Source organism: Hippocampus guttulatus, unplaced genomic scaffold, assembly GCF_054856545.1.
Source record: "Hippocampus guttulatus isolate MCC_2025c unplaced genomic scaffold, RoL_Hgut_1.0 HiC_scaffold_37, whole genome shotgun sequence".
Lineage (NCBI taxonomy): Eukaryota > Metazoa > Chordata > Actinopteri > Syngnathiformes > Syngnathidae > Hippocampus > Hippocampus guttulatus.
This window is the reverse complement of record NW_028233896.1, coordinates 52,661-196,839: the sequence shown is the minus strand read 5'-3', so window position 1 is coordinate 196,839 and position 144,179 is coordinate 52,661.

The following is a 144,179-nucleotide window of genomic DNA, read 5'->3' as shown; positions in this document are numbered from 1 at the left end:
TTAGGCGTCAGGTGGTCATCCTGAACAAAATACATGTTGAAGTGTGTGCATAAGTCCTTTGGTTTAGGCGTGACACTCAATTTGAGTTTTTATTGCTTTAAATGCATTTTCAGCCCGAGCTGAGCACGTTTTGTGAGTTTGAATGTATCTTCATAGGAATGAGTTGTGTAGTCAAATTAATGCTCATATGGGCTTCAGGAGGTCATCCTGAACAAAATACATGTTGAAGTGTGTGCATACGTCCTTTGGTTTAGGCGTGACACTCAATTTGAGTTTTTATTGCTTTAAATGCATTTTCAGCCCGAGCTGGGCACGTTTTGTGAGTTTGAATGTATCTTCATAGGAATGAGTTGTGTAGTCAAATTAATGCTCATATGGGCTTCAGGATGTCATCCTGAACTAAATACATGTTGAAGTGTGTGCATAAGTCCTTTGGTTTAGGTGTGACACTAAATTTGAGTTTTTATTGCTTTAAATGCATTTTCAGCCCGAGCTGAGCGCGTTTTGTGAGTTTGAATGTATCTTTATAGGAATGAGTTGTGTGGTCAAAGTAATGCTTATTTAGGCTTCAGGAGGTCATCCTGAACAAAATACATGTTGAAGTGTGTGCATAAGTCCTTTGGTTTAGGCGTGACACTCAATTTGAGTTTTTATTGCTTTAAATGCATTTTCAGCCCGAGCTGAGCACGTTTTGTGTGTTTGAATGTATCTTCATAGGAATGAGTTGTGTGGTCAAATTCATGCTCATTTAGGCTTCAGGTGGTCATCCTGAACTAAATACATGTTGAAGTGTGTGCATAAGTCCTTTGGTTTAGGCGTGACACTCAATTTGAGTTTTTATTGCTTTAAATGCATTTTCAGCCCGAGCTGAGCCCGTTTTCTGAGTTTGAATGTATCTTTATAGGAATGAGTTGTGTAGTCAAATTAATGCTCATATAGGCTTCAGGTGGTCATCCTGAACTAAATACATGTGGAAGTGTGTGCATAAGTCCTTTGGTTTAGGCGTGACACTCAATTTGAGTTTTTATTGCTTTAAATTAAATGCATTTTCAGCCCGAGCTGAGCGCGCTTTCTGACTTTGAATGTATCTTCATGGAATGAGTTGTGTGGTCAAATTAATGCTCATTTAGGCGTCAGGTGGTCATCCTGAACAAAATACATGTTGAAGTGTGTGCATAAGTCCTTTGGTTTAGGCGTGACACTCAATTTGAGTTTTTATTGCTTTAAATGCATTTTCAGCCCTAGCTGAGCACGTTTTCTGAGTTTGAATGTATCTTCATAGGAATGAGTTGTGTAGTCAAATTAATGCTCATATGGGCTTCAGGAGGTCATCCTGAACAAAATACATGTTGAAGTGTGTGCATAAGTCCTTTGGTTTAGGCGTGACACTCAATTTGAGTTTTTATTGCTTTAAATGCATTTTCAGCCCGAGTTGAGCACGTTTTGTGAGTTTGAATGTATCTTCATAGGAATGAGTTGTGTGGTCAAATTAATGCTCATATGGGCTTCAGGAGGTCATCCTGAACAAAATACATGTTGAAGTGTGTGCATAAGTCCTTTGGTTTAGGCGTGACACTCAATTTGAGCTTTTATTGCTTTAAATGCATTTTCAGCCCGAGTTGAGCACGTTTTGTGAGTTTGAATGTATCTTCATAGGAATGAGTTGTGTGGTCAAATTAATGCTCATTTAGGCTTCAGGTGGTCATCGTGAACAAAATGCATGTTAAAGTGTGTGCATAAGTCCTTTGGTTTAGGCGTGACACTCAATTTGAGTTTTTATTGCGAAATGCATTTTCAGGCAGAGCTGAGCAAGTTTTCTGAGTTTGAAGTATCTTCATAGGAATGACTTGTGTGGTCAAATTATTGCTAATTTAGGCTTCGGGAGGTCATCCTGAACAAAATACATGTTGAAGTGTGTGCATAAGTCCTTTGGTTTAGGCGTGACACTCAATTTGAGGTTTTATTGCTTTGAATGCATTTTCAGCCCGAGCTGAGCAGTTTTTGTGAGTTTGATTGTATCTTGACAGGAATGAGTTGTGTGGTCAAATTAATGCTCATATAGGCTTCAGGATGACCTCCTGAACTAAATACATGTTGAAGTGTGTGCATAAATCCTTTGGTTTAGGCGTGACACTCAATTTGAGTTTTTATTGCTAAATGCATTTTCAGCCCGAGCTGAGCACGTTTTGTGAGTTTGAATGTATCTTCATAGGAATGAGTTGTGTGGTCAAATTAATGCTCATATAGGCTTCGGGAGGTCATCCTGAACAAAATACATGTTGAAGTGTGTGCATAAGTCCTTTGGTTTAGGCGTGACACTCAATTTGAGGTTTTATTGCTTTGAATACATTTTCAGCCCGAGCTGAGCACGTTTTGTGAGTTTGAATGTATCTTGATACAAATGAGTTGTGTGGTCAAATTAATGCTCATATAGGCTTCAGGATGACCTCCTGAACTAAATACATGTTGAAGTGTGTGCATAAAACCTTTGGTTTAGGCGTGACACTCAATTTGAGTTTTTATTGCTTTAAATGCATTTTCAGCCCGAGCTGAGCGCGCTTTCTGAGTTTGAATGTATCTTCATAGGAATGAGTTGTGTGGTCAAATTAATGCTCATTTAGGCTTCAGGTGGTCATCCTGAACAAAATACATGTTGAAGTGTGTGCATAAGTCCTTTGGTTTAGGCGTGACACTCAATTTGAGTTTTTATTGCGAAATGCATTTTCAGCCCGAGCTGAGCGTGCTTTCTGACTTTGGATGTATCTTCATAGGAATGAGTTGTGTAGTCAAATTAATGCTCATATGGGCTTCAGGGGGTCACCCTGAACAAAATACATGTTGAAGTGTGTGCATAAGTCCTTTGGTTTAGGTGTGACACTCAATTTGAGTTTTTATTGCTTTAAATGCATTTTCAGCCCGAGCTGAGCACGTTTTGTGAGTTTGAATGTATCTTTATAGGAATGAGTTGTGTGGTCAAATTAATGCTTATTTAGGCTTCAGGACGTCATCCTGAACAAAATACATGTTGAAGTGTGTGCATAAGTCCTTTTGTTTAGGCGTGACACTCATTTTGAGTTTTTATTGCTTTAAATGCATTTTCAGCCCGAGCTGAGCACGTTTTGTGAGTTTGAATGTATCTTCATAGGAATGAGTTGTGTGGTCAAATTAATGCTCATTTAGGCTTCAGGTGGTCATCCTGAACTAAATACATGTTGAAGTGTGTGCATAAGTCCTTTGGTTTAGGCGTGACACTCAATTTGAGTTTTTATTGCTTTAAATGCATTTTCAGCCGGAGCTGAGCACGTTTTGTGAGTTTGAATGTATCTTCATAGGAATGAGTTGTGTAGTCAAATTAATGCTCATTTAGGCTTCAGAGGTCATCCTGAACAAAATACATGTTGACGTGTGTGCATAAGTCCTTTTGTTTAGGCGTGACACTCAATTTGAGTTTTTATTGCTTTAAATGCATTTTCAGCCCGAGCTGAGCACGTTTTGTGAGTTTGAATGTATCTTCATAGGAATGAGTTGTGTGGTCAAATTAATGCTCATTTAGGCTTCAGGTGGTCATCCTGAACAAAATACATGTTGAAGTGTGTGCATAGGTCCTTTGGTTTAGGTGTGACACTCAATTTGAGTTTTTATTGCTTTAAATGCATTTTCAGCCCGAGCTGAGCACGTTTTGTGAGTTTGAATGTATCTTCATAGGAATGAGTTGTGTGGTCAAATGAATGCTCATTTAGGCTTCAGGTGGTCATCCTGAACAAAATACATGTTGAAGTGTGTGCATAAGTTCTTTGGTTTAGGCGTGACACTCAATTTGAGTTTTTATTGCTTTAAATGCATTTTCAGCCCGAGCTGAGCACGTTTTGAGAGTTTGAATGTATCTTCATAGGAATGAGTTGTGTGGTCAAATTAATGCGCATATGGGCTTCAGGAGGTCATCCTGAACAAAATACATGTTGAAGTGTGTGCATAAGTCCTTTGGTTTAGGTGTGACACTCAATTTGAGTTTTTATTGCTTTAAATGCATTTTCAGCCCGAGCTGAGCACGTTTTCTGAGTTTGAATGTATCTTCATAGGAATGAGTTGTGTGGTCAAATTAATGCTCATTTAGGCTTCAAGTGGTCATCCTGAACAAAATACATGTTGAAGTGTGTGCATAAGTCCTTTGGTTTAGGCGTGACACTCAATTTGAGTTTTTATTGCTTTAAATGCATTTTCAGCCCGAGCTGAGCGCGCTTTCTGACTTTGAATGTATCTTCATAGGAATGAGTTGTGTGGTCAAATTATTGCTCATTTAGGCTTCAGGAGGTCATCCTGAACAAAATACATCTTGAAGTGTGTGCATAAGTCCTTTGGTTTAGGCGTGACACTCAATTTGAGTTTTTATTGCTTTAAATGCATTTTCAGCCCGAGCTGAGCACGTTTTGTGAGTTTGAATGTATCTTCATAGGAATGAGTTGTGTGGTCAAATTAATGCTCATTTAGGCTTCAGGTGGTCATCCTGAACAAAATACATGTTGAAGTGTGTGCATAAGTCCTTTGGTTTAGGCGTGACACTCAATTTGAGTTTTTATTGCTTTAAATGCATTTTCAGCCCGAGCTGAGCACGTTTTGTGAGTTTGAATGTATCTTTATAGGAATGAGTTGTGTAGTCAAATTAATGCTCATATGGGCTTCAGGAGGTCATCCGGAACAAAATACATGTTGAAGTGTGTGCATAAGTCCTTTGGTTTAGGTGTGACACTCAATTTGAGTTTTTATTGCTTTAAATGCATTTTCAGCCCGAGCTGAGCACGTTTTGTGAGTTTGAATGTATCTTCATAGGAATGAGTTGTGTAGTCAAATTAATGCTCATTTAGGCTTCAGGTGGTCATCCTGAACTAAATACATGTTGAAGTGTGTGCATAAGTCCTTTGGTTTAGGCGTGACACTTAATTTGAGTTTTTATTGCTTTAAATCAAATGCATTTTCAGCCCGAGCTGAGCGCGCTTTCTGACTTTGAATGTATCTTCATAGGAATGAGTTGTGTGGTCAAATTAATGCTCATTTAGGCGTCAGGTGGTCATCCTGAACAAAATACATGTTGAAGTGTGTGCATGAGTCCTTTGGTTTAGGCGTGACACTCAATTTGAGTTTTTATTGCTTTAAATGCATTTTCAGCCCGAGCTGAGCACGTTTTGTGAGTTTGAATGTATCTTCATAGGAATGAGTTGTGTAGTCAAATTAATGCTCATATGGGCTTCAGGAGGTCATCCTGAACAAAATACATGTTGAAGTGTGTGCATAAGTCCTTTGGTTTAGGCGTGACACTCAATTTGAGTTTTTATTGCTTTAAATGCATTTTCAGCCCGAGCTGGGCACGTTTTGTGAGTTTGAATGTATCTTCATAGGAATGAGTTGTGTAGTCAAATTAATGCTCATATGGGCTTCAGAATGTCATCCTGAACTAAATACATGTTGAAGTGTGTGCATAAGTCCTTTGGTTTAGGTGTGACACTAAATTTGAGTTTTTATTGCTTTAAATGCATTTTCAGCCCGAGCTGAGCGCGTTTTGTGAGTTTGAATGTATCTTCATAGGAATGAGTTGTGTGGTCAAATTAATGCTTATTTAGGCTTCAGGAGGTCATCCTGAACAAAATACATGTTGAAGTGTGTGCATAAGTCCTTTGGTTTAGGCGTGACACTCAATTTGAGTTTTTATTGCTTTAAATGCATTTTCAGCCCGAGCTGAGCACGTTTTGTGTGTTTGAATGTATCTTCATAGGAATGAGTTGTGTGGTCAAATTAATGCTCATATGGGCTTCAGGAGGTCATCCTGAACAAAATACATGTTGAAGTGTGTGCATAAGTCCTTTGGTTTAGGCGTGACACTCAATTTGAGTTTTTATTGCTTTAAATGCATTTTCAGCCCGAGCTGAGCACGTTTTGTGAGTTTGAATGTATCTTCATAGGAATGAGTTGTGTAGTCAAATTAATGCTCATTTAGGCTTCAGGTGGTCATCCTGAACTAAATACATGTGGAAGTGTGTGCATAAGTCCTTTGGTTTAGGCGTGACACTCAATTTGAGTTTTTATTGCTTTAAATTAAATGCATTTTCAGCCCGAGCTGAGCGCGCTTTCTGACTTTGAATGTATCTTCATAGGAATGAGTTGTGTGGTCAAATTAATGCTCATTTAGGCGTCAGGTGGTCATCCTGAACAAAATACATGTTGAAGTGTGTGCATAAGTCCTTTGGTTTAGGCGTGCCACTCAATTTGAGTTTTTATTGCTTTAAATGCATTTTCAGCCCGAGCTGAGCACGTTTTGTGAGTTTGAATGTATCTTCATAGGAATGAGTTGTGTAGTCAAATTAATGCTCATATGGGCTTCAGGAGGTCATCCTGAACAAAATACATGTTGAAGTGTGTGCATAAGTCCTTTGGTTTAGGCGTGACACTCAATTTGAGTTTTTATTGCTTTAAATGCATTTTCAGCCCGAGCTGGGCACGTTTTGTGAGTTTGAATGTATCTTCATAGGAATGAGTTGTGTAGTCAAATTAATGCTCATATGGGCTTCAGGATGTCATCCTGAACTAAATACATGTTGAAGTGTGTGCATAAGTCCTTTGGTTTAGGTGTGACACTAAATTTGAGTTTTTATTGCTTTAAATGCATTTTCAGCCCGAGCTGAGCACGTTTTGTGAGTTTGAATGTATCTTCATAGGAATGAGTTGTGTAGTCAAATTAATGCTCATATGGGCTTCAGGAGGTCATCCTGAACAAAATACATGTTGAAGTGTGTGCATAAGTCCTTTGGTTTAGGCGTGACACTCAATTTGAGTTTTTATTGCTTTAAATGCATTTTCAGGCCGAGCTGAGCACGTTTTGTGTGTTTGAATGTATCTTCATAGGAATGAGTTGTGTGGTCAAATTAATGCTCATATGGGCTTCAGGAGGTCATCCTGAACAAAATACATGTTGAAGTGTGTGCATAAGTCCTTTGGTTTAGGCGTGACACTCAATTTGAGTTTTTATTGCTTTAAATGCATTTTCAGCCCGAGTTGAGCACGTTTTGTGAGTTTGAATGTATCTTCATAGGAATGAGTTGTGTGGTCAAATTCATGCTCATTTAGGCTTCAGGTGGTCATCCTGAACTAAATACATGTTGAAGTGTGTGCATAAGTCCTTTGGTTTAGGCGTGACACTCAATTTGAGTTTTTATTGCTTTAAATGCATTTTCAGCCCGAGCTGAGCCCGTTTTCTGAGTTTGAATGTATCTTTATAGGAATGAGTTGTGTAGTCAAATTAATGCTCATATAGGCTTCAGGTGGTCATCCTGAACTAAATACATGTGGAAGTGTGTGCATAAGTCCTTTGGTTTAGGCGTGACACTCAATTTGAGTTTTTATTGCTTTAAATGCATTTTCAGCCCGAGTTGAGCACGTTTTGTGAGTTTGAATTTATCTTCATAGGAATGAGTTGTGTAGTCAAATTAATGCTCATATGGGCTTCAGGAGGTCATCCTGAACAAAATACATGTTGAAGTGTGTGCATAAGTCCTTTGGTTTAGGCGTGACACTCAATTTGAGTTTTTATTGCTTTAAATCATTTTCAGGCCGAGCTGAGCACGTTTTGTGTGTTTGAATGTATCTTCATAGGAATGAGTTGTGTGGTCAAATTAATGCTCATATGGGCTTCAGGAGGTCATCCTGAACAAAATACATGTTGAAGTGTGTGCATAAGTCCTTTGGTTTAGGCGTGACACTCAATTTGAGCTTTTATTGCTTTAAATGCATTTTCAGCCCGAGTTGAGCACGTTTTGTGAGTTTGAATGTATCTTCATAGGAATGAGTTGTGTGGTCAAATTAATGCTCATTTAGGCTTCAGGTGGTCATCGTGAACAAAATACATGTTGAAGTGTGTGCATAAGTCCTTTGGTTTAGGCGTGACACTCAATTTGAGTTTTTATTGCTTTAAATGCATTTTCAGCCCGAGCTGAGCGCGCTTTCTGAGTTTGAATGTATCTTCATAGGAATGAGTTGTGTGGTCAAATTAATGCTCATTTAGGCTTCAGGTGGTCATCCTGAACAAAATACATGTTGAAGTGTGTGCATAAGTCCTTTGGTTTAGGCGTGACACTCAATTTGAGTTTTTATTGCGAAATGCATTTTCAGCCCGAGCTGAGCGTGCTTTCTGACTTTGGATGTATCTTCATAGGAATGAGTTGTGTAGTCAAATTAATGCTCATATGGGCTTCAGGAGGTCACCCTGAACAAAATACATGTTGAAGTGTGTGCATAAGTCCTTTGGTTTAGGTGTGACACTCAATTTGAGTTTTTATTGCTTTAAATGCATTTTCAGCCCGAGCTGAGCACGTTTTGTGAGTTTGAATGTATCTTCATAGGAATGAGTTGTGTGGTCAAATTAATGCTTATTTAGGCTTCAGGACGTCATCCTGAACAAAATACATGTTGAAGTGTGTGCATAAGTCCTTTTGTTTAGGCGTGACACTCATTTTGAGTTTTTATTGCTTTAAATGCATTTTCAGCCCGAGCTGAGCACGTTTTGTGAGTTTGAATGTATCTTCATAGGAATGAGTTGTGTGGTCAAATTAATGCTCATTTAGGCTTCAGGTGGTCATCCTGAACTAAATACATGTTGAAGTGTGTGCATAAGTCCTTTGGTTTAGGCGTGACACTCAATTTGAGTTTTTATTGCTTTAAATGCATTTTCAGCCCGAGCTGAGCACGTTTTGTGAGTTTGAATGTATCTTCATAGGAATGAGTTGTGTAGTCAAATTAATGCTCATTTAGGCTTCAGAGGTCATCCTGAACAAAATACATGTTGAAGTGTGTGCATAAGTCCTTTTGTTTAGGCGTGACACTCAATTTGAGTTTTTATTGCTTTAAATGCATTTTCAGCCCGAGCTGAGCACGTTTTGAGAGTTTGAATGTATCTTCATAGGAATGAGTTGTCTGGTCAAATTAATTCTCATATGGGCTTCAGGAGGTCATCCTGAACAAAATACATGTTGAAGTGTGTGCATAAATCCTTTGGTTTAGGTGTGACACTCAATTTGAGTTTTTATTGCGAAATGCATTTTCAGCCCGAGCTGAGCGCGCTTTCTGACTTTGAATGTATATTCATAGGAATGAGTTGTGTGGTCAAATTATTGCTCATTTAGGCTTCAGAGGTCATCCTGAACAAAATACATGTTGAAGTGTGTGCATAAGTCCTTTTGTTTAGGCGTGACACTCAATTTGAGTTTTTATTGCTTTAAATGCATTTTCAGCCCGAGCTGAGCACGTTTTGTGAGTTTGAATGTATCTTCATAGGAATGAGTTGTGTGGTCAAATTAATGCTCATTTAGGCTTCAGGTGGTCATCCTGAACAAAATACATGTTGAAGTGTGTGCATAGGTCCTTTGGTTTAGGTGTGACACTCAATTTGAGTTTTTATTGCTTTAAATGCATTTTCAGCCCGAGCTGAGCGCGCTTTCTGACTTTGAATGTATCTTCATAGGAATGAGTTGTGTCGTCAAATTAATGCTCATTTAGGCTTCAGGAGGCCATCCTGAACAAAATACATGTTGAAGTGTGTGCATAAGTCCTTTGGTTTAGGCGTGACACTCAATTTGAGTTTTTATTGCTTTAAATGCATTTTCAGCCCGAGCTGAGCACGTTTTGTGAGTTTGAATGTATCTTTATAGGAATGAGTTGTGTAGTCAAATTAATGCTCATATGGGCTTCAGGAGGTCATCCATAACAAAATACATGTTGAAGTGTGTGCATAAGTCCTTTGGTTTAGGTGTGACACTCAATTTGAGTTTTTATTGCTTTAAATGCATTTTCAGCCCGAGCTGAGCACGTTTTGTGAGTTTGAATGTATCTTCATAGGAATGAGTTGTGTGGTCAAATTAATGCTCATTTAGGCTTCAGGTGGTCATCCTGAACTAAATACATGTTGAAGTGTGTGCATAAGTCCTTTGGATTAGGCGTGACACTCAATTTGAGTTTTTATTGCGAAATGCATTTTCAGCCCGAGCTGAGCGTGCTTTCTGACTTTGGATGTATCTTCATAGGAATGAGTTGTGTAGTCAAATTAATGCTCATATGGGCTTCAGGAGGTCACCCTGAACAAAATACATGTTGAAGTGTGTGCATAAGTCCTTTGGTTTAGGTGTGACACTCAATTTGAGTTTTTATTGCTTTAAATGCATTTTCAGCCCGAGCTGAGCACGTTTTGTGAATTTGAATGTATCTTCATAGGAATGAGTTGTGTGGTCAAATTAATGCTTATTTAGGCTTCAGGACGTCATCCTGAACAAAATACATGTTGAAGTGTGTGCATAAGTCCTTTTGTTTAGGCATGACACTCAATTTGAGTTTTTATTGCTTTAAATGCATTTTCAGCCCGAGCTGAGCACGTTTTGTGAGTTTGAATGTATCTTCATAGGAATGAGTTTTTTGGTCAAATTAATGCTCATTTAAGCTTCAGGTGGTCATCCTGAACTAAATACATGTTGAAGTGTGTGCATAAGTCCTTTGGTTTAGGCGTGACACTCAATTTGAGTTTTTATTGCTTTAAATGCATTTTCAGCCCGAGCTGAGCGCGCTTTCTGACTTTGAATGTATATTCATAGGAATGAGTTGTGTGGTCAAATTATTGCTCATTTAGGCTTCAGAGGTCATCCTGAACAAAATACATGTTGAAGTGTGTGCATAAGTCCTTTTGTTTAGGCGTGACACTCAATTTGAGTTTTTATTGCTTTAAATGCATTTTCAGCCCGAGCTGAGCACGTTTTGTGAGTTTGAATGTATCTTCATAGGAATGAGTTGTGTGGTCAAATTAATGCTCATTTAGGCTTCAGGTGGTCATCCTGAACAAAATACATGTTGAAGTGTGTGCATAGGTCCTTTGGTTTAGGTGTGACACTCAATTTGAGTTTTTATTGCTTTAAATGCATTTTCAGCCCGAGCTGAGCGCGCTTTCTGACTTTGAATGTATCTTCATAGGAATGAGTTGTGTAGTCAAATTAATGCTCATTTAGGCTTCAGGAGGCCATCCTGAACAAAATACATGTTGAAGTGTGTGCATAAGTCCTTTGGTTTAGGCGTGACACTCAATTTGAGTTTTTATTGCTTTAAATGCATTTTCAGCCCGAGCTGAGCACGTTTTGTGAGTTTGAATGTATCTTTATAGGAATGAGTTGTGTAGTCAAATTAATGCTCATATGGGCTTCAGGAGGTCATCCTGAACAAAATACATGTTGAAGTGTGTGCATAAGTCCTTTGGTTTAGGTGTGACACTCAATTTGAGTTTTTATTGCATTAAATGCATTTTCAGCCCGAGCTGAGCACGTTTTGTGAGTTTGAATGTATCTTCATAGGAATGAGTTGTGTAGTCAAATTAATGCTCATATGGGCTTCAGGAGGTCATCCTGAACAAAATACATGTTGAAGTGTGTGCATAAGTCCTTTGGTTTAGGCGTGACACTCAATTTGAGTTTTTATTGCTTTAAATCAAATGCATTTTCAGCCCGAGCTGAGCGCGCTTTCTGACTTTGAATGTATCTTCATAGGAATGAGTTGTGTGGTCAAATTAATGCTCATTTAGGCGTCAGGTGGTCATCCTGAACAAAATACATGTTGAAGTGTGTGCATAAGTCCTTTGGTTTAGGCGTGACACTCAATTTGAGTTTTTATTGCTTTAAATGCATTTTCAGCCCGAGCTGAGCACGTTTTGTGAGTTTGAATGTATCTTCATAGGAATGAGTTGTGTAGTCAAATTAATGCTCATATGGGCTTCAGGAGGTCATCCTGAACAAAATACATGTTGAAGTGTGTGCATACGTCCTTTGGTTTAGGCGTGACACTCAATTTGAGTTTTTATTGCTTTAAATGCATTTTCAGCCCGAGCTGGGCACGTTTTGTGAGTTTGAATGTATCTTCATAGGAATGAGTTGTGTAGTCAAATTAATGCTCATATGGGCTTCAGGATGTCATCCTGAACTAAATACATGTTGAAGTGTGTGCATAAGTCCTTTGGTTTAGGTGTGACACTAAATTTGAGTTTTTATTGCTTTAAATGCATTTTCAGCCCGAGCTGAGCGCGTTTTGTGAGTTTGAATGTATCTTTATAGGAATGAGTTGTGTGGTCAAAGTAATGCTTATTTAGGCTTCAGGAGGTCATCCTGAACAAAATACATGTTGAAGTGTGTGCATAAGTCCTTTGGTTTAGGCGTGACACTCAATTTGAGTTTTTATTGCTTTAAATGCATTTTCAGCCCGAGCTGAGCACGTTTTGTGTGTTTGAATGTATCTTCATAGGAATGAGTTGTGTGGTCAAATTAATGCTCATATGGGCTTCAGGATGTCATCCTGAACTAAATACATGTTGAAGTGTGTGCATAAATCCTTTGGTTTAGGTGTGACACTAAATTTGAGTTTTTATTGCTTTAAATGCATTTTCAGCCCGAGTTGAGCACGTTTTGTGAGTTTGAATGTATCTTCATAGGAATGAGTTGTGTAGTCAAATTAATGCTCATATGGGCTTCAGGATGTCATCCTGAACTAAATACATGTTGAAGTGTGTGCATAAATCCTTTGGTTTAGGTGTGACACTAAATTTGAGTTTTTATTGCTTTAAATGCATTTTCAGCCCGAGCTGAGCGCGTTTTGTGAGTTTGAATGTATCTTTATAGGAATGAGTTGTGTGGTCAAAGTAATGCTTATTTAGGCTTCAGGAGGTCATCCTGAACAAAATACATGTTGAAGTGTGTGCATAAGTCCTTTGGTTTAGGCGTGACACTCAATTTGAGTTTTTATTGCTTTAAATGCATTTTCAGCCCGAGCTGAGCACGTTTTGTGTGTTTGAATGTATCTTCATAGGAATGAGTTGTGTGGTCAAATTAATGCTCATATGGGCTTCAGGAGGTCATCCTGAACAAAATACATGTTGAAGTGTGTGCATAAGTCCTTTGGTTTAGGCGTGACACTCAATTTGAGTTTTTATTGCTTTAAATGCATTTTCAGCCCGAGTTGAGCACGTTTTGTGAGTTTGAATGTATCTTCATAGGAATGAGTTGTGTGGTCAAATTCATGCTCATTTAGGCTTCAGGTGGTCATCCTGAACTAAATACATGTTGAAGTGTGTGCATAAGTCCTTTGGTTTAGGCGTGACACTCAATTTGAGTTTTTATTGCTTTAAATGCATTTTCAGCCCGAGCTGAGCCCGTTTTCTGAGTTTGAATGTATCTTTATAGGAATGAGTTGTGTAGTCAAATTAATGCTCATATAGGCTTCAGGTGGTCATCCTGAACTAAATACATGTGGAAGTGTGTGCATAAGTCCTTTGGTTTAGGCGTGACACTCAATTTGAGTTTTTATTGCTTTAAATTAAATGCATTTTCAGCCCGAGCTGAGCGCGCTTTCTGACTTTGAATGTATCTTCATAGGAATGAGTTGTGTGGTCAAATTAATGCTCATTTAGGCGTCAGGTGGTCATCCTGAACAAAATACATGTTGAAGTGTGTGCATAAGTCCTTTGGTTTAGGCGTGACACTCAATTTGAGTTTTTATTGCTTTAAATGCATTTTCAGCCCAAGCTGAGCACGTTTTGTGAGTTTGAATGTATCTTCATAGGAATGAGTTGTGTAGTCAAATTAATGCTCATATGGGCTTCAGGAGGTCATCCTGAACAAAATACATGTTGAAGTGTGTGCATAAGTCCTTTGGTTTAGGCGTGACACTCAATTTGAGTTTTTATTGCTTTAAATGCATTTTCAGCCCGAGTTGAGCACGTTTTGTGAGTTTGAATGTATCTTCATAGGAATGAGTTGTGTAGTCAAATTAATGCTCATATGGGCTTCAGGAGGTCATCCTGAACAAAATACATGTTGAAGTGTGTGCATAAGTCCTTTGGTTTAGGCGTGACACTCAATTTGAGTTTTTATTGCTTTAAATCATTTTCAGGCCGAGCTGAGCACGTTTTGTGTGTTTGAATGTATCTTCATAGGAATGAGTTGTGTGGTCAAATTAATGCTCATATGGGCTTCAGGAGGTCATCCTGAACAAAATACATGTTGAAGTGTGTGCATAAGTCCTTTGGTTTAGGCGTGACACTCAATTTGAGCTTTTATTGCTTTAAATGCATTTTCAGCCCGAGTTGAGCACGTTTTGTGAGTTTGAATGTATCTTCATAGGAATGAGTTGTGTGGTCAAATTAATGCTCATTTAGGCTTCAGGTGGTCATTGTGAACAAAATGCATGTTAAAGTGTGTGCATAAGTCCTTTGGTTTAGGCGTGACACTCAATTTGAGTTTTTATTGCGAAATGCATTTTCAGGCAGAGCTGAGCAAGTTTTCTGAGTTTGAAGTATCTTCATAGGAATGACTTGTGTGGTCAAATTATTGCTAATTTAGGCTTCGGGAGGTCATCCTGAACAAAATACATGTTGAAGTGTGTGCATAAGTCCTTTGGTTTAGGCGTGACACTCAATTTGAGGTTTTATTGCTTTGAATGCATTTTCAGCCCGAGCTGAGCAGTTTTTGTGAGTTTGATTGTATCTTGACAGGAATGAGTTGTGTGGTCAAATTAATGCTCATATAGGCTTCAGGATGACCTCCTGAACTAAATACATGTTGAAGTGTGTGCATAAATCCTTTGGTTTAGGCGTGACACTCAATTTGAGTTTTTATTGCTAAATGCATTTTCAGCCCGAGCTGAGCACGTTTTGTGAGTTTGAATGTATCTTCATAGGAATGAGTTGTGTGGTCAAATTAATGCTCATATAGGCTTCGGGAGGTCATCCTGAACAAAATACATGTTGAAGTGTGTGCATAAGTCCTTTGGTTTAGGCGTGACACTCAATTTGAGGTTTTATTGCTTTGAATACATTTTCAGCCCGAGCTGAGCACGTTTTGTGAGTTTGAATGTATCTTGATACAAATGAGTTGTGTGGTCAAATTAATGCTCATATAGGCTTCAGGATGACCTCCTGAACTAAATACATGTTGAAGTGTGTGCATAAAACCTTTGGTTTAGGCGTGACACTCAATTTGAGTTTTTATTGCTTTAAATGCATTTTCAGCCCGAGCTGAGCGCGCTTTCTGAGTTTGAATGTATCTTCATAGGAATGAGTTGTGTGGTCAAATTAATGCTCATTTAGGCTTCAGGTGGTCATCCTGAACAAAATACATGTTGAAGTGTGTGCATAAGTCCTTTGGTTTAGGCGTGACACTCAATTTGAGTTTTTATTGCGAAATGCATTTTCAGCCCGAGCTGAGCGTGCTTTCTGACTTTGGATGTATCTTCATAGGAATGAGTTGTGTAGTCAAATTAATGCTCATATGGGCTTCAGGGGGTCACCCTGAACAAAATACATGTTGAAGTGTGTGCATAAGTCCTTTGGTTTAGGTGTGACACTCAATTTGAGTTTTTATTGCTTTAAATGCATTTTCAGCCCGAGCTGAGCACGTTTTGTGAGTTTGAATGTATCTTTATAGGAATGAGTTGTGTGGTCAAATTAATGCTTATTTAGGCTTCAGGACGTCATCCTGAACAAAATACATGTTGAAGTGTGTGCATAAGTCCTTTTGTTTAGGCGTGACACTCATTTTGAGTTTTTATTGCTTTAAATGCATTTTCAGCCCGAGCTGAGCACGTTTTGTGAGTTTGAATGTATCTTCATAGGAATGAGTTGTGTGGTCAAATTAATGCTCATTTAGGCTTCAGGTGGTCATCCTGAACAAAATACATGTTGAAGTGTGTGCATAAGTCCTTTGGTTTAGGTGTGACACTCAATTTGAGTTTTTATTGCTTTAAATGCATTTTCAGCCCGAGCTGAGCACGTTTTGTGAGTTTGAATGTATCTTTATAGGAATGAGTTGTGTGGTCAAATTAATGCTTATTTAGGCTTCAGGACGTCATCCTGAACAAAATACATGTTGAAGTGTGTGCATAAGTCCTTTTGTTTAGGCGTGACACTCATTTTGAGTTTTTATTGCTTTAAATGCATTTTCAGCCCGAGCTGAGCACGTTTTGTGAGTTTGAATGTATCTTCATAGGAATGAGTTGTGTGGTCAAATTAATGCTCATTTAGGCTTCAGGTGGTCATCCTGAACTAAATACATGTTGAAGTGTGTGCATAAGTCCTTTGGTTTAGGCGTGACACTCAATTTGAGTTTTTATTGCTTTAAATGCATTTTCAGCCCGAGCTGAGCACGTTTTGTGAGTTTGAATGTATCTTCATAGGAATGAGTTGTGTAGTCAAATTAATGCTCATTTAGGCTTCAGAGGTCATCCTGAACAAAATACATGTTGACGTGTGTGCATAAGTCCTTTTGTTTAGGCGTGACACTCAATTTGAGTTTTTATTGCTTTAAATGCATTTTCAGCCCGAGCTGAGCGCGCTTTCTGAGTTTGAATGTATCTTCATAGGAATGAGTTGTGTGGTCAAATTAATGCTCATTTAGGCTTCAGGTGGTCATCCTGAACAAAATACATGTTGAAGTGTGTGCATAAGTCCTTTGGTTTAGGCGTGACACTCAATTTGAGTTTTTATTGCGAAATGCATTTTCAGCCCGAGCTGAGCGTGCTTTCTGACTTTGGATGTATCTTCATAGGAATGAGTTGTGTAGTCAAATTAATGCTCATATGGGCTTCAGGGGGTCACCCTGAACAAAATACATGTTGAAGTGTGTGCATAAGTCCTTTGGTTTAGGTGTGACACTCAATTTGAGTTTTTATTGCTTTAAATGCATTTTCAGCCCGAGCTGAGCACGTTTTGTGAGTTTGAATGTATCTTTATAGGAATGAGTTGTGTGGTCAAATTAATGCTTATTTAGGCTTCAGGACGTCATCCTGAACAAAATACATGTTGAAGTGTGTGCATAAGTCCTTTTGTTTAGGCGTGACACTCATTTTGAGTTTTTATTGCTTTAAATGCATTTTCAGCCCGAGCTGAGCACGTTTTGTGAGTTTGAATGTATCTTCATAGGAATGAGTTGTGTGGTCAAATTAATGCTCATTTAGGCTTCAGGTGGTCATCCTGAACTAAATACATGTTGAAGTGTGTGCATAAGTCCTTTGGTTTAGGCGTGACACTCAATTTGAGTTTTTATTGCTTTAAATGCATTTTCAGCCCGAGCTGAGCACGTTTTGTGAGTTTGAATGTATCTTCATAGGAATGAGTTGTGTAGTCAAATTAATGCTCATTTAGGCTTCAGAGGTCATCCTGAACAAAATACATGTTGAAGTGTGTGCATAGGTCCTTTGGTTTAGGTGTGACACTCAATTTGAGTTTTTATTGCTTTAAATGCATTTTCAGCCCGAGCTGAGCACGTTTTGTGAGTTTGAATGTATCTTCATAGGAATGAGTTGTGTGGTCAAATGAATGCTCATTTAGGCTTCAGGTGGTCATCCTGAACAAAATACATGTTGAAGTGTGTGCATAAGTTCTTTGGTTTAGGCGTGACACTCAATTTGAGTTTTTATTGCTTTAAATGCATTTTCAGCCCGAGCTGAGCACGTTTTGAGAGTTTGAATGTATCTTCATAGGAATGAGTTGTGTGGTCAAATTAATGCGCATATGGGCTTCAGGAGGTCATCCTGAACAAAATACATGTTGAAGTGTGTGCATAAGTCCTTTGGTTTAGGTGTGACACTCAATTTGAGTTTTTATTGCTTTAAATGCATTTTCAGCCCGAGCTGAGCACGTTTTCTGAGTTTGAATGTATCTTCATAGGAATGAGTTGTGTGGTCAAATTAATGCTCATTTAGGCTTCAAGTGGTCATCCTGAAAAAATACATGTTGAAGTGTGTGCATAAGTCCTTTGGTTTAGGCGTGACACTCAATTTGAGTTTTTATTGCTTTAAATGCATTTTCAGCCCGAGCTGAGCGCGCTTTCTGACTTTGAATGTATCTTCATAGGAATGAGTTGTGTGGTCAAATTATTGCTCATTTAGGCTTCAGGAGGTCATCCTGAACAAAATACATCTTGAAGTGTGTGCATAAGTCCTTTGGTTTAGGCGTGACACTCAATTTGAGTTTTTATTGCTTTAAATGCATTTTCAGCCCGAGCTGAGCACGTTTTGTGAGTTTGAATGTATCTTCATAGGAATGAGTTGTGTGGTCAAATTAATGCTCATTTAGGCTTCAGGTGGTCATCCTGAACAAAATACATGTTGAAGTGTGTGCATAAGTCCTTTGGTTTAGGCGTGACACTCAATTTGAGTTTTTATTGCTTTAAATGCATTTTCAGCCCGAGCTGAGCACGTTTTGTGAGTTTGAATGTATCTTCATAGGAATGAGTTGTGTGGTCAAATTAATGCTCATATGGGCTTCAGGAGGTCATCCTGAACAAAATACATGTTGAAGTGTGTGCATAAGTCCTTTGGTTTAGGCGTGACACTCAATTTGAGTTTTTATTGCTTTAAATGCATTTTCAGCCCGAGCTGAGCGCGCTTTCTGACTTTGAATGTATCTTCATAGGAATGAGTTGTGTAGTCAAATTAATGCTCATTTAGGCTTCAGGAGGCCATCCTGAACAAAATACATGTTGAAGTGTGTGCATAAGTCCTTTGGTTTAGGCGTGACACTCAATTTGAGTTTTTATTGCTTTAAATGCATTTTCAGCCCGAGCTGAGCACGTTTTGTGAGTTTGAATGTATCTTTATAGGAATGAGTTGTGTAGTCAAATTAATGCTCATATGGGCTTCAGGAGGTCATCCTGAACAAAATACATGTTGAAGTGTGTGCATAAGTCCTTTGGTTTAGGTGTGACACTCAATTTGAGTTTTTATTGCTTTAAATGCATTTTCAGCCCGAGCTGAGCACGTTTTGTGAGTTTGAATGTATCTTCATAGGAATGAGTTGTGTAGTCAAATTAATGCTCATATGGGCTTCAGGAGGTCATCCTGAACAAAATACATGTTGAAGTGTGTGCATAAGTCCTTTGGTTTAGGCGTGACACTCAATTTGAGTTTTTATTGCTTTAAATCAAATGCATTTTCAGCCCGAGCTGAGCGCGCTTTCTGACTTTGAATGTATCTTCATAGGAATGAGTTGTGTGGTCAAATTAATGCTCATTTAGGCGTCAGGTGGTCATCCTGAACAAAAGTACATGTTGAAGTGTGTGCATAAGTCCTTTGGTTTAGGCGTGACACTCAATTTGAGTTTTTATTGCTTTAAATGCATTTTCAGCCCGAGTTGAGCACGTTTTGTGAGTTTGAATGTATCTTCATAGGAATGAGTTGTGTGGTCAAATTCATGCTCATTTAGGCTTCAGGTGGTCATCCTGAACTAAATACATGTTGAAGTGTGTGCATAAGTCCTTTGGTTTAGGCGTGACACTCAATTTGAGTTTTTATTGCTTTAAATGCATTTTCAGCCCGAGCTGAGCCCGTTTTCTGAGTTTGAATGTATCTTTATAGGAATGAGTTGTGTAGTCAAATTAATGCTCATATAGGCTTCAGGTGGTCATCCTGAACTAAATACATGTGGAAGTGTGTGCATAAGTCCTTTGGTTTAGGCGTGACACTCAATTTGAGTTTTTATTGCTTTAAATTAAATGCATTTTCAGCCCGAGCTGAGCGCGCTTTCTGACTTTGAATGTATCTTCATAGGAATGAGTTGTGTGGTCAAATTAATGCTCATTTAGGCGTCAGGTGGTCATCCTGAACAAAATACATGTTGAAGTGTGTGCATAAGTCCTTTGGTTTAGGTGTGACACTCAATTTGAGTTTTTATTGCTTTAAATGCATTTTCAGCCCGAGCTGAGCACGTTTTGTGAGTTTGAATGTATCTTCATAGGAATGAGTTGTGTGGTCAAATTAATGCTCATTTAGGCTTCAGGTGGTCATCCTGAACTAAATACATGTTGAAGTGTGTGCATAAGTCCTTTGGTTTAGAAGTGACACTCAATTTGAGTTTTTATTGCTTTAAATGCATTTTCAGCCCGAGCTGAGCGCGCTTTCTGACTTTGAATGTATCTTCATAGGAATGAGTTGTGTGGTCAAATTAATGCTCATTTAGGCTTCAGGAGGTCATCCTGAACAAAATACATGTTGAAGTGTGTGCATAAGTCCTTTGGTTTAGGCGTGACACTCCATTTGAGTTTTTATTGCTTTAAATGCATTTTCAGCCCGAGCTGAGCACGTTTTGTGAGTTTGAATGTATCTTCATAGGAATGAGTTGTGTAGTCAAATTAATGCTCATATGGGCTTCAGGAGGTCATCCTGAACAAAATACATGTTGAAGTGTGTGCATAAGTCCTTTGGTTTAGGTGTGACACTCAATTACAGTTTTTATTGCTTTAAATGCATTTTCAGCCTGAGCTGAGCACGTTTTGTGAGTTTGAATTTATCTTCATAGGAATGAGTTGTGTGGTCAAATTAATGCTCATATAGGCTTCAGGAGGTCATCCTGAACAAAATACATGTTGAAGTGTGTGCATAAGTCCTTTGGTTTAGGCGTGACACTCAATTTGAGTTTTTATTGCTTTAAATGCATTTTCAGCCCGAGTTGAGCACGTTTTGTGAGTTTGAATGTATCTTCATAGGAATGAGTTGTGTGGTCAAATTAATGCTCATATGGGCTTCAGGAGGTCATCCTGAACAAAATACATGTTGAAGTGTGTAAATAAGTCCTTTGGTTTAGGCATGACACTCAATTTGAGTTTTTATTGCTTTAAATGCATTTTCAGCCCAAGCTGAGCGCGCTTTCTGACTTTGAATGTATCTTCATAGGAATGAGTTGTGTGGTCAAATTAATGCTCATTTAGGCTTCAGGTGGTCATCCTGAACTAAATACATGTTGAAGTGTGTGCATAAGTCCATTGGTTTAGGCGTGACACTCAATTTGAGTTTTTATTGCTTTTTATGCATTTTCAGCCCGAGCTGAGCACGTTTTGTGAGTTTGAATGTATCTTCATAGGAATGAGTTGTGTAGTCAAATTAATGCTCATATGGGCTTCAGGAGGTCATCCTGAACAAAATACATGTTGAAGTGTGTGCATAAGTCCTTTGGTTTAGGTGTGACACTCAATTTGAGTTTTTATTGCTTTAAATGCATTTTCAGCCCGAGCTGAGCACGTTTTGTGAGTTTGAATGTATCTTCATAGGAATGAGTTGTGTAGTCAAATTAATGCTCATTTAGGCTTCAGGTGGTCATCCTGAACTAAATACATGTTAAAGTGTGTGCATAAGTCCTTTGGTTTAGGCGTGACACTCAATTTGAGTTTTTATTGCTTTAAATTAAATGCATTTTCAGCCCGAGCTGAGCGCGCTTTCTGACTTTGAATGTATCTTCATAGGAATGAACTGTGTGGTCAAATTAATGCTCATTTAGGCGTCAGGTGGTCATCCTGAACAAAATACATGTTGAAGTGTGTGCATAAGTCCTTTGGTTTAGGCGTGACACTCAATTTGAGTTTTTATTGCTTTAAATGCATTTTCAGCCTGAGCTGAGCACGTTTTGTGAGTTTGAATGTATCTTCATAGGAATGAGTTGTGTAGTCAAATTAATGCTCATATGGGCTTCAGGAGGTCATCCTGAACAAAATACATGTTGAAGTGTGTGCATAAGTCCTTTGGTTTAGGTGTGACACTAAATTTGAGTTTTTATTGCTTTAAATGCATTTTCAGCCCGAGCTGAGCACGTTTTGTGAGTTTGAATGTATCTTCATAGGAATGAGTTGTGTGGTCAAATTAATGCTTATTTAGGCTTCAGGAGGTCATCCTGAACAAAATACATGTTGAAGTGTGTGCATAAGTCCTTTGGTTTAGGCGTGACACTCAATTTGAGTTTTTATTGCTTTAAATGCATTTTCAGCCCGAGCTGAGCACGTTTTGTGAGTTTGAATGTATCTTCATAGGAATGAGTTGTGTGGTCAAATTAATGCTCATTTAGGCTTCAGGTGGTCATCCTGAACAAAATACATGTTGAAGTGTGTGCATAAGTCCTTTGGTTTAGGCGTGACACTCAATTTGAGTTTTTATTGCTTTAAATGCATTTTCAGCCCGAGCTGAGCACGTTTGGTGAGTTTGAATGTATCTTCATAGGAATGAGTTGTGTGGTCAAAATAATGCTCATATGGGCTTCAGGAGGTCATCCTGAACAAAATACATGTTGAAGTGTGTGCATAAGTCCTTTGGTTTAGGCGTGACACTCAATTTGAGTTTTTATTGCTTTAAATGCATTTTCAGCCCAAGCTGAGCGCGCTTTCTGACTTTGAATGTATCTTCATAGGAATGAGTTGAGTAGTCAAATTAATGCTCATTTAGGCTTCAGGAGGCCATCCTGAAGAAAATACATGTTGAAGTGTGTGCATAAGTCCTTTGGTTTAGGCGTGACACTCAATTTGAGTTTTTATTGCTTTAAATGCATTTTCAGCCCGAGCTGAGCACGTTTTGTGAGTTTGAATGTATCTTCATAGGAATGAGTTGTGTGGTCAAATTATTGCTCATTTAGGCTTCAGAGGTCATCCTGAACAAAATACATGTTGAAGTGTGTGCATAAGTCCTTTTGTTTAGGCGTGACACTCAATTTGAGTTTTTATTGCTTTAAATGCATTTTCAGCCCGAGCTGAGCACGTTTTGTGAGTTTGAATGTATCTTCATAGGAATGAGTTGTGTGGTCAAATTAATGCTCATTTAGGCTTCAGGTGGTCATCCTGAACAAAATACATGTTGAAGTGTGTGCATAAGTACTTTGGTTTAGGTGTGACACTCAATTTGAGTTTTTATTGCTTTAAATGCATTTTCAGCCCGAGCTGAGCACGTTTTGTGAGTTTGACTGTATCTTCATAGGAATGAGTTGTGTGGTCAAATTAATGCTCATTTAGGCTTCAGGTGGTCATCCTGAACAAAATACATGTTGAAGTGTGTGCATAAGTTCTTTGGTTTAGGCGTGACACTCAATTTGAGTTTTTATTGCTTTAAATGCATTTTCAGCCCGAGCTGAGCACGTTTTGAGAGTTTGAATGTATCTTCATAGGAATGAGTTGTGTGGTCAAATTAATGCTCATTTAGGCGTCAGGTGGTCATCCTGAACAAAATACATGTTGAAGTGTGTGCATAAGTCCTTTGGTTTAGGTGTGACACTCAATTTGAGTTTTTATTGCTTTAAATGCATTTTCAGCCCGAGCTGAGCACGTTTTGTGAGTTTGAATGTATCTTCATAGGAATGAGTTGTGTGGTCAAATTAATGCTCATTTAGGCTTCAGGTGGTCATCCTGAACAAAATACATGTTGAAGTGTGTGCATAAGTTCTTTGGTTTAGGCGTGACACTCAATTTGAGTTTTTATTGCTTTAAATGCATTTTCAGCCCGAGCTGAGCACGTTTTGTGAGTTTGAATGTATCTTTATAGGAATGAGTTGTGTAGTCAAATTAATGCTCATATGGGCTTCAGGAGGTCATCCTGAACAAAATACATGTTGAAGTGTGTGCATAAGTCCTTTGGTTTAGGTGTGACACTCAATTTGAGTTTTTATTGCTTTAAATGCATTTTCAGCCCGAGCTGAGCACGTTTTGTGAGTTTGAATGTATCTTCATAGGAATGAGTTGTGTGGTCAAATTATTGCTCATTTAGGCTTCAGGAGGTCATCCTGAACAAAATACATGTTGAAGTGTGTGCATAAGTCCTTTGGTTTAGGTGTTACACTCAATTTGAGTTTTTATTGCTTTAAATGCATTTTCAGCCCGAGCTGAGCACGTTTTGTGAGTTTGAATGTATCTTCATAGGAATGAGTTGTGTGGTCAAATTAATGCTCATTTAGGCTTCAGGTGGTCATCCTGAACTAAATACATGTTGAAGTGTGTGCATAGGTCCTTTGGTTTAGGCGTGACACTCAATTTGAGTTTTTATTGCTTTAAATGCATTTTCAGCCCGAGCTGAGCACGTTTTGTGAGTTTGAATGTATCTTCATAGGAATGAGTTGTGTGGTCAAATTAATGCTCATTTAGGCTTCAGGTGGTCATCCTGAACAAAATACATGTTGAAGTGTGTGCATAAGTCCTTTGGTTTAGGCGTGACACTCAATTTGAGTTTTTATTGCTTTAAATGCATTTTCAGCCCGAGCTGAGCACGTTTTGTGAGTTTGAATGTATCTTCATAGGAATGAGTTGTGTGGTCAAATTAATGCTCATATGGGCTTCAGGAGGTCATCCTGAACAAAATACATGTTGAAGTGTGTGCATAAGTCCTTTGGTTTAGGCGTGACACTCAATTTGAGTTTTTATTGCTTTAAATGCATTTTCAGCCCAAGCTGAGCGCGCTTTCTGACTTTGAATGTATCTTCATAGGAATGAGTTGTGTAGTCAAATTAATGCTCATTTAGGCTGTAGGAGGCCATCCTGAACAAAATACATGTTGAAGTGTGTGCATAAGTCCTTTGGTTTAGGTGTGACACTCAATTTGAGTTTTTATTGCTTTAAATGCATTTTCAGCCCGAGCTGAGCACGTTTTGTGAGTTTGAATGTATCTTCATAGGAATGAGTTGTGTGGTCAAATTAATGCTCATTTAGGGTTCAGGTGGTCATCCTGAACAAAATACATGTTGAAGTGTGTGCATAAGTCCTTTGGTTTAGGCGTGACACTCAATTTGAGTTTTTATTGCTTTAAATGCATTTTCAGCCCGAGCTGAGTGCGCTTTCTGCCTTTGATTGTATCTTCATAGGAATGAGTTGTGTGGTCAAATTATTGCTCATTTAGGCTTCAGGAGGTCATCCTGAACAAAATACATGTTGAAGTGTGTGCATAAGTCCTTTGGTTTAGGCGTGACACTCAATTTGAGTTTTTATTGCTTTAAATGCATTTTCAGCCCGAGTTGAGCACGTTTTGTGAGTTTGAATGTATCTTCATAGGAATGAGTTGTGTAGTCAAATTAATGCTCATATGGGCTTCAGGATGTCATCCTGAACTAAATATATGTTGAAGTGTGTGCATAAGTCCTTTGGTTTAGGTGTGACACTAAATTTGAGTTTTTATTGCTTTAAATGCATTTTCAGCCCGAGCTGAGCGCGTTTTGTGAGTTTGAATGTATCTTCATAGGAATGAGTTGTGTGGTCAAATTAATGCTTATTTAGGCTTCAGGAGATCATCCTGAACAAAATACATGTTGAAGTGTGTGCATAAGTCCTTTGGTTTAGGCGTGACACTCAATTTGAGTTTTTATTGCTTTAAATGCATTTTCAGCCCGAGCTGAGCACGTTTTGTGAGTTTGAATGTATCTTCATAGGAATGAGTTGTGTAGTCAAATTAATGCTCATATGGGCTTCAGGAGGTCATCCTGAACAAAATACATGTTGAAGTGTGTGCATAAGTCCTTTGGTTTAGGTGTGACACTCAATTTGAGTTTTTATTGCTTTAAATGCATTTTCAGCCCGGGCTGAGCACATTTTGTGAGTTTGAATGTATCTTCATAGGAATGAGTTGTGTGGTCAAATTAATGCTCATTTAGGCTTCAGGTGGTCATCCTGAACTAAATACATGTTGAAGTGTGTGCATAAGTCCTTTGGTTTAGGCGTGACACTCAATTTGAGTTTTTATTGCTTTAAAGGCATTTTCAGCCCGAGCTGAGCACGTTTTGTGAGTTTGAATGTATCTTCATAGGAATGAGTTGTGTGGTCAAATTAATGCTTATTTAGGCTTCAGGAGGTCATCCTGAACAAAATACATGTTGAAGTGTGTGCATAAGTCCTTTGGTTTAGGCGTGACACTCAATTTGAGTTTTTATTGCTTTAAATGCATTTTCAGCCCGAGCTGAGCACGTTTTGTGAGTTTGAATGTATCTTCATAGGAATGAGTTGTGTGGTCAAATTAATGCTCATTTAGGCGTCAGGTGGTCATCCTGAACAAAATACATGTTGAAGTGTGTGCATAAGTCCTTTGGTTTAGGCGTGACACTCAATTTGAGTTTTTATTGCTTTAAATGCATTTTCAGGCCGAGCTGAGCACGTTTTGTGTGTTTGAATGTATCTTCATAGGAATGAGTTGTGTGGTCAAATTAATGCTCATATGGGCTTCAGGAGGTCATCCTGAACAAAATACATGTTGAAGTGTGTGCATAAGTCCTTTGGTTTAGGCGTGACACTCAATTTGAGTTTTTATTGCTTTAAATGCATTTTCAGGCCGAGCTGAGCACGTTTTGTGTGTTTGAATGTATCTTCATAGGAATGAGTTGTGTAGTCAAATTAATGCTCATTTAGGCTTCAGGTGGTCATCCTGAATTAAATACATGTTGAAGTGTGTGCATAAGTCCTTTGGTTTAGGCGTGACACTCAATTTGAGTTTTTATTGCTTTAAATTAAATGCATTTTCAGCCCGAGCTGAGCGCGCTTTCTGACTTTGAATGTATCTTCATAGGAATGAGTTGTGTGGTCAAATTAATGCTCATATGGGCTTCAGGAGGTCATCCTGAACAAAATACATGTTGAAGTGTGTGCATAAGTCCTTTGGTTTAGGCGTGACACTCAATTTGAGTTTTTATTGCTTTAAATGCATTTTCAGCCCGAGCTGAGCACGTTTTGTGAGTTTGAATGTATCTTCATAGGAATGAGGTGTGTGGTCAAATTAATGCTCATTTAGGCGTCAGGTGGTCATCCTGAACAAAATACATGTTGAAGTGTGTGCATAAGTCCTTTGGTTTAGGCGTGACACTCAATTTGAGTTTTTATTGCTTTAAATGCATTTTCAGGCCGAGCTGAGCACGTTTTGTGTGTTCGAATGTATCTTCATAGGAATGAGTTGTGTGGTCAAATTAATCCTCATATGGGCTTCAGGAGGTCATCCTGAACAAAATACATGTTGAAGTGTGTGCATAAGTCCTTTGGTTTAGGCGTGACACTCAATTTGAGCTTTTATTGCTTTAAATGCATTTTCAGCCCGAGTTGAGCACGTTTTGTGAGTTTGAATGTATCTTCATAGGAATGAGTTGTATGGTCAAATTAATGCTCATTTAGGCTTCAGGTGGTCATCGTGAACAAAATACATGTTGAAGTGTGTGCATAAGTCCTTTGGTTTAGGCGTGACACTCAATTTGAGTTTTTATTGCTTTAAATGCATTTTCAGCCCGAGCTGAGCGCGCTTTCTGAGTTTGAATGTATCTTCATAGGAATGAGTTGTGTGGTCAAATTAATGCTCATTTAGGCTTCAGGTGGTCATCCTGAACTAAATACATGTTGATGTGTGTGCATAAGTCCTTTGGTTTAGGCGTGACACTCAATTTGAGTTTTTATTGCGAAATGCATTTTCAGCCCGAGCTGAGCGTGCTTTCTGACTTTGGATGTATCTTCATAGGAATGAGTTGTGTAGTCAAATTAATGCTCATATGGGCTTCAGGAGGTCACCCTGAACAAAATACATGTTGACGTGTGTGCATAAGTCCTTTGGTTTAGGTGTGACACTCAATTTGAGTTTTTATTGCTTTAAATGCATTTTCAGCCCGAGCTGAGCACGTTTTGTGAATTTGAATGTATCTTCATAGGAATGAGTTGTGTGGTCAAATTAATGCTTATTTAGGCTTCAGGACGTCATCCTGAACAAAATACATGTTGAAGCGTGTGCATAAGTCCTTTTGTTTAGGCGTGACACTCAATTTGAGTTTTTATTGCTTTAAATGCATTTTCAGCCCGAGCTGAGCACGTTTTGTGAGTTTGAATGTATCTTCATAGGAATGAGTTTTGTGGTCAAATTAATGCTCATTTAAGCTTCAGGTGGTCATCCTGAACTAAATACATGTTGAAGTGTGTGCATAAGTCCTTTGGTTTAGGCGTGACACTCAATTTGAGTTTTTATTGCTTTAAATGCATTTTCAGCCCGAGCTGAGCGCGCTTTCTGACTTTGAATGTATATTCATAGGAATGAGTTGTGTGGTCAAATTATTGCTCATTTAGGCTTCAGAGGTCATCCTGAACAAAATACATGTTGAAGTGTGTGCATAAGTCCTTTTGTTTAGGCGTCACACTCAATTTGAGTTTTTATTGCTTTAAATGCATTTTCAGCCCGAGCTGAGCACGTTTTGTGAGTTTGAATGTATCTTCATAGGAATGAGTTGTGTGGTCAAATTAATGCTCATTTAGGCTTCAGGTGGTCATCCTGAACAAAATACATGTTGAAGTGTGTGCATAGGTCCTTTGGTTTAGGTGTGACACTCAATTTGAGTTTTTATTGCTTTAAATGCATTTTCAGCCCGAGCTGAGCGCGCTTTCTGACTTTGAATGTATCTTCATAGGAATGAGTTGTGTAGTCAAATTAATGCTCATTTAGGCTTCAGGAGGCCATCCTGAACAAAATACATGTTGAAGTGTGTGCATAAGTCCTTTGGTTTAGGCGTGACACTCAATTTGAGTTTTTATTGCTTTAAATGCATTTTCAGCCCGAGCTGAGCACGTTTTGTGAGTTTGAATGTATCTTTATAGGAATGAGTTGTGTAGTCAAATTAATGCTCATATGGGCTTCAGGAGGTCATCCTGAACAAAATACATGTTGAAGTGTGTGCATAAGTCCTTTGGTTTAGGTGTGACACTCAATTTGAGTTTTTATTGCTTTAAATGCATTTTCAGCCCGAGCTGAGCACGTTTTGTGAGTTTGAATGTATCTTCATAGGAATGAGTTGTGTAGTCAAATTAATGCTCATTTAGGCTTCAGGTGGTCATCCTGAACTAAATACATGTTGAAGTGTGTGCATAAGTCCTTTGGTTTAGGCGTGACACTCAATTTGAGTTTTTATTGCTTTAAATCAAATGCATTTTCAGCCCGAGCTGAGCGCGCTTTCTGACTTTGAATGTATCTTCATAGGAATGAGTTGTGTGGTCAAATTAATGCTCATTTAGGCGTCAGGTGGTCATCCTGAACAAAATACATGTTGAAGTGTGTGCATAAGTCCTTTGGTTTAGGCGTGACACTCAATTTGAGTTTTTATTGCTTTAAATGCATTTTCAGCCCGAGCTGAGCACGTTTTGTGAGTTTGAATGTATCTTCATAGGAATGAGTTGTGTAGTCAAATTAATGCTCATATGGGCTTCAGGAGGTCATCCTGAACAAAATACATGTTGAAGTGTGTGCATAAGTCCTTTGGTTTAGGCGTGACACTCAATTTGAGTTTTTATTGCTTTAAATGCATTTTCAGCCCGAGCTGGGCACGTTTTGTGAGTTTGAATGTATCTTCATAGGAATGAGTTGTGTAGTCAAATTAATGCTCATATGGGCTTCAGGATGTCATCCTGAACTAAATACATGTTGAAGTGTGTGCATAAGTCCTTTGGTTTAGGTGTGACACTAAATTTGAGTTTTTATTGCTTTAAATTCATTTTCAGCCCGAGCTGAGCGCGTTTTGTGAGTTTGAATGTATCTTTATAGGAATGAGTTGTGTGGTCAAAGTAATGCTTATTTAGGCTTCAGGAGGTCATCCTGAACAAAATACATGTTGAAGTGTGTGCATAAGTCCTTTGGTTTAGGCGTGACACTCAATTTGAGTTTTTATTGCTTTAAATGCATTTTCAGCCCGAGCTGAGCACGTTTTGTGTGTTTGAATGTATCTTCATAGGAATGAGTTGTGTGGTCAAATTAATGCTCATATGGGCTTCAGGAGGTCATCCTGAACAAAATACATGTTGAAGTGTGTGCATAAGTCCTTTGGTTTAGGCGTGACACTCAATTTGAGTTTTTATTGCTTTAAATGCATTTTCAGCCCGAGTTGAGCACGTTTTGTGAGTTTGAATGTATCTTCATAGGAATGAGTTGTGTGGTCAAATTCATGCTCATTTAGGCTTCAGGTGGTCATCCTGAACTAAATACATGTTGAAGTGTGTGCATAAGTCCTTTGGTTTAGGCGTGACACTCAATTTGAGTTTTTATTGCTTTAAATGCATTTTCAGCCCGAGCTGAGCCCGTTTTCTGAGTTTGAATGTATCTTTATAGGAATGAGTTGTGTAGTCAAATTAATGCTCATATAGGCTTCAGGTGGTCATCCTGAACTAAATACATGTGGAAGTGTGTGCATAAGTCCTTTGGTTTAGGCGTGACACTCAATTTGAGTTTTTATTGCTTTAAATTAAATGCATTTTCAGCCCGAGCTGAGCGCGCTTTCTGACTTTGAATGTATCTTCATAGGAATGAGTTGTGTGGTCAAATTAATGCTCATTTAGGCGTCAGGTGGTCATCCTGAACAAAATACATGTTGAAGTGTGTGCATAAGTCCTTTGGTTTAGGCGTGACACTCAATTTGAGTTTTTATTGCTTTAAATGCATTTTCAGCCCTAGCTGAGAACGTTTTGTGAGTTTGAATGTATCTTCATAGGAATGAGTTGTGTAGTCAAATTAATGCTCATATGGGCTTCAGGAGGTCATCCTGAACAAAATACATGTTGAAGTGTGTGCATAAGTCCTTTGGTTTAGGCGTGACACTCAATTTGAGTTTTTATTGCTTTAAATCATTTTCAGGCCGAGCTGAGCACGTTTTGTGTGTTTGAATATATCTTCATAGGAATGAGTTGTGTGGTCAAATTAATGCTCATATGGGCTTCAGGAGGTCATCCTGAACAAAATACATGTTGAAGTGTGTGCATAAGTCCTTTGGTTTAGGCGTGACACTCAATTTGAGCTTTTATTGCTTTAAATGCATTTTCAGCCCGAGTTGAGCACGTTTTGTGGGTTTGAATGTATCTTCATAGGAATGAGTTGTGTGGTCAAATTAATGCTAATTTAGGCTTCAGGTGGTCATCGTGAACAAAATACATGTTGAAGTGTGTGCATAAGTCCTTTGGTTTAGGCGTGACACTCAATTTGAGTTTTTATTGCTTTAAATGCATTTTCAGCCCGAGCTGAGCGCGCTTTCTGAGTTTGAATGTATCTTCATAGGAATGAGTTGTGTGGTCAAATTAATGCTCATTTAGGCTTCAGGTGGTCATCCTGAACAAAATACATGTTGAAGTGTGTGCATAAGTCCTTTGGTTTAGGCGTGACTCTCAATTTGAGTTTTTATTGCGAAATGCATTTTCAGCCCGAGCTGAGCGTGCTTTCTGACTTTGGATGTATCTTCATAGGAATGAGTTGTGTAGTCAAATTAATGCTCATATGGGCTTCAGGAGGTCACCCTGAACAAAATACATGTTGAAGTGTGTGCATAAGTCCTTTGGTTTAGGTGTGACACTCAATTTGAGTTTTTATTGCTTTAAATGCATTTTCAGCCCGAGCTGAGCACGTTTTGTGAGTTTGAATGTATCTTCATAGGAATGAGTTGTGTGGTCAAATTAATGCTTATTTAGGCTTCAGGACGTCATCCTGAACAAAATACATGTTGAAGTGTGTGCATAAGTCCTTTTGTTTAGGCGTGACACTCATTTTGAGTTTTTATTGCTTTAAATGCATTTTCAGCCCGAGCTGAGCACGTTTTGTGAGTTTGAATGTATCTTCATAGGAATGAGTTGTGTGGTCAAATTAATGCTCATTTAGGCTTCAGGTGGTCATCCTGAACTAAATACATGTTGAAGTGTGTGCATAAGTCCTTTGGTTTAGGCGTGACACTCAATTTGAGTTTTTATTGCTTTAAATGCATTTTCAGCCCTAGCTGAGAACGTTTTGTGAGTTTGAATGTATCTTCATAGGAATGAGTTGTGTAGTCAAATTAATGCTCATATGGGCTTCAGGAGGTCATCCTGAACAAAATACATGTTGAAGTGTGTGCATAAGTCCTTTGGTTTAGGCGTGACACTCAATTTGAGTTTTTATTGCTTTAAATGCATTTTCAGCCCGAGCTGAGCACGTTTTGTGAGTTTGAATGTATCTTCATAGGAATGAGTTGTGTGGTCAAATTAATGCTCATTTAGGCTTCAGGTGGTCATCGTGAACAAAATACATGTTGAAGTGTGTGCATAAGTCCTTTGGTTTAGGCGTGACACTCAATTTGAGTTTTTATTGCGAAATGCATTTTCAGCCCGAGCTGAGCGCGCTTTCTGACTTTGGATGTATCTTCATAGGAATGAGTTGTGTAGTCAAATTAATGCTCATATGGGCTTCAGGAGGTCACCCTGAACAAAATACATGTTGAAGTGTGTGCATAAGTCCTTTGGTTTAGGTGTGACACTCAATTTGAGTTTTTATTGCTTGAAATGCATTTTCAGCCCGAGCTGAGCACGTTTTGTGAATTTGAATGTATCTTCATAGGAATGAGTTGTGTGGTCAAATTAATGCTTATTTAGGCTTCAGGACGTCATCCTGAACAAAATACATGTTGAAGTGTGTGCATAAGTCCTTTGGTTTAGGCGTGACACTCAATTTGAGTTTTTATTGCTTTAAATGCATTTTCAGCCCGAGTTGAGCACGTTTTGTGAGTTTGAATGTATCTTCATAGGAATGAGTTGTGTGGTCAAATTCATGCTCATTTAGGCTTCAGGTGGTCATCCTGAACTAAATACATGTTGAAGTGTGTGCATAAGTCCTTTGGTTTAGGCGTGACACTCAATTTGAGTTTTTATTGCTTTAAATGCATTTTCAGCCCGAGCTGATTCCGTTTTCTGAGTTTGAATGTATCTTTATAGGAATGAGTTGTGTAGTCAAATTAATGCTCATATAGGCTTCAGGTGGTCATCCTGAACTAAATACATGTGGAAGTGTGTGCATAAGTCCTTTGGTTTAGGCGTGACACTCAATTTGAGTTTTTATTGCTTTAAATTAAATGCATTTTCAGCCCGAGCTGAGCGCGCTTTCTGACTTTGAATGTATCTTCATAGGAATGAGTTGTGTGGTCAAATTAATGCTCATTTAGGCGTCAGGTGGTCATCCTGAACAAAATACATGTTGAAGTGTGTGCATAAGTCCTTTGGTTTAGGCGTGACACTCAATTTGAGTTTTTATTGCTTTAAATGCATTTTCAGCCCTAGCTGAGAACGTTTTGTGAGTTTGAATGTATCTTCATAGGAATGAGTTGTGTGGTCAAATTAATGCTTATTTAGGCTTCAGGAGGTCATCCTGAACAAAATACATGTTGAAGTGTGTGCATAAGTCCTTTGGTTTAGGTGTGACACTCAATTTGAGTTTTTATTGCTTTAAATGCATTTTCAGCCCGAGCTGAGCACGTTTTGTGAGTTTGAATGTATCTTCATAGGAATGAGTTGTGTAGTCAAATTAATGCTCATATGGGCTTCAGGAGGTCATCCTGAACAAAATACATGTTGAAGTGTGTGCATAAGTCCTTTGGTTTAGGCGTGACACTCAATTTGAGTTTTTATTGCTTTAAATCATTTTCAGGCCGAGCTGAGCACGTTTTGTGTGTTTGAATATATCTTCATAGGAATGAGTTGTGTGGTCAAATTAATGCTCATATGGGCTTCAGGAGGTCATCCTGAACAAAATACATGTTGAAGTGTGTGCATAAGTCCTTTGGTTTAGGCGTGACACTCAATTTGAGCTTTTATTGCTTTAAATGCATTTTCAGCCCGAGTTGAGCACGTTTTGTGAGTTTGAATGTATCTTCATAGGAATGAGTTGTGTGGTCAAATTAATGCTAATTTAGGCTTCAGGTGGTCATCGTGAACAAAATACATGTTGAAGTGTGTGCATAAGTCCTTTGGTTTAGGCGTGACACTCAATTTGAGTTTTTATTGCTTTAAATGCATTTTCAGCCCGAGCTGAGCGCGCTTTCTGAGTTTGAATGTATCTTCATAGGAATGAGTTGTGTGGTCAAATGAATGCTCATTTAGGCTTCAGGTGGTCATCCTGAACAAAATACATGTTGAAGTGTGTGCATAAGTCCTTTGGTTTAGGCGTGACACTCAATTTGAGTTTTTATTGCGAAATGCATTTTCAGCCCGAGCTGAGCGTGCTTTCTGACTTTGGATGTATCTTCATAGGAATGAGTTGTGTAGTCAAATTAATGCTCATATGGGCTTCAGGAGGTCACCCTGAACAAAATACATGTTGAAGTGTGTGCATAAGTCCTTTGGTTTAGGTGTGACACTCAATTTGAGTTTTTATTGCTTTAAATGCATTTTCAGCCCGAGCTGAGCACGTTTTGTGAGTTTGAATGTATCTTCATAGGAATGAGTTGTGTGGTCAAATTAATGCTTATTTAGGCTTCAGGACGTCATCCTGAACAAAATACATGTTGAAGTGTGTGCATAAGTCCTTTTGTTTAGGCGTGACACTCATTTTGAGTTTTTATTGCTTTAAATGCATTTTCAGCCCGAGCTGAGCACGTTTTGTGAGTTTGAATGTATCTTCATAGGAATGAGTTGTGTGGTCAAATTAATGCTCATTTAGGCTTCAGGTGGTCATCCTGAACTAAATACATGTTGAAGTGTGTGCATAAGTCCTTTGGTTTAGGCGTGACACTCAATTTGAGTTTTTATTGCTTTAAATGCATTTTCAGCCCTAGCTGAGAACGTTTTGTGAGTTTGAATGTATCTTCATAGGAATGAGTTGTGTAGTCAAATTAATGCTCATATGGGCTTCAGGAGGTCATCCTGAACAAAATACATGTTGAAGTGTGTGCATAAGTCCTTTGGTTTAGGCGTGACACTCAATTTGAGTTTTTATTGCTTTAAATGCATTTTCAGCCCGAGCTGAGCACGTTTTGTGAGTTTGAATGTATCTTCATAGGAATGAGTTGTGTGGTCAAATTAATGCTCATTTAGGCTGCAGGTGGTCATCGTGAACAAAATACATGTTGAAGTGTGTGCATAAGTCCTTTGGTTTAGGCGTGACACTCAATTTGAGTTTTTATTGCTTTAAATGCATTTTCAGCCCGAGCTGAGCGCGCTTTCTGAGTTTGAATGTATCTTCATAGGAATGAGTTGTGTGGTCAAATTAATGCTCATTTAGGCTTCAGGTGGTCATCCTGAACTAAATACATGTTGAAGTGTGTGCATAAGTCCTTTGGTTTAGGCGTGACACTCAATTTGAGTTTTTATTGCGAAATGCATTTTCAGCCCGAGCTGAGCGCGCTTTCTGACTTTGGATGTATCTTCATAGGAATGAGTTGTGTAGTCAAATTAATGCTCATATGGGCTTCAGGAGGTCACCCTGAACAAAATACATGTTGAAGTGTGTGCATAAGTCCTTTGGTTTAGGTGTGACACTCAATTTGAGTTTTTATTGCTTGAAATGCATTTTCAGCCCGAGCTGAGCACGTTTTGTGAATTTGAATGTATCTTCATAGGAATGAGTTGTGTGGTCAAATTAATGCTTATTTAGGCTTCAGGACGTCATCCTGAACAAAATACATGTTGAAGTGTGTGCATAAGTCCTTTTGTTTAGGCGTGACACTCAATTTGAGTTTTTATTGCTTTAAATGCATTTTCAGCCCGAGCTGAGCACGTTTTGTGAGTTTGAATGTATCTTCATAGGAATGAGTTTTGTGGTCAAATTAATGCTCATTTAAGCTTCAGGTGGTCATCCTGAACTAAATACATGTTGAAGTGTGTGCATAAGTCCTTTGGTTTAGGCGTGACACTCAATTTGAGTTTTTATTGCTTTAAATGCATTTTCAGCCCGAGCTGAGCGCGCTTTCTGACTTTGAATGTATATTCATAGGAATGAGTTGTGTGGTCAAATTATTGCTCATTTAGGCTTCAGAGGTCATCCTGAACAAAATACATGTTGAAGTGTGTGCATAAGTCCTTTTGTTTAGGCGTGACACTCAATTTGAGTTTTTATTGCTTTAAATGCATTTTCAGCCCGAGCTGAGCACGTTTTGTGAGTTTGAATGTATCTTCATAGGAATGAGTTGTGTCGTCAAATTAATGCTCATTTAGGCTTCAGGTGGTCATCCTGAACAAAATACATGTTGAAGTGTGTGCATAGGTCCTTTGGTTTAGGTGTGACACTCAATTTGAGTTTTTATTGCTTTAAATGCATTTTCAGCCCGAGCTGAGCGCGCTTTCTGACTTTGAATGTATCTTCATAGGAATGAGTTGTGTAGTCAAATTAATGCTCATTTAGGCTTCAGGAGGCCATCCTGAACAAAATACATGTTGAAGTGTGTGCATAAGTCCTTTGGTTTAGGCGTGACACTCAATTTGAGTTTTTATTGCTTTAAATGCATTTTCAGCCCGAGCTGAGCACGTTTTGTGAGTTTGAATGTATCTTTATAGGAATGAGTTGTGTAGTCAAATTAATGCTCATATGGGCTTCAGGAGGTCATCCTGAACAAAATACATGTTGAAGTGTGTGCATAAGTCCTTTGGTTTAGGTGTGACACTCAATTTGAGTTTTTATTGCTTTAAATGCATTTTCAGCCCGAGCTGAGCACGTTTTGTGAGTTTGAATGTATCTTCATAGGAATGAGTTGTGTAGTCAAATTAATGCTCATTTAGGCTTCAGGTGGTCATCCTGAACTAAATACATGTTGAAGTGTGTGCATAAGTCCTTTGGTTTAGGCGTGACACTCAATTTGAGTTTTTATTGCTTTAAATCAAATGCATTTTCAGCCCGAGCTGAGCGCGCTTTCTGACTTTGAATGTATCTTCATAGGAATGAGTTGTGTGGTCAAATTAATGCTCATTTAGGCGTCAGGTGGTCATCCTGAACAAAATACATGTTGAAGTGTGTGCATAAGTCCTTTGGTTTAGGCGTGACACTCAATTTGAGTTTTTATTGCTTTAAATGCATTTTCAGCCCGAGCTGAGCACGTTTTGTGAGTTTGAATGTATCTTCATAGGAATGAGTTGTGTAGTCAAATTAATGCTCATATGGGCTTCAGGAGGTCATCCTGAACAAAATACATGTTGAAGTGTGTGCATAAGTCCTTTGGTTTAGGCGTGACACTCAATTTGAGTTTTTATTGCTTTAAATGCATTTTCAGCCCGAGCTGGGCACGTTTTGTGAGTTTGAATGTATCTTCATAGGAATGAGTTGTGTAGTCAAATTAATGCTCATATGGGCTTCAGGATGTCATCCTGAACTAAATACATGTTGAAGTGTGTGCATAAGTCCTTTGGTTTAGGTGTGACACTAAATTTGAGTTTTTATTGCTTTAAATGCATTTTCAGCCCGAGCTGAGCGCGTTTTGTGAGTTTGAATGTATCTTTATAGGAATGAGTTGTGTGGTCAAAGTAATGCTTATTTAGGCTTCAGGAGGTCATCCTGAACAAAATACATGTTGAAGTGTGTGCATAAGTCCTTTGGTTTAGGCGTGACACTCAATTTGAGTTTTTATTGCTTTAAATGCATTTTCAGCCCGAGCTGAGCACGTTTTGTGTGTTTGAATGTATCTTCATAGGAATGAGTTGTGTGGTCAAATTAATGCTCATATGGGCTTCAGGAGGTCATCCTGAACAAAATACATGTTGAAGTGTGTGCATAAGTCCTTTGGTTTAGGCGTGACACTCAATTTGAGTTTTTATTGCTTTAAATGCATTTTCAGCCCGAGTTGAGCACGTTTTGTGAGTTTGAATGTATCTTCATAGGAATGAGTTGTGTGGTCAAATTCATGCTCATTTAGGCTTCAGGTGGTCATCCTGAACTAAATACATGTTGAAGTGTGTGCATAAGTCCTTTGGTTTAGGCGTGACACTCAATTTGAGTTTTTATTGCTTTAAATGCATTTTCAGCCCGAGCTGAGCCCGTTTTCTGAGTTTGAATGTATCTTTATAGGAATGAGTTGTGTAGTCAAATTAATGCTCATATAGGCTTCAGGTGGTCATCCTGAACTAAATACATGTGGAAGTGTGTGCATAAGTCCTTTGGTTTAGGCGTGACACTCAATTTGAGTTTTTATTGCTTTAAATTAAATGCATTTTCAGCCCGAGCTGAGCGCGCTTTCTGACTTTGAATGTATCTTCATAGGAATGAGTTGTGTGGTCAAATTAATGCTCATTTAGGCGTCAGGTGGTCATCCTGAACAAAATACATGTTGAAGTGTGTGCATAAGTCCTTTGGTTTAGGTGTGACACTAAATTTGAGTTTTTATTGCTTTAAATGCATTTTCAGCCCGAGCTGAGCGCGTTTTGTGAGTTTGAATGTATCTTCATAGGAATGAGTTGTGTGGTCAAATTAATGCTTATTTAGGCTTCAGGAGGTCATCCTGAACAAAATACATGTTGAAGTGTGTGCATAAGTCCTTTGGTTTAGGCGTGACACTCAATTTGAGTTTTTATTGCTTTAAATGCATTTTCAGCCCGAGCTGAGCACGTTTTGTGTGTTTGAATGTATCTTCATAGGAATGAGTTGTGTGGTCAAATTAATGCTCATATGGGCTTCAGGAGGTCATCCTGAACAAAATACATGTTGAAGTGTGTGCATAAGTCCTTTGGTTTAGGCGTGACACTCAATTTGAGTTTTTATTGCTTTAAATGCATTTTCAGCCCGAGCTGAGCACGTTTTGTGAGTTTGAATGTATCTTCATAGGAATGAGTTGTGTGGTCAAATGAATGCTCATTTAGGCTTCAGGTGGTCATCCTGAACAAAATACATGTTGAAGTGTGTGCATAAGTTCTTTGGTTTAGGCGTGACACTCAATTTGAGTTTTTATTGCTTTAAATGCATTTTCAGCCCGAGCTGAGCACGTTTTGAGAGTTTGAATGTATCTTCATAGGAATGAGTTGTGTGGTCAAATTAATGCGCATATGGGCTTCAGGAGGTCATCCTGAACAAAATACATGTTGAAGTGTGTGCATAAGTCCTTTGGTTTAGGTGTGACACTCAATTTGAGTTTTTATTGCTTTAAATGCATTTTCAGCCCGAGCTGAGCACGTTTTCTGAGTTTGAATGTATCTTCATAGGAATGAGTTGTGTGGTCAAATTAATGCTCATTTAGGCTTCAAGTGGTCATCCTGAAAAAATACATGTTGAAGTGTGTGCATAAGTCCTTTGGTTTAGGCGTGACACTCAATTTGAGTTTTTATTGCTTTAAATGCATTTTCAGCCCGAGCTGAGCGCGCTTTCTGACTTTGAATGTATCTTCATAGGAATGAGTTGTGTGGTCAAATTATTGCTCATTTAGGCTTCAGGAGGTCATCCTGAACAAAATACATCTTGAAGTGTGTGCATAAGTCCTTTGGTTTAGGCGTGACACTCAATTTGAGTTTTTATTGCTTTAAATGCATTTTCAGCCCGAGCTGAGCACGTTTTGTGAGTTTGAATGTATCTTCATAGGAATGAGTTGTGTGGTCAAATTAATGCTCATTTAGGCTTCAGGTGGTCATCCTGAACAAAATACATGTTGAAGTGTGTGCATAAGTCCTTTGGTTTAGGCGTGACACTCAATTTGAGTTTTTATTGCTTTAAATGCATTTTCAGCCCGAGCTGAGCACGTTTTGTGAGTTTGAATGTATCTTCATAGGAATGAGTTGTGTGGTCAAATTAATGCTCATATGGGCTTCAGGAGGTCATCCTGAACAAAATACATGTTGAAGTGTGTGCATAAGTCCTTTGGTTTAGGCGTGACACTCAATTTGAGTTTTTATTGCTTTAAATGCATTTTCAGCCCGAGCTGAGCGCGCTTTCTGACTTTGAATGTATCTTCATAGGAATGAGTTGTGTAGTCAAATTAATGCTCATTTAGGCTTCAGGAGGCCATCCTGAACAAAATACATGTTGAAGTGTGTGCATAAGTCCTTTGGTTTAGGCGTGACACTCAATTTGAGTTTTTATTGCTTTAAATGCATTTTCAGCCCGAGCTGAGCACGTTTTGTGAGTTTGAATGTATCTTTATAGGAATGAGTTGTGTAGTCAAATTAATGCTCATATGGGCTTCAGGAGGTCATCCTGAACAAAATACATGTTGAAGTGTGTGCATAAGTCCTTTGGTTTAGGTGTGACACTCAATTTGAGTTTTTATTGCTTTAAATGCATTTTCAGCCCGAGCTGAGCACGTTTTGTGAGTTTGAATGTATCTTCATAGGAATGAGTTGTGTAGTCAAATTAATGCTCATATGGGCTTCAGGAGGTCATCCTGAACAAAATACATGTTGAAGTGTGTGCATAAGTCCTTTGGTTTAGGCGTGACACTCAATTTGAGTTTTTATTGCTTTAAATCAAATGCATTTTCAGCCCGAGCTGAGCGCGCTTTCTGACTTTGAATGTATCTTCATAGGAATGAGTTGTGTGGTCAAATTAATGCTCATTTAGGCGTCAGGTGGTCATCCTGAACAAAAGTACATGTTGAAGTGTGTGCATAAGTCCTTTGGTTTAGGCGTGACACTCAATTTGAGTTTTTATTGCTTTAAATGCATTTTCAGCCCGAGTTGAGCACGTTTTGTGAGTTTGAATGTATCTTCATAGGAATGAGTTGTGTGGTCAAATTCATGCTCATTTAGGCTTCAGGTGGTCATCCTGAACTAAATACATGTTGAAGTGTGTGCATAAGTCCTTTGGTTTAGGCGTGACACTCAATTTGAGTTTTTATTGCTTTAAATGCATTTTCAGCCCGAGCTGAGCCCGTTTTCTGAGTTTGAATGTATCTTTATAGGAATGAGTTGTGTAGTCAAATTAATGCTCATATAGGCTTCAGGTGGTCATCCTGAACTAAATACATGTGGAAGTGTGTGCATAAGTCCTTTGGTTTAGGCGTGACACTCAATTTGAGTTTTTATTGCTTTAAATTAAATGCATTTTCAGCCCGAGCTGAGCGCGCTTTCTGACTTTGAATGTATCTTCATAGGAATGAGTTGTGTGGTCAAATTAATGCTCATTTAGGCGTCAGGTGGTCATCCTGAACAAAATACATGTTGAAGTGTGTGCATAAGTCCTTTGGTTTAGGCGTGACACTCAATTTGAGTTTTTATTGCTTTAAATGCATTTTCAGCCCTAGCTGAGCACGTTTTCTGAGTTTGAATGTATCTTCATAGGAATGAGTTGTGTAGTCAAATTAATGCTCATATGGGCTTCAGGAGGTCATCCTGAACAAAATACATGTTGAAGTGTGTGCATAAGTCCTTTGGTTTAGGCGTGACACTCAATTTGAGTTTTTATTGCTTTAAATGCATTTTCAGCCCGAGTTGAGCACGTTTTGTGAGTTTGAATTTATCTTCATAGGAATGAGTTGTGTAGTCAAATTAATGCTCATATGGGCTTCAGGAGGTCATCCTGAACAAAATACATGTTGAAGTGTGTGCATAAGTCCTTTGGTTTAGGCGTGACACTCAATTTGAGTTTTTATTGCTTTAAATCATTTTCAGGCCGAGCTGAGCACGTTTTGTGTGTTTGAATGTATCTTCATAGGAATGAGTTGTGTGGTCAAATTAATGCTCATATGGGCTTCAGGAGGTCATCCTGAACAAAATACATGTTGAAGTGTGTGCATAAGTCCTTTGGTTTAGGCGTGACACTCAATTTGAGCTTTTATTGCTTTAAATGCATTTTCAGCCCGAGTTGAGCACGTTTTGTGAGTTTGAATGTATCTTCATAGGAATGAGTTGTGTGGTCAAATTAATGCTCATTTAGGCTTCAGGTGGTCATCGTGAACAAAATACATGTTGAAGTGTGTGCATAAGTCCTTTGGTTTAGGCGTGACACTCAATTTGAGTTTTTATTGCTTTAAATGCATTTTCAGCCCGAGCTGAGCGCGCTTTCTGAGTTTGAATGTATCTTCATAGGAATGAGTTGTGTGGTCAAATTAATGCTCATTTAGGCTTCAGGTGGTCATCCTGAACAAAATACATGTTGAAGTGTGTGCATAAGTCCTTTGGTTTAGGCGTGACACTCAATTTGAGTTTTTATTGCGAAATGCATTTTCAGCCCGAGCTGAGCGTGCTTTCTGACTTTGGATGTATCTTCATAGGAATGAGTTGTGTAGTCAAATTAATGCTCATATGGGCTTCAGGAGGTCACCCTGAACAAAATACATGTTGAAGTGTGTGCATAAGTCCTTTGGTTTAGGTGTGACACTCAATTTGAGTTTTTATTGCTTTAAATGCATTTTCAGCCCGAGCTGAGCACGTTTTGTGAGTTTGAATGTATCTTCATAGGAATGAGTTGTGTGGTCAAATTAATGCTTATTTAGGCTTCAGGACGTCATCCTGAACAAAATACATGTTGAAGTGTGTGCATAAGTCCTTTTGTTTAGGCGTGACACTCATTTTGAGTTTTTATTGCTTTAAATGCATTTTCAGCCCGAGCTGAGCACGTTTTGTGAGTTTGAATGTATCTTCATAGGAATGAGTTGTGTGGTCAAATTAATGCTCATTTAGGCTTCAGGTGGTCATCCTGAACTAAATACATGTTGAAGTGTGTGCATAAGTCCTTTGGTTTAGGCGTGACACTCAATTTGAGTTTTTATTGCTTTAAATGCATTTTCAGCCCGAGCTGAGCACGTTTTGTGAGTTTGAATGTATCTTCATAGGAATGAGTTGTGTAGTCAAATTAATGCTCATTTAGGCTTCAGAGGTCATCCTGAACAAAATACATGTTGAAGTGTGTGCATAAGTCCTTTTGTTTAGGCGTGACACTCAATTTGAGTTTTTATTGCTTTAAATGCATTTTCAGCCCGAGCTGAGCACGTTTTGTGAGTTTGAATGTATCTACATAGGAATGAGTTGTGTGGTCAAATGAATGCTCATTTAGGCTTCAGGTGGTCATCCTGAACAAAATACATGTTGAAGTGTGTGCATAAGTTCTTTGGTTTAGGCGTGACACTCAATTTGAGTTTTTATTGCGAAATGCATTTTCAGCCCGAGCTGAGCGCGCTTTCTGACTTTGAATGTATATTCATAGGAATGAGTTGTGTGGTCAAATTATTGCTCATTTAGGCTTCAGAGGTCATCCTGAACAAAATACATGTTGAAGTGTGTGCATAAGTCCTTTTGTTTAGGCGTGACACTCAATTTGAGTTTTTATTGCTTTAAATGCATTTTCAGCCCGAGCTGAGCACGTTTTGTGAGTTTGAATGTATCTTCATAGGAATGAGTTGTGTGGTCAAATTAATGCTCATTTAGGCTTCAGGTGGTCATCCTGAACAAAATACATGTTGAAGTGTGTGCATAGGTCCTTTGGTTTAGGTGTGACACTCAATTTGAGTTTTTATTGCTTTAAATGCATTTTCAGCCCGAGCTGAGCGCGCTTTCTGACTTTGAATGTATCTTCATAGGAATGAGTTGTGTAGTCAAATTAATGCTCATTTAGGCTTCAGGAGGCCATCCTGAACAAAATACATGTTGAAGTGTGTGCATAAGTCCTTTGGTTTAGGCGTGACACTCAATTTGAATTTTTATTGCTTTAAATGCATTTTCAGCCCGAGCTGAGCACGTTTTGTGAGTTTGAATGTATCTTTATAGGAATGAGTTGTGTAGTCAAATTAATGCTCATATGGGCTTCAGGAGGTCATCCATAACAAAATACATGTTGAAGTGTGTGCATAAGTCCTTTGGTTTAGGTGTGACACTCAATTTGAGTTTTTATTGCTTTAAATGCATTTTCAGCCCGAGCTGAGCACGTTTTGTGAGTTTGAATGTATCTTCATAGGAATGAGTTGTGTGGTCAAATTAATGCTCATTTAGGCTTCAGGTGGTCATCCTGAACTAAATACATGTTGAAGTGTGTGCATAAGTCCTTTGGATTAGGCGTGACACTCAATTTGAGTTTTTATTGCGAAATGCATTTTCAGCCCGAGCTGAGCGTGCTTTCTGACTTTGGATGTATCTTCATAGGAATGAGTTGTGTAGTCAAATTAATGCTCATATGGGCTTCAGGAGGTCACCCTGAACAAAATACATGTTGAAGTGTGTGCATAAGTCCTTTGGTTTAGGTGTGACACTCAATTTGAGTTTTTATTGCTTTAAATGCATTTTCAGCCCGAGCTGAGCACGTTTTGTGAATTTGAATGTATCTTCATAGGAATGAGTTGTGTGGTCAAATTAATGCTTATTTAGGCTTCAGGACGTCATCCTGAACAAAATACATGTTGAAGTGTGTGCATAAGTCCTTTTGTTTAGGCATGACACTCAATTTGAGTTTTTATTGCTTTAAATGCATTTTCAGCCCGAGCTGAGCACGTTTTGTGAGTTTGAATGTATCTTCATAGGAATGAGTTTTGTGGTCAAATTAATGCTCATTTAAGCTTCAGGTGGTCATCCTGAACTAAATACATGTTGAAGTGTGTGCATAAGTCCTTTGGTTTAGGCGTGACACTCAATTTGAGTTTTTATTGCTTTAAATGCATTTTCAGCCCGAGCTGAGCGCGCTTTCTGACTTTGAATGTATATTCATAGGAATGAGTTGTGTGGTCAAATTATTGCTCATTTAGGCTTCAGAGGTCATCCTGAACAAAATACATGTTGAAGTGTGTGCATAAGTCCTTTTGTTTAGGCGTGACACTCAATTTGAGTTTTTATTGCTTTAAATGCATTTTCAGCCCGAGCTGAGCACGTTTTGTGAGTTTGAATGTATCTTCATAGGAATGAGTTGTGTGGTCAAATTAATGCTCATTTAGGCTTCAGGTGGTCATCCTGAACAAAATACATGTTGAAGTGTGTGCATAGGTCCTTTGGTTTAGGTGTGACACTCAATTTGAGTTTTTATTGCTTTAAATGCATTTTCAGCCCGAGCTGAGCGCGCTTTCTGACTTTGAATGTATCTTCATAGGAATGAGTTGTGTAGTCAAATTAATGCTCATTTAGGCTTCAGGAGGCCATCCTGAACAAAATACATGTTGAAGTGTGTGCATAAGTCCTTTGGTTTAGGCGTGACACTCAATTTGAGTTTTTATTGCTTTAAATGCATTTTCAGCCCGAGCTGAGCACGTTTTGTGAGTTTGAATGTATCTTTATAGGAATGAGTTGTGTAGTCAAATTAATGCTCATATGGGCTTCAGGAGGTCATCCTGAACAAAATACATGTTGAAGTGTGTGCATAAGTCCTTTGGTTTAGGTGTGACACTCAATTTGAGTTTTTATTGCTTTAAATGCATTTTCAGCCCGAGCTGAGCACGTTTTGTGAGTTTGAATGTATCTTTATAGGAATGAGTTGTGTGGTCAAATTAATGCTTATTTAGGCTTCAGGACGTCATCCTGAACAAAATACATGTTGAAGTGTGTGCATAAGTCCTTTTGTTTAGGCGTGACACTCATTTTGAGTTTTTATTGCTTTAAATGCATTTTCAGCCCGAGCTGAGCACGTTTTGTGAGTTTGAATGTATCTTCATAGGAATGAGTTGTGTGGTCAAATTAATGCTCATTTAGGCTTCAGGTGGTCATCCTGAACTAAATACATGTTGAAGTGTGTGCATAAGTCCTTTGGTTTAGGCGTGACACTCAATTTGAGTTTTTATTGCTTTAAATGCATTTTCAGCCCGAGCTGAGCACGTTTTGTGAGTTTGAATGTATCTTCATAGGAATGAGTTGTGTAGTCAAATTAATGCTCATTTAGGCTTCAGAGGTCATCCTGAACAAAATACATGTTGACGTGTGTGCATAAGTCCTTTTGTTTAGGCGTGACACTCAATTTGAGTTTTTATTGCTTTAAATGCATTTTCAGCCCGAGCTGAGCGCGCTTTCTGAGTTTGAATGTATCTTCATAGGAATGAGTTGTGTGGTCAAATTAATGCTCATTTAGGCTTCAGGTGGTCATCCTGAACAAAATACATGTTGAAGTGTGTGCATAAGTCCTTTGGTTTAGGCGTGACACTCAATTTGAGTTTTTATTGCGAAATGCATTTTCAGCCCGAGCTGAGCGTGCTTTCTGACTTTGGATGTATCTTCATAGGAATGAGTTGTGTAGTCAAATTAATGCTCATATGGGCTTCAGGGGGTCACCCTGAACAAAATACATGTTGAAGTGTGTGCATAAGTCCTTTGGTTTAGGTGTGACACTCAATTTGAGTTTTTATTGCTTTAAATGCATTTTCAGCCCGAGCTGAGCACGTTTTGTGAGTTTGAATGTATCTTTATAGGAATGAGTTGTGTGGTCAAATTAATGCTTATTTAGGCTTCAGGACGTCATCCTGAACAAAATACATGTTGAAGTGTGTGCATAAGTCCTTTTGTTTAGGCGTGACACTCATTTTGAGTTTTTATTGCTTTAAATGCATTTTCAGCCCGAGCTGAGCACGTTTTGTGAGTTTGAATGTATCTTCATAGGAATGAGTTGTGTGGTCAAATTAATGCTCATTTAGGCTTCAGGTGGTCATCCTGAACTAAATACATGTTGAAGTGTGTGCATAAGTCCTTTGGTTTAGGCGTGACACTCAATTTGAGTTTTTATTGCTTTAAATGCATTTTCAGCCCGAGCTGAGCACGTTTTGTGAGTTTGAATGTATCTTCATAGGAATGAGTTGTGTAGTCAAATTAATGCTCATTTAGGCTTCAGAGGTCATCCTGAACAAAATACATGTTGAAGTGTGTGCATAGGTCCTTTGGTTTAGGTGTGACACTCAATTTGAGTTTTTATTGCTTTATATGCATTTTCAGCCCGAGCTGAGCACGTTTTGTGAGTTTGAATGTATCTTCATAGGAATGAGTTGTGTGGTCAAATGAATGCTCATTTAGGCTTCAGGTGGTCATCCTGAACAAAATACATGTTGAAGTGTGTGCATAAGTTCTTTGGTTTAGGCGTGACACTCAATTTGAGTTTTTATTGCTTTAAATGCATTTTCAGCCCGAGCTGAGCACGTTTTGAGAGTTTGAATGTATCTTCATAGGAATGAGTTGTGTGGTCAAATTAATGCGCATATGGGCTTCAGGAGGTCATCCTGAACAAAATACATGTTGAAGTGTGTGCATAAGTCCTTTGGTTTAGGTGTGACACTCAATTTGAGTTTTTATTGCTTTAAATGCATTTTCAGCCCGAGCTGAGCACGTTTTCTGAGTTTGAATGTATCTTCATAGGAATGAGTTGTGTGGTCAAATTAATGCTCATTTAGGCTTCAAGTGGTCATCCTGAAAAAATACATGTTGAAGTGTGTGCATAAGTCCTTTGGTTTAGGCGTGACACTCAATTTGAGTTTTTATTGCTTTAAATGCATTTTCAGCCCGAGCTGAGCGCGCTTTCTGACTTTGAATGTATCTTCATAGGAATGAGTTGTGTGGTCAAATTATTGCTCATTTAGGCTTCAGGAGGTCATCCTGAACAAAATACATCTTGAAGTGTGTGCATAAGTCCTTTGGTTTAGGCGTGACACTCAATTTGAGTTTTTATTGCTTTAAATGCATTTTCAGCCCGAGCTGAGCACGTTTTGTGAGTTTGAATGTATCTTCATAGGAATGAGTTGTGTGGTCAAATTAATGCTCATTTAGGCTTCAGGTGGTCATCCTGAACAAAATACATGTTGAAGTGTGTGCATAAGTCCTTTGGTTTAGGCGTGACACTCAATTTGAGTTTTTATTGCTTTAAATGCATTTTCAGCCCGAGCTGAGCACGTTTTGTGAGTTTGAATGTATCTTCATAGGAATGAGTTGTGTGGTCAAATTAATGCTCATATGGGCTTCAGGAGGTCATCCTGAACAAAATACATGTTGAAGTGTGTGCATAAGTCCTTTGGTTTAGGCGTGACACTCAATTTGAGTTTTTATTGCTTTAAATGCATTTTCAGCCCGAGCTGAGCGCGCTTTCTGACTTTGAATGTATCTTCATAGGAATGAGTTGTGTAGTCAAATTAATGCTCATTTAGGCTTCAGGAGGCCATCCTGAACAAAATACATGTTGAAGTGTGTGCATAAGTCCTTTGGTTTAGGCGTGACACTCAATTTGAGTTTTTATTGCTTTAAATGCATTTTCAGCCCGAGCTGAGCACGTTTTGTGAGTTTGAATGTATCTTTATAGGAATGAGTTGTGTAGTCAAATTAATGCTCATATGGGCTTCAGGAGGTCATCCTGAACAAAATACATGTTGAAGTGTGTGCATAAGTCCTTTGGTTTAGGTGTGACACTCAATTTGAGTTTTTATTGCTTTAAATGCATTTTCAGCCCGAGCTGAGCACGTTTTGTGAGTTTGAATGTATCTTCATAGGAATGAGTTGTGTAGTCAAATTAATGCTCATATGGGCTTCAGGAGGTCATCCTGAACAAAATACATGTTGAAGTGTGTGCATAAGTCCTTTGGTTTAGGCGTGACACTCAATTTGAGTTTTTATTGCTTTAAATCAAATGCATTTTCAGCCCGAGCTGAGCGCGCTTTCTGACTTTGAATGTATCTTCATAGGAATGAGTTGTGTGGTCAAATTAATGCTCATTTAGGCGTCAGGTGGTCATCCTGAACAAAAGTACATGTTGAAGTGTGTGCATAAGTCCTTTGGTTTAGGCGTGACACTCAATTTGAGTTTTTATTGCTTTAAATGCATTTTCAGCCCGAGTTGAGCACGTTTTGTGAGTTTGAATGTATCTTCATAGGAATGAGTTGTGTGGTCAAATTCATGCTCATTTAGGCTTCAGGTGGTCATCCTGAACTAAATACATGTTGAAGTGTGTGCATAAGTCCTTTGGTTTAGGCGTGACACTCAATTTGAGTTTTTATTGCTTTAAATGCATTTTCAGCCCGAGCTGAGCCCGTTTTCTGAGTTTGAATGTATCTTTATAGGAATGAGTTGTGTAGTCAAATTAATGCTCATATAGGCTTCAGGTGGTCATCCTGAACTAAATACATGTGGAAGTGTGTGCATAAGTCCTTTGGTTTATGCGTGACACTCAATTTGAGTTTTTATTGCTTTAAATTAAATGCATTTTCAGCCCGAGCTGAGCGCGCTTTCTGACTTTGAATGTATCTTCATAGGAATGAGTTGTGTGGTCAAATTAATGCTCATTTAGGCGTCAGGTGGTCATCCTGAACAAAATACATGTTGAAGTGTGTGCATAAGTCCTTTGGTTTAGGCGTGACACTCAATTTGAGTTTTTATTGCTTTAAATGCATTTTCAGCCCTAGCTGAGCACGTTTTCTGAGTTTGAATGTATCTTCATAGGAATGAGTTGTGTAGTCAAATTAATGCTCATATGGGCTTCAGGAGGTCATCCTGAACAAAATACATGTTGAAGTGTGTGCATAAGTCCTTTGGTTTAGGCGTGACACTCAATTTGAGTTTTTATTGCTTTAAATGCATTTTCAGCCCGAGTTGAGCACGTTTTGTGAGTTTGAATTTATCTTCATAGGAATGAGTTGTGTAGTCAAATTAATGCTCATATGGGCTTCAGGAGGTCATCCTGAACAAAATACATGTTGAAGTGTGTGCATAAGTCCTTTGGTTTAGGCGTGACACTCAATTTGAGTTTTTATTGCTTTAAATCATTTTCAGGCCGAGCTGAGCACGTTTTGTGTGTTTGAATGTATCTTCATAGGAATGAGTTGTGTGGTCAAATTAATGCTCATATGGGCTTCAGGAGGTCATCCTGAACAAAATACATGTTGAAGTGTGTGCATAAGTCCTTTGGTTTAGGTGTGACACTAAATTTGAGTTTTTATTGCTTTAAATGCATTTTCAGCCCGAGCTGAGCGCGTTTTGTGAGTTTGAATGTATCTTCATAGGAATGAGTTGTGTGGTCAAATTAATGCTCATATGGGCTTCAGGAGGTCATCCTGAACAAAATACATGTTGAAGTGTGTGCATAAGTCCTTTGGTTTAGGCGTGACACTCAATTTGAGTTTTTATTGCTTTAAATGCATTTTCAGCCCGAGCTGAGCACGTTTTGTGAGTTTGAATGTATCTTCATAGGAATGAGTTGTGTAGTCAAATTAATGCTCATTTAGGCTTCAGGTGGTCATCCTGAACTAAATACATGTGGAAGTGTGTGCATAAGTCCTTTGGTTTAGGCGTGACACTCAATTTGAGTTTTTATTGCTTTAAATTAAATGCATTTTCAGCCCGAGCTGAGCGCGCTTTCTGACTTTGAATGTATCTTCATAGGAATGAGTTGTGTGGTCAAATTAATGCTCATTTAGGCGTCAGGTGGTCATCCTGAACAAAATACATGTTGAAGTGTGTGCATAAGTCCTTTGGTTTAGGCGTGCCACTCAATTTGAGTTTTTATTGCTTTAAATGCATTTTCAGCCCGAGCTGAGCACGTTTTGTGAGTTTGAATGTATCTTCATAGGAATGAGTTGTGTAGTCAAATTAATGCTCATATGGGCTTCAGGAGGTCATCCTGAACAAAATACATGTTGAAGTGTGTGCATAAGTCCTTTGGTTTAGGCGTGACACTCAATTTGAGTTTTTATTGCTTTAAATGCATTTTCAGCCCGAGTTGAGCACGTTTTGTGAGTTTGAATGTATCTTCATAGGAATGAGTTGTGTAGTCAAATTAATGCTCATATGGGCTTCAGGATGTCATCCTGAACTAAATACATGTTGAAGTGTGTGCATAAATCCTTTGGTTTAGGCGTGACACTCAATTTGAGTTTTTATTGCTTTAAATGCATTTTCAGCCCGAGCTGAGCACGTTTTGTGAGTTTGAATGTATCTTCATAGGAATGAGTTGTGTAGTCAAATTAATGCTCATATGGGCTTCAGGAGGTCATCCTGAACAAAATACATGTTGAAGTGTGTGCATAAGTCCTTTGGTTTAGGCGTGACACTCAATTTGAGTTTTTATTGCTTTAAATGCATTTTCAGGCCGAGCTGAGCACGTTTTGTGTGTTTGAATGTATCTTCATAGGAATGAGTTGTGTGGTCAAATTAATGCTCATATGGGCTTCAGGAGGTCATCCTGAACAAAATACATGTTGAAGTGTGTGCATAAGTCCTTTGGTTTAGGCGTGACACTCAATTTGAGTTTTTATTGCTTTAAATGCATTTTCAGCCCGAGTTGAGCACGTTTTGTGAGTTTGAATGTATCTTCATAGGAATGAGTTGTGTGGTCAAATTCATGCTCATTTAGGCTTCAGGTGGTCATCCTGAACTAAATACATGTTGAAGTGTGTGCATAAGTCCTTTGGTTTAGGCGTGACACTCAATTTGAGTTTTTATTGCTTTAAATGCATTTTCAGCCCGAGCTGAGCCCGTTTTCTGAGTTTGAATGTATCTTTATAGGAATGAGTTGTGTAGTCAAATTAATGCTCATATAGGCTTCAGGTGGTCATCCTGAACTAAATACATGTGGAAGTGTGTGCATAAGTCCTTTGGTTTAGGCGTGACACTCAATTTGAGTTTTTATTGCTTTAAATTAAATGCATTTTCAGCCCGAGCTGAGCGCGCTTTCTGACTTTGAATGTATCTTCATAGGAATGAGTTGTGTGGTCAAATTAATGCTCATTTAGGCGTCAGGTGGTCATCCTGAACAAAATACATGTTGAAGTGTGTGCATAGGTCCTTTGGTTTAGGCGTGACACTCAATTTGAGTTTTTATTGCTTTAAATGCATTTTCAGCCCTAGCTGAGCACGTTTTCTGAGTTTGAATGTATCTTCATAGGAATGAGTTGTGTAGTCAAATTAATGCTCATATGGGCTTCAGGAGGTCATCCTGAACAAAATACATGTTGAAGTGTGTGCATAAGTCCTTTGGTTTAGGCGTGACACTCAATTTGAGTTTTTATTGCTTTAAATGCATTTTCAGCCCGAGTTGAGCACGTTTTGTGAGTTTGAATTTATCTTCATAGGAATGAGTTGTGTAGTCAAATTAATGCTCATATGGGCTTCAGGAGGTCATCCTGAACAAAATACATGTTGAAGTGTGTGCATAAGTCCTTTGGTTTAGGCGTGACACTCAATTTGAGTTTTTATTGCTTTAAATCATTTTCAGGCCGAGCTGAGCACGTTTTGTGTGTTTGAATGTATCTTCATAGGAATGAGTTGTGTGGTCAAATTAATGCTCATATGGGCTTCAGGAGGTCATCCTGAACAAAATACATGTTGAAGTGTGTGCATAAGTCCTTTGGTTTAGGCGTGACACTCAATTTGAGCTTTTATTGCTTTAAATGCATTTTCAGCCCGAGTTGAGCACGTTTTGTGAGTTTGAATGTATCTTCATAGGAATGAGTTGTGTGGTCAAATTAATGCTCATTTAGGCTTCAGGTGGTCATCGTGAACAAAATACATGTTGAAGTGTGTGCATAAGTCCTTTGGTTTAGGCGTGACACTCAATTTGAGTTTTTATTGCTTTAAATGCATTTTCAGCCCGAGCTGAGCGCGCTTTCTGAGTTTGAATGTATCTTCATAGGAATGAGTTGTGTGGTCAAATTAATGCTCATTTAGGCTTCAGGTGGTCATCCTGAACAAAATACATGTTGAAGTGTGTGCATAAGTCCTTTGGTTTAGGCGTGACACTCAATTTGAGTTTTTATTGCGAAATGCATTTTCAGCCCGAGCTGAGCGTGCTTTCTGACTTTGGATGTATCTTCATAGGAATGAGTTGTGTAGTCAAATTAATGCTCATATGGGCTTCAGGAGGTCACCCTGAACAAAATACATGTTGAAGTGTGTGCATAAGTCCTTTGGTTTAGGTGTGACACTCAATTTGAGTTTTTATTGCTTTAAATGCATTTTCAGCCCGAGCTGAGCACGTTTTGTGAGTTTGAATGTATCTTCATAGGAATGAGTTGTGTGGTCAAATTAATGCTTATTTAGGCTTCAGGACGTCATCCTGAACAAAATACATGTTGAAGTGTGTGCATAAGTCCTTTTGTTTAGGCGTGACACTCATTTTGAGTTTTTATTGCTTTAAATGCATTTTCAGCCCGAGCTGAGCACGTTTTGTGAGTTTGAATGTATCTTCATAGGAATGAGTTGTGTGGTCAAATTAATGCTCATTTAGGCTTCAGGTGGTCATCCTGAACTAAATACATGTTGAAGTGTGTGCATAAGTCCTTTGGTTTAGGCGTGACACTCAATTTGAGTTTTTATTGCTTTAAATGCATTTTCAGCCCGAGCTGAGCACGTTTTGTGAGTTTGAATGTATCTTCATAGGAATGAGTTGTGTAGTCAAATTAATGCTCATTTAGGCTTCAGAGGTCATCCTGAACAAAATACATGTTGAAGTGTGTGCATAAGTCCTTTTGTTTAGGCGTGACACTCAATTTGAGTTTTTATTGCTTTAAATGCATTTTCAGCCCGAGCTGAGCACGTTTTGAGAGTTTGAATGTATCTTCATAGGAATGAGTTGTCTGGTCAAATTAATTCTCATATGGGCTTCAGGAGGTCATCCTGAACAAAATACATGTTGAAGTGTGTGCATAAATCCTTTGGTTTAGGTGTGACACTCAATTTGAGTTTTTATTGCGAAATGCATTTTCAGCCCGAGCTGAGCGCGCTTTCTGACTTTGAATGTATATTCATAGGAATGAGTTGTGTGGTCAAATTATTGCTCATTTAGGCTTCAGAGGTCATCCTGAACAAAATACATGTTGAAGTGTGTGCATAAGTCCTTTTGTTTAGGCGTGACACTCAATTTGAGTTTTTATTGCTTTAAATGCATTTTCAGCCCGAGCTGAGCACGTTTTGTGAGTTTGAATGTATCTTCATAGGAATGAGTTGTGTGGTCAAATTAATGCTCATTTAGGCTTCAGGTGGTCATCCTGAACAAAATACATGTTGAAGTGTGTGCATAGGTCCTTTGGTTTAGGTGTGACACTCAATTTGAGTTTTTATTGCTTTAAATGCATTTTCAGCCCGAGCTGAGCGCGCTTTCTGACTTTGAATGTATCTTCATAGGAATGAGTTGTGTCGTCAAATTAATGCTCATTTAGGCTTCAGGAGGCCATCCTGAACAAAATACATGTTGAAGTGTGTGCATAAGTCCTTTGGTTTAGGCGTGACACTCAATTTGAGTTTTTATTGCTTTAAATGCATTTTCAGCCCGAGCTGAGCACGTTTTGTGAGTTTGAATGTATCTTCATAGGAATGAGTTGTGTGGTCAAATTAATGCTCATTTAGGCTTCAGGTGGTCATCCTGAACAAAATACATGTTGAAGTGTGTGCATAGGTCCTTTGGTTTAGGTGTGACACTCAATTTGAGTTTTTATTGCTTTAAATGCATTTTCAGCCCGAGCTGAGCGCGCTTTCTGACTTTGAATGTATCTTCATAGGAATGAGTTGTGTCGTCAAATTAATGCTCATTTAGGCTTCAGGAGGCCATCCTGAACAAAATACATGTTGAAGTGTGTGCATAAGTCCTTTGGTTTAGGCGTGACACTCAATTTGAGTTTTTATTGCTTTAAATGCATTTTCAGCCCGAGCTGAGCACGTTTTGTGAGTTTGAATGTATCTTTATAGGAATGAGTTGTGTAGTCAAATTAATGCTCATATGGGCTTCAGGAGGTCATCCATAACAAAATACATGTTGAAGTGTGTGCATAAGTCCTTTGGTTTAGGTGTGACACTCAATTTGAGTTTTTATTGCTTTAAATGCATTTTCAGCCCGAGCTGAGCACGTTTTGTGAGTTTGAATGTATCTTCATAGGAATGAGTTGTGTGGTCAAATTAATGCTCATTTAGGCTTCAGGTGGTCATCCTGAACTAAATACATGTTGAAGTGTGTGCATAAGTCCTTTGGATTAGGCGTGACACTCAATTTGAGTTTTTATTGCGAAATGCATTTTCAGCCCGAGCTGAGCGTGCTTTCTGACTTTGGATGTATCTTCATAGGAATGAGTTGTGTAGTCAAATTAATGCTCATATGGGCTTCAGGAGGTCACCCTGAACAAAATACATGTTGAAGTGTGTGCATAAGTCCTTTGGTTTAGGTGTGACACTCAATTTGAGTTTTTATTGCTTTAAATGCATTTTCAGCCCGAGCTGAGCACGTTTTGTGAATTTGAATGTATCTTCATAGGAATGAGTTGTGTGGTCAAATTAATGCTTATTTAGGCTTCAGGACGTCATCCTGAACAAAATACATGTTGAAGTGTGTGCATAAGTCCTTTTGTTTAGGCATGACACTCAATTTGAGTTTTTATTGCTTTAAATGCATTTTCAGCCCGAGCTGAGCACGTTTTGTGAGTTTGAATGTATCTTCATAGGAATGAGTTTTGTGGTCAAATTAATGCTCATTTAAGCTTCAGGTGGTCATCCTGAACTAAATACATGTTGAAGTGTGTGCATAAGTCCTTTGGTTTAGGCGTGACACTCAATTTGAGTTTTTATTGCTTTAAATGCATTTTCAGCCCGAGCTGAGCGCGCTTTCTGACTTTGAATGTATATTCATAGGAATGAGTTGTGTGGTCAAATTATTGCTCATTTAGGCTTCAGAGGTCATCCTGAACAAAATACATGTTGAAGTGTGTGCATAAGTCCTTTTGTTTAGGCGTGACACTCAATTTGAGTTTTTATTGCTTTAAATGCATTTTCAGCCCGAGCTGAGCACGTTTTGTGAGTTTGAATGTATCTTCATAGGAATGAGTTGTGTGGTCAAATTAATGCTCATTTAGGCTTCAGGTGGTCATCCTGAACAAAATACATGTTGAAGTGTGTGCATAGGTCCTTTGGTTTAGGTGTGACACTCAATTTGAGTTTTTATTGCTTTAAATGCATTTTCAGCCCGAGCTGAGCGCGCTTTCTGACTTTGAATGTATCTTCATAGGAATGAGTTGTGTAGTCAAATTAATGCTCATTTAGGCTTCAGGAGGCCATCCTGAACAAAATACATGTTGAAGTGTGTGCATAAGTCCTTTGGTTTAGGCGTGACACTCAATTTGAGTTTTTATTGCTTTAAATGCATTTTCAGCCCGAGCTGAGCACGTTTTGTGAGTTTGAATGTATCTTTATAGGAATGAGTTGTGTAGTCAAATTAATGCTCATATGGGCTTCAGGAGGTCATCCTGAACTAAATATATGTTGAAGTGTGTGCATAAGTCCTTTGGTTTAGGTGTGACACTAAATTTGAGTTTTTATTGCTTTAAATGCATTTTCAGCCCGAGCTGAGCGCGTTTTGTGAGTTTGAATGTATCTTCATAGGAATGAGTTGTGTGGTCAAATTATTGCTCATTTAGGCTTCAGGAGGTCATCCTGAACAAAATACATGTTGAAGTGTGTGCATAAGTCCTTTGGTTTAGGCGTGACACTCAATTTGAGTTTTTATTGCTTTAAATGCATTTTCAGCCCGAGTTGAGCACGTTTTGTGAGTTTGAATGTATCTTCATAGGAATGAGTTGTGTAGTCAAATTAATGCTCATATGGGCTTCAGGATGTCATCCTGAACTAAATATATGTTGAAGTGTGTGCATAAGTCCTTTGGTTTAGGTGTGACACTAAATTTGAGTTTTTATTGCTTTAAATGCATTTTCAGCCCGAGCTGAGCGCGTTTTGTGAGTTTGAATGTATCTTCATAGGAATGAGTTGTGTGGTCAAATTAATGCTTATTTAGGCTTCAGGAGGTCATCCTGAACAAAATACATGTTGAAGTGTGTGCATAAGTCCTTTGGTTTAGGCGTGACACTCAATTTGAGTTTTTATTGCTTTAAATGCATTTTCAGCCCGAGCTGAGCACGTTTTGTGAGTTTGAATGTATCTTCATAGGAATGAGTTGTGTAGTCAAATTAATGCTCATATGGGCTTCAGGAGGTCATCCTGAACAAAATACATGTTGAAGTGTGTGCATAAGTCCTTTGGTTTAGGTGTGACACTCAATTTGAGTTTTTATTGCTTTAAATGCATTTTCAGCCCGGGCTGAGCACATTTTGTGAGTTTGAATGTATCTTCATAGGAATGAGTTGTGTGGTCAAATTAATGCTCATTTAGGCTTCAGGTGGTCATCCTGAACTAAATACATGTTGAAGTGTGTGCATAAGTCCTTTGGTTTAGGCGTGACACTCAATTTGAGTTTTTATTGCTTTAAAGGCATTTTCAGCCCGAGCTGAGCACGTTTTGTGAGTTTGAATGTATCTTCATAGGAATGAGTTGTGTGGTCAAATTAATGCTTATTTAGGCTTCAGGAGGTCATCCTGAACAAAATACATGTTGAAGTGTGTGCATAAGTCCTTTGGTTTAGGCGTGACACTCAATTTGAGTTTTTATTGCTTTAAATGCATTTTCAGCCCGAGCTGAGCACGTTTTGTGAGTTTGAATGTATCTTCATAGGAATGAGTTGTGTGGTCAAATTAATGCTCATTTAGGCGTCAGGTGGTCATCCTGAACAAAATACATGTTGAAGTGTGTGCATAAGTCCTTTGGTTTAGGCGTGACACTCAATTTGAGTTTTTATTGCTTTAAATGCATTTTCAGGCCGAGCTGAGCACGTTTTGTGTGTTTGAATGTATCTTCATAGGAATGAGTTGTGTGGTCAAATTAATGCTCATATGGGCTTCAGGAGGTCATCCTGAACAAAATACATGTTGAAGTGTGTGCATAAGTCCTTTGGTTTAGGCGTGACACTCAATTTGAGTTTTTATTGCTTTAAATGCATTTTCAGGCCGAGCTGAGCACGTTTTGTGTGTTTGAATGTATCTTCATAGGAATGAGTTGTGTAGTCAAATTAATGCTCATTTAGGCTTCAGGTGGTCATCCTGAATTAAATACATGTTGAAGTGTGTGCATAAGTCCTTTGGTTTAGGCGTGACACTCAATTTGAGTTTTTATTGCTTTAAATTAAATGCATTTTCAGCCCGAGCTGAGCGCGCTTTCTGACTTTGAATGTATCTTCATAGGAATGAGTTGTGTGGTCAAATTAATGCTCATATGGGCTTCAGGAGGTCATCCTGAACAAAATACATGTTGAAGTGTGTGCATAAGTCCTTTGGTTTAGGCGTGACACTCAATTTGAGTTTTTATTGCTTTAAATGCATTTTCAGCCCGAGCTGAGCACGTTTTGTGAGTTTGAATGTATCTTCATAGGAATGAGGTGTGTGGTCAAATTAATGCTCATTTAGGCGTCAGGTGGTCATCCTGAACAAAATACATGTTGAAGTGTGTGCATAAGTCCTTTGGTTTAGGCGTGACACTCAATTTGAGTTTTTATTGCTTTAAATGCATTTTCAGGCCGAGCTGAGCACGTTTTGTGTGTTCGAATGTATCTTCATAGGAATGAGTTGTGTGGTCAAATTAATCCTCATATGGGCTTCAGGAGGTCATCCTGAACAAAATACATGTTGAAGTGTGTGCATAAGTCCTTTGGTTTAGGCGTGACACTCAATTTGAGCTTTTATTGCTTTAAATGCATTTTCAGCCCGAGTTGAGCACGTTTTGTGAGTTTGAATGTATCTTCATAGGAATGAGTTGTATGGTCAAATTAATGCTCATTTAGGCTTCAGGTGGTCATCGTGAACAAAATACATGTTGAAGTGTGTGCATAAGTCCTTTGGTTTAGGCGTGACACTCAATTTGAGTTTTTATTGCTTTAAATGCATTTTCAGCCCGAGCTGAGCGCGCTTTCTGAGTTTGAATGTATCTTCATAGGAATGAGTTGTGTGGTCAAATTAATGCTCATTTAGGCTTCAGGTGGTCATCCTGAACTAAATACATGTTGATGTGTGTGCATAAGTCCTTTGGTTTAGGCGTGACACTCAATTTGAGTTTTTATTGCGAAATGCATTTTCAGCCCGAGCTGAGCGTGCTTTCTGACTTTGGATGTATCTTCATAGGAATGAGTTGTGTAGTCAAATTAATGCTCATATGGGCTTCAGGAGGTCACCCTGAACAAAATACATGTTGAAGTGTGTGCATAAGTCCTTTGGTTTAGGTGTGACACTCAATTTGAGTTTTTATTGCTTTAAATGCATTTTCAGCCCGAGCTGAGCACGTTTTGTGAATTTGAATGTATCTTCATAGGAATGAGTTGTGTGGTCAAATTAATGCTTATTTAGGCTTCAGGACGTCATCCTGAACAAAATACATGTTGAAGCGTGTGCATAAGTCCTTTTGTTTAGGCGTGACACTCAATTTGAGTTTTTATTGCTTTAAATGCATTTTCAGCCCGAGCTGAGCACGTTTTGTGAGTTTGAATGTATCTTCATAGGAATGAGTTTTGTGGTCAAATTAATGCTCATTTAAGCTTCAGGTGGTCATCCTGAACTAAATACATGTTGAAGTGTGTGCATAAGTCCTTTGGTTTAGGCGTGACACTCAATTTGAGTTTTTATTGCTTTAAATGCATTTTCAGCCCGAGCTGAGCGCGCTTTCTGACTTTGAATGTATATTCATAGGAATGAGTTGTGTGGTCAAATTATTGCTCATTTAGGCTTCAGAGGTCATCCTGAACAAAATACATGTTGAAGTGTGTGCATAAGTCCTTTTGTTTAGGCGTCACACTCAATTTGAGTTTTTATTGCTTTAAATGCATTTTCAGCCCGAGCTGAGCACGTTTTGTGAGTTTGAATGTATCTTCATAGGAATGAGTTGTGTGGTCAAATTAATGCTCATTTAGGCTTCAGGTGGTCATCCTGAACAAAATACATGTTGAAGTGTGTGCATAGGTCCTTTGGTTTAGGTGTGACACTCAATTTGAGTTTTTATTGCTTTAAATGCATTTTCAGCCCGAGCTGAGCGCGCTTTCTGACTTTGAATGTATCTTCATAGGAATGAGTTGTGTAGTCAAATTAATGCTCATTTAGGCTTCAGGAGGCCATCCTGAACAAAATACATGTTGAAGTGTGTGCATAAGTCCTTTGGTTTAGGCGTGACACTCAATTTGAGTTTTTATTGCTTTAAATGCATTTTCAGCCCGAGCTGAGCACGTTTTGTGAGTTTGAATGTATCTTTATAGGAATGAGTTGTGTAGTCAAATTAATGCTCATATGGGCTTCAGGAGGTCATCCTGAACAAAATACATGTTGAAGTGTGTGCATAAGTCCTTTGGTTTAGGTGTGACACTCAATTTGAGTTTTTATTGCTTTAAATGCATTTTCAGCCCGAGCTGAGCACGTTTTGTGAGTTTGAATGTATCTTCATAGGAATGAGTTGTGTAGTCAAATTAATGCTCATTTAGGCTTCAGGTGGTCATCCTGAACTAAATACATGTTGAAGTGTGTGCATAAGTCCTTTGGTTTAGGCGTGACACTCAATTTGAGTTTTTATTGCTTTAAATCAAATGCATTTTCAGCCCGAGCTGAGCGCGCTTTCTGACTTTGAATGTATCTTCATAGGAATGAGTTGTGTGGTCAAATTAATGCTCATTTAGGCGTCAGGTGGTCATCCTGAACAAAATACATGTTGAAGTGTGTGCATAAGTCCTTTGGTTTAGGCGTGACACTCAATTTGAGTTTTTATTGCTTTAAATGCATTTTCAGCCCGAGCTGAGCACGTTTTGTGAGTTTGAATGTATCTTCATAGGAATGAGTTGTGTAGTCAAATTAATGCTCATATGGGCTTCAGGAGGTCATCCTGAACAAAATACATGTTGAAGTGTGTGCATAAGTCCTTTGGTTTAGGCGTGACACTCAATTTGAGTTTTTATTGCTTTAAATGCATTTTCAGCCCGAGCTGGGCACGTTTTGTGAGTTTGAATGTATCTTCATAGGAATGAGTTGTGTAGTCAAATTAATGCTCATATGGGCTTCAGGATGTCATCCTGAACTAAATACATGTTGAAGTGTGTGCATAAGTCCTTTGGTTTAGGTGTGACACTAAATTTGAGTTTTTATTGCTTTAAATGCATTTTCAGCCCGAGCTGAGCGCGTTTTGTGAGTTTGAATGTATCTTTATAGGAATGAGTTGTGTGGTCAAAGTAATGCTTATTTAGGCTTCAGGAGGTCATCCTGAACAAAATACATGTTGAAGTGTGTGCATAAGTCCTTTGGTTTAGGCGTGACACTCAATTTGAGTTTTTATTGCTTTAAATGCATTTTCAGCCCGAGCTGAGCACGTTTTGTGTGTTTGAATGTATCTTCATAGGAATGAGTTGTGTGGTCAAATTAATGCTCATATGGGCTTCAGGAGGTCATCCTGAACAAAATACATGTTGAAGTGTGTGCATAAGTCCTTTGGTTTAGGCGTGACACTCAATTTGAGTTTTTATTGCTTTAAATGCATTTTCAGCCCGAGTTGAGCACGTTTTGTGAGTTTGAATGTATCTTCATAGGAATGAGTTGTGTGGTCAAATTCATGCTCATTTAGGCTTCAGGTGGTCATCCTGAACTAAATACATGTTGAAGTGTGTGCATAAGTCCTTTGGTTTAGGCGTGACACTCAATTTGAGTTTTTATTGCTTTAAATGCATTTTCAGCCCGAGCTGAGCCCGTTTTCTGAGTTTGAATGTATCTTTATAGGAATGAGTTGTGTAGTCAAATTAATGCTCATATAGGCTTCAGGTGGTCATCCTGAACTAAATACATGTGGAAGTGTGTGCACAAGTCCTTTGGTTTAGGCGTGACACTCAATTTGAGTTTTTATTGCTTTAAATTAAATGCATTTTCAGCCCGAGCTGAGCGCGCTTTCTGACTTTGAATGTATCTTCATAGGAATGAGTTGTGTGGTCAAATTAATGCTCATTTAGGCGTCAGGTGGTCATCCTGAACAAAATACATGTTGAAGTGTGTGCATAAGTCCTTTGGTTTAGGCGTGACACTCAATTTGAGTTTTTATTGCTTTAAATGCATTTTCAGCCCTAGCTGAGAACGTTTTGTGAGTTTGAATGTATCTTCATAGGAATGAGTTGTGTAGTCAAATTAATGCTCATATGGGCTTCAGGAGGTCATCCTGAACAAAATACATGTTGAAGTGTGTGCATAAGTCCTTTGGTTTAGGCGTGACACTCAATTTGAGTTTTTATTGCTTTAAATCATTTTCAGGCCGAGCTGAGCACGTTTTGTGTGTTTGAATATATCTTCATAGGAATGAGTTGTGTGGTCAAATTAATGCTCATATGGGCTTCAGGAGGTCATCCTGAACAAAATACATGTTGAAGTGTGTGCATAAGTCCTTTGGTTTAGGCGTGACACTCAATTTGAGCTTTTATTGCTTTAAATGCATTTTCAGCCCGAGTTGAGCACGTTTTGTGGGTTTGAATGTATCTTCATAGGAATGAGTTGTGTGGTCAAATTAATGCTAATTTAGGCTTCAGGTGGTCATCGTGAACAAAATACATGTTGAAGTGTGTGCATAAGTCCTTTGGTTTAGGCGTGACACTCAATTTGAGTTTTATTGCTTTAAATGCATTTTCAGCCCGAGCTGAGCGCGCTTTCTGAGTTTGAATGTATCTTCATAGGAATGAGTTGTGTGGTCAAATTAATGCTCATTTAGGCTTCAGGTGGTCATCCTGAACAAAATACATGTTGAAGTGTGTGCATAAGTCCTTTGGTTTAGGCGTGACTCTCAATTTGAGTTTTTATTGCGAAATGCATTTTCAGCCCGAGCTGAGCGTGCTTTCTGACTTTGGATGTATCTTCATAGGAATGAGTTGTGTAGTCAAATTAATGCTCATATGGGCTTCAGGAGGTCACCCTGAACAAAATACATGTTGAAGTGTGTGCATAAGTCCTTTGGTTTAGGTGTGACACTCAATTTGAGTTTTTATTGCTTTAAATGCATTTTCAGCCCGAGCTGAGCACGTTTTGTGAGTTTGAATGTATCTTCATAGGAATGAGTTGTGTGGTCAAATTAATGCTTATTTAGGCTTCAGGACGTCATCCTGAACAAAATACATGTTGAAGTGTGTGCATAAGTCCTTTTGTTTAGGCGTGACACTCATTTTGAGTTTTTATTGCTTTAAATGCATTTTCAGCCCGAGCTGAGCACGTTTTGTGAGTTTGAATGTATCTTCATAGGAATGAGTTGTGTGGTCAAATTAATGCTCATTTAGGCTTCAGGTGGTCATCCTGAACTAAATACATGTTGAAGTGTGTGCATAAGTCCTTTGGTTTAGGCGTGACACTCAATTTGAGTTTTTATTGCTTTAAATGCATTTTCAGCCCTAGCTGAGAACGTTTTGTGAGTTTGAATGTATCTTCATAGGAATGAGTTGTGTAGTCAAATTAATGCTCATATGGGCTTCAGGAGGTCATCCTGAACAAAATACATGTTGAAGTGTGTGCATAAGTCCTTTGGTTTAGGCGTGACACTCAATTTGAGTTTTTATTGCTTTAAATGCATTTTCAGCCCGAGCTGAGCACGTTTTGTGAGTTTGAATGTATCTTCATAGGAATGAGTTGTGTGGTCAAATTAATGCTCATTTAGGCTTCAGGTGGTCATCGTGAACAAAATACATGTTGAAGTGTGTGCATAAGTCCTTTGGTTTAGGCGTGACACTCAATTTGAGTTTTTATTGCGAAATGCATTTTCAGCCCGAGCTGAGCGCGCTTTCTGACTTTGGATGTATCTTCATAGGAATGAGTTGTGTAGTCAAATTAATGCTCATATGGGCTTCAGGAGGTCACCCTGAACAAAATACATGTTGAAGTGTGTGCATAAGTCCTTTGGTTTAGGTGTGACACTCAATTTGAGTTTTTATTGCTTGAAATGCATTTTCAGCCCGAGCTGAGCACGTTTTGTGAATTTGAATGTATCTTCATAGGAATGAGTTGTGTGGTCAAATTAATGCTTATTTAGGCTTCAGGACGTCATCCTGAACAAAATACATGTTGAAGTGTGTGCATAAGTCCTTTGGTTTAGGCGTGACACTCAATTTGAGTTTTTATTGCTTTAAATGCATTTTCAGCCCGAGTTGAGCACGTTTTGTGAGTTTGAATGTATCTTCATAGGAATGAGTTGTGTGGTCAAATTCATGCTCATTTAGGCTTCAGGTGGTCATCCTGAACTAAATACATGTTGAAGTGTGTGCATAAGTCCTTTGGTTTAGGCGTGACACTCAATTTGAGTTTTTATTGCTTTAAATGCATTTTCAGCCCGAGCTGAGCCCGTTTTCTGAGTTTGAATGTATCTTTATAGGAATGAGTTGTGTAGTCAAATTAATGCTCATATAGGCTTCAGGTGGTCATCCTGAACTAAATACATGTGGAAGTGTGTGCATAAGTCCTTTGGTTTAGGCGTGACACTCAATTTGAGTTTTTATTGCTTTAAATTAAATGCATTTTCAGCCCGAGCTGAGCGCGCTTTCTGACTTTGAATGTATCTTCATAGGAATGAGTTGTGTGGTCAAATTAATGCTCATTTAGGCGTCAGGTGGTCATCCTGAACAAAATACATGTTGAAGTGTGTGCATAAGTCCTTTGGTTTAGGCGTGACACTCAATTTGAGTTTTTATTGCTTTAAATGCATTTTCAGCCCTAGCTGAGAACGTTTTGTGAGTTTGAATGTATCTTCATAGGAATGAGTTGTGTGGTCAAATTAATGCTTATTTAGGCTTCAGGAGGTCATCCTGAACAAAATACATGTTGAAGTGTGTGCATAAGTCCTTTGGTTTAGGTGTGACACTCAATTTGAGTTTTTATTGCTTTAAATGCATTTTCAGCTCGAGCTGAGCACGTTTTGTGAGTTTGAATGTATCTTCATAGGAATGAGTTGTGTAGTCAAATTAATGCTCATATGGGCTTCAGGAGGTCATCCTGAACAAAATACATGTTGAAGTGTGTGCATAAGTCCTTTGGTTTAGGCGTGACACTCAATTTGAGTTTTTATTGCTTTAAATCATTTTCAGGCCGAGCTGAGCACGTTTTGTGTGTTTGAATATATCTTCATAGGAATGAGTTGTGTGGTCAAATTAATGCTCATATGGGCTTCAGGAGGTCATCCTGAACAAAATACATGTTGAAGTGTGTGCATAAGTCCTTTGGTTTAGGCGTGACACTCAATTTGAGCTTTTATTGCTTTAAATGCATTTTCAGCCCGAGTTGAGCACGTTTTGTGAGTTTGAATGTATCTTCATAGGAATGAGTTGTGTGGTCAAATTAATGCTAATTTAGGCTTCAGGTGGTCATCGTGAACAAAATACATGTTGAAGTGTGTGCATAAGTCCTTTGGTTTAGGCGTGACACTCAATTTGAGTTTTTATTGCTTTAAATGCATTTTCAGCCCGAGCTGAGCGCGCTTTCTGAGTTTGAATGTATCTTCATAGGAATGAGTTGTGTGGTCAAATGAATGCTCATTTAGGCTTCAGGTGGTCATCCTGAACAAAATACATGTTGAAGTGTGTGCATAAGTCCTTTGGTTTAGGCGTGACACTCAATTTGAGTTTTTATTGCGAAATGCATTTTCAGCCCGAGCTGAGCGTGCTTTCTGACTTTGGATGTATCTTCATAGGAATGAGTTGTGTAGTCAAATTAATGCTCATATGGGCTTCAGGAGGTCACCCTGAACAAAATACATGTTGAAGTGTGTGCATAAGTCCTTTGGTTTAGGTGTGACACTCAATTTGAGTTTTTATTGCTTTAAATGCATTTTCAGCCCGAGCTGAGCACGTTTTGTGAGTTTGAATGTATCTTCATAGGAATGAGTTGTGTGGTCAAATTAATGCTTATTTAGGCTTCAGGACGTCATCCTGAACAAAATACATGTTGAAGTGTGTGCATAAGTCCTTTTGTTTAGGCGTGACACTCATTTTGAGTTTTTATTGCTTTAAATGCATTTTCAGCCCGAGCTGAGCACGTTTTGTGAGTTTGAATGTATCTTCATAGGAATGAGTTGTGTGGTCAAATTAATGCTCATTTAGGCTTCAGGTGGTCATCCTGAACTAAATACATGTTGAAGTGTGTGCATAAGTCCTTTGGTTTAGGCGTGACACTCAATTTGAGTTTTTATTGCTTTAAATGCATTTTCAGCCCTAGCTGAGAACGTTTTGTGAGTTTGAATGTATCTTCATAGGAATGAGTTGTGTAGTCAAATTAATGCTCATATGGGCTTCAGGAGGTCATCCTGAACAAAATACATGTTGAAGTGTGTGCATAAGTCCTTTGGTTTAGGCGTGACACTCAATTTGAGTTTTTATTGCTTTAAATGCATTTTCAGCCCGAGCTGAGCACGTTTTGTGAGTTTGAATGTATCTTCATAGGAATGAGTTGTGTGGTCAAATTAATGCTCATTTAGGCTGCAGGTGGTCATCGTGAACAAAATACATGTTGAAGTGTGTGCATAAGTCCTTTGGTTTAGGCGTGACACTCAATTTGAGTTTTTATTGCTTTAAATGCATTTTCAGCCCGAGCTGAGCGCGCTTTCTGAGTTTGAATGTATCTTCATAGGAATGAGTTGTGTGGTCAAATTAATGCTCATTTAGGCTTCAGGTGGTCATCCTGAACTAAATACATGTTGAAGTGTGTGCATAAGTCCTTTGGTTTAGGCGTGACACTCAATTTGAGTTTTTATTGCGAAATGCATTTTCAGCCCGAGCTGAGCGCGCTTTCTGACTTTGGATGTATCTTCATAGGAATGAGTTGTGTAGTCAAATTAATGCTCATATGGGCTTCAGGAGGTCACCCTGAACAAAATACATGTTGAAGTGTGTGCATAAGTCCTTTGGTTTAGGTGTGACACTCAATTTGAGTTTTTATTGCTTGAAATGCATTTTCAGCCCGAGCTGAGCACGTTTTGTGAATTTGAATGTATCTTCATAGGAATGAGTTGTGTGGTCAAATTAATGCTTATTTAGGCTTCAGGACGTCATCCTGAACAAAATACATGTTGAAGTGTGTGCATAAGTCCTTTTGTTTAGGCGTGACACTCAATTTGAGTTTTTATTGCTTTAAATGCATTTTCAGCCCGAGCTGAGCACGTTTTGTGAGTTTGAATGTATCTTCATAGGAATGAGTTTTGTGGTCAAATTAATGCTCATTTAAGCTTCAGGTGGTCATCCTGAACTAAATACATGTTGAAGTGTGTGCATAAGTCCTTTGGTTTAGGCGTGACACTCAATTTGAGTTTTTATTGCTTTAAATGCATTTTCAGCCCGAGCTGAGCGCGCTTTCTGACTTTGAATGTATATTCATAGGAATGAGTTGTGTGGTCAAATTATTGCTCATTTAGGCTTCAGAGGTCATCCTGAACAAAATACATGTTGAAGTGTGTGCATAAGTCCTTTTGTTTAGGCGTGACACTCAATTTGAGTTTTTATTGCTTTAAATGCATTTTCAGCCCGAGCTGAGCACGTTTTGTGAGTTTGAATGTATCTTCATAGGAATGAGTTGTGTCGTCAAATTAATGCTCATTTAGGCTTCAGGTGGTCATCCTGAACAAAATACATGTTGAAGTGTGTGCATAGGTCCTTTGGTTTAGGTGTGACACTCAATTTGAGTTTTTATTGCTTTAAATGCATTTTCAGCCCGAGCTGAGCGCGCTTTCTGACTTTGAATGTATCTTCATAGGAATGAGTTGTGTAGTCAAATTAATGCTCATTTAGGCTTCAGGAGGCCATCCTGAACAAAATACATGTTGAAGTGTGTGCATAAGTCCTTTGGTTTAGGCGTGACACTCAATTTGAGTTTTTATTGCTTTAAATGCATTTTCAGCCCGAGCTGAGCACGTTTTGTGAGTTTGAATGTATCTTTATAGGAATGAGTTGTGTAGTCAAATTAATGCTCATATGGGCTTCAGGAGGTCATCCTGAACAAAATACATGTTGAAGTGTGTGCATAAGTCCTTTGGTTTAGGTGTGACACTCAATTTGAGTTTTTATTGCTTTAAATGCATTTTCAGCCCGAGCTGAGCACGTTTTGTGAGTTTGAATGTATCTTCATAGGAATGAGTTGTGTAGTCAAATTAATGCTCATTTAGGCTTCAGGTGGTCATCCTGAACTAAATACATGTTGAAGTGTGTGCATAAGTCCTTTGGTTTAGGCGTGACACTCAATTTGAGTTTTTATTGCTTTAAATCAAATGCATTTTCAGCCCGAGCTGAGCGCGCTTTCTGACTTTGAATGTATCTTCATAGGAATGAGTTGTGTGGTCAAATTAATGCTCATTTAGGCGTCAGGTGGTCATCCTGAACAAAATACATGTTGAAGTGTGTGCATAAGTCCTTTGGTTTAGGCGTGACACTCAATTTGAGTTTTTATTGCTTTAAATGCATTTTCAGCCCGAGCTGAGCACGTTTTGTGAGTTTGAATGTATCTTCATAGGAATGAGTTGTGTAGTCAAATTAATGCTCATATGGGCTTCAGGAGGTCATCCTGAACAAAATACATGTTGAAGTGTGTGCATAAGTCCTTTGGTTTAGGCGTGACACTCAATTTGAGTTTTTATTGCTTTAAATGCATTTTCAGCCCGAGCTGGGCACGTTTTGTGAGTTTGAATGTATCTTCATAGGAATGAGTTGTGTAGTCAAATTAATGCTCATATGGGCTTCAGGATGTCATCCTGAACTAAATACATGTTGAAGTGTGTGCATAAGTCCTTTGGTTTAGGTGTGACACTAAATTTGAGTTTTTATTGCTTTAAATGCATTTTCAGCCCGAGCTGAGCGCGTTTTGTGAGTTTGAATGTATCTTTATAGGAATGAGTTGTGTGGTCAAAGTAATGCTTATTTAGGCTTCAGGAGGTCATCCTGAACAAAATACATGTTGAAGTGTGTGCATAAGTCCTTTGGTTTAGGCGTGACACTCAATTTGAGTTTTTATTGCTTTAAATGCATTTTCAGCCCGAGCTGAGCACGTTTTGTGTGTTTGAATGTATCTTCATAGGAATGAGTTGTGTGGTCAAATTAATGCTCATATGGGCTTCAGGAGGTCATCCTGAACAAAATACATGTTGAAGTGTGTGCATAAGTCCTTTGGTTTAGGCGTGACACTCAATTTGAGTTTTTATTGCTTTAAATGCATTTTCAGCCCGAGTTGAGCACGTTTTGTGAGTTTGAATGTATCTTCATAGGAATGAGTTGTGTGGTCAAATTCATGCTCATTTAGGCTTCAGGTGGTCATCCTGAACTAAATACATGTTGAAGTGTGTGCATAAGTCCTTTGGTTTAGGCGTGACACTCAATTTGAGTTTTTATTGCTTTAAATGCATTTTCAGCCCGAGCTGAGCCCGTTTTCTGAGTTTGAATGTATCTTTATAGGAATGAGTTGTGTAGTCAAATTAATGCTCATATAGGCTTCAGGTGGTCATCCTGAACTAAATACATGTGGAAGTGTGTGCATAAGTCCTTTGGTTTAGGCGTGACACTCAATTTGAGTTTTTATTGCTTTAAATTAAATGCATTTTCAGCCCGAGCTGAGCGCGCTTTCTGACTTTGAATGTATCTTCATAGGAATGAGTTGTGTGGTCAAATTAATGCTCATTTAGGCGTCAGGTGGTCATCCTGAACAAAATACATGTTGAAGTGTGTGCATAAGTCCTTTGGTTTAGGTGTGACACTAAATTTGAGTTTTTATTGCTTTAAATGCATTTTCAGCCCGAGCTGAGCGCGTTTTGTGAGTTTGAATGTATCTTCATAGGAATGAGTTGTGTGGTCAAATTAATGCTTATTTAGGCTTCAGGAGGTCATCCTGAACAAAATACATGTTGAAGTGTGTGCATAAGTCCTTTGGTTTAGGCGTGACACTCAATTTGAGTTTTTATTGCTTTAAATGCATTTTCAGCCCGAGCTGAGCACGTTTTGTGTGTTTGAATGTATCTTCATAGGAATGAGTTGTGTGGTCAAATTAATGCTCATATGGGCTTCAGGAGGTCATCCTGAACAAAATACATGTTGAAGTGTGTGCATAAGTCCTTTGGTTTAGGCGTGACACTCAATTTGAGTTTTTATTGCTTTAAATGCATTTTCAGCCCGAGCTGAGCACGTTTTGTGAGTTTGAATGTATCTTCATAGGAATGAGTTGTGTGGTCAAATGAATGCTCATTTAGGCTTCAGGTGGTCATCCTGAACAAAATACATGTTGAAGTGTGTGCATAAGTTCTTTGGTTTAGGCGTGACACTCAATTTGAGTTTTTATTGCTTTAAATGCATTTTCAGCCCGAGCTGAGCACGTTTTGAGAGTTTGAATGTATCTTCATAGGAATGAGTTGTGTGGTCAAATTAATGCGCATATGGGCTTCAGGAGGTCATCCTGAACAAAATACATGTTGAAGTGTGTGCATAAGTCCTTTGGTTTAGGTGTGACACTCAATTTGAGTTTTTATTGCTTTAAATGCATTTTCAGCCCGAGCTGAGCACGTTTTCTGAGTTTGAATGTATCTTCATAGGAATGAGTTGTGTGGTCAAATTAATGCTCATTTAGGCTTCAAGTGGTCATCCTGAAAAAATACATGTTGAAGTGTGTGCATAAGTCCTTTGGTTTAGGCGTGACACTCAATTTGAGTTTTTATTGCTTTAAATGCATTTTCAGCCCGAGCTGAGCGCGCTTTCTGACTTTGAATGTATCTTCATAGGAATGAGTTGTGTGGTCAAATTATTGCTCATTTAGGCTTCAGGAGGTCATCCTGAACAAAATACATCTTGAAGTGTGTGCATAAGTCCTTTGGTTTAGGCGTGACACTCAATTTGAGTTTTTATTGCTTTAAATGCATTTTCAGCCCGAGCTGAGCACGTTTTGTGAGTTTGAATGTATCTTCATAGGAATGAGTTGTGTGGTCAAATTAATGCTCATTTAGGCTTCAGGTGGTCATCCTGAACAAAATACATGTTGAAGTGTGTGCATAAGTCCTTTGGTTTAGGCGTGACACTCAATTTGAGTTTTTATTGCTTTAAATGCATTTTCAGCCCGAGCTGAGCACGTTTTGTGAGTTTGAATGTATCTTCATAGGAATGAGTTGTGTGGTCAAATTAATGCTCATATGGGCTTCAGGAGGTCATCCTGAACAAAATACATGTTGAAGTGTGTGCATAAGTCCTTTGGTTTAGGCGTGACACTCAATTTGAGTTTTTATTGCTTTAAATGCATTTTCAGCCCGAGCTGAGCGCGCTTTCTGACTTTGAATGTATCTTCATAGGAATGAGTTGTGTAGTCAAATTAATGCTCATTTAGGCTTCAGGAGGCCATCCTGAACAAAATACATGTTGAAGTGTGTGCATAAGTCCTTTGGTTTAGGCGTGACACTCAATTTGAGTTTTTATTGCTTTAAATGCATTTTCAGCCCGAGCTGAGCACGTTTTGTGAGTTTGAATGTATCTTTATAGGAATGAGTTGTGTAGTCAAATTAATGCTCATATGGGCTTCAGGAGGTCATCCTGAACAAAATACATGTTGAAGTGTGTGCATAAGTCCTTTGGTTTAGGTGTGACACTCAATTTGAGTTTTTATTGCTTTAAATGCATTTTCAGCCCGAGCTGAGCACGTTTTGTGAGTTTGAATGTATCTTCATAGGAATGAGTTGTGTAGTCAAATTAATGCTCATATGGGCTTCAGGAGGTCATCCTGAACAAAATACATGTTGAAGTGTGTGCATAAGTCCTTTGGTTTAGGCGTGACACTCAATTTGAGTTTTTATTGCTTTAAATCAAATGCATTTTCAGCCCGAGCTGAGCGCGCTTTCTGACTTTGAATGTATCTTCATAGGAATGAGTTGTGTGGTCAAATTAATGCTCATTTAGGCGTCAGGTGGTCATCCTGAACAAAAGTACATGTTGAAGTGTGTGCATAAGTCCTTTGGTTTAGGCGTGACACTCAATTTGAGTTTTTATTGCTTTAAATGCATTTTCAGCCCGAGTTGAGCACGTTTTGTGAGTTTGAATGTATCTTCATAGGAATGAGTTGTGTGGTCAAATTCATGCTCATTTAGGCTTCAGGTGGTCATCCTGAACTAAATACATGTTGAAGTGTGTGCATAAGTCCTTTGGTTTAGGCGTGACACTCAATTTGAGTTTTTATTGCTTTAAATGCATTTTCAGCCCGAGCTGAGCCCGTTTTCTGAGTTTGAATGTATCTTTATAGGAATGAGTTGTGTAGTCAAATTAATGCTCATATAGGCTTCAGGTGGTCATCCTGAACTAAATACATGTGGAAGTGTGTGCATAAGTCCTTTGGTTTAGGCGTGACACTCAATTTGAGTTTTTATTGCTTTAAATTAAATGCATTTTCAGCCCGAGCTGAGCGCGCTTTCTGACTTTGAATGTATCTTCATAGGAATGAGTTGTGTGGTCAAATTAATGCTCATTTAGGCGTCAGGTGGTCATCCTGAACAAAATACATGTTGAAGTGTGTGCATAAGTCCTTTGGTTTAGGCGTGACACTCAATTTGAGTTTTTATTGCTTTAAATGCATTTTCAGCCCTAGCTGAGCACGTTTTCTGAGTTTGAATGTATCTTCATAGGAATGAGTTGTGTAGTCAAATTAATGCTCATATGGGCTTCAGGAGGTCATCCTGAACAAAATACATGTTGAAGTGTGTGCATAAGTCCTTTGGTTTAGGCGTGACACTCAATTTGAGTTTTTATTGCTTTAAATGCATTTTCAGCCCGAGTTGAGCACGTTTTGTGAGTTTGAATTTATCTTCATAGGAATGAGTTGTGTAGTCAAATTAATGCTCATATGGGCTTCAGGAGGTCATCCTGAACAAAATACATGTTGAAGTGTGTGCATAAGTCCTTTGGTTTAGGCGTGACACTCAATTTGAGTTTTTATTGCTTTAAATCATTTTCAGGCCGAGCTGAGCACGTTTTGTGTGTTTGAATGTATCTTCATAGGAATGAGTTGTGTGGTCAAATTAATGCTCATATGGGCTTCAGGAGGTCATCCTGAACAAAATACATGTTGAAGTGTGTGCATAAGTCCTTTGGTTTAGGCGTGACACTCAATTTGAGCCTTTATTGCTTTAAATGCATTTTCAGCCCGAGTTGAGCACGTTTTGTGAGTTTGAATGTATCTTCATAGGAATGAGTTGTGTGGTCAAATTAATGCTCATTTAGGCTTCAGGTGGTCATCGTGAACAAAATACATGTTGAAGTGTGTGCATAAGTCCTTTGGTTTAGGCGTGACACTCAATTTGAGTTTTTATTGCTTTAAATGCATTTTCAGCCCGAGCTGAGCGCGCTTTCTGAGTTTGAATGTATCTTCATAGGAATGAGTTGTGTGGTCAAATTAATGCTCATTTAGGCTTCAGGTGGTCATCCTGAACAAAATACATGTTGAAGTGTGTGCATAAGTCCTTTGGTTTAGGCGTGACACTCAATTTGAGTTTTTATTGCGAAATGCATTTTCAGCCCGAGCTGAGCGTGCTTTCTGACTTTGGATGTATCTTCATAGGAATGAGTTGTGTAGTCAAATTAATGCTCATATGGGCTTCAGGAGGTCACCCTGAACAAAATACATGTTGAAGTGTGTGCATAAGTCCTTTGGTTTAGGTGTGACACTCAATTTGAGTTTTTATTGCTTTAAATGCATTTTCAGCCCGAGCTGAGCACGTTTTGTGAGTTTGAATGTATCTTCATAGGAATGAGTTGTGTGGTCAAATTAATGCTTATTTAGGCTTCAGGACGTCATCCTGAACAAAATACATGTTGAAGTGTGTGCATAAGTCCTTTTGTTTAGGCGTGACACTCATTTTGAGTTTTTATTGCTTTAAATGCATTTTCAGCCCGAGCTGAGCACGTTTTGTGAGTTTGAATGTATCTTCATAGGAATGAGTTGTGTGGTCAAATTAATGCTCATTTAGGCTTCAGGTGGTCATCCTGAACTAAATACATGTTGAAGTGTGTGCATAAGTCCTTTGGTTTAGGCGTGACACTCAATTTGAGTTTTTATTGCTTTAAATGCATTTTCAGCCCGAGCTGAGCACGTTTTGTGAGTTTGAATGTATCTTCATAGGAATGAGTTGTGTAGTCAAATTAATGCTCATTTAGGCTTCAGAGGTCATCCTGAACAAAATACATGTTGAAGTGTGTGCATAAGTCCTTTTGTTTAGGCGTGACACTCAATTTGAGTTTTTATTGCTTTAAATGCATTTTCAGCCCGAGCTGAGCACGTTTTGAGAGTTTGAATGTATCTTCATAGGAATGAGTTGTCTGGTCAAATTAATTCTCATATGGGCTTCAGGAGGTCATCCTGAACAAAATACATGTTGAAGTGTGTGCATAAATCCTTTGGTTTAGGTGTGACACTCAATTTGAGTTTTTATTGCGAAATGCATTTTCAGCCCGAGCTGAGCGCGCTTTCTGACTTTGAATGTATATTCATAGGAATGAGTTGTGTGGTCAAATTATTGCTCATTTAGGCTTCAGAGGTCATCCTGAACAAAATACATGTTGAAGTGTGTGCATAAGTCCTTTTGTTTAGGCGTGACACTCAATTTGAGTTTTTATTGCTTTAAATGCATTTTCAGCCCGAGCTGAGCACGTTTTGTGAGTTTGAATGTATCTTCATAGGAATGAGTTGTGTGGTCAAATTAATGCTCATTTAGGCTTCAGGTGGTCATCCTGAACAAAATACATGTTGAAGTGTGTGCATAGGTCCTTTGGTTTAGGTGTGACACTCAATTTGAGTTTTTATTGCTTTAAATGCATTTTCAGCCCGAGCTGAGCGCGCTTTCTGACTTTGAATGTATCTTCATAGGAATGAGTTGTGTCGTCAAATTAATGCTCATTTAGGCTTCAGGAGGCCATCCTGAACAAAATACATGTTGAAGTGTGTGCATAAGTCCTTTGGTTTAGGCGTGACACTCAATTTGAGTTTTTATTGCTTTAAATGCATTTTCAGCCCGAGCTGAGCACGTTTTGTGAGTTTGAATGTATCTTCATAGGAATGAGTTGTGTGGTCAAATTAATGCTCATTTAGGCTTCAGGTGGTCATCCTGAACAAAATACATGTTGAAGTGTGTGCATAGGTCCTTTGGTTTAGGTGTGACACTCAATTTGAGTTTTTATTGCTTTAAATGCATTTTCAGCCCGAGCTGAGCGCGTTTTGTGAGTTTGAATGTATCTTCATAGGAATGAGTTGTGTAGTCAAATTAATGCTCATATGGGCTTCAGGAGGTCATCCTGAACAAAATACATGTTGAAGTGTGTGCATAAGTCCTTTGGTTTAGGTGTGACACTCAATTTGAGTTTTTATTGCTTTAAATGCATTTTCAGCCCGAGCTGAGCACGTTTTGTGAGTTTGAATGTATCTTCATAGGAATGAGTTGTGTAGTCAAATTAATGCTCATATGGGCTTCAGGAGGTCATCCTGAACAAAATACATGTTGAAGTGTGTGCATAAGTCCTTTGGTTTAGGCGTGACACTCAATTTGAGTTTTTATTGCTTTAAATCAAATGCATTTTCAGCCCGAGCTGAGCGCGCTTTCTGACTTTGAATGTATCTTCATAGGAATGAGTTGTGTGGTCAAATTAATGCTCATTTAGGCGTCAGGTGGTCATCCTGAACAAAAGTACATGTTGAAGTGTGTGCATAAGTCCTTTGGTTTAGGCGTGACACTCAATTTGAGTTTTTATTGCTTTAAATGCATTTTCAGCCCGAGTTGAGCACGTTTTGTGAGTTTGAATGTATCTTCATAGGAATGAGTTGTGTGGTCAAATTCATGCTCATTTAGGCTTCAGGTGGTCATCCTGAACTAAATACATGTTGAAGTGTGTGCATAAGTCCTTTGGTTTAGGCGTGACACTCAATTTGAGTTTTTATTGCTTTAAATGCATTTTCAGCCCGAGCTGAGCCCGTTTTCTGAGTTTGAATGTATCTTTATAGGAATGAGTTGTGTAGTCAAATTAATGCTCATATAGGCTTCAGGTGGTCATCCTGAACTAAATACATGTGGAAGTGTGTGCATAAGTCCTTTGGTTTATGCGTGACACTCAATTTGAGTTTTTATTGCTTTAAATTAAATGCATTTTCAGCCCGAGCTGAGCGCGCTTTCTGACTTTGAATGTATCTTCATAGGAATGAGTTGTGTGGTCAAATTAATGCTCATTTAGGCGTCAGGTGGTCATCCTGAACAAAATACATGTTGAAGTGTGTGCATAAGTCCTTTGGTTTAGGCGTGACACTCAATTTGAGTTTTTATTGCTTTAAATGCATTTTCAGCCCTAGCTGAGCACGTTTTCTGAGTTTGAATGTATCTTCATAGGAATGAGTTGTGTAGTCAAATTAATGCTCATATGGGCTTCAGGAGGTCATCCTGAACAAAATACATGTTGAAGTGTGTGCATAAGTCCTTTGGTTTAGGCGTGACACTCAATTTGAGTTTTTATTGCTTTAAATGCATTTTCAGCCCGAGTTGAGCACGTTTTGTGAGTTTGAATTTATCTTCATAGGAATGAGTTGTGTAGTCAAATTAATGCTCATATGGGCTTCAGGAGGTCATCCTGAACAAAATACATGTTGAAGTGTGTGCATAAGTCCTTTGGTTTAGGCGTGACACTCAATTTGAGTTTTTATTGCTTTAAATCATTTTCAGGCCGAGCTGAGCACGTTTTGTGTGTTTGAATGTATCTTCATAGGAATGAGTTGTGTGGTCAAATTAATGCTCATATGGGCTTCAGGAGGTCATCCTGAACAAAATACATGTTGAAGTGTGTGCATAAGTCCTTTGGTTTAGGTGTGACACTAAATTTGAGTTTTTATTGCTTTAAATGCATTTTCAGCCCGAGCTGAGCGCGTTTTGTGAGTTTGAATGTATCTTCATAGGAATGAGTTGTGTGGTCAAATTAATGCTCATATGGGCTTCAGGAGGTCATCCTGAACAAAATACATGTTGAAGTGTGTGCATAAGTCCTTTGGTTTAGGCGTGACACTCAATTTGAGTTTTTATTGCTTTAAATGCATTTTCAGCCCGAGCTGAGCACGTTTTGTGAGTTTGAATGTATCTTCATAGGAATGAGTTGTGTAGTCAAATTAATGCTCATTTAGGCTTCAGGTGGTCATCCTGAACTAAATACATGTGGAAGTGTGTGCATAAGTCCTTTGGTTTAGGCGTGACACTCAATTTGAGTTTTTATTGCTTTAAATTAAATGCATTTTCAGCCCGAGCTGAGCGCGCTTTCTGACTTTGAATGTATCTTCATAGGAATGAGTTGTGTGGTCAAATTAATGCTCATTTAGGCGTCAGGTGGTCATCCTGAACAAAATACATGTTGAAGTGTGTGCATAAGTCCTTTGGTTTAGGCGTGCCACTCAATTTGAGTTTTTATTGCTTTAAATGCATTTTCAGCCCGAGCTGAGCACGTTTTGTGAGTTTGAATGTATCTTCATAGGAATGAGTTGTGTAGTCAAATTAATGCTCATATGGGCTTCAGGAGGTCATCCTGAACAAAATACATGTTGAAGTGTGTGCATAAGTCCTTTGGTTTAGGCGTGACACTCAATTTGAGTTTTTATTGCTTTAAATGCATTTTCAGCCCGAGTTGAGCACGTTTTGTGAGTTTGAATGTATCTTCATAGGAATGAGTTGTGTAGTCAAATTAATGCTCATATGGGCTTCAGGATGTCATCCTGAACTAAATACATGTTGAAGTGTGTGCATAAATCCTTTGGTTTAGGCGTGACACTCAATTTGAGTTTTTATTGCTTTAAATGCATTTTCAGCCCGAGCTGAGCACGTTTTGTGAGTTTGAATGTATCTTCATAGGAATGAGTTGTGTAGTCAAATTAATGCTCATATGGGCTTCAGGAGGTCATCCTGAACAAAATACATGTTGAAGTGTGTGCATAAGTCCTTTGGTTTAGGCGTGACACTCAATTTGAGTTTTTATTGCTTTAAATGCATTTTCAGGCCGAGCTGAGCACGTTTTGTGTGTTTGAATGTATCTTCATAGGAATGAGTTGTGTGGTCAAATTAATGCTCATATGGGCTTCAGGAGGTCATCCTGAACAAAATACATGTTGAAGTGTGTGCATAAGTCCTTTGGTTTAGGCGTGACACTCAATTTGAGTTTTTATTGCTTTAAATGCATTTTCAGCCCGAGTTGAGCACGTTTTGTGAGTTTGAATGTATCTTCATAGGAATGAGTTGTGTGGTCAAATTCATGCTCATTTAGGCTTCAGGTGGTCATCCTGAACTAAATACATGTTGAAGTGTGTGCATAAGTCCTTTGGTTTAGGCGTGACACTCAATTTGAGTTTTTATTGCTTTAAATGCATTTTCAGCCCGAGCTGAGCCCGTTTTCTGAGTTTGAATGTATCTTTATAGGAATGAGTTGTGTAGTCAAATTAATGCTCATATAGGCTTCAGGTGGTCATCCTGAACTAAATACATGTGGAAGTGTGTGCATAAGTCCTTTGGTTTAGGCGTGACACTCAATTTGAGTTTTTATTGCTTTAAATTAAATGCATTTTCAGCCCGAGCTGAGCGCGCTTTCTGACTTTGAATGTATCTTCATAGGAATGAGTTGTGTGGTCAAATTAATGCTCATTTAGGCGTCAGGTGGTCATCCTGAACAAAATACATGTTGAAGTGTGTGCATAGGTCCTTTGGTTTAGGCGTGACACTCAATTTGAGTTTTTATTGCTTTAAATGCATTTTCAGCCCTAGCTGAGCACGTTTTCTGAGTTTGAATGTATCTTCATAGGAATGAGTTGTGTAGTCAAATTAATGCTCATATGGGCTTCAGGAGGTCATCCTGAACAAAATACATGTTGAAGTGTGTGCATAAGTCCTTTGGTTTAGGCGTGACACTCAATTTGAGTTTTTATTGCTTTAAATGCATTTTCAGCCCGAGTTGAGCACGTTTTGTGAGTTTGAAATTATCTTCATAGGAATGAGTTGTGTAGTCAAATTAATGCTCATATGGGCTTCAGGAGGTCATCCTGAACAAAATACATGTTGAAGTGTGTGCATAAGTCCTTTGGTTTAGGCGTGACACTCAATTTGAGTTTTTATTGCTTTAAATCATTTTCAGGCCGAGCTGAGCACGTTTTGTGTGTTTGAATGTATCTTCATAGGAATGAGTTGTGTGGTCAAATTAATGCTCATATGGGCTTCAGGAGGTCATCCTGAACAAAATACATGTTGAAGTGTGTGCATAAGTCCTTTGGTTTAGGCGTGACACTCAATTTGAGCTTTTATTGCTTTAAATGCATTTTCAGCCCGAGTTGAGCACGTTTTGTGAGTTTGAATGTATCTTCATAGGAATGAGTTGTGTGGTCAAATTAATGCTCATTTAGGCTTCAGGTGGTCATCGTGAACAAAATACATGTTGAAGTGTGTGCATAAGTCCTTTGGTTTAGGCGTGACACTCAATTTGAGTTTTTATTGCTTTAAATGCATTTTCAGCCCGAGCTGAGCGCGCTTTCTGAGTTTGAATGTATCTTCATAGGAATGAGTTGTGTGGTCAAATTAATGCTCATTTAGGCTTCAGGTGGTCATCCTGAACAAAATACATGTTGAAGTGTGTGCATAAGTCCTTTGGTTTAGGCGTGACACTCAATTTGAGTTTTTATTGCGAAATGCATTTTCAGCCCGAGCTGAGCGTGCTTTCTGACTTTGGATGTATCTTCATAGGAATGAGTTGTGTAGTCAAATTAATGCTCATATGGGCTTCAGGAGGTCACCCTGAACAAAATACATGTTGAAGTGTGTGCATAAGTCCTTTGGTTTAGGTGTGACACTCAATTTGAGTTTTTATTGCTTTAAATGCATTTTCAGCCCGAGCTGAGCACGTTTTGTGAGTTTGAATGTATCTTCATAGGAATGAGTTGTGTGGTCAAATTAATGCTTATTTAGGCTTCAGGACGTCATCCTGAACAAAATACATGTTGAAGTGTGTGCATAAGTCCTTTTGTTTAGGCGTGACACTCATTTTGAGTTTTTATTGCTTTAAATGCATTTTCAGCCCGAGCTGAGCACGTTTTGTGAGTTTGAATGTATCTTCATAGGAATGAGTTGTGTGGTCAAATTAATGCTCATTTAGGCTTCAGGTGGTCATCCTGAACTAAATACATGTTGAAGTGTGTGCATAAGTCCTTTGGTTTAGGCGTGACACTCAATTTGAGTTTTTATTGCTTTAAATGCATTTTCAGCCCGAGCTGAGCACGTTTTGTGAGTTTGAATGTATCTTCATAGGAATGAGTTGTGTAGTCAAATTAATGCTCATTTAGGCTTCAGAGGTCATCCTGAACAAAATACATGTTGAAGTGTGTGCATAAGTCCTTTTGTTTAGGCGTGACACTCAATTTGAGTTTTTATTGCTTTAAATGCATTTTCAGCCCGAGCTGAGCACGTTTTGAGAGTTTGAATGTATCTTCATAGGAATGAGTTGTCTGGTCAAATTAATTCTCATATGGGCTTCAGGAGGTCATCCTGAACAAAATACATGTTGAAGTGTGTGCATAAATCCTTTGGTTTAGGTGTGACACTCAATTTGAGTTTTTATTGCGAAATGCATTTTCAGCCCGAGCTGAGCGCGCTTTCTGACTTTGAATGTATATTCATAGGAATGAGTTGTGTGGTCAAATTATTGCTCATTTAGGCTTCAGAGGTCATCCTGAACAAAATACATGTTGAAGTGTGTGCATAAGTCCTTTTGTTTAGGCGTGACACTCAATTTGAGTTTTTATTGCTTTAAATGCATTTTCAGCCCGAGCTGAGCACGTTTTGTGAGTTTGAATGTATCTTCATAGGAATGAGTTGTGTGGTCAAATTAATGCTCATTTAGGCTTCAGGTGGTCATCCTGAACAAAATACATGTTGAAGTGTGTGCATAGGTCCTTTGGTTTAGGTGTGACACTCAATTTGAGTTTTTATTGCTTTAAATGCATTTTCAGCCCGAGCTGAGCGCGCTTTCTGACTTTGAATGTATCTTCATAGGAATGAGTTGTGTCGTCAAATTAATGCTCATTTAGGCTTCAGGAGGCCATCCTGAACAAAATACATGTTGAAGTGTGTGCATAAGTCCTTTGGTTTAGGCGTGACACTCAATTTGAGTTTTTATTGCTTTAAATGCATTTTCAGCCCGAGCTGAGCACGTTTTGTGAGTTTGAATGTATCTTTATAGGAATGAGTTGTGTAGTCAAATTAATGCTCATATGGGCTTCAGGAGGTCATCCATAACAAAATACATGTTGAAGTGTGTGCATAAGTCCTTTGGTTTAGGTGTGACACTCAATTTGAGTTTTTATTGCTTTAAATGCATTTTCAGCCCGAGCTGAGCACGTTTTGTGAGTTTGAATGTATCTTCATAGGAATGAGTTGTGTGGTCAAATTAATGCTCATTTAGGCTTCAGGTGGTCATCCTGAACTAAATACATGTTGAAGTGTGTGCATAAGTCCTTTGGATTAGGCGTGACACTCAATTTGAGTTTTTATTGCGAAATGCATTTTCAGCCCGAGCTGAGCGTGCTTTCTGACTTTGGATGTATCTTCATAGGAATGAGTTGTGTAGTCAAATTAATGCTCATATGGGCTTCAGGAGGTCACCCTGAACAAAATACATGTTGAAGTGTGTGCATAAGTCCTTTGGTTTAGGTGTGACACTCAATTTGAGTTTTTATTGCTTTAAATGCATTTTCAGCCCGAGCTGAGCACGTTTTGTGAATTTGAATGTATCTTCATAGGAATGAGTTGTGTGGTCAAATTAATGCTTATTTAGGCTTCAGGACGTCATCCTGAACAAAATACATGTTGAAGTGTGTGCATAAGTCCTTTTGTTTAGGCATGACACTCAATTTGAGTTTTTATTGCTTTAAATGCATTTTCAGCCCGAGCTGAGCACGTTTTGTGAGTTTGAATGTATCTTCATAGGAATGAGTTTTGTGGTCAAATTAATGCTCATTTAAGCTTCAGGTGGTCATCCTGAACTAAATACATGTTGAAGTGTGTGCATAAGTCCTTTGGTTTAGGCGTGACACTCAATTTGAGTTTTTATTGCTTTAAATGCATTTTCAGCCCGAGCTGAGCGCGCTTTCTGACTTTGAATGTATATTCATAGGAATGAGTTGTGTGGTCAAATTATTGCTCATTTAGGCTTCAGAGGTCATCCTGAACAAAATACATGTTGAAGTGTGTGCATAAGTCCTTTTGTTTAGGCGTGACACTCAATTTGAGTTTTTATTGCTTTAAATGCATTTTCAGCCCGAGCTGAGCACGTTTTGTGAGTTTGAATGTATCTTCATAGGAATGAGTTGTGTGGTCAAATTAATGCTCATTTAGGCTTCAGGTGGTCATCCTGAACAAAATACATGTTGAAGTGTGTGCATAGGTCCTTTGGTTTAGGTGTGACACTCAATTTGAGTTTTTATTGCTTTAAATGCATTTTCAGCCCGAGCTGAGCGCGCTTTCTGACTTTGAATGTATCTTCATAGGAATGAGTTGTGTAGTCAAATTAATGCTCATTTAGGCTTCAGGAGGCCATCCTGAACAAAATACATGTTGAAGTGTGTGCATAAGTCCTTTGGTTTAGGCGTGACACTCAATTTGAGTTTTTATTGCTTTAAATGCATTTTCAGCCCGAGCTGAGCACGTTTTGTGAGTTTGAATGTATCTTTATAGGAATGAGTTGTGTAGTCAAATTAATGCTCATATGGGCTTCAGGAGGTCATCCTGAACAAAATACATGTTGAAGTGTGTGCATAAGTCCTTTGGTTTAGGTGTGACACTCAATTTGAGTTTTTATTGCTTTAAATGCATTTTCAGCCCGAGCTGAGCACGTTTTGTGAGTTTGAATGTATCTTCATAGGAATGAGTTGTGTAGTCAAATTAATGCTCATATGGGCTTCAGGAGGTCATCCTGAACAAAATACATGTTGAAGTGTGTGCATAAGTCCTTTGGTTTAGGCGTGACACTCAATTTGAGTTTTTATTGCTTTAAATCAAATGCATTTTCAGCCCGAGCTGAGCGCGCTTTCTGACTTTGAATGTATCTTCATAGGAATGAGTTGTGTGGTCAAATTAATGCTCATTTAGGCGTCAGGTGGTCATCCTGAACAAAATACATGTTGAAGTGTGTGCATAAGTCCTTTGGTTTAGGCGTGACACTCAATTTGAGTTTTTATTGCTTTAAATGCATTTTCAGCCCGAGCTGAGCACGTTTTGTGAGTTTGAATGTATCTTCATAGGAATGAGTTGTGTAGTCAAATTAATGCTCATATGGGCTTCAGGAGGTCATCCTGAACAAAATACATGTTGAAGTGTGTGCATACGTCCTTTGGTTTAGGCGTGACACTCAATTTGAGTTTTTATTGCTTTAAATGCATTTTCAGCCCGAGCTGGGCACGTTTTGTGAGTTTGAATGTATCTTCATAGGAATGAGTTGTGTAGTCAAATTAATGCTCATATGGGCTTCAGGATGTCATCCTGAACTAAATACATGTTGAAGTGTGTGCATAAGTCCTTTGGTTTAGGTGTGACACTAAATTTGAGTTTTTATTGCTTTAAATGCATTTTCAGCCCGAGCTGAGCGCGTTTTGTGAGTTTGAATGTATCTTTATAGGAATGAGTTGTGTGGTCAAAGTAATGCTTATTTAGGCTTCAGGAGGTCATCCTGAACAAAATACATGTTGAAGTGTGTGCATAAGTCCTTTGGTTTAGGCGTGACACTCAATTTGAGTTTTTATTGCTTTAAATGCATTTTCAGCCCGAGCTGAGCACGTTTTGTGTGTTTGAATGTATCTTCATAGGAATGAGTTGTGTGGTCAAATTAATGCTCATATGGGCTTCAGGAGGTCATCCTGAACAAAATACATGTTGAAGTGTGTGCATAAGTCCTTTGGTTTAGGCGTGACACTCAATTTGAGTTTTTATTGCTTTAAATGCATTTTCAGCCCGAGTTGAGCACGTTTTGTGAGTTTGAATGTATCTTCATAGGAATGAGTTGTGTGGTCAAATTCATGCTCATTTAGGCTTCAGGTGGTCATCCTGAACTAAATACATGTTGAAGTGTGTGCATAAGTCCTTTGGTTTAGGCGTGACACTCAATTTGAGTTTTTATTGCTTTAAATGCATTTTCAGCCCGAGCTGAGCCCGTTTTCTGAGTTTGAATGTATCTTTATAGGAATGAGTTGTGTAGTCAAATTAATGCTCATATAGGCTTCAGGTGGTCATCCTGAACTAAATACATGTGGAAGTGTGTGCATAAGTCCTTTGGTTTAGGCGTGACACTCAATTTGAGTTTTTATTGCTTTAAATTAAATGCATTTTCAGCCCGAGCTGAGCGCGCTTTCTGACTTTGAATGTATCTTCATAGGAATGAGTTGTGTGGTCAAATTAATGCTCATTTAGGCGTCAGGTGGTCATCCTGAACAAAATACATGTTGAAGTGTGTGCATAAGTCCTTTGGTTTAGGCGTGACACTCAATTTGAGTTTTTATTGCTTTAAATGCATTTTCAGCCCAAGCTGAGCACGTTTTGTGAGTTTGAATGTATCTTCATAGGAATGAGTTGTGTAGTCAAATTAATGCTCATATGGGCTTCAGGAGGTCATCCTGAACAAAATACATGTTGAAGTGTGTGCATAAGTCCTTTGGTTTAGGCGTGACACTCAATTTGAGTTTTTATTGCTTTAAATGCATTTTCAGCCCGAGTTGAGCACGTTTTGTGAGTTTGAATGTATCTTCATAGGAATGAGTTGTGTAGTCAAATTAATGCTCATATGGGCTTCAGGAGGTCATCCTGAACAAAATACATGTTGAAGTGTGTGCATAAGTCCTTTGGTTTAGGCGTGACACTCAATTTGAGTTTTTATTGCTTTAAATCATTTTCAGGCCGAGCTGAGCACGTTTTGTGTGTTTGAATGTATCTTCATAGGAATGAGTTGTGTGGTCAAATTAATGCTCATATGGGCTTCAGGAGGTCATCCTGAACAAAATACATGTTGAAGTGTGTGCATAAGTCCTTTGGTTTAGGCGTGACACTCAATTTGAGCTTTTATTGCTTTAAATGCATTTTCAGCCCGAGTTGAGCACGTTTTGTGAGTTTGAATGTATCTTCATAGGAATGAGTTGTGTGGTCAAATTAATGCTCATTTAGGCTTCAGGTGGTCATTGTGAACAAAATGCATGTTAAAGTGTGTGCATAAGTCCTTTGGTTTAGGCGTGACACTCAATTTGAGTTTTTATTGCGAAATGCATTTTCAGGCAGAGCTGAGCAAGTTTTCTGAGTTTGAAGTATCTTCATAGGAATGACTTGTGTGGTCAAATTATTGCTAATTTAGGCTTCGGGAGGTCATCCTGAACAAAATACATGTTGAAGTGTGTGCATAAGTCCTTTGGTTTAGGCGTGACACTCAATTTGAGGTTTTATTGCTTTGAATGCATTTTCAGCCCGAGCTGAGCAGTTTTTGTGAGTTTGATTGTATCTTGACAGGAATGAGTTGTGTGGTCAAATTAATGCTCATATAGGCTTCAGGATGACCTCCTGAACTAAATACATGTTGAAGTGTGTGCATAAATCCTTTGGTTTAGGCGTGACACTCAATTTGAGTTTTTATTGCTAAATGCATTTTCAGCCCGAGCTGAGCACGTTTTGTGAGTTTGAATGTATCTTCATAGGAATGAGTTGTGTGGTCAAATTAATGCTCATATAGGCTTCGGGAGGTCATCCTGAACAAAATACATGTTGAAGTGTGTGCATAAGTCCTTTGGTTTAGGCGTGACACTCAATTTGAGGTTTTATTGCTTTGAATACATTTTCAGCCCGAGCTGAGCACGTTTTGTGAGTTTGAATGTATCTTGATACAAATGAGTTGTGTGGTCAAATTAATGCTCATATAGGCTTCAGGATGACCTCCTGAACTAAATACATGTTGAAGTGTGTGCATAAAACCTTTGGTTTAGGCGTGACACTCAATTTGAGTTTTTATTGCTTTAAATGCATTTTCAGCCCGAGCTGAGCGCGCTTTCTGAGTTTGAATGTATCTTCATAGGAATGAGTTGTGTGGTCAAATTAATGCTCATTTAGGCTTCAGGTGGTCATCCTGAACAAAATACATGTTGAAGTGTGTGCATAAGTCCTTTGGTTTAGGCGTGACACTCAATTTGAGTTTTTATTGCGAAATGCATTTTCAGCCCGAGCTGAGCGTGCTTTCTGACTTTGGATGTATCTTCATAGGAATGAGTTGTGTAGTCAAATTAATGCTCATATGGGCTTCAGGGGGTCACCCTGAACAAAATACATGTTGAAGTGTGTGCATAAGTCCTTTGGTTTAGGTGTGACACTCAATTTGAGTTTTTATTGCTTTAAATGCATTTTCAGCCCGAGCTGAGCACGTTTTGTGAGTTTGAATGTATCTTTATAGGAATGAGTTGTGTGGTCAAATTAATGCTTATTTAGGCTTCAGGACGTCATCCTGAACAAAATACATGTTGAAGTGTGTGCATAAGTCCTTTTGTTTAGGCGTGACACTCATTTTGAGTTTTTATTGCTTTAAATGCATTTTCAGCCCGAGCTGAGCACGTTTTGTGAGTTTGAATGTATCTTCATAGGAATGAGTTGTGTGGTCAAATTAATGCTCATTTAGGCTTCAGGTGGTCATCCTGAACAAAATACATGTTGAAGTGTGTGCATAAGTCCTTTGGTTTAGGTGTGACACTCAATTTGAGTTTTTATTGCTTTAAATGCATTTTCAGCCCGAGCTGAGCACGTTTTGTGAGTTTGAATGTATCTTTATAGGAATGAGTTGTGTGGTCAAATTAATGCTTATTTAGGCTTCAGGACGTCATCCTGAACAAAATACATGTTGAAGTGTGTGCATAAGTCCTTTTGTTTAGGCGTGACACTCATTTTGAGTTTTTATGGCTTTAAATGCATTTTCAGCCCGAGCTGAGCACGTTTTGTGAGTTTGAATGTATCTTCATAGGAATGAGTTGTGTGGTCAAATTAATGCTCATTTAGGCTTCAGGTGGTCATCCTGAACTAAATACATGTTGAAGTGTGTGCATAAGTCCTTTGGTTTAGGCGTGACACTCAATTTGAGTTTTTATTGCTTTAAATGCATTTTCAGCCCGAGCTGAGCACGTTTTGTGAGTTTGAATGTATCTTCATAGGAATGAGTTGTGTAGTCAAATTAATGCTCATTTAGGCTTCAGAGGTCATCCTGAACAAAATACATGTTGACGTGTGTGCATAAGTCCTTTTGTTTAGGCGTGACACTCAATTTGAGTTTTTATTGCTTTAAATGCATTTTCAGCCCGAGCTGAGCGCGCTTTCTGAGTTTGAATGTATCTTCATAGGAATGAGTTGTGTGGTCAAATTAATGCTCATTTAGGCTTCAGGTGGTCATCCTGAACAAAATACATGTTGAAGTGTGTGCATAAGTCCTTTGGTTTAGGCGTGACACTCAATTTGAGTTTTTATTGCGAAATGCATTTTCAGCCCGAGCTGAGCGTGCTTTCTGACTTTGGATGTATCTTCATAGGAATGAGTTGTGTAGTCAAATTAATGCTCATATGGGCTTCAGGGGGTCACCCTGAACAAAATACATGTTGAAGTGTGTGCATAAGTCCTTTGGTTTAGGTGTGACACTCAATTTGAGTTTTTATTGCTTTAAATGCATTTTCAGCCCGAGCTGAGCACGTTTTGTGAGTTTGAATGTATCTTTATAGGAATGAGTTGTGTGGTCAAATTAATGCTTATTTAGGCTTCAGGACGTCATCCTGAACAAAATACATGTTGAAGTGTGTGCATAAGTCCTTTTGTTTAGGCGTGACACTCATTTTGAGTTTTTATTGCTTTAAATGCATTTTCAGCCCGAGCTGAGCACGTTTTGTGAGTTTGAATGTATCTTCATAGGAATGAGTTGTGTGGTCAAATTAATGCTCATTTAGGCTTCAGGTGGTCATCCTGAACTAAATACATGTTGAAGTGTGTGCATAAGTCCTTTGGTTTAGGCGTGACACTCAATTTGAGTTTTTATTGCTTTAAATGCATTTTCAGCCCGAGCTGAGCACGTTTTGTGAGTTTGAATGTATCTTCATAGGAATGAGTTGTGTAGTCAAATTAATGCTCATTTAGGCTTCAGAGGTCATCCTGAACAAAATACATGTTGAAGTGTGTGCATAGGTCCTTTGGTTTAGGTGTGACACTCAATTTGAGTTTTTATTGCTTTAAATGCATTTTCAGCCCGAGCTGAGCACGTTTTGTGAGTTTGAATGTATCTTCATAGGAATGAGTTGTGTGGTCAAATGAATGCTCATTTAGGCTTCAGGTGGTCATCCTGAACAAAATACATGTTGAAGTGTGTGCATAAGTTCTTTGGTTTAGGCGTGACACTCAATTTGAGTTTTTATTGCTTTAAATGCATTTTCAGCCCGAGCTGAGCACGTTTTGAGAGTTTGAATGTATCTTCATAGGAATGAGTTGTGTGGTCAAATTAATGCGCATATGGGCTTCAGGAGGTCATCCTGAACAAAATACATGTTGAAGTGTGTGCATAAGTCCTTTGGTTTAGGTGTGACACTCAATTTGAGTTTTTATTGCTTTAAATGCATTTTCAGCCCGAGCTGAGCACGTTTTCTGAGTTTGAATGTATCTTCATAGGAATGAGTTGTGTGGTCAAATTAATGCTCATTTAGGCTTCAAGTGGTCATCCTGAAAAAATACATGTTGAAGTGTGTGCATAAGTCCTTTGGTTTAGGCGTGACACTCAATTTGAGTTTTTATTGCTTTAAATGCATTTTCAGCCCGAGCTGAGCGCGCTTTCTGACTTTGAATGTATCTTCATAGGAATGAGTTGTGTGGTCAAATTATTGCTCATTTAGGCTTCAGGAGGTCATCCTGAACAAAATACATCTTGAAGTGTGTGCATAAGTCCTTTGGTTTAGGCGTGACACTCAATTTGAGTTTTTATTGCTTTAAATGCATTTTCAGCCCGAGCTGAGCACGTTTTGTGAGTTTGAATGTATCTTCATAGGAATGAGTTGTTTGGTCAAATTAATGCTCATTTAGGCTTCAGGTGGTCATCCTGAACAAAATACATGTTGAAGTGTGTGCATAAGTCCTTTGGTTTAGGCGTGACACTCAATTTGAGTTTTTATTGCTTTAAATGCATTTTCAGCCCGAGCTGAGCACGTTTTGTGAGTTTGAATGTATCTTCATAGGAATGAGTTGTGTGGTCAAATTAATGCTCATATGGGCTTCAGGAGGTCATCCTGAACAAAATACATGTTGAAGTGTGTGCATAAGTCCTTTGGTTTAGGCGTGACACTCAATTTGAGTTTTTATTGCTTTAAATGCATTTTCAGCCCGAGCTGAGCGCGCTTTCTGACTTTGAATGTATCTTCATAGGAATGAGTTGTGTAGTCAAATTAATGCTCATTTAGGCTTCAGGAGGCCATCCTGAACAAAATACATGTTGAAGTGTGTGCATAAGTCCTTTGGTTTAGGCGTGACACTCAATTTGAGTTTTTATTGCTTTAAATGCATTTTCAGCCCGAGCTGAGCACGTTTTGTGAGTTTGAATGTATCTTTATAGGAATGAGTTGTGTAGTCAAATTAATGCTCATATGGGCTTCAGGAGGTCATCCTGAACAAAATACATGTTGAAGTGTGTGCATAAGTCCTTTGGTTTAGGTGTGACACTCAATTTGAGTTTTTATTGCTTTAAATGCATTTTCAGCCCGAGCTGAGCACGTTTTGTGAGTTTGAATGTATCTTCATAGGAATGAGTTGTGTAGTCAAATTAATGCTCATATGGGCTTCAGGAGGTCATCCTGAACAAAATACATGTTGAAGTGTGTGCATAAGTCCTTTGGTTTAGGCGTGACACTCAATTTGAGTTTTTATTGCTTTAAATCAAATGCATTTTCAGCCCGAGCTGAGCGCGCTTTCTGACTTTGAATGTATCTTCATAGGAATGAGTTGTGTGGTCAAATTAATGCTCATTTAGGCGTCAGGTGGTCATCCTGAACAAAAGTACATGTTGAAGTGTGTGCATAAGTCCTTTGGTTTAGGCGTGACACTCAATTTGAGTTTTTATTGCTTTAAATGCATTTTCAGCCCGAGTTGAGCACGTTTTGTGAGTTTGAATGTATCTTCATAGGAATGAGTTGTGTGGTCAAATTCATGCTCATTTAGGCTTCAGGTGGTCATCCTGAACTAAATACATGTTGAAGTGTGTGCATAAGTCCTTTGGTTTAGGCGTGACACTCAATTTGAGTTTTTATTGCTTTAAATGCATTTTCAGCCCGAGCTGAGCCCGTTTTCTGAGTTTGAATGTATCTTTATAGGAATGAGTTGTGTAGTCAAATTAATGCTCATATAGGCTTCAGGTGGTCATCCTGAACTAAATACATGTGGAAGTGTGTGCATAAGTCCTTTGGTTTAGGCGTGACACTCAATTTGAGTTTTTATTGCTTTAAATTAAATGCATTTTCAGCCCGAGCTGAGCGCGCTTTCTGACTTTGAATGTATCTTCATAGGAATGAGTTGTGTGGTCAAATTAATGCTCATTTAGGCGTCAGGTGGTCATCCTGAACAAAATACATGTTGAAGTGTGTGCATAAGTCCTTTGGTTTAGGCGTGACACTCAATTTGAGTTTTTATTGCTTTAAATGCATTTTCAGCCCTAGCTGAGCACGTTTTCTGAGTTTGAATGTATCTTCATAGGAATGAGTTGTGTGGTCAAATTAATGCTCATTTAGGCTTCAGGTGGTCATCGTGAACAAAATACATGTTGAAGTGTGTGCATAAGTCCTTTGGTTTAGGCGTGACACTCAATTTGAGTTTTTATTGCTTTAAATGCATTTTCAGCCCGAGCTGAGCGCGCTTTCTGAGTTTGAATGTATCTTCATAGGAATGAGTTGTGTGGTCAAATTAATGCTCATTTAGGCTTCAGGTGGTCATCCTGAACAAAATACATGTTGAAGTGTGTGCATAAGTCCTTTGGTTTAGGCGTGACACTCAATTTGAGTTTTTATTGCGAAATGCATTTTCAGCCCGAGCTGAGCGTGCTTTCTGACTTTGGATGTATCTTCATAGGAATGAGTTGTGTAGTCAAATTAATGCTCATATGGGCTTCAGGAGGTCACCCTGAACAAAATACATGTTGAAGTGTGTGCATAAGTCCTTTGGTTTAGGTGTGACACTCAATTTGAGTTTTTATTGCTTTAAATGCATTTTCAGCCCGAGCTGAGCACGTTTTGTGAGTTTGAATGTATCTTCATAGGAATGAGTTGTGTGGTCAAATTAATGCTTATTTAGGCTTCAGGACGTCATCCTGAACAAAATACATGTTGAAGTGTGTGCATAAGTCCTTTTGTTTAGGCGTGACACTCATTTTGAGTTTTTATTGCTTTAAATGCATTTTCAGCCCGAGCTGAGCACGTTTTGTGAGTTTGAATGTATCTTCATAGGAATGAGTTGTGTGGTCAAATTAATGCTCATTTAGGCTTCAGGTGGTCATCCTGAACTAAATACATGTTGAAGTGTGTGCATAAGTCCTTTGGTTTAGGCGTGACACTCAATTTGAGTTTTTATTGCTTTAAATGCATTTTCAGCCCGAGCTGAGCACGTTTTGTGAGTTTGAATGTATCTTCATAGGAATGAGTTGTGTAGTCAAATTAATGCTCATTTAGGCTTCAGAGGTCATCCTGAACAAAATACATGTTGAAGTGTGTGCATAAGTCCTTTTGTTTAGGCGTGACACTCAATTTGAGTTTTTATTGCTTTAAATGCATTTTCAGCCCGAGCTGAGCACGTTTTGTGAGTTTGAATGTATCTTCATAGGAATGAGTTGTGTGGTCAAATGAATGCTCATTTAGGCTTCAGGTGGTCATCCTGAACAAAATACATGTTGAAGTGTGTGCATAAGTTCTTTGGTTTAGGCGTGACACTCAATTTGAGTTTTTATTGCGAAATGCATTTTCAGCCCGAGCTGAGCGCGCTTTCTGACTTTGAATGTATATTCATAGGAATGAGTTGTGTGGTCAAATTATTGCTCATTTAGGCTTCAGAGGTCATCCTGAACAAAATACATGTTGAAGTGTGTGCATAAGTCCTTTTGTTTAGGCGTGACACTCAATTTGAGTTTTTATTGCTTTAAATGCATTTTCAGCCCGAGCTGAGCACGTTTTGTGAGTTTGAATGTATCTTCATAGGAATGAGTTGTGTGGTCAAATTAATGCTCATTTAGGCTTCAGGTGGTCATCCTGAACAAAATACATGTTGAAGTGTGTGCATAGGTCCTTTGGTTTAGGTGTGACACTCAATTTGAGTTTTTATTGCTTTAAATGCATTTTCAGCCCGAGCTGAGCGCGCTTTCTGACTTTGAATGTATCTTCATAGGAATGAGTTGTGTAGTCAAATTAATGCTCATTTAGGCTTCAGGAGGCCATCCTGAACAAAATACATGTTGAAGTGTGTGCATAAGTCCTTTGGTTTAGGCGTGACACTCAATTTGAGTTTTTATTGCTTTAAATGCATTTTCAGCCCGAGCTGAGCACGTTTTGTGAGTTTGAATGTATCTTTATAGGAATGAGTTGTGTAGTCAAATTAATGCTCATATGGGCTTCAGGAGGTCATCCATAACAAAATACATGTTGAAGTGTGTGCATAAGTCCTTTGGTTTAGGTGTGACACTCAATTTGAGTTTTTATTGCTTTAAATGCATTTTCAGCCCGAGCTGAGCACGTTTTGTGAGTTTGAATGTATCTTCATAGGAATGAGTTGTGTGGTCAAATTAATGCTCATTTAGGCTTCAGGTGGTCATCCTGAACTAAATACATGTTGAAGTGTGTGCATAAGTCCTTTGGATTAGGCGTGACACTCAATTTGAGTTTTTATTGCGAAATGCATTTTCAGCCCGAGCTGAGCGTGCTTTCTGACTTTGGATGTATCTTCATAGGAATGAGTTGTGTAGTCAAATTAATGCTCATATGGGCTTCAGGAGGTCACCCTGAACAAAATACATGTTGAAGTGTGTGCATAAGTCCTTTGGTTTAGGTGTGACACTCAATTTGAGTTTTTATTGCTTTAAATGCATTTTCAGCCCGAGCTGAGCACGTTTTGTGAATTTGAATGTATCTTCATAGGAATGAGTTGTGTGGTCAAATTAATGCTTATTTAGGCTTCAGGACGTCATCCTGAACAAAATACATGTTGAAGTGTGTGCATAAGTCCTTTTGTTTAGGCATGACACTCAATTTGAGTTTTTATTGCTTTAAATGCATTTTCAGCCCGAGCTGAGCACGTTTTGTGAGTTTGAATGTATCTTCATAGGAATGAGTTTTGTGGTCAAATTAATGCTCATTTAAGCTTCAGGTGGTCATCCTGAACTAAATACATGTTGAAGTGTGTGCATAAGTCCTTTGGTTTAGGCGTGACACTCAATTTGAGTTTTTATTGCTTTAAATGCATTTTCAGCCCGAGCTGAGCGCGCTTTCTGACTTTGAATGTATATTCATAGGAATGAGTTGTGTGGTCAAATTATTGCTCATTTAGGCTTCAGAGGTCATCCTGAACAAAATACATGTTGAAGTGTGTGCATAAGTCCTTTTGTTTAGGCGTGACACTCAATTTGAGTTTTTATTGCTTTAAATGCATTTTCAGCCCGAGCTGAGCACGTTTTGTGAGTTTGAATGTATCTTTATAGGAATGAGTTGTGTAGTCAAATTAATGCTCATATGGGCTTCAGGAGGTCATCCTGAACAAAATACATGTTGAAGTGTGTGCATAAGTCCTTTGGTTTAGGTGTGACACTCAATTTGAGTTTTTATTGCTTTAAATGCATTTTCAGCCCGAGCTGAGCACGTTTTGTGAGTTTGAATGTATCTTCATAGGAATGAGTTGTGTAGTCAAATTAATGCTCATATGGGCTTCAGGAGGTCATCCTGAACAAAATACATGTTGAAGTGTGTGCATAAGTCCTTTGGTTTAGGCGTGACACTCAATTTGAGTTTTTATTGCTTTAAATCAAATGCATTTTCAGCCCGAGCTGAGCGCGCTTTCTGAATTTGAATGTATCTTCATAGGAATGAGTTGTGTGGTCAAATTAATGCTCATTTAGGCGTCAGGTGGTCATCCTGAACAAAATACATGTTGAAGTGTGTGCATAAGTCCTTTGGTTTAGGCGTGACACTCAATTTGAGTTTTTATTGCTTTAAATGCATTTTCAGCCCGAGCTGAGCACGTTTTGTGAGTTTGAATGTATCTTCATAGGAATGAGTTGTGTAGTCAAATTAATGCTCATATGGGCTTCAGGAGGGGCCCGGCCGGGCTCAGCCCGAAGAGGCAACGTGGGTCCCCCTTCTCATGGTCTCACCACCCGTGGGAGGGGTCAAAGGGGTCGGGTGCAATGCGAGCTGGGCGGCAGCCAAAGGCGGGGACCCTGGCGGTCCGATCCTCGGCTGCAGAAGCTAGCTCTTGGGACATGGAATGTCACCTCTCTGGCAGGGAAGGAGCCCGAGCTGGTGTGTGAGGTAGAGAAGTTCCGACTGGATATAGTCGGACTTGCCTCCACACACAGCCTGGGTTCTGGTACTAGTTCTCTCGAGAGGGGTTGGACTCTCTTCCACTCTGGAGTTGCTCATGGTGAGAGGCGCAGAGCAGGTGTGGGCATACTCATTGCCCCCCGGCTCAGTGCCTGTACATTGGGGTTCACACCGGTAGACGAGAGGGTTGCTTCCCTCCGCCTTCGGGTGGGGGGACGGGTCCTGACTGTTGTTTGTGCATATGCACCAAACGGCAGCTCAGCATACCCACCCTTTTTGGAGTCCTTGGAGGGTGTGCTGGAGAGTACTCCTGCTGGGGACTCCCTTGTTCTGCTGGGGGACTTCAATGCTCACGTGGGCAATGACAGTGAGACCTGGAGGGGCATGATTGGGAGGAACGGCCCCCCCGATCAGAACTCGAGTGGTGTTTTGTTATTGGACTTCTGTGCTCGCCACGGATTGTCCATAACGAACACCTTGTTCAAACATAAGGGTGTCCATATGTGCACTTGGCACCAGGACACCCTAGGCCGTAGTTCGATGATCGACCTTGTGGTTGTATCATCGGATTTGCGGCCGCATGTTTTGGACACTCGGGTGAAGAGAGGGGCGGAGCTGTCAACTGATCACCACCTGGTGGTGAGTAGGCTCCGATGGTGGGGGAAGATGCCGGTCCGTCCTGGCAGACCCAAACGTATTGTGAGGGTTTGTTGGGAGCGTCTGGCAGAATCCCCTGTCAGAAGGAGTTTCAACTCCCACCTCCGACAGAGCTTTTCCCATGTTCCGGGGGAGACGGGGGACATTGAGTCCGAGTGGACCATGTTCCGTGCCTCTATTGTTGAGGCGGCCAATCTGAGTTGTGGCCGTAAGGTGGTTGGTGCCTGTCGTGGCGGCAACCCTCGTACTCGCTGGTGGACACCAGCAGTAAGGGATGCCGTCAAGCTGAAGAAGGAGTCCTATCGAGCCTTTATGGCCTGTGGGACCCCAGAGGCAGCTGACGGGTATCGACTGGCCAAGCGGAACGCAGCTTCGGTGGTCGCCGAGGCAAAAACCCGAGCGTGGGAAGAGTTCGGTGAGGCCATGGAAGCCGACTTCCGGACGGCTTCGAGGAAATTCTGGTCCACCATCCGACGTCTCAGGAGGGGGAAGCAGTGCACCACTAACACTGTGTACAGTGGGGATGGGGCGCTGCTGACTTCGACTCGGGACGTTGTGAACCGGTGGGCAGAGTACTTCGAAGACCTCCTCAACTCCACCAACACGTCTTCCTTGGAGGAAGCAGAGTCTGAGGACCCTGAGGTGGGCTCTCCTATCTCTGTGGTTGAAGTCACCGATGTGGTTAAAAAGCTCCTCGGTGGCAGGGCCCCAGGGGTGGATGAGATCCGCCCGGAGTTCCTCAAGGCTCTGGATGTTGTGGGGCTGTCCTGGTTGACACGCCTCTGCAACATCGCGTGGTCAACGGGGAGAGTGCCTCTGGATTGGCAGACCGGGGTGGTAGTCCCTCTTTTTAAAAGGGGGGACCGGAGGGTGTGTTCCAACTACAGAGGGATCACACTCCTCAGCCTCCCTGGTAAGGTCTATTCAGGGGTGCTGGAGAGGAGGGTCCGTCAGGAAGTCGAGCCTCAGATTGAGGAGGAGCAGTGTGGTTTTCGTCCCGGCCGTGGAACAGTGGACCAGCTCTACACCCTTAGCAGGGTCCTCGAGGGTATGTGGGAATTCGCCCAACCAGTCTACATGTGTTTTGTGGACTTGGAGAAGGCGTTTGACCGTGTCCCTCGGGGAGTTCTGTGGGGGGTGCTTCGTGGGTATGGGGTACCGAACCCCCTGATACGGGCTATTCGGTCACTATACCACCGATGTCAGAGTTTGGTTCGCATTGCCGGCAGTAAGTCGGAATCGTTTCCAGTGAGGGTAGGACTCCGCCAAGGCTGCCCTTTGTCGCCGATTCTGTTCATAATCTTTATGGACAGAATTTCTAGGCGCAGCCGAAGCGTTGAGGGCGTCCGTTTTGGTGGCCTCAGTATTGCATCCCTGCTTTTTGCAGATGATGTGGTGCTGTTGGCTCCTTCAAACGGGGCTCTCCAACTCTCACTGGAGCGTTTCGCAGCTGAGTGTGAAGCGGTTGGGATGAAAATCAGCACCTCCAAATCTGAAACCATGATCCTCAGTCGGAAAAGGGTGGAGTGCCCCCTCCGGGTCGGGGGAGAGATCTTGCCCCAAGTGGAGGAGTTTAAGTATCTTGGGGTCTTGTTCACGAGTGAGGGCAGGAGGGAGCGAGAGATCGACAGGCGGATCGGTGCAGCGTCTGCTGTGATGCGGACGTTGTATCGGTCTGTCGTGGTGAAGAAGGAGCTGAGCCAAAGGGCGAAGCTCTCAATTTACCGGTCGATCTACGTTCCAACCCTCATCTATGGTCACGAGCTATGGGTCGTGACCGAAAGAACGAGATCCCGGATACAAGCGGCCGAAATGAGTTTTCTCCGCAGGGTGTCCGGGCTCTCCCTTAGAGATAAGGTGAGAAGCTCGGTCATCCGGGAGGGGCTCAGAGTCGAGCCGCTTCTCCTCCACATCGAGAGGAGCCAGATGAGGTGGCTTGGGCATCTGATTCGGATGCCTCCTGAACGCCTCCCTGGTGAGGTGTTCCGGGCATGTCCCACCGGGAGGAGACCCCGGGGAAGACCCAGGACACGCTGGAGTGACTATGTCACCCAGCTGGCCTGGGAACGCCTCGGGATCCCCCAGGGAGAGCTGGAAGAAGTAGCTAGGGAGAGGGAAGTCTGGGCTTCCCTGCTAAAGCTGTTGCCCCCGCGACCCGGCCCCGGATAAGCGGTAGAAGATGGATGGATGGATGGATGGATGGATGGGCTTCAGGAGGTCATCCTGAACAAAATACATGTTGAAGTGTGTGCATACGTCCTTTGGTTTAGGCGTGACACTCAATTTGAGTTTTTATTGCTTTAAATGCATTTTCAGCCCGAGCTGGGCACGTTTTGTGAGTTTGAATGTATCTTCATAGGAATGAGTTGTGTAGTCAAATTAATGCTCATATGGGCTTCAGGATGTCATCCTGAACTAAATACATGTTGAAGTGTGTGCATAAGTCCTTTGGTTTAGGTGTGACACTAAATTTGAGTTTTTATTGCTTTAAATGCATTTTCAGCCCGAGCTGAGCGCGTTTTCTGAGTTTGAATGTATCTTTATAGGAATGAGTTGTGTGGTCAAATTCATGCTCATTTAGGCTTCAGGTGGTCATCCTGAACTAAATACATGTTGAAGTGTGTGCATAAGTCCTTTGGTTTAGGCGTGACACTCAATTTGAGTTTTTATTGCTTTAAATGCATTTTCAGCCCGAGCTGAGCCCGTTTTCTGAGTTTGAATGTATCTTTATAGGAATGAGTTGTGTAGTCAAATTAATGCTCATATAGGCTTCAGGTGGTCATCCTGAACTAAATACATGTGGAAGTGTGTGCATAAGTCCTTTGGTTTAGGCGTGACACTCAATTTGATTTTTTATTGCTTTAAATTAAATGCATTTTCAGCCCGAGCTGAGCGCGCTTTCTGACTTTGAATGTATCTTCATGGAATGAGTTGTGTGGTCAAATTAATGCTCATTTAGGCGTCAGGTGGTCATCCTGAACAAAATACATGTTGAAGTGTGTGCATAAGTCCTTTGGTTTAGGCGTGACACTCAATTTGAGTTTTTATTGCTTTAAATGCATTTTCAGCCCTAGCTGAGCACGTTTTCTGAGTTTGAATGTATCTTCATAGGAATGAGTTGTGTAGTCAAATTAATGCTCATATGGGCTTCAGGAGGTCATCCTGAACAAAATACATGTTGAAGTGTGTGCATAAGTCCTTTGGTTTAGGCGTGACACTCAATTTGAGTTTTTATTGCTTTAAATGCATTTTCAGCCCGAGTTGAGCACGTTTTGTGAGTTTGAATGTATCTTCATAGGAATGAGTTGTGTGGTCAAATTAATGCTCATATGGGCTTCAGGAGGTCATCCTGAACAAAATACATGTTGAAGTGTGTGCATAAGTCCTTTGGTTTAGGCGTGACACTCAATTTGAGCTTTTATTGCTTTAAATGCATTTTCAGCCCGAGTTGAGCACGTTTTGTGAGTTTGAATGTATCTTCATAGGAATGAGTTGTGTGGTCAAATTAATGCTCATTTAGGCTTCAGGTGGTCATCGTGAACAAAATGCATGTTAAAGTGTGTGCATAAGTCCTTTGGTTTAGGCGTGACACTCAATTTGAGTTTTTATTGCGAAATGCATTTTCAGGCAGAGCTGAGCAAGTTTTCTGAGTTTGAAGTATCTTCATAGGAATGACTTGTGTGGTCAAATTATTGCTAATTTAGGCTTCGGGAGGTCATCCTGAACAAAATACATGTTGAAGTGTGTGCATAAGTCCTTTGGTTTAGGCGTGACACTCAATTTGAGGTTTTATTGCTTTGAATGCATTTTCAGCCCGAGCTGAGCAGTTTTTGTGAGTTTGATTGTATCTTGACAGGAATGAGTTGTGTGGTCAAATTAATGCTCATATAGGCTTCAGGATGACCTCCTGAACTAAATACATGTTGAAGTGTGTGCATAAATCCTTTGGTTTAGGCGTGACACTCAATTTGAGTTTTTATTGCTAAATGCATTTTCAGCCCGAGCTGAGCACGTTTTGTGAGTTTGAATGTATCTTCATAGGAATGAGTTGTGTGGTCAAATTAATGCTCATATAGGCTTCGGGAGGTCATCCTGAACAAAATACATGTTGAAGTGTGTGCATAAGTCCTTTGGTTTAGGCGTGACACTCAATTTGAGGTTTTATTGCTTTGAATACATTTTCAGCCCGAGCTGAGCACGTTTTGTGAGTTTGAATGTATCTTGATACAAATGAGTTGTGTGGTCAAATTAATGCTCATATAGGCTTCAGGATGACCTCCTGAACTAAATACATGTTGAAGTGTGTGCATAAAACCTTTGGTTTAGGCGTGACACTCAATTTGAGTTTTTATTGCTTTAAATGCATTTTCAGCCCGAGCTGAGCGCGCTTTCTGAGTTTGAATGTATCTTCATAGGAATGAGTTGTGTGGTCAAATTAATGCTCATTTAGGCTTCAGGTGGTCATCCTGAACAAAATACATGTTGAAGTGTGTGCATAAGTCCTTTGGTTTAGGCGTGACACTCAATTTGAGTTTTTATTGCGAAATGCATTTTCAGCCCGAGCTGAGCGTGCTTTCTGACTTTGGATGTATCTTCATAGGAATGAGTTGTGTAGTCAAATTAATGCTCATATGGGCTTCAGGGGGTCACCCTGAACAAAATACATGTTGAAGTGTGTGCATAAGTCCTTTGGTTTAGGTGTGACACTCAATTTGAGTTTTTATTGCTTTAAATGCATTTTCAGCCCGAGCTGAGCACGTTTTGTGAGTTTGAATGTATCTTTATAGGAATGAGTTGTGTGGTCAAATTAATGCTTATTTAGGCTTCAGGACGTCATCCTGAACAAAATACATGTTGAAGTGTGTGCATAAGTCCTTTTGTTTAGGCGTGACACTCATTTTGAGTTTTTATTGCTTTAAATGCATTTTCAGCCCGAGCTGAGCACGTTTTGTGAGTTTGAATGTATCTTCATAGGAATGAGTTGTGTGGTCAAATTAATGCTCATTTAGGCTTCAGGTGGTCATCCTGAACTAAATACATGTTGAAGTGTGTGCATAAGTCCTTTGGTTTAGGCGTGACACTCAATTTGAGTTTTTATTGCTTTAAATGCATTTTCAGCCGGAGCTGAGCACGTTTTGTGAGTTTGAATGTATCTTCATAGGAATGAGTTGTGTAGTCAAATTAATGCTCATTTAGGCTTCAGAGGTCATCCTGAACAAAATACATGTTGACGTGTGTGCATAAGTCCTTTTGTTTAGGCGTGACACTCAATTTGAGTTTTTATTGCTTTAAATGCATTTTCAGCCCGAGCTGAGCACGTTTTGTGAGTTTGAATGTATCTTCATAGGAATGAGTTGTGTGGTCAAATTAATGCTCATTTAGGCTTCAGGTGGTCATCCTGAACAAAATACATGTTGAAGTGTGTGCATAGGTCCTTTGGTTTAGGTGTGACACTCAATTTGAGTTTTTATTGCTTTAAATGCATTTTCAGCCCGAGCTGAGCACGTTTTGTGAGTTTGAATGTATCTTCATAGGAATGAGTTGTGTGGTCAAATGAATGCTCATTTAGGCTTCAGGTGGTCATCCTGAACAAAATACATGTTGAAGTGTGTGCATAAGTTCTTTGGTTTAGGCGTGACACTCAATTTGAGTTTTTATTGCTTTAAATGCATTTTCAGCCCGAGCAGAGCACGTTTTGAGAGTTTGAATGTATCTTCATAGGAATGAGTTGTGTGGTCAAATTAATGCGCATATGGGCTTCAGGAGGTCATCCTGAACAAAATACATGTTGAAGTGTGTGCATAAGTCCTTTGGTTTAGGTGTGACACTCAATTTGAGTTTTTATTGCTTTAAATGCATTTTCAGCCCGAGCTGAGCACGTTTTCTGAGTTTGAATGTATCTTCATAGGAATGAGTTGTGTGGTCAAATTAATGCTCATTTAGGCTTCAAGTGGTCATCCTGAACAAAATACACGTTGAAGTGTGTGCATAAGTCCTTTGGTTTAGGCGTGACACTCAATTTGAGTTTTTATTGCTTTAAATGCATTTTCAGCCCGAGCTGAGCGCGCTTTCTGACTTTGAATGTATCTTCATAGGAATGAGTTGTGTGGTCAAATTATTGCTCATTTAGGCTTCAGGAGGTCATCCTGAACAAAATACATCTTGAAGTGTGTGCATAAGTCCTTTGGTTTAGGCGTGACACTCAATTTGAGTTTTTATTGCTTTAAATGCATTTTCAGCCCGAGCTGAGCACGTTTTGTGAGTTTGAATGTATCTTCATAGGAATGAGTTGTGTGGTCAAATTAATGCTCATTTAGGCTTCAGGTGGTCATCCTGAACAAAATACATGTTGAAGTGTGTGCATAAGTCCTTTGGTTTAGGCGTGACACTCAATTTGAGTTTTTATTGCTTTAAATGCATTTTCAGCCCGAGCTGAGCACGTTTTGTGAGTTTGAATGTATCTTTATAGGAATGAGTTGTGTAGTCAAATTAATGCTCATATGGGCTTCAGGAGGTCATCCGGAACAAAATACATGTTGAAGTGTGTGCATAAGTCCTTTGGTTTAGGTGTGACACTCAATTTGAGTTTTTATTGCTTTAAATGCATTTTCAGCCCGAGCTGAGCACGTTTTGTGAGTTTGAATGTATCTTCATAGGAATGAGTTGTGTAGTCAAATTAATGCTCATTTAGGCTTCAGGTGGTCATCCTGAACTAAATACATGTTGAAGTGTGTGCATAAGTCCTTTGGTTTAGGCGTGACACTTAATTTGAGTTTTTATTGCTTTAAATCAAATGCATTTTCAGCCCGAGCTGAGCGCGCTTTCTGACTTTGAATGTATCTTCATAGGAATGAGTTGTGTGGTCAAATTAATGCTCATTTAGGCGTCAGGTGGTCATCCTGAACAAAATACATGTTGAAGTGTGTGCATGAGTCCTTTGGTTTAGGCGTGACACTCAATTTGAGTTTTTATTGCTTTAAATGCATTTTCAGCCCGAGCTGAGCACGTTTTGTGAGTTTGAATGTATCTTCATAGGAATGAGTTGTGTAGTCAAATTAATGCTCATATGGGCTTCAGGAGGTCATCCTGAACAAAATACATGTTGAAGTGTGTGCATAAGTCCTTTGGTTTAGGCGTGACACTCAATTTGAGTTTTTATTGCTTTAAATGCATTTTCAGCCCGAGCTGGGCACGTTTTGTGAGTTTGAATGTATCTTCATAGGAATGAGTTGTGTAGTCAAATTAATGCTCATATGGGCTTCAGAATGTCATCCTGAACTAAATACATGTTGAAGTGTGTGCATAAGTCCTTTGGTTTAGGTGTGACACTAAATTTGAGTTTTTATTGCTTTAAATGCATTTTCAGCCCGAGCTGAGCGCGTTTTGTGAGTTTGAATGTATCTTCATAGGAATGAGTTGTGTGGTCAAATTAATGCTTATTTAGGCTTCAGGAGGTCATCCTGAACAAAATACATGTTGAAGTGTGTGCATAAGTCCTTTGGTTTAGGCGTGACACTCAATTTGAGTTTTTATTGCTTTAAATGCATTTTCAGCCCGAGCTGAGCACGTTTTGTGTGTTTGAATGTATCTTCATAGGAATGAGTTGTGTGGTCAAATTAATGCTCATATGGGCTTCAGGAGGTCATCCTGAACAAAATACATGTTGAAGTGTGTGCATAAGTCCTTTGGTTTAGGCGTGACACTCAATTTGAGTTTTTATTGCTTTAAATGCATTTTCAGCCCGAGCTGAGCACGTTTTGTGAGTTTGAATGTATCTTCATAGGAATGAGTTGTGTAGTCAAATTAATGCTCATTTAGGCTTCAGGTGGTCATCCTGAACTAAATACATGTGGAAGTGTGTGCATAAGTCCTTTGGTTTAGGCGTGACACTCAATTTGAGTTTTTATTGCTTTAAATTAAATGCATTTTCAGCCCGAGCTGAGCGCGCTTTCTGACTTTGAATGTATCTTCATAGGAATGAGTTGTGTGGTCAAATTAATGCTCATTTAGGCGTCAGGTGGTCATCCTGAACAAAATACATGTTGAAGTGTGTGCATAAGTCCTTTGGTTTAGGCGTGCCACTCAATTTGAGTTTTTATTGCTTTAAATGCATTTTCAGCCCGAGCTGAGCACGTTTTGTGAGTTTGAATGTATCTTCATAGGAATGAGTTGTGTAGTCAAATTAATGCTCATATGGGCTTCAGGAGGTCATCCTGAACAAAATACATGTTGAAGTGTGTGCATAAGTCCTTTGGTTTAGGCGTGACACTCAATTTGAGTTTTTATTGCTTTAAATGCATTTTCAGCCCGAGTTGAGCACGTTTTGTGAGTTTGAATGTATCTTCATAGGAATGAGTTGTGTGGTCAAATTAATGCTCATATGGGCTTCAGGAGGTCATCCTGAACAAAATACATGTTGAAGTGTGTGCATAAGTCCTTTGGTTTAGGCGTGACACTCAATTTGAGTTTTTATTGCTTTAAATGCATTTTCAGCCCGAGCTGAGCACGTTTTGTGTGTTTGAATGTATCTTCATAGGAATGAGTTGTGTGGTCAAATTAATGCTCATATGGGCTTCAGGAGGTCATCCTGAACAAAATACATGTTGAAGTGTGTGCATAAGTCCTTTGGTTTAGGCGTGACACTCAATTTGAGTTTTTATTGCTTTAAATGCATTTTCAGCCCGAGCTGAGCACGTTTTGTGAGTTTGAATGTATCTTCATAGGAATGAGTTGTGTAGTCAAATTAATGCTCATTTAGGCTTCAGGTGGTCATCCTGAACTAAATACATGTGGAAGTGTGTGCATAAGTCCTTTGGTTTAGGCGTGACACTAAATTTGAGTTTTTATTGCTTTAAATGCATTTTCAGCCCGAGCTGAGCGCGTTTTGTGAGTTTGAATGTATCTTCATAGGAATGAGTTGTGTGGTCAAATTAATGCTTATTTAGGCTTCAGGAGGTCATCCTGAACAAAATACATGTTGAAGTGTGTGCATAAGTCCTTTGGTTTAGGCGTGACACTCAATTTGAGTTTTTATTGCTTTAAATGCATTTTCAGCCCGAGCTGAGCACGTTTTGTGTGTTTGAATGTATCTTCATAGGAATGAGTTGTGTGGTCAAATTAATGCTCATATGGGCTTCAGGAGGTCATCCTGAACAAAATACATGTTGAAGTGTGTGCATAAGTCCTTTGGTTTAGGCGTGACACTCAATTTGAGTTTTTATTGCTTTAAATGCATTTTCAGCCCGAGCTGAGCACGTTTTGTGAGTTTGAATGTATCTTCATAGGAATGAGTTGTGTAGTCAAATTAATGCTCATTTAGGCTTCAGGTGGTCATCCTGAACTAAATACATGTGGAAGTGTGTGCATAAGTCCTTTGGTTTAGGGTTGACACTCAATTTGAGTTTTTATTGCTTTAAATTAAATGCATTTTCAGCCCGAGCTGAGCGCGCTTTCTGACTTTGAATGTATCTTCATAGGAATGAGTTGTGTGGTCAAATTAATGCTCATTTAGGCGTCAGGTGGTCATCCTGAACAAAATACATGTTGAAGTGTGTGCATAAGTCCTTTGGTTTAGGCGTGCCACTCAATTTGAGTTTTTATTGCTTTAAATGCATTTTCAGCCCGAGCTGAGCACGTTTTGTGAGTTTGAATGTATCTTCATAGGAATGAGTTGTGTAGTCAAATTAATGCTCATATGGGCTTCAGGAGGTCATCCTGAACAAAATACATGTTGAAGTGTGTGCATAAGTCCTTTGGTTTAGGCGTGACACTCAATTTGAGTTTTTATTGCTTTAAATGCATTTTCAGCCCGAGTTGAGCACGTTTTGTGAGTTTGAATGTATCTTCATAGGAATGAGTTGTGTAGTCAAATTAATGCTCATATGGGCTTCAGGATGTCATCCTGAACTAAATACATGTTGAAGTGTGTGCATAAATCCTTTGGTTTAGGCGTGACACTCAATTTGAGTTTTTATTGCTTTAAATGCATTTTCAGCCCGAGCTGAGCACGTTTTGTGAGTTTGAATGTATCTTCATAGGAATGAGTTGTGTAGTCAAATTAATGCTCATATGGGCTTCAGGAGGTCATCCTGAACAAAATACATGTTGAAGTGTGTGCATAAGTCCTTTGGTTTAGGCGTGACACTCAATTTGAGTTTTTATTGCTTTAAATGCATTTTCAGGCCGAGCTGAGCACGTTTTGTGTGTTTGAATGTATCTTCATAGGAATGAGTTGTGTGGTCAAATTAATGCTCATATGGGCTTCAGGAGGTCATCCTGAACAAAATACATGTTGAAGTGTGTGCATAAGTCCTTTGGTTTAGGCGTGACACTCAATTTGAGTTTTTATTGCTTTAAATGCATTTTCAGCCCGAGTTGAGCACGTTTTGTGAGTTTGAATGTATCTTCATAGGAATGAGTTGTGTGGTCAAATTCATGCTCATTTAGGCTTCAGGTGGTCATCCTGAACTAAATACATGTTGAAGTGTGTGCATAAGTCCTTTGGTTTAGGCGTGACACTCAATTTGAGTTTTTATTGCTTTAAATGCATTTTCAGCCCGAGCTGAGCCCGTTTTCTGAGTTTGAATGTATCTTTATAGGAATGAGTTGTGTAGTCAAATTAATGCTCATATAGGCTTCAGGTGGTCATCCTGAACTAAATACATGTGGAAGTGTGTGCATAAGTCCTTTGGTTTAGGCGTGACACTCAATTTGAGTTTTTATTGCTTTAAATTAAATGCATTTTCAGCCCGAGCTGAGCGCGCTTTCTGACTTTGAATGTATCTTCATAGGAATGAGTTGTGTGGTCAAATTAATGCTCATTTAGGCGTCAGGTGGTCATCCTGAACAAAATACATGTTGAAGTGTGTGCATAAGTCCTTTGGTTTAGGCGTGACACTCAATTTGAGTTTTTATTGCTTTAAATGCATTTTCAGCCCTAGCTGAGCACGTTTTCTGAGTTTGAATGTATCTTCATAGGAATGAGTTGTGTAGTCAAATTAATGCTCATATGGGCTTCAGGAGGTCATCCTGAACAAAATACATGTTGAAGTGTGTGCATAAGTCCTTTGGTTTAGGCGTGACACTCAATTTGAGTTTTTATTGCTTTAAATGCATTTTCAGCCCGAGTTGAGCACGTTTTGTGAGTTTGAATTTATCTTCATAGGAATGAGTTGTGTAGTCAAATTAATGCTCATATGGGCTTCAGGAGGTCATCCTGAACAAAATACATGTTGAAGTGTGTGCATAAGTCCTTTGGTTTAGGCGTGACACTCAATTTGAGTTTTTATTGCTTTAAATCATTTTCAGGCCGAGCTGAGCACGTTTTGTGTGTTTGAATGTATCTTCATAGGAATGAGTTGTGTGGTCAAATTAATGCTCATATGGGCTTCAGGAGGTCATCCTGAACAAAATACATGTTGAAGTGTGTGCATAAGTCCTTTGGTTTAGGCGTGACACTCAATTTGAGCTTTTATTGCTTTAAATGCATTTTCAGCCCGAGTTGAGCACGTTTTGTGAGTTTGAATGTATCTTCATAGGAATGAGTTGTGTGGTCAAATTAATGCTCATTTAGGCTTCAGGTGGTCATCGTGAACAAAATACATGTTGAAGTGTGTGCATAAGTCCTTTGGTTTAGGCGTGACACTCAATTTGAGTTTTTATTGCTTTAAATGCATTTTCAGCCCGAGCTGAGCGCGCTTTCTGAGTTTGAATGTATCTTCATAGGAATGAGTTGTGTGGTCAAATTAATGCTCATTTAGGCTTCAGGTGGTCATCCTGAACAAAATACATGTTGAAGTGTGTGCATAAGTCCTTTGGTTTAGGCGTGACACTCAATTTGAGTTTTTATTGCGAAATGCATTTTCAGCCCGAGCTGAGCGTGCTTTCTGACTTTGGATGTATCTTCATAGGAATGAGTTGTGTAGTCAAATTAATGCTCATATGGGCTTCAGGAGGTCACCCTGAACAAAATACATGTTGAAGTGTGTGCATAAGTCCTTTGGTTTAGGTGTGACACTCAATTTGAGTTTTTATTGCTTTAAATGCATTTTCAGCCCGAGCTGAGCACGTTTTGTGAGTTTGAATGTATCTTCATAGGAATGAGTTGTGTGGTCAAATTAATGCTTATTTAGGCTTCAGGACGTCATCCTGAACAAAATACATGTTGAAGTGTGTGCATAAGTCCTTTTGTTTAGGCGTGACACTCATTTTGAGTTTTTATTGCTTTAAATGCATTTTCAGCCCGAGCTGAGCACGTTTTGTGAGTTTGAATGTATCTTCATAGGAATGAGTTGTGTGGTCAAATTAATGCTCATTTAGGCTTCAGGTGGTCATCCTGAACTAAATACATGTTGAAGTGTGTGCATAAGTCCTTTGGTTTAGGCGTGACACTCAATTTGAGTTTTTATTGCTTTAAATGCATTTTCAGCCCGAGCTGAGCACGTTTTGTGAGTTTGAATGTATCTTCATAGGAATGAGTTGTGTAGTCAAATTAATGCTCATTTAGGCTTCAGAGGTCATCCTGAACAAAATACATGTTGAAGTGTGTGCATAAGTCCTTTTGTTTAGGCGTGACACTCAATTTGAGTTTTTATTGCTTTAAATGCATTTTCAGCCCGAGCTGAGCACGTTTTGAGAGTTTGAATGTATCTTCATAGGAATGAGTTGTCTGGTCAAATTAATTCTCATATGGGCTTCAGGAGGTCATCCTGAACAAAATACATGTTGAAGTGTGTGCATAAATCCTTTGGTTTAGGTGTGACACTCAATTTGAGTTTTTATTGCGAAATGCATTTTCAGCCCGAGCTGAGCGCGCTTTCTGACTTTGAATGTATATTCATAGGAATGAGTTGTGTGGTCAAATTATTGCTCATTTAGGCTTCAGAGGTCATCCTGAACAAAATACATGTTGAAGTGTGTGCATAAGTCCTTTTGTTTAGGCGTGACACTCAATTTGAGTTTTTATTGCTTTAAATGCATTTTCAGCCCGAGCTGAGCACGTTTTGTGAGTTTGAATGTATCTTCATAGGAATGAGTTGTGTGGTCAAATTAATGCTCATTTAGGCTTCAGGTGGTCATCCTGAACAAAATACATGTTGAAGTGTGTGCATAGGTCCTTTGGTTTAGGTGTGACACTCAATTTGAGTTTTTATTGCTTTAAATGCATTTTCAGCCCGAGCTGAGCGCGCTTTCTGACTTTGAATGTATCTTCATAGGAATGAGTTGTGTCGTCAAATTAATGCTCATTTAGGCTTCAGGAGGCCATCCTGAACAAAATACATGTTGAAGTGTGTGCATAAGTCCTTTGGTTTAGGCGTGACACTCAATTTGAGTTTTTATTGCTTTAAATGCATTTTCAGCCCGAGCTGAGCACGTTTTGTGAGTTTGAATGTATCTTTATAGGAATGAGTTGTGTAGTCAAATTAATGCTCATATGGGCTTCAGGAGGTCATCCATAACAAAATACATGTTGAAGTGTGTGCATAAGTCCTTTGGTTTAGGTGTGACACTCAATTTGAGTTTTTATTGCTTTAAATGCATTTTCAGCCCGAGCTGAGCACGTTTTGTGAGTTTGAATGTATCTTCATAGGAATGAGTTGTGTGGTCAAATTAATGCTCATTTAGGCTTCAGGTGGTCATCCTGAACTAAATACATGTTGAAGTGTGTGCATAAGTCCTTTGGATTAGGCGTGACACTCAATTTGAGTTTTTATTGCGAAATGCATTTTCAGCCCGAGCTGAGCGTGCTTTCTGACTTTGGATGTATCTTCATAGGAATGAGTTGTGTAGTCAAATTAATGCTCATATGGGCTTCAGGAGGTCACCCTGAACAAAATACATGTTGAAGTGTGTGCATAAGTCCTTTGGTTTAGGTGTGACACTCAATTTGAGTTTTTATTGCTTTAAATGCATTTTCAGCCCGAGCTGAGCACGTTTTGTGAATTTGAATGTATCTTCATAGGAATGAGTTGTGTGGTCAAATTAATGCTTATTTAGGCTTCAGGACGTCATCCTGAACAAAATACATGTTGAAGTGTGTGCATAAGTCCTTTTGTTTAGGCATGACACTCAATTTGAGTTTTTATTGCTTTAAATGCATTTTCAGCCCGAGCTGAGCACGTTTTGTGAGTTTGAATGTATCTTCATAGGAATGAGTTTTGTGGTCAAATTAATGCTCATTTAAGCTTCAGGTGGTCATCCTGAACTAAATACATGTTGAAGTGTGTGCATAAGTCCTTTGGTTTAGGCGTGACACTCAATTTGAGTTTTTATTGCTTTAAATGCATTTTCAGCCCGAGCTGAGCGCGCTTTCTGACTTTGAATGTATATTCATAGGAATGAGTTGTGTGGTCAAATTATTGCTCATTTAGGCTTCAGAGGTCATCCTGAACAAAATACATGTTGAAGTGTGTGCATAAGTCCTTTTGTTTAGGCGTGACACTCAATTTGAGTTTTTATTGCTTTAAATGCATTTTCAGCCCGAGCTGAGCACGTTTTGTGAGTTTGAATGTATCTTCATAGGAATGAGTTGTGTGGTCAAATTAATGCTCATTTAGGCTTCAGGTGGTCATCCTGAACAAAATACATGTTGAAGTGTGTGCATAGGTCCTTTGGTTTAGGTGTGACACTCAATTTGAGTTTTTATTGCTTTAAATGCATTTTCAGCCCGAGCTGAGCGCGCTTTCTGACTTTGAATGTATCTTCATAGGAATGAGTTGTGTAGTCAAATTAATGCTCATTTAGGCTTCAGGAGGCCATCCTGAACAAAATACATGTTGAAGTGTGTGCATAAGTCCTTTGGTTTAGGCGTGACACTCAATTTGAGTTTTTATTGCTTTAAATGCATTTTCAGCCCGAGCTGAGCACGTTTTGTGAGTTTGAATGTATCTTTATAGGAATGAGTTGTGTAGTCAAATTAATGCTCATATGGGCTTCAGGAGGTCATCCTGAACAAAATACATGTTGAAGTGTGTGCATAAGTCCTTTGGTTTAGGTGTGACACTCAATTTGAGTTTTTATTGCTTTAAATGCATTTTCAGCCCGAGCTGAGCACGTTTTGTGAGTTTGAATGTATCTTCATAGGAATGAGTTGTGTAGTCAAATTAATGCTCATATGGGCTTCAGGAGGTCATCCTGAACAAAATACATGTTGAAGTGTGTGCATAAGTCCTTTGGTTTAGGCGTGACACTCAATTTGAGTTTTTATTGCTTTAAATCAAATGCATTTTCAGCCCGAGCTGAGCGCGCTTTCTGACTTTGAATGTATCTTCATAGGAATGAGTTGTGTGGTCAAATTAATGCTCATTTAGGCGTCAGGTGGTCATCCTGAACAAAATACATGTTGAAGTGTGTGCATAAGTCCTTTGGTTTAGGCGTGACACTCAATTTGAGTTTTTATTGCTTTAAATGCATTTTCAGCCCGAGCTGAGCACGTTTTGTGAGTTTGAATGTATCTTCATAGGAATGAGTTGTGTAGTCAAATTAATGCTCATATGGGCTTCAGGAGGTCATCCTGAACAAAATACATGTTGAAGTGTGTGCATACGTCCTTTGGTTTAGGCGTGACACTCAATTTGAGTTTTTATTGCTTTAAATGCATTTTCAGCCCGAGCTGGGCACGTTTTGTGAGTTTGAATGTATCTTCATAGGAATGAGTTGTGTAGTCAAATTAATGCTCATATGGGCTTCAGGATGTCATCCTGAACTAAATACATGTTGAAGTGTGTGCATAAGTCCTTTGGTTTAGGTGTGACACTAAATTTGAGTTTTTATTGCTTTAAATGCATTTTCAGCCCGAGCTGAGCGCGTTTTGTGAGTTTGAATGTATCTTTATAGGAATGAGTTGTGTGGTCAAAGTAATGCTTATTTAGGCTTCAGGAGGTCATCCTGAACAAAATACATGTTGAAGTGTGTGCATAAGTCCTTTGGTTTAGGCGTGACACTCAATTTGAGTTTTTATTGCTTTAAATGCATTTTCAGCCCGAGCTGAGCACGTTTTGTGTGTTTGAATGTATCTTCATAGGAATGAGTTGTGTGGTCAAATTAATGCTCATATGGGCTTCAGGAGGTCATCCTGAACAAAATACATGTTGAAGTGTGTGCATAAGTCCTTTGGTTTAGGCGTGACACTCAATTTGAGTTTTTATTGCTTTAAATGCATTTTCAGCCCGAGTTGAGCACGTTTTGTGAGTTTGAATGTATCTTCATAGGAATGAGTTGTGTGGTCAAATTCATGCTCATTTAGGCTTCAGGTGGTCATCCTGAACTAAATACATGTTGAAGTGTGTGCATAAGTCCTTTGGTTTAGGCGTGACACTCAATTTGAGTTTTTATTGCTTTAAATGCATTTTCAGCCCGAGCTGAGCCCGTTTTCTGAGTTTGAATGTATCTTTATAGGAATGAGTTGTGTAGTCAAATTAATGCTCATATAGGCTTCAGGTGGTCATCCTGAACTAAATACATGTGGAAGTGTGTGCATAAGTCCTTTGGTTTAGGCGTGACACTCAATTTGAGTTTTTATTGCTTTAAATTAAATGCATTTTCAGCCCGAGCTGAGCGCGCTTTCTGACTTTGAATGTATCTTCATGGAATGAGTTGTGTGGTCAAATTAATGCTCATTTAGGCGTCAGGTGGTCATCCTGAACAAAATACATGTTGAAGTGTGTGCATAAGTCCTTTGGTTTAGGCGTGACACTCAATTTGAGTTTTTATTGCTTTAAATGCATTTTCAGCCCTAGCTGAGCACGTTTTCTGAGTTTGAATGTATCTTCATAGGAATGAGTTGTGTAGTCAAATTAATGCTCATATGGGCTTCAGGAGGTCATCCTGAACAAAATACATGTTGAAGTGTGTGCATAAGTCCTTTGGTTTAGGCGTGACACTCAATTTGAGTTTTTATTGCTTTAAATGCATTTTCAGCCCGAGTTGAGCACGTTTTGTGAGTTTGAATGTATCTTCATAGGAATGAGTTGTGTAGTCAAATTAATGCTCATATGGGCTTCAGGAGGTCATCCTGAACAAAATACATGTTGAAGTGTGTGCATAAGTCCTTTGGTTTAGGCGTGACACTCAATTTGAGTTTTTATTGCTTTAAATCATTTTCAGGCCGAGCTGAGCACGTTTTGTGTGTTTGAATGTATCTTCATAGGAATGAGTTGTGTGGTCAAATTAATGCTCATATGGGCTTCAGGAGGTCATCGTGAACAAAATGCATGTTAAAGTGTGTGCATAAGTCCTTTGGTTTAGGCGTGACACTCAATTTGAGTTTTTATTGCGAAATGCATTTTCAGGCAGAGCTGAGCAAGTTTTCTGAGTTTGAAGTATCTTCATAGGAATGACTTGTGTGGTCAAATTATTGCTAATTTAGGCTTCGGGAGGTCATCCTGAACAAAATACATGTTGAAGTGTGTGCATAAGTCCTTTGGTTTAGGCGTGACACTCAATTTGAGGTTTTATTGCTTTGAATGCATTTTCAGCCCGAGCTGAGCAGTTTTTGTGAGTTTGATTGTATCTTGACAGGAATGAGTTGTGTGGTCAAATTAATGCTCATATAGGCTTCAGGATGACCTCCTGAACTAAATACATGTTGAAGTGTGTGCATAAATCCTTTGGTTTAGGCGTGACACTCAATTTGAGTTTTTATTGCTAAATGCATTTTCAGCCCGAGCTGAGCACGTTTTGTGAGTTTGAATGTATCTTCATAGGAATGAGTTGTGTGGTCAAATTAATGCTCATATAGGCTTCGGGAGGTCATCCTGAACAAAATACATGTTGAAGTGTGTGCATAAGTCCTTTGGTTTAGGCGTGACACTCAATTTGAGGTTTTATTGCTTTGAATACATTTTCAGCCCGAGCTGAGCACGTTTTGTGAGTTTGAATGTATCTTGATACAAATGAGTTGTGTGGTCAAATTAATGCTCATATAGGCTTCAGGATGACCTCCTGAACTAAATACATGTTGAAGTGTGTGCATAAAACCTTTGGTTTAGGCGTGACACTCAATTTGAGTTTTTATTGCTTTAAATGCATTTTCAGCCCGAGCTGAGCGCGCTTTCTGAGTTTGAATGTATCTTCATAGGAATGAGTTGTGTGGTCAAATTAATGCTCATTTAGGCTTCAGGTGGTCATCCTGAACAAAATACATGTTGAAGTGTGTGCATAAGTCCTTTGGTTTAGGCGTGACACTCAATTTGAGTTTTTATTGCGAAATGCATTTTCAGCCCGAGCTGAGCGTGCTTTCTGACTTTGGATGTATCTTCATAGGAATGAGTTGTGTAGTCAAATTAATGCTCATATGGGCTTCAGGGGGTCACCCTGAACAAAATACATGTTGAAGTGTGTGCATAAGTCCTTTGGTTTAGGTGTGACACTCAATTTGAGTTTTTATTGCTTTAAATCCATTTTCAGCCCGAGCTGAGCGCGCTTTCTGAGTTTGAATGTATCTTCATAGGAATGAGTTGTGTGGTCAAATTAATGCTCATTTAGGCTTCAGGTGGTCATCCTGAACTAAATACATGTTGAAGTGTGTGCATAAGTCCTTTGGTTTAGGCGTGACACTCAATTTGAGTTTTTATTGCTTTAAATGCATTTTCAGCCGGAGCTGAGCACGTTTTGTGAGTTTGAATGTATCTTCATAGGAATGAGTTGTGTAGTCAAATTAATGCTCATTTAGGCTTCAGAGGTCATCCTGAACAAAATACATGTTGACGTGTGTGCATAAGTCCTTTTGTTTAGGCGTGACACTCAATTTGAGTTTTTATTGCTTTAAATGCATTTTCAGCCCGAGCTGAGCACGTTTTGTGAGTTTGAATGTATCTTCATAGGAATGAGTTGTGTGGTCAAATGAATGCTCATTTAGGCTTCAGGTGGTCATCCTGAACAAAATACATGTTGAAGTGTGTGCATAAGTTCTTTGGTTTAGGCGTGACACTCAATTTGAGTTTTTATTGCTTTAAATGCATTTTCAGCCCGAGCTGAGCACGTTTTGAGAGTTTGAATGTATCTTCATAGGAATGAGTTGTGTGGTCAAATTAATGCGCATATGGGCTTCAGGAGGTCATCCTGAACAAAATACATGTTGAAGTGTGTGCATAAGTCCTTTGGTTTAGGTGTGACACTCAATTTGAGTTTTTATTGCTTTAAATGCATTTTCAGCCCGAGCTGAGCACGTTTTCTGAGTTTGAATGTATCTTCATAGGAATGAGTTGTGTGGTCAAATTAATGCTCATTTAGGCTTCAAGTGGTCATCCTGAACAAAATACATGTTGAAGTGTGTGCATAAGTCCTTTGGTTTAGGCGTGACACTCAATTTGAGTTTTTATTGCTTTAAATGCATTTTCAGCCCGAGCTGAGCGCGCTTTCTGACTTTGAATGTATCTTCATAGGAATGAGTTGTGTGGTCAAATTATTGCTCATTTAGGCTTCAGGAGGTCATCCTGAACAAAATCAATCTTGAAGTGTGTGCATAAGTCCTTTGGTTTAGGCGTGACACTCAATTTGAGTTTTTATTGCTTTAAATGCATTTTCAGCCCGAGCTGAGCACGTTTTGTGAGTTTGAATGTATCTTCATAGGAATGAGTTGTGTGGTCAAATGAATGCCTATTTAGGCTTCAGGAGGTCATCCTGAACAAAATACATGTTGAAGTGTGTGCATAAGTCCTTTGGTTTAGTTTTGACACTCAAATTGAGTTTTTATTGCTTTAAATGCATTTTCAGCCCGAGCTGAGCACGTTTTGTGAGTTTGAATGTATCTTCATAGGAATGAGTTGTGTAGTCAAATTAATGCTCATATGGGCTTCAGGAGGTCATCCTGAACAAAATACATGTTGAAGTGTGTGCATAAGTCCTTTGGTTTAGGCGTGACACTCAATTTGAGTTTTTATTGCTTTAAATCAAATGCATTTTCAGCCCGAGCTGAGCGCGCTTTCTGACTTTGAATGTATCTTCATAGGAATGAGTTGTGTGGTCAAATTAATGCTCATTTAGGCGTCAGGTGGTCATCCTGAACAAAATACATGTTGAAGTGTGTGCATAAGTCCTTTGGTTTAGGCGTGACACTCAATTTGAGTTTTTATTGCTTTAAATGCATTTTCAGCCCGAGCTGAGCACGTTTTGTGAGTTTGAATGTATCTTCATAGGAATGAGTTGTGTAGTCAAATTAATGCTCATATGGGCTTCAGGAGGTCATCCTGAACAAAATACATGTTGAAGTGTGTGCATACGTCCTTTGGTTTAGGCGTGACACTCAATTTGAGTTTTTATTGCTTTAAATGCATTTTCAGCCCGAGCTGGGCACGTTTTGTGAGTTTGAATGTATCTTCATAGGAATGAGTTGTGTAGTCAAATTAATGCTCATATGGGCTTCAGGATGTCATCCTGAACTAAATACATGTTGAAGTGTGTGCATAAGTCCTTTGGTTTAGGTGTGACACTAAATTTGAGTTTTTATTGCTTTAAATGCATTTTCAGCCCGAGCTGAGCGCGTTTTGTGAGTTTGAATGTATCTTTATAGGAATGAGTTGTGTGGTCAAAGTAATGCTTATTTAGGCTTCAGGAGGTCATCCTGAACAAAATACATGTTGAAGTGTGTGCATAAGTCCTTTGGTTTAGGCGTGACACTCAATTTGAGTTTTTATTGCTTTAAATGCATTTTCAGCCCGAGCTGAGCACGTTTTGTGTGTTTGAATGTATCTTCATAGGAATGAGTTGTGTGGTCAAATTAATGCTCATATGGGCTTCAGGAGGTCATCCTGAACAAAATACATGTTGAAGTGTGTGCATAAGTCCTTTGGTTTAGGCGTGACACTCAATTTGAGTTTTTATTGCTTTAAATGCATTTTCAGCCCGAGTTGAGCACGTTTTGTGAGTTTGAATGTATCTTCATAGGAATGAGTTGTGTGGTCAAATTCATGCTCATTTAGGCTTCAGGTGGTCATCCTGAACTAAATACATGTTGAAGTGTGTGCATAAGTCCTTTGGTTTAGGCGTGACACTCAATTTGAGTTTTTATTGCTTTAAATGCATTTTCAGCCCGAGCTGAGCCCGTTTTCTGAGTTTGAATGTATCTTTATAGGAATGAGTTGTGTAGTCAAATTAATGCTCATATAGGCTTCAGGTGGTCATCCTGAACTAAATACATGTGGAAGTGTGTGCATAAGTCCTTTGGTTTAGGCGTGACACTCAATTTGAGTTTTTATTGCTTTAAATTAAATGCATTTTCAGCCCGAGCTGAGCGCGCTTTCTGACATTGAATGTATCTTCATGGAATGAGTTGTGTGGTCAAATTAATGCTCATTTAGGCGTCAGGTGGTCATCCTGAACAAAATACATGTTGAAGTGTGTGCATAAGTCCTTTGGTTTAGGCGTGACACTCAATTTGAGTTTTTATTGCTTTAAATGCATTTTCAGCCCTAGCTGAGCACGTTTTCTGAGTTTGAATGTATCTTCATAGGAATGAGTTGTGTAGTCAAATGAATGCTCATATGGGCTTCAGGAGGTCATCCTGAACAAAATACATGTTGAAGTGTGTGCATAAGTCCTTTGGTTTAGGCGTGACACTCAATTTGAGTTTTTATTGCTTTAAATGCATTTTCAGCCCGAGTTGAGCACGTTTTGTGAGTTTGAATGTATCTTCATAGGAATGAGTTGTGTAGTCAAATTAATGCTCATATGGGCTTCAGGAGGTCATCCTGAACAAAATACATGTTGAAGTGTGTGCATAAGTCCTTTGGTTTAGGCGTGACACTCAATTTGAGTTTTTATTGCTTTAAATCATTTTCAGGCCGAGCTGAGCACGTTTTGTGTGTTTGAATGTATCTTCATAGGAATGAGTTGTGTGGTCAAATTAATGCTCATATGGGCTTCAGGAGGTCATCGTGAACAAAATGCATGTTAAAGTGTGTGCATAAGTCCTTTGGTTTAGGCGTGACACTCAATTTGAGTTTTTATTGCGAAATGCATTTTCAGGCAGAGCTGAGCAAGTTTTCTGAGTTTGAAGTATCTTCATAGGAATGACTTGTGTGGTCAAATTATTGCTAATTTAGGCTTCGGGAGGTCATCCTGAACAAAATACATGTTGAAGTGTGTGCATAAGTCCTTTGGTTTAGGCGTGACACTCAATTTGAGGTTTTATTGCTTTGAATGCATTTTCAGCCCGAGCTGAGCAGTTTTTGTGAGTTTGATTGTATCTTGACAGGAATGAGTTGTGTGGTCAAATTAATGCTCATATAGGCTTCAGGATGACCTCCTGAACTAAATACATGTTGAAGTGTGTGCATAAATCCTTTGGTTTAGGCGTGACACTCAATTTGAGTTTTTATTGCTAAATGCATTTTCAGCCCGAGCTGAGCACGTTTTGTGAGTTTGAATGTATCTTCATAGGAATGAGTTGTGTGGTCAAATTAATGCTCATATAGGCTTCGGGAGGTCATCCTGAACAAAATACATGTTGAAGTGTGTGCATAAGTCCTTTGGTTTAGGCGTGACACTCAATTTGAGGTTTTATTGCTTTGAATACATTTTCAGCCCGAGCTGAGCACGTTTTGTGAGTTTGAATGTATCTTGATACAAATGAGTTGTGTGGTCAAATTAATGCTCATATAGGCTTCAGGATGACCTCCTGAACTAAATACATGTTGAAGTGTGTGCATAAAACCTTTGGTTTAGGCGTGACACTCAATTTGAGTTTTTATTGCTTTAAATGCATTTTCAGCCCGAGCTGAGCGCGCTTTCTGAGTTTGAATGTATCTTCATAGGAATGAGTTGTGTGGTCAAATTAATGCTCATTTAGGCTTCAGGTGGTCATCCTGAACAAAATACATGTTGAAGTGTGTGCATAAGTCCTTTGGTTTAGGCGTGACACTCAATTTGAGTTTTTATTGCGAAATGCATTTTCAGCCCGAGCTGAGCGTGCTTTCTGACTTTGGATGTATCTTCATAGGAATGAGTTGTGTAGTCAAATTAATGCTCATATGGGCTTCAGGGGGTCACCCTGAACAAAATACATGTTGAAGTGTGTGCATAAGTCCTTTGGTTTAGGTGTGACACTCAATTTGAGTTTTTATTGCTTTAAATCCATTTTCAGCCCGAGCTGAGCGCGCTTTCTGAGTTTGAATGTATCTTCATAGGAATGAGTTGTGTGGTCAAATTAATGCTCATTTAGGCTTCAGGTGGTCATCCTGAACTAAATACATGTTGAAGTGTGTGCATAAGTCCTTTGGTTTAGGCGTGACACTCAATTTGAGTTTTTATTGCTTTAAATGCATTTTCAGCCGGAGCTGAGCACGTTTTGTGAGTTTGAATGTATCTTCATAGGAATGAGTTGTGTAGTCAAATTAATGCTCATTTAGGCTTCAGAGGTCATCCTGAACAAAATACATGTTGACGTGTGTGCATAAGTCCTTTTGTTTAGGCGTGACACTCAATTTGAGTTTTTATTGCTTTAAATGCATTTTCAGCCCGAGCTGAGCACGTTTTGTGAGTTTGAATGTATCTTCATAGGAATGAGTTGTGTGGTCAAATGAATGCTCATTTAGGCTTCAGGTGGTCATCCTGAACAAAATACATGTTGAAGTGTGTGCATAAGTTCTTTGGTTTAGGCGTGACACTCAATTTGAGTTTTTATTGCTTTAAATGCATTTTCAGCCCGAGCTGAGCACGTTTTGAGAGTTTGAATGTATCTTCATAGGAATGAGTTGTGTGGTCAAATTAATGCGCATATGGGCTTCAGGAGGTCATCCTGAACAAAATACATGTTGAAGTGTGTGCATAAGTCCTTTGGTTTAGGTGTGACACTCAATTTGAGTTTTTATTGCTTTAAATGCATTTTCAGCCCGAGCTGAGCACGTTTTCTGAGTTTGAATGTATCTTCATAGGAATGAGTTGTGTGGTCAAATTAATGCTCATTTAGGCTTCAAGTGGTCATCCTGAACAAAATACATGTTGAAGTGTGTGCATAAGTCCTTTGGTTTAGGCGTGACACTCAATTTTAGTTTTTATTGCTTTAAATGCATTTTCAGCCCGAGCTGAGCGCGCTTTCTGACTTTGAATGTATCTTCATAGGAATGAGTTGTGTGGTCAAATTATTGCTCATTTAGGCTTCAGGAGGTCATCCTGAACAAAATCAATCTTGAAGTGTGTGCATAAGTCCTTTGGTTTAGGCGTGACACTCAATTTGAGTTTTTATTGCTTTAAATGCATTTTCAGCCCGAGCTGAGCACGTTTTGTGAGTTTGAATGTATCTTCATAGGAATGAGTTGTGTGGTCAAATTAATGCTCATTTAGGCTTCAGGTGGTCATCCTGAACAAAATACATGTTGAAGTGTGTGCATAAGTCCTTTGGTTTAGGCGTGACACTCAATTTGAGTTTTTATTGCTTTAAATGCATTTTCAGCCCGAGCTGAGCACGTTTTGTGAGTTTGAATGTATCTTCATAGGAATGAGTTGTGTGGTCAAATTAATGCTCATATGGGCTTCAGGAGGTCATCCTGAACAAAATACATGTTGAAGTGTGTGCATAAGTCCTTTGGTTTAGGCGTGACACTCAATTTGAGTTTTTATTGCTTTAAATGCATTTTCAGCCCAAGCTGAACGCGCTTTCTGACTTTGAATGTATCTTCATAGGAATGAGTTGTGTAGTCAAATTAATGCTCATTTAGGCTTCAGGAGGCCATCCTGAACAAAATACATGTTGAAGTGTGTGCATAAGTCCTTTGGTTTAGGCGTGACACTCAATTTGAGTTTTTATTGCTTTAAATGCATTTTCAGCCCGAGCTGGGCACGTTTTGTGAGTTTGAATGTATCTTTATAGGAATGAGTTGTGTAGTCAAATTAATGCTCATATGGGCTTCAGGAGGTCATCCGGAACAAAATACATGTTGAAGTGTGTGCATAAGTCCTTTGGTTTAGGTGTGACACTCAATTTGAGTTTTTATTGCTTTAAATGCATTTTCAGCCCGAGCTGAGCACGTTTTGTGAGTTTGAATGTATCTTCATAGGAATGAGTTGTGTAGTCAAATTAATGCTCATTTAGGCTTCAGGTGGTCATCCTGAACTAAATACATGTTGAAGTGTGTGCATAAGTCCTTTGGTTTAGGCGTGACACTTAATTTGAGTTTTTATTGCTTTAAATCAAATGCATTTTCAGCCCGAGCTGAGCGCGCTTTCTGACTTTGAATGTATCTTCATAGGAATGAGTTGTGTGGTCAAATTAATGCTCATTTAGGCGTCAGGTGGTCATCCTGAACAAAATACATGTTGAAGTGTGTGCATGAGTCCTTTGGTTTAGGCGTGACACTCAATTTGAGTTTTTATTGCTTTAAATGCATTTTCAGCCCGAGCTGAGCACGTTTTGTGAGTTTGAATGTATCTTCATAGGAATGAGTTGTGTAGTCAAATTAATGCTCATATGGGCTTCAGGAGGTCATCCTGAACAAAATACATGTTGAAGTGTGTGCATAAGTCCTTTGGTTTAGGCGTGACACTCAATTTGAGTTTTTATTGCTTTAAATGCATTTTCAGCCCGAGCTGGGCACGTTTTGTGAGTTTGAATGTATCTTCATAGGAATGAGTTGTGTAGTCAAATTAATGCTCATATGGGCTTCAGAATGTCATCCTGAACTAAATACATGTTGAAGTGTGTGCATAAGTCCTTTGGTTTAGGTGTGACACTAAATTTGAGTTTTTATTGCTTTAAATGCATTTTCAGCCCGAGCTGAGCGCGTTTTGTGAGTTTGAATGTATCTTCATAGGAATGAGTTGTGTGGTCAAATTAATTCTTATTTAGGCTTCAGGAGGTCATCCTGAACAAAATACATGTTGAAGTGTGTGCATAAGTCCTTTGGTTTAGGCGTGACACTCAATTTGAGTTTTTATTGCTTTAAATGCATTTTCAGCCCGAGCTGAGCACGTTTTGTGTGTTTGAATGTATCTTCATAGGAATGAGTTGTGTGGTCAAATTAATGCTCATATGGGCTTCAGGAGGTCATCCTGAACAAAATACATGTTGAAGTGTGTGCATAAGTCCTTTGGTTTAGGCGTGACACTCAATTTGAGTTTTTATTGCTTTAAATGCATTTTCAGCCCGAGCTGAGCACGTTTTGTGAGTTTGAATGTATCTTCATAGGAATGAGTTGTGTAGTCAAATTAATGCTCATTTAGGCTTCAGGTGGTCATCCTGAACTAAATACATGTGGAAGTGTGTGCATAAGTCCTTTGGTTTAGGCGTGACACTCAATTTGAGTTTTTATTGCTTTAAATTAAATGCATTTTCAGCCCGAGCTGAGCGCGCTTTCTGACTTTGAATGTATCTTCATAGGAATGAGTTGTGTGGTCAAATTAATGCTCATTTAGGCGTCAGGTGGTCATCCTGAACAAAATACATGTTGAAGTGTGTGCATAAGTCCTTTGGTTTAGGCGTGCCACTCAATTTGAGTTTTTATTGCTTTAAATGCATTTTCAGCCCGAGCTGAGCACGTTTTGTGAGTTTGAATGTATCTTCATAGGAATGAGTTGTGTAGTCAAATTAATGCTCATATGGGCTTCAGGAGGTCATCCTGAACAAAATACATGTTGAAGTGTGTGCATAAGTCCTTTGGTTTAGGCGTGACACTCAATTTGAGTTTTTATTGCTTTAAATGCATTTTCAGCCCGAGTTGAGCACGTTTTGTGAGTTTGAATGTATCTTCATAGGAATGAGTTGTGTAGTCAAATTAATGCTCATATGGGCTTCAGGATGTCATCCTGAACTAAATACATGTTGAAGTGTGTGCATAAATCCTTTGGTTTAGGCGTGACACTCAATTTGAGTTTTTATTGCTTTAAATGCATTTTCAGCCCGAGCTGAGCACGTTTTGTGAGTTTGAATGTATCTTCATAGGAATGAGTTGTGTCGTCAAATTAATGCTCATATGGGCTTCAGGAGGTCATCCTGAACAAAATACATGTTGAAGTGTGTGCATAAGTCCTTTGGTTTAGGCGTGACACTCAATTTGAGTTTTTATTGCTTTAAATGCATTTTCAGGCCGAGCTGAGCACGTTTTGTGTGTTTGAATGTATCTTCATAGGAATGAGTTGTGTGGTCAAATTAATGCTCATATGGGCTTCAGGAGGTCATCCTGAACAAAATACATGTTGAAGTGTGTGCATAAGTCCTTTGGTTTAGGCGTGACACTCAATTTGAGTTTTTATTGCTTTAAATGCATTTTCAGCCCGAGTTGAGCACGTTTTGTGAGTTTGAATGTATCTTCATAGGAATGAGTTGTGTGGTCAAATTAATGCTCATTTAGGCTTCAGGTGGTCATCCTGAACTAAATACATGTTGAAGTGTGTGCATAAGTCCTTTGGTTTAGGCGTGACACTCAATTTGAGTTTTTATTGCTTTAAATGCATTTTCAGCCCGAGCTGAGCACGTTTTGTGAGTTTGAATGTATCTTCATAGGAATGAGTTGTGTAGTCAAATTAATGCTCATTTAGGCTTCAGGTGGTCATCCTGAACTAAATACATGTTGAAGTGTGTGCATAAGTCCTTTGGTTTAGGCGTGACACTCAATTTGAGTTTTTATTGCTTTAAATTAAATGCATTTTCAGCCCGAGCTGAGCGCGCTTTCTGACTTTGAATATATCTTCATAGGAATGAGTTGTGTGGTCAAATTAATGCTCATTTAGGCGTCAGGTGGTCATCCTGAACAAAATACATGTTGAAGTGTGTGCATAAGTCCTTTGGTTTAGGCGTGGCACTCAATTTGAGTTTTTATTGCTTTAAATGCATTTTCAGCCCGAGCTGAGCACGTTTTGTGAGTTTGATTGTATCCTTATAGGAAAGAGTTGTGTAGTCAAATTAATGCTCATATGGGCTTCAGGAGGTCATCCTGAACAAAGTACATGTTGAAGTGTGTGCATAGGTCCTTTGGTTTAGGCGTGACACTCAATTTGAGTTTTTATTGCTTTAAATGCATTTTCAGCCCGAGTTGAGCACGTTTTGTGAGTTTGAATGTATCTTCATAGGAATGAGTTGTGTAGTCAAATTAATGCTCATATGGGCTTCAGGATGTCATCCTGAACTAAATACATGTTGAAGTGTGTGCATAAATCCTTTGGTTTAGGTGTGACACTAAATTTGAGTTTTTATTGCTTTAAATGCATTTTCAGCCCGAGCTGAGCGCGTTTTGTGAGTTTGAATGTATCTTCATAGGAATGAGTTGTGTGGTCAAATTAATGCTTATTTAGGCTTCAGGAGGTCATCCTGAACAAAATACATGTTGAAGTGTGTGCATAAGTCCTTTGGTTTAGGCGTGACACTCAATTTGAGTTTTTATTGCTTTAAATGCATTTTCAGCCCGAGCTGAGCACGTTTTGTGAGTTTGAATGTATCTTCATAGGAATGAGTTGTGTAGTCAAATTAATGCTCATATGGGCTTCAGGAGGTCACCCTGAACAAAATACATGTTGAAGTGTGTGCATAAGTCCTTTGGTTTAGGTGTGACACTCAATTTGAGTTTTTATTGCTTTAAATGCATTTTCAGCCCGAGCTGAGCACGTTTTGTGAGTTTGAAAGTATCTTCATAGGAATGAGTTGTGTAGTCAAATTAATGCTCATTTAGGCTTCAGGTGGCCATCCTGAACTAAATACATGTTGAAGTGTGTGCATAAGTCCTTTGGTTTAGGCGTGACACTCAATTTGAGGTTTTATTTCTTTAAATTAAATGCATTTTCAGCCCGAGCTGAGCGCGCTTTCTGACTTTGAATGTATCTTCATAGGAATGAATTGTGTGGTCAAATTAATGCTCATTTAGGCGTCAGGTGGTCATCCTGAACAAAATACATGTTGAAGTGTGTGCATAAGTCCTTTTGTTTAGGCGTGACACTCATTTTGAGTTTTTATTGCTTTAAATGCATTTTCAGCCCGAGCTGAGCACGTTTTGTGAGTTTGAATGTATCTTCATAGGAATGAGTTGTGTGGTCAAATTAATGCTCATTTAGGCTTCAGGTGGTCATCCTGAACTAAATACATGTTGAAGTGTGTGCATAAGTCCTTTGGTTTAGGCGTGCCACTCAATTTGAGTTTTTATTGCTTTAAATGCATTTTCAGCCCGAGCTGAGCGCGCTTTCTGACTTTGAATGTATCTTAATAGGAATGAGTTGTGTAGTCAAATTAATGCTCATATGGGCTTCAGGAGGTCATCCTGAACAAAATACATGTTGAAGTGTGTGCATAAGTCCTTTGGTTTAGGTGTGACACTAAATTTGAGTTTTTATTGCTTTAAATGCATTTTCAGCCCGAGCTGAGCGCGTTTTGTGAGTTTGAATGTATCTTCATAGGAATGAGTTGTGTGGTCAAATTAATGCTTATTTAGGCTTCAGGAGGTCATCCTGAACAAAATACATGTTGAAGTGTGTGCATAATTCCTTTGGTTTAGGTGTGACACTCAATTTGAGTTTTTATTGCTTTAAATGCATTTTCAGCCCGAGCTGAGCACGTTTTGTGAGTTTGAATGTATCTTCATAGGAATGAGTTGTGTAGTCAAATTAATGCTCATATGGGCTTCAGGAGGTCATCCTGAACAAAATACATGTTGAAGTGTGTGCATAAGTCCTTTGGTTTAGGTGTGACACTCAATTTGAGTTTTTATTGCTTTAAATGCATTTTCAGCCCGAGCTGAGCACGTTTTGTGAGTTTGAATGTATCTTCATAGGAATGAGTTGTGTGGTCAAATTAATGCTTATTTAGGCTTCAGGACGTCATCCTGAACAAAATACATGTTGAAGTGTGTGCATAAGTCCTTTTGTTTAGGCGTGACACTCATTTTGAGTTTTTATTGCTTTAAATGCATTTTCAGCCCGAGCTGAGCACGTTTTGTGAGTTTGAATGTATCTTTATAGGAATGAGTTGTGTGGTCAAATTAATGCTCATTTAGGCTTCAGGTGGTCATCCTGAACTAAATACATGTTGAAGTGTGTGCATAAGTCCTTTGGTTTAGGCGTGCCACTCAATTTGAGTTTTTATTGCTTTAAATGCATTTTCAGCCCGAGCTGAGCACGTTTTGTGAGTTTGAATGTATCTTCATAGGAATGAGTTGTGTAGTCAAATTAATGCTCATATGGGCTTCAGGAGGTCATCCTGAACAAAATACATGTTGAAGTGTGTGCATAAGTCCTTTGGTTTAGGCGTGACACTCAATTTGAGTTTTTATTGCTTTAAATGCATTTTCAGCCCGAGTTGAGCACGTTTTGTGAGTTTGAATGTATCTTCATAGGAATGAGTTGTGTAGTCAAATTAATGCTCATATGGGCTTCAGGATGTCATCCTGAACTAAATACATGTTGAAGTGTGTGCATAAATCCTTTGGTTTAGGCGTGACACTCAATTTGAGTTTTTATTGCTTTAAATGCATCTTCAGCCCGAGCTGAGCACGTTTTGTGAGTTTGAATGTATCTTCATAGGAATGAGTTGTGTAGTCAAATTAATGCTCATATGGGCTTCAGGGGGTCATCCTGAACAAAATACATGTTGAAGTGTGTGCATAAGTCCTTTGGTTTAGGCGTGACACTCAATTTGAGTTTTTATTGCTTTAAATGCATTTTCAGGCCGAACTGAGCACGTTTTGTGTGTTTGAATGTATCTTCATAGGAATGAGTTGTGTGGTCAAATTAATGCTCATATGGGCTTCAGGAGGTCATCCTGAACAAAATACATGTTGAAGTGTGTGCATAAGTCCTTTGGTTTAGGCGTGACACTCAATTTGAGTTTTTATTGCTTTAAATGCATTTTCAGCCCGAGTTGAGCACGTTTTGTGAGTTTGAATGTATCTTCATAGGAATGAGTTGTGTGGTCAAATTAATGCTCATTTAGGCTTCAGGTGGTCATCCTGAACTAAATACATGTTGAAGTGTGTGCATAAGTCCTTTGGTTTAGGCGTGACACTCAATTTGAGTTTTTATTGCTTTAAATGCATTTTCAGCCCGAGCTGAGCACGTTTTGTGAGTTTGAATGTATCTTTATAGGAATGAGTTGTGTAGTCAAATTAATGCTCATATGGGCTTCAGGAGGTCATCCTGAACAAAATACATGTTGAAGTGTGTGCATAAGTCCTTTGGTTAAGGTGTGACACTCAATTTGAGTTTTTATTGCTTTAAATGCATTTTCAGCCCGAGCTGAGCACGTTTTGTGAGTTTGAATGTATCTTCATAGGAATGAGTTGTGTAGTCAAATTAATGCTCATTTAGGCTTCAGGTGGTCATCCTGAACTAAATACATGTTGAAGTGTGTGCATAAGTCCTTTGGTTTAGGCGTGGCACTCAATTTGAGTTTTTTTTGCTTTAAATGCATTTTCAGCCCGAGCTGAGCACGTTTTGTGAGTTTGATTGTATCCTTATAGGAAAGAGTTGTGTAGTCAAATTAATGCTCATATGGGCTTCAGGAGGTCATCCTGAACAAAATACATGTTGAAGTGTGTGCATAGGTTCTTTTGGTTTAGGCGTGACACTCAATTTGAGTTTTTATTGCTTTAAATGCATTTTCAGCCCGAGTTGAGCACGTTTTGTGAGTTTGAGTGTATCTTCATAGGAATGAGTTGTGTAGTCAAATTAATGCTCATATGGGCTTCAGGATGTCATCCTGAACTAAATACATGTTGAAGTGTGTGCATAAATCCTTTGGTTTAGGTGTGACACTAAATTTGAGTTTTTATTGCTTTAAATGCATTTTCAGCCCGAGCTGAGCGCGTTTTGTGAGTTTGAATGTATCTTCATAGGAATGAGTTGTGTGGTCAAATTAATGCTTATTTAGGCTTCAGGAGGTCATCCTGAACAAAATACATGTTGAAGTGTGTGCATAAGTCCTTTGGTTTAGGCGTGACACTCAATTTGAGTTTTTATTGCTTTAAATGCATTTTCAGCCCGAGCTGAGCACGTTTTGTGAGTTTGAATGTATCTTCATAGGAATGAGTTGTGTAGTCAAATTAATGCTCATATGGGCTTCAGGAGGTCATCCTGAACAAAATACATGTTGAAGTGTGTGCATAAGTCCTTTGGTTTAGGTGTGACACTCAATTACAGTTTTTATTGCTTTAAATGCATTTTCAGCCTGAGCTGAGCACGTTTTGTGAGTTTGAATTTATCTTCATAGGAATGAGTTGTGTGGTCAAATTAATGCTCATATAGGCTTCAGGAGGTCATCCTGAACAAAATACATGTTGAAGTGTGTGCATAAGTCCTTTGGTTTAGGCGTGACACTCAATTTGAGTTTTTATTGCTTTAAATGCATTTTCAGCCCGAGTTGAGCACGTTTTGTGAGTTTGAATGTATCTTCATAGGAATGAGTTGTGTGGTCAAATTAATGCTCATATGGGCTTCAGGAGGTCATCCTGAACAAAATACATGTTGAAGTGTGTAAATATCCTTTGGTTTAGGCATGACACTCAATTTGAGTTTTTATTGCTTTAAATGCATTTTCAGCCCAAGCTGAGCGCGCTTTCTGACTTTGAATGTATCTTCATAGGAATGAGTTGTGTGGTCAAATTAATGCTCATTTAGGCTTCAGGTGGTCATCCTGAACTAAATACATGTTGAAGTGTGTGCATAAGTCCATTGGTTTAGGCGTGACACTCAATTTGAGTTTTTATTGCTTTTTATGCATTTTCAGCCCGAGCTGAGCACGTTTTGTGAGTTTGAATGTATCTTCATAGGAATGAGTTGTGTAGTCAAATTAATGCTCATATGGGCTTCAGGAGGTCATCCTGAACAAAATACATGTTGAAGTGTGTGCATAAGTCCTTTGGTTTAGGTGTGACACTCAATTTGAGTTTTTATTGCTTTAAATGCATTTTCAGCCCGAGCTGAGCACGTTTTGTGAGTTTGAATGTATCTTCATAGGAATGAGTTGTGTAGTCAAATTAATGCTCATTTAGGCTTCAGGTGGTCATCCTGAACTAAATACATGTTGAAGTGTGTGCATAAGTCCTTTGGTTTAGGCGTGACACTCAATTTGAGTTTTTATTGCTTTAAATTAAATGCATTTTCAGCCCGAGCTGAGCGCCCTTTCTGACTTTGAATGTATCTTCATAGGAATGAGTTGTGTGGTCAAATTAATGCTCATTTAGGCGTCAGGTGGTCATCCTGAACAAAATACATGTTGAAGTGTGTGCATAAGTCCTTTGGTTTAGGCGTGACACTCAATTTGAGTTTTTATTGCTTTAAATGCATTTTCAGCCCGAGCTGAGCGCGTTTTGTGAGTTTGAATGTATCTTCATAGGAATGAGTTGTGTGGTCAAATTAATGCTTATTTAGGCTTCAGGAGGTCATCCTGAACAAAATACATGTTGAAGTTAGTGCATAAGTCCTTTGGTTTAGGCGTGACACTCAATTTGAGTTTTTATTGCTTTAAATGCATTTTCAGCCCGAGCTGAGCACGTTTTGTGAGTTTGAATGTATCTTCATAGGAATGAGTTGTGTAGTCAAATTAATGCTCATATGGGCTTCAGGAGGTCATCCTGAACAAAATACATGTTGAAGTGTGTGCATAAGTCCTTTGGTTTAGGTGTGACACTCAATTACAGTTTTTATTGCTTTAAATGCATTTTCAGCCTGAGCTGAGCACGTTTTGTGAGTTTGAATTTATCTTCATAGGAATGAGTTGTGTGGTCAAATTAATGCTCATATAGGCTTCAGGAGGTCATCCTGAACAAAATACATGTTGAAGTGTGTGCATAAGTCCTTTGGTTTAGGCGTGACACTCAATTTGAGTTTTTATTGCTTTAAATGCATTTTCAGCCCGAGTTGAGCACGTTTTGTGAGTTTGAATGTATCTTCATAGGAATGAGTTGTGTGGTCAAATTAATGCTCATATGGGCTTCAGGAGGTCATCCTGAACAAAATACATGTTGAAGTGTGTAAATATCCTTTGGTTTAGGCATGACACTCAATTTGAGTTTTTATTGCTTTAAATGCATTTTCAGCCCAAGCTGAGCGCGCTTTCTGACTTTGAATGTATCTTCATAGGAATGAGTTGTGTGGTTAAAATTAATGCTCATTTAGGCTTCAGGTGGTCATCCTGAACTAAATACATGTTGAAGTGTGTGCATAAGTCCATTGGTTTAGGCGTGACACTCAATTTGAGTTTTTATTGCTTTTTATGCATTTTCAGCCCGAGCTGAGCACGTTTTGTGAGTTTGAATGTATCTTCATAGGAATGAGTTGTGTAGTCAAATTAATGCTCATATGGGCTTCAGGAGGTCATCCTGAACAAAATACATGTTGAAGTGTGTGCATAAGTCCTTTGGTTTAGGTGTGACACTCAATTTGAGTTTTTATTGCTTTAAATGCATTTTCAGCCCGAGCTGAGCACGTTTTGTGAGTTTGAATGTATCTTCATAGGAATGAGTTGTGTAGTCAAATTAATGCTCATTTAGGCTTCAGGTGGTCATCCTGAACTAAATACATGTTGAAGTGTGTGCATAAGTCCTTTGGTTTAGGCGTGACACTCAATTTGATTTTTTATTGCTTTAAATTAAATGCATTTTCAGCCCGAGCTGAGCGCGCTTTCTGACTTTGAATGTATCTTCATAGGAATGAGTTGTGTGGTCAAATTAATGCTCATTTAGGCGTTAGGTGGTCATCCTGAACAAAATACATGTTGAAGTGTGTGCATAAGTCCTTTGGTTTAGGCGTGGCACTCAATTTGAGTTTTTATTGCTTTAAATGCATTTTCAGCCCGAGCTGAGCACGTTTTGTGAGTTTGATTGTATCCTTATAGGAAGGAGTTGTGTAGTCAAATTAATGCTCATATGGGCTTCAGGAGGTCATCCTGAACAAAATACATGTTGAAGTGTGTGCATAAGTCCTTTGGTTTAGGCGTGACACTCAATTTGAGTTTTTATTGCTTTAAATGCATTTTCAGCCCGAGTTAAGCACGTTTTGTGAGTTTGAATGTATCTTCATAGGAATGAGTTGTGTAGTCAAATTAATGCTCATATGGGCTTCAGGATGTCATCCTGAACTAAATACATGTTGAAGTGTGTGCATAAATCCTTTGGTTTAGGTGTGACACTAAATTTGAGTTTTTATTGCTTTAAATGCATTTTCAGCCCGAGCTGAACGCGTTTTGTGAGTTTGAATGTATCTTCATAGGAATGAGTTGTGTGGTCAAATAAATGCTTATTTAGGCTTCAGGAGGTCATCCTGAACAAAATACATGTTGAAGTGTGTGCATAAGTCCTTTGGTTTAGGCGTGACACTCAATTTGAGTTTTTATTGCTTTAAATGCATTTTCAGCCCGAGCTGAGCACGTTTTGTGAGTTTGAATGTATCTTCATAGGAATGAGTTGTGTAGTCAAATTAATGCTCATATGGGCTTCAGGAGGTCATCCTGAACAAAATACATGTTGAAGTGTGTGCATAAGTCCTTTGGTTTAGGTGTGACACTCAATTACAGTTTTTATTGCTTTAAATGCATTTTCAGCCTGAGCTGAGCACGTTTTGTGAGTTTGAATTTATCTTCATAGGAATGAGTTGTGTGGTCAAATTAATGCTCATATAGGCTTCAGGAGGTCATCCTGAACAAAATACATGTTGAAGTGTGTGCATAAGTCCTTTGGTTTAGGCGTGACACTCAATTTGAGTTTTTATTGCTTTAAATGCATTTTCAGCCCGAGTTGAGCACGTTTTGTGAGTTTGAATGTATCTTCATAGGAATGAGTTGTGTGGTCAAATTAATGCTCATATGGGCTTCAGGAGGTCATCCTGAACAAAATACATGTTGAAGTGTGTAAATAAGTCCTTTGGTTTAGGCATGACACTCAATTTGAGTTTTTATTGCTTTAAATGCATTTTCAGCCCAAGCTGAGCCCGCTTTCTGACTTTGAATGTATATTCATAGGAATGAGTTGTGTGGTCAAATTAATGCTCATTTAGGCTTCAGGTGGTCATCCTGAACTAAATACATGTTGAAGTGTGTGCATAAGTCCATTGGTTTAGGCGTGACACTCAATTTGAGTTTTTATTGCTTTTTATGCATTTTCAGCCCGAGCTGAGCACGTTTTGTGAGTTTGAATGTATCTTCATAGGAATGAGTTGTGTAGTCAAATTAATGCTCATATGGGCTTCAGGAGGTCATCCTGAACAAAATACATGTTGAAGTGTGTGCATAAGTCCTTTGGTTTAGGTGTGACACTCAATTTGAGTTTTTATTGCTTTAAATGCATTTTCAGCCGGAGCTGAGCACGTTTTGTGAGTTTGAATGTATCTTCATAGGAATGAGTTGTGTAGTCAAATTAATGCTCATTTAGGCTTCAGGTGGTCATCCTGAACTAAATACATGTTGAAGTGTGTGCATAAGTCCTTTGGTTTAGGCGTGACACTCAATTTGAGTTTTTATTGCTTTAAATTAAATGCATTTTCAGCCCGAGCTGAGCGCGCTTTCTGACTTTGAATGTATCTTCATAGGAATGAATTGTGTGGTCAAATTAATGCTCATTTAGGCGTCAGGTGGTCATCCTGAACAAAATACATGTTGAAGTGTGTGCATAAGTCCTTTGGTTTAGGCGTGACACTCAATTTGAGTTTTTATTGCTTTAAATGCATTTTCAGCCTGAGCTGAGCACGTTTTGTGAGTTTGAATGTATCTTCATAGGAATGAGTTGTGTAGTCAAATTAATGCTCATATGGGCTTCAGGAGGTCATCCTGAACAAAATACATGTTGAAGTGTGTGCATAAGTCCTTTGGTTTAGGTGTGACACTAAATTTGAGTTTTTATTGCTTTAAATGCATTTTCAGCCCGAGCTGAGCGCGTTTTGTGAGTTTGAATGTATCTTCATAGGAATTAGTTGTGTGGTCAAATTAATGCTTATTTAGGCTTCAGGAGGTCATCCTGAACAAAATACATGTTGAAGTGTGTGCATAAATCCTTTGGTTTAAGTGTGACACTCAATTTGAGTTTTTATTGCTTTAAATGCATTTTCAGCCCGAGCTGAGCACATTTTGTGAGTTTGAATGTATCTTCATAGGAATGAGTTGTGTAGTCAAATTAATGCTCATATGGGCTTCAGGAGGTCATCCTGAACAAAATACATGTTGAAGTGTGTGCATAAGTCCTTTGGTTTAGGTGTGACACTCAATTTGAGTTTTTATTGCTTTAAATGCATTTTCAGCCCGAGCTGAGCACGTTTTGTGAGTTTGAATGTATCTTCATAGGAATGAGTTGTGTGGTCAAATTAATGCTCATTTAGGCTTCAGGTGGTCATCCTGAACTAAATACATGTTGAAGTGTGTGCATAAGTCCTTTGGTTTAGGCGTGACACTCAATTTGAGTTTTTATTGCTTTAAATGCATTTTCAGCCCGAGCTGAGCGCGCTTTCTGACTTTGAATGTATCTTCATAGGAATGAGTTGTGTGGTCAAATTATTGCTCATTTAGGCTTCAGGAGGTCATCCTGAACAAAATACATGTTGAAGTGTGTGCATAAGTCCTTTGGTTTAGGCGTGACACTCAATTTGAGTTTTTATTGCTTTAAATGCATTTTCAGCCCGAGCTGAGCACGTTTTGTGAGTTTGAATGTATCTTCATAGGAATGAGTTGTGTGGTCAAATTAATGCTCATTTAGGCTTCAGGTGGTCATCCTGAACAAAATACATGTTGAAGTGTGTGCATAAGTCCTTTGGTTTAGGCGTGACACTCAATTTGAGTTTTTATTGCTTTAAATGCATTTTCAGCCCGAGCTGAGCACGTTTGGTGAGTTTGAATGTATCTTCATAGGAATGAGTTGTGTGGTCAAAATAATGCTCATATGGGCTTCAGGAGGTCATCCTGAACAAAATACATGTTGAAGTGTGTGCATAAGTCCTTTGGTTTAGGCGTGACACTCAATTTGAGTTTTTATTGCTTTAAATGCATTTTCAGCCCAAGCTGAGCGCGCTTTCCGACTTTGAATGTATCTTCATAGGAATGAGTTGAGTAGTCAAATTAATGCTCATTTAGGCTTCAGGAGGCCATCCTGAAGAAAATACATGTTGAAGTGTGTGCATAAGTCCTTTGGTTTAGGCGTGACACTCAATTTGAGTTTTTATTGCTTTAAATGCATTTTCAGCCCGAGCTGAGCACGTTTTGTGAGTTTGAATGTATCTTCATAGGAATGAGTTGTGTGGTCAAATTAATGCTCATTTAGGCTTCAGGTGGTCATCCTGAACAAAATACATGTTGAAGTGTGTGCATAAGTCCTTTGGTTTAGGCGTGACACTCAATTTGAGTTTTTATTGCTTTAAATGCATTTTCAGCCCGAGCTGAGCACGTTTTGTGAGTTTGAATGTATCTTCATAGGAATGAGTTGTGTGGTCAAATTAATGCTCATATGGGCTTCAGGAGGTCATCCTGAACAAAATACATGTTGAAGTGTGTGCATAAATCCTTTGGTTTAGGCGTGACACTCAATTTGAGTTTTTATTGCTTTAAATGCATTTTCAGCCCAAGCTGAGCGCGCTTTCTGACTTTGAATGTATCTTCATAGGAATGAGTTGTGTAGTCAAATTAATGCTCATTTAGGCTGTAGGAGGCCATCCTGAACAAAATACATGTTGAAGTGTGTGCATAAGTCCTTTGGTTTAGGTGTGACACTCAATTTGAGTTTTTATTGCTTTAAATGTATTTTCAGCCCGAGCTGAGCACGTTTTGTGAGTTTGAATGTATCTTCATAGGAATGAGTTGTGTGGTCAAATTAATGCTCATTTAGGGTTCAGGTGGTCATCCTGAACAAAATACATGTTGAAGTGTGTGCATAAGTCCTTTGGTTTAGGCGTGACACTCAATTTGAGTTTTTATTGCTTTAAATGCATTTTCAGCCCGAGTTGAGCACGTTTTGTGAGTTTGAATGTATCTTCATAGGAATGAGTTGTGTAGTCAAATTAATGCTCATATGGGCTTCAGGATGTCATCCTGAACTAAATACATGTTGAAGTGTGTGCATAAGTCCTTTGGTTTAGGTGTGACACTAAATTTGAGTTTTTATTGCTTTAAATGCATTTTCAGCCCGAGCTGAGCGCGTTTTGTGAGTTTGAATGTATCTTCATAGGAATGAGTTGTGTGGTCAAATTAATGCTTATTTGGGCTTCAGGAGGTCATCCTGAACAAAATACATGTTGAAGTGTGTGCATAAGTCCTTTGGTTTAGGCGTGACACTCAATTTGAGTTTTTATTGCTTTAAATGCATTTTCAGCCCGAGCTGAGCACGTTTTGTGAGTTTGAATGTATCTTCATAGGAATGAGTTGTGTAGTCAAATTAATGCTCATATGGGCTTCAGGAGGTCACCCTGAACAAAATACATGTTGAAGTGTGTGCATAAGTCCTTTGGTTTAGGTGTGACACTCAATTTGAGTTTTTATTGCTTTAAATGCATTTTCAGCCCGGGCTGAGCACGTTTTGTGAGTTTGAATGTATCTTCATAGGAATGAGTTGTGTGGTCAAATTAATGCTCATTTAGGCTTCAGGTGGTCATCCTGAACTAAATACATGTTGAAGTGTGTGCATAAGTCCTTTGGTTTAGGCGTGACACTCAATTTGAGTTTTTATTGCTTTAAATTAAATGCATTTTCAGCCCGAGCTGAGCGCGCTTTCTGACTTTGAATGTATCTTCATAGGAATGAGTTGTGTGGTCAAATTATTGCTGATTTAGGCTTCAGGAGGTCATCCTGAACAAAATACATGTTGAAGTGTGTGCATAAGTCCTTTGGTTTAGGCGTTACACTCAATTTGAGTTTTTATTGCTTTAAATGCATTTTCAGCCCGAGCTGAGCACGTTTTGTGAGTTTGAATGTATCTTCATAGAATGAGTTGTGTGGTCAAATTAATGCTCATTTAGGCTTCAGGTGGTCATCCTGAACAAAATACATGTTGAAGTGTGTGCATAAGTCCTTTGGTTTAGGCGTGACACTCAATTTGAGTTATTATTGCTTTAAATGCATTTTCAGCCCGAGCTGAGCACGTTTTGTGAGTTTGAATGTATCTTCATAGGAATGAGTTGTGTGGTCAAATTAATGCTCATTTAGGCTTCAGGTGGTCATCCTGAACTAAATACATGTTGAAGTGTGTGCATAAGTCCTTTGGTTTAGGCGTGACACTCAATTTGAGTTTTTATTGCTTTAAATTAAATGCATTTTCAGCCCGAGCTGAGCGCGCTTTCTGACTTTGAATGTATCTTCATAGGAATGAGTTGTGTGGTCAAATTATTGCTGATTTAGGCTTCAGGAGGTCATCCTGAACAAAATACATGTTGAAGTGTGTGCATAAGTCCTTTGGTTTAGGCGTGACACTCAATTTGAGTTTTTATTGCTTTAAATGCATTTTCAGCCCGAGCTGAGCACGTTTTGTGAGTTTGAATGTATCTTCATTGGAATGAGTTGTGTGGTCAAATTAATGCTCATTTAGGCTTCAGGTGGTCATCCTGAACAAAATACATGTTGAAGTGTGTGCATAAGTCCTTTGGTTTAGGCGTGACACTCAATTTGAGTTTTTCTTGCTTTAAATGCATTTTCAGCCCGAGCTGAGCACGTTTTGTGAGTTTGAATGTATCTTCATAGGAATGAGTTGTGTGGTCAAATTAATGCTCATTTAGGCTTCAGGTGGTCATCCTGAACTAAATACATGTTGAAGTGTGTGCATAAGTCCTTTGGTTTAGGTGTGACACTCAATTTGAGTTTTTATTGCTTTAAATGCATTTTCAGCCCGAGCTGAGCACGTTTTGTGAGTTTGAATGTATCTTCATAGGAATGAGTTGTGTGGTCAAATTAATGCTCATTTAGGGTTCAGGTGGTCATCCTGAACAAAATACATGTTGAAGTGTGTGCATAAGTCCTTTGGTTTAGGCGTGACACTCAATTTGAGTTTTTATTGCTTTAAATGCATTTTCAGCCCGAGCTGAGTGCGCTTTCTGACTTTGAATGTATCTTCATAGGAATGAGTTGTGTGGTCAAATTATTGCTCATTTAGGCTTCAGGAGGTCATCCTGAACAAAATACATGTTGAAGTGTGTCCATAAGTCCTTTGGTTTAGGAGTGACACTCAATTTGAGTTTTTATTGCTTTAAACGCATTTTCAGCCCGAGCTGAGCGCGCTTTCTGACTTTGAATGTATCTTCATAGGAATGAGTTGTGTGGTCAAATTATTGCTCATTTAGGCTTCAGGAGGTCATCCTGAACAAAATACATGTTGAAGTGTGTGCATAAGTCCTTTGGTTTAGGCGTGACACTCAATTTGAGTTTTTATTGCTTTAAATGCATTTTCAGCCCAAGCTGAGCGCGCTTTCTGACTTTGAATGTATCTTCATAGGAATGAGTTGTGTAGTCAAATTAATGCTCATTTAGGCTGTAGGAGGCCATCCTGAACAAAATACATGTTGAAGTGTGTGCATAAGTCCTTTGGTTTAGGCGTGACACTCAATTTGAGTTTTTATTGCTTTAAATGCATTTTCAGCCCGAGCTGAGCACGTTTTGTGAGTTTGAATGTATCTTCATAGGAATGAGTTGTGTGGTCAAATTAATGCTTATTTAGGCTTCAGGACGTCATCCTGAACAAAATACATGTTGAAGTGTGTGCATAAGTCCTTTTGTTTAGGCGTGACACTCAATTTGAGTTTTTATTGCTTTAAATGCATTTTCAGCCCGAGCTGAGCACGTTTTGTGAGTTTGAATGTATCTTCATAGGAATGAGTTGTGTGGTCAAATTAATGCTCATATGGGCTTCAGGAGGTCATCCTGAACAAAATACATGTTGAAGTGTGTGCATAAGTCCTTTGGTTTAGGTGTGACACTCAATTTGAGTTTTTATTGCTTTAAATGCATTTTCAGCCCGAGCTGAGCACGTTTTGTGAGTTTGAATGTATCTTCATAGGAATGAGTTGTGTGGTCAAATTAATGCTCATTTAGGCTTCAGGTGGTCATCCTGAACTAAATACATGTTGAAGTGGGTGCATAAGTCCTTTGGTTTAGGCGTGACACTCAATTTGAATTTTTATTGCTTTAAATGCATTTTCAGCCCGAGCTGAGCACGTTTTGTGAGTTTGAATGAATCTTCATAGGAATGAGTTGTGTGGTCAAATTAATGCTCATTTAGGCTTCAGGTGGTCATCCTGAACAAAATACATGTTGAAGTGTGTGCATAAGTCCTTTGGTTTAGGCGTGACACTCAATTTGAGTTTTTATTGCTTTAAATGCATTTTCAGCCCGAGCTGAGCACGTTTTGTGAGTTTGAATGTATTTTCATAGGAATGAGTTGTGTGGTCAAATTAATGCTCATTTAGGCTTCAGGTGGTCATCCTGAACAAAATACATGTTGAAGTGTGTGCATAAGTCCTTTGGTTTAGGCGTGACACTCAATTTGAGTTTTTATTGCTTTAAATGCATTTTCAGCCCGAGCTGAGCACGTTTTGTGAGTTTGAATGTATCTTCATAGGAATGAGTTGTGTGGTCAAATTAATGCTCATATGGGCTTCAGGAGGTCATCCTGAACAAAATACATGTTGAAGTGTGTGCATAAGTCCTTTGGTTTAGGCGTGACACTCAATTTGAGTTTTTATTGCTTTAAATGCATTTTCAGCCCGAGTTGAGCACGTTTGGTGAGTTTGAATGTATCTTCATAGGAATGAGTTGTGTGGTCAAATTAATGCTCATTTAGGCTTCAGGTGGTCATCCTGAACTAAATACATGTTGAAATGTGTGCATAAGTCCTTTGGTTTAGGCGTGACACTCAATTTGAGTTTTTATTGCTTTAAATGCATTTTCAGCCCGAGCTGAGCACGTTTTGTGAGTTTGAATGTATCTTCATAGGAATGAGTTGTGTAGTCAAATTAATGCTCATATGGGCTTCAGGATGTCATCCTGAACTAAATACATGTTGAAGTGTGTGCATAAGTCCTTTGGTTTAGGTGTGACACTAAATTTGAGTTTTTATTGCTTTAAATGCATTTTCAGCCCGAGCTGAGCGCGTTTTGTGAGTTTGAATGTATCTTCATAGGAATGAGTTGTGTGGTCAAATTAATGCTTATTTAGGCTTCAGGAGGTCATCCTGAACAAAATACATGTTGAAGTGTGTGCATAAGTCCTTTGGTTTAGGCGTGACACTCAATTTGAGTTGTTATTGCTTTAAATGCATTTTCAGCCCGAGCTGAGCACGTTTTGTGAGTTTGAATGTATCTTCATAGGAATGAGTTGTGTAGTCAAATTAATGCTCATATGGGCTTCAGGAGGTCATCCTGAACAAAATACATGTTGAAGTGTGTGCATACGTCCTTTGGTTTAGGCGTGACACTCAATTTGAGTTGTTATTGCTTTAAATGCATTTTCAGCCCGAGCTGAGCACGTTTTGTGAGTTTGAATGTATCTTCATAGGAATGAGTTGTGTAGTCAAATTAATGCTCATATGGGCTTCAGGAGGTCATCCTGAACAAAATACATGTTGAAGTGTGTGCATAAGTCCTTTGGTTTAGGTGTGACACTCAATTTGAGTTTTTATTGCTTTAAATGCATTTTCAGCCCGAGCTGAGCACGTTTTGTGAGTTTGAATGTATCTTCATAGGAATGAGTTGTGTGGTCAAATTAATGCTCATTTAGGCTTCAGGTGGTCATCCTGAACTAAATACATGTTGAAGTGTGTGCATAAGTCCTTTGGTTTAGGCGTGACACTCAATTTGAGTTTTTATTGCTTTAAATTAAATGCATTTTCAGCCCGAGCTGAGCGCGCTTTCTGACTTTGAAAGTATCTTCATAGGAATGAGTTGTGTGGTCAAATTATTGCTGATTTAGGCTTCAGGAGGTCATCCTGAACAAAATACATGTTGAAGTGTGTGCATAAGTCCTTTGGTTTAGGCGTTACACTCAATTTGAGTTTTTATTGCTTTAAATGCATTTTCAGCCCGAGCTGAGCACGTTTTGTGAGTTTGAATGTATCTTCATAGGAATGAGTTGTGTGGTCAAATTAATGCTCATTTAGGCTTCAGGTGGTCATCCTGAACAAAATACATGTTGAAGTGTGTGCATAAGTCCTTTGGTTTAGGCGTGACACTCAATTTGAGTTTTTATTGCTTTAAATGCATTTTCAGCCCGAGCTGAGCACGTTTTGTGAGTTTGAATGTATCTTCATAGGAATGAGTTGTGTGGTCCAATTAATGCTCATTTAGGCTTCAGATGGTCATCCTGAACTAAATACATGTTGAAGTGTGTGCATAAGTCCTTTGGTTTAGGCGTGACACTCAATTTGAGTTTTTATTGCTTTAAATGCATTTTCAGCCCGAGCTGAGCGCGCTTTCTGACTTTGAATGTATCTTCATAGGAATGAGTTGTGTGGTCAAATTATTGCTGATTTAGGCTTCAGGAGGTCATCCTGAACAAAATACATGTTGAAGTGTGTGCATAAGTCCTTTGGTTTAGGCGTCACACTCAATTTGAGTTTTTATTGCTTTAAATGCATTTTCAGCCCGAGCTGAGCACGTTTTGTGAGTTTGAATGTATCTTCATAGGAATGAGTTGTGTGGTCAAATTAATGCTCATTTAGGCTTCAGGTGGTCATCCTGAACAAAATACATGTTGAAGTGTGTGCATAAGTCCTTTGGTTTAGGCGTGACACTCAATTTGAGTTTTTATTGCTTTAAATGCATTTTCAGCCCGAGCTGAGCACGTTTTGTGAGTTTGAATGTATCTTCATTGGAATGAGTTGTGTGGTCAAATTAATGCTCATTTAGGCTTCAAGTGGTCATCCTGAACAAAATACATGTTGAAGTGTGTGCATAAGTCCTTTGGTTTAGGCGTGACACTCAATTTGAGTTTTTATTGCTTTAAATGCATTTTCAGCCCGAGCTGAGCACGTTTTGTGAGTTTGAATGTATCTTCATAGGAATGAGTTGTGTGGTCCAATTAATGCTCATATGGGCTTCAGGAGGTCATCCTGAACAAAATACATGTTGAAGTGTGTGCATAAGTCCTTTGGTTTAGGCGTGACACTCAATTTGAGTTTTTATTGCTTTAAATTAAATGCATTTTCAGCCCGAGCTGAGCGCGCTTTCTGACCTTGAATGTATCTTCATAGGAATGAGTTGTGTGGTCAAATTATTGCTGATTTAGGCTTCAGGAGGTCATCCTGAACAAAATACATGTTGAAGTGTGTGCATAAGTCCTTTGGTTTAGGCGTCACACTCAATTTGAGTTTTTATTGCTTTAAATGCATTTTCAGCCCGAGCTGAGCACGTTTTGTGAGTTTGAATGTATCTTCATAGGAATGAGTTGTGTGGTCAAATTAATGCTCATTTAGGCTTCAGGTGGTCATCCTGAACAAAATACATGTTGAAGTGTGTGCATAAGTCCTTTGGTTTAGGCGTGACACTCAATTTGAGTTTTTATTGCTTTAAATGCATTTTCAGCCCGAGCTGAGCACGTTTTGTGAGTTTGAATGTATCTTCATAGGAATGAGTTGTGTGGTCAAATTAATGCTCATTTAGGCTTCAGGTGGTCATCCTGAACTAAATACATGTTGAAGTGTGTGCATAAGTCCTTTGGTTTAGGCGTGACACTCAATTTGAGTTTTTATTGCTTTAAACGCATTTTCAGCCCGAGCTGAGCGCGCTTTCTGACTTTGAATGTATCTTCATAGGAATGAGTTGTGTGGTCAAATTATTGCTCATTTAGGCTTCAGGAGGTCATCCTGAACAAAATACATGTTGAAGTGTGTGCATAAGTCCTTTGGTTTAGGCGTGACACTCAATTTGAGTTTTTATTGCTTTAAATGCATTTTCAGCCCAAGCTGAGCGCGCTTTCTGACTTTGAATGTATCTTCATAGGAATGAGTTGTGTAGTCAAATTAATGCTCATTTAGGCTGTAGGAGGCCATCCTGAACAAAATACATGTTGAAGTGTGTGCATAAGTCCTTTGGTTTAGGCGTGACACTCAATTTGAGTTTTTATTGCTTTAAATTAAATGCATTTTCAGCCCGAGCTGAGCGCGCTTTCTGACTTTGAATGTATCTTCATAGGAATGAGTTGTGTGGTCAAATTATTGCTGATTTAGGCTTCAGGAGGTCATCCTGAACAAAATACATGTTGAAGTGTGTGCATAAGTCCTTTGGTTTAGGCGTCACACTCAATTTGAGTTTTTATTGCTTTAAATGCATTTTCAGCCCGAGCTGAGCACGATTTGTGAGTTTGAATGTATCTTCATAGGAATGAGTTGTGTGGTCAAATTAATGCTCATTTAGGCTTCAGGTGGTCATCCTGAACAAAATACATGTTGAAGTGTGTGCATAAGTCCTTTGGTTTAGGCGTGACACTCAATTTGAGTTTTTATTGCTTTAAATGCATTTTCAGCCCGAGCTGAGCACGTTTTGTGAGTTTGAATGTATCTTCATAGGAATGAGTTGTGTGGTCAAATTAATGCTCATTTAGGCTTCAGGTGGTCATCCTGAACTAAATACATGTTGAAGTGTGTGCATAAGTCCTTTGGTTTAGGCGTGACACTCAATTTGAGTTTTTATTGCTTTAAACGCATTTTCAGCCCGAGCTGAGCGCGCTTTCTGACTTTGAATGTATCTTCATAGGAATGAGTTGTGTGGTCAAATTATTGCTCATTTAGGCTTCAGGAGGTCACCCTGAACAAAATACATGTTGAAGTGTGTGCATAAGTCCTTTGGTTTAGGCGTGACACTCAATTTGAGTTTTTATTGCTTTAAATGCATTTTCAGCCCAAGCTGAGCGCGCTTTCTGACTTTGAATGTATCTTCATAGGAATGAGTTGTGTAGTCAAATTAATGCTCATTTAGGCTGTAGGAGGCCATCCTGAACAAAATACATGTTGAAGTGTGTGCATAAGTCCTTTGGTTTAGGTGTGACACTCAATTTGAGTTTTTATTGCTTTAAATGCATTTTCAGCCCGAGCTGAGCACGTTTTGTGAGTTTGAATGTATCTTCTTAGGAATGAGTTGTGTGGTCAAATGAATGCTCATTTAGGGTTCAGGTGGTCATCCTGAACAAAATACATGTTGAAGTGTGTGCATAAGTCCTTTGGTTTAGGCGTGACACTCAATTTGAGTTTTTATTGCTTTAAATGCATTTTCAGCCCGAGCTGAGCGCGTTTTGTGCGTTTGAATGTATCTTCATAGGAATGAGTTGTGTGGTCAAATTAATGCTCATTTAGGCTTCAGGTGGTCATCCTGAACTAAATACATGTTGAAGTGTGTGCATAAGTCCTTTGGTTTAGGCGTGACACTCAATTTGAGTTTTTATTGCTTTAAACGCATTTTCAGCCCGAGCTGAGTGCGCTTTCTGACTTTGAATGTATCTTCATAGGAATGAGTTGTGTGGTCAAATTATTGCTCATTTAGGCTTCAGGAGGTCATCCTGAACAAAATACATGTTGAAGTGTGTGCATAAGTCCTTTGGTTTAGGAGTGACACTCAATTTGAGTTTTTATTGCTTTAAATGCATTTTCAGCCCGAGTTGAGCACGTTTTGTGAGTTTGAATGTATCTTCATAGGAATGAGTTGTGTAGTCAAATTAATGCTCATATGGGCTTCAGGATGTCATCCTGAACTAAATACATGTTGAAGTGTGTGCATAAGTCCTTTGGTTTAGGTGTGACACTAAATTTGAGTTTTTATTGCTTTAAATGCATTTTCAGCCCGAGCTGAGCGCGTTTTGTGAGTTTGAATGTATCTTCATAGGAATGAGTTGTGTGGTCAAATTAATGCCTATTTAGGCTTCAGGAGGTCATCCTGAACAAAATACATGTTGAAGTGTGTGCATAAGTCCTTTGGTTTAGGCGTGACACTCAATTTGAGTTTTTATTGCTTTAAATGCATTTTCAGCCCGAGCTGAGCACGTTTTGTGAGTTTGAATGTATCTTCATAGGAATGAGTTGTGTGGTCAAATTAATGCTTATTTAGGCTTCAGGACGTCATCCTGAACAAAATACATGTTGAAGTGTGTGCATAAGTCCTTTTGTTTAGGCGTGACACTCAATTTGAGTTTTTATTGCTTTAAATGCATTTTCAGCCCGAGCTGAGCACGTTTTGTGAGTTTGAATGTATCTTCATAGGAATGAGTTGTGTGGTCAAATTAATGCTCATATGGGCTTCAGGAGGTCATCCTGAACAAAATACATGTTGAAGTGTGTGCATAAGTCCTTTGGTTTAGGTGTGACACTCAATTTGAGTTTTTATTGCTTTAAATGCATTTTCAGCCCGAGCTGAGCACCTTTTGTGAGTTTGAATGTATCTTCATAGGAATGAGTTGTGTGGTCAAATTAATGCTCATTTAGGCTTCAGGTGGTCATCCTGAACTAAATACATGTTGAAGTGGGTGCATAAGTCCTTTGGTTTAGGCGTGACACTCAATTTGAATTTTTATTGCTTTAAATGCATTTTCAGCCCGAGCTGAGCACGTTTTGTGAGTTTGAATGAATCTTCATAGGAATGAGTTGTGTGGTCAAATTAATGCTCATTTAGGCTTCAGGTGGTCATCCTGAACAAAATACATGTTGAAGTGTGTGCATAAGTCCTTTGGTTTAGGCGTGACACTCAATTTGAGTTTTTATTGCTTTAAATCCATTTTCAGCCCGAGCTGAGCACGTTTTGTGAGTTTGAATGTATCTTCATAGGAATGAGTTGTGTGGTCCAATTAATGCTCATTTAGGCTTCAGGTGGTCATCCTGAACTAAATACATGTTGAAGTGTGTGCATAAGTCCTTTGGTTTAGGCGTGACACTCAATTTGAGTTTTTATTGCTTTAAATGCATTTTCAGCCTGAGCTGAGCGCGCTTTCTGACTTTGAATGTATCTTCATAGGAATGAGTTGTGTGGTCAAATTATTGCTGATTTAGGCTTCAGGAGGTCATCCTGAACAAAATACATGTTGAAGTGTGTGCATAAGTCCTTTGGTTTAGGCGTGACACTCAATTTGAGTTTTTATTGCTTTAAATGCATTTTCAGCCCGAGCTGAGCACGTTTTGTAAGTTTGAATGTATCTTCATAGGAATGAGTTGTGTGGTCAAATTAATGCTCATTTAGGCTTCAGGTGGTCATCCTGAACAAAATACATGTTGAAGTGTGTGCTTAAGTCCTTTGGTTTAGGCGTGACACTCAATTTGAGTTTTTATTGCTTTAAATGCATTTTCAGCCCGAGCTGAGCACGTTTTGTGAGTTTGAATGTATCTTCATAGGAATGAGTTGTGTGGTCAAATTAATGCTCATATGGGCTTAAGGAGGTCATCCTGAACAAAATACATGTTGAAGTGTGTGCATAAGTCCTTTGGTTTAGGCGTGACACTCAATTTGAGTTTTTATTGCTTTAAATGCATTTTCAGCCCGAGTTGAGCACGTTTGGTGAGTTTGAATGTATCTTCATAGGAATGAGTTGTGTGGTCAAATTAATGCTCATTTAGGCTTCAGGTGGTCATCCTGAACTAAATACATGTTGAAGTGTGTGCATAAGTCCTTTGGTTTAGGCGTGACACTCAATTTGAGTTTTTATTGCTTTAAATGCATTTTCAGCCCGAGTTGAGCACGTTTGGTGAGTTTGAATGTATCTTCATAGGAATGAGTTGTGTGGTCAAATTAATGCTCATTTAGGCTTCAGGTGGTCATCCTGAACTAAATACATGTTGAAGTGTGTGCATAAGTCCTTTGGTTTAGGCGTGACACTCAATTTGAGTTTTTATTGCTTTAAATGCATTTTCAGCCCGAGCTGAGCACGTTTTGTGAGTTTGAA